At 40.6% G+C, this 144,179-nt stretch overlaps 2 protein-coding genes and 1 pseudogene across 6 annotated transcripts; 2 read left to right on the top strand and 1 right to left on the bottom strand.

The window, feature by feature from the left end:
• The first annotated feature begins 48,001 nt into the window (after positions 1-48,001).
• On the top strand, positions 48,002-94,240 carry ZC3H12B (zinc finger CCCH-type containing 12B). The gene is made up of 5 exons (XM_068962995.1): positions 48,002-48,609; positions 88,702-88,841; positions 90,581-90,815; positions 91,453-91,559; positions 92,820-94,240. Exons 1-5 carry the CDS (start codon positions 48,002-48,004, stop codon positions 94,238-94,240), a joined length of 2,511 nt encoding a protein of 836 aa, XP_068819096.1.
• An 8,185-nt stretch (positions 94,241-102,425) lies between these two features.
• On the top strand, positions 102,426-102,746 carry LOC138071812 (cytochrome c oxidase subunit 5B, mitochondrial pseudogene; annotated as a pseudogene).
• Positions 102,747-104,973: 2,227 nt separating this feature from the next.
• Positions 104,974-124,634, bottom strand: LAS1L (LAS1 like ribosome biogenesis factor). 5 transcript variants are annotated; one of them, XM_068963019.1, is made up of 14 exons: positions 124,303-124,614; positions 123,449-123,574; positions 122,387-122,456; positions 121,480-121,561; positions 120,333-120,626; positions 120,009-120,055; positions 119,037-119,146; positions 117,260-117,345; positions 116,850-116,900; positions 116,351-116,557; positions 115,848-115,995; positions 110,081-110,589; positions 107,179-107,329; positions 104,974-105,270 (listed from the first exon to the last, which is right to left on the bottom strand). In XM_068963019.1, the coding sequence occupies exons 1-14, from the start codon at positions 124,491-124,493 to the stop codon at positions 105,159-105,161; spliced, it is 2,184 nt and encodes a 727-aa protein (XP_068819120.1). In that variant the 5' UTR covers positions 124,494-124,614; the 3' UTR covers positions 104,974-105,158. The 5 variants fall into 5 exon arrangements, with proteins under 5 accessions (XP_068819120.1, XP_068819121.1, XP_068819118.1 ...); XM_068963020.1 differs by having other exon boundaries at positions 107,179-107,326; XM_068963017.1 differs by lacking the exon at positions 116,850-116,900 and having other exon boundaries at positions 124,303-124,634.
• Positions 124,635-144,179: the final 19,545 nt, after the last annotated feature.

The following is a 144,179-nucleotide window of genomic DNA, read 5'->3' as shown; positions in this document are numbered from 1 at the left end:
AGCCTTGACTAGATGGACCTTTGCCAGTAAAGTAATGTCTCTGCTTCTTAATATGCTGTCTAAGTTGGTCATAGCTTTCCTTCCAAGGAGCAAGCATCTTTTAATTTCATGGCTGCAATCACCATCCACAGTGATTTTGGAGACCAGAAAAATAAAATCAGCCACTTTTTCCACGGCTTCCCCATCTATTGGCAATGAAGTGATGGGACCAGATGCCATGATCTTAGTTTCCTAAATGTTGAGTTTTAAACCAACTTTTCCACTTTCCTTTTTCACTTTCATCAAGAGGCTTTTTAATTAGCCTCCAATTAAAATAAATAAATTTATGTTGATAAAAGGCTTTTTAGTTCTTCACTTTCTGCCATAAGGGTGGTGTCATCTGCATACCTGAGGTTATTGATATTTTTTTCTGGCAATCTTGATATCAGCTTGTGCTTCCTCCAGCCCAGCGTTTCTCAGGATGTTCTCTGCATGTAAGTTTAATAAGCATAGTGACAATATACAGCCTTGATGTACTTCTTTTCCTATTTGGAACCAGTCTGTTGTTCCATGTCCAGTTCTAACTGTTGCTTCCTGACCTGCATACAGGTTTCTCAAGAGGCAGGTCAGGTGGTCTGATATTCAGATCTCTTCCAGAATTTTCCACAGTTTATTATTATCCACACAGTCAAAGGCTTTCACATAGTCAATAAAACAGAAATAGATGTTTTTCTGGAACTGTCTTGCTCTTTTGATGATCCAGCGGATGTTAGCAATTTGATCTCTGGTTCCTCTGCTCTTTCTAAACCCAGCTTGAACATCTGGAATTTCACGGTTCACATACTGCTGAAGCCTGGCTTGGAGAATTTTGAGCATTGCTTTCAGTGTGTGAGATGACTGCAGTTGTGCTGTAGTTTGATCATTCTTTGTCATTGCCTTTCTTTAGGTTTGGAATGAAAACTGATTCCTGTGTATTAATTTTTTATCCTGCAATTGTACTATATTCATTGATTACCTCTAGTAATTTTCTGGTGATGTCTTTAACGTTTTCTATGTAGAGAATCATGTCACCTGAAAATGGGGAGATATTTACTTCTTCTTTTCCAACCTGGATTCCTTTTATTTCTTTTTCTTCTCTGACTGCTATGGCTAGGATTTCCAAAACTATGTTGTACAGTATTGGTGAGAGTGGGCACCCTCTACTTCTTCCTGATTTTAGAGGAAATTGAAAGTGAAGTAGCTCAGACGTGTCCGACTCTTTGCCAACCCATGAACTGTAGCCCACCAGGCTCCTCTGTCTGTGGGATTCTCCAGGCAAGAATACTGGAATGGGTTGCCATTTCCTTCTCCAAGAGATCTTCCCAACCCAGGTATCAAACCTGGGTCTTCCACATTGTAAACAGACACTTTACCATCTGAGCCACCAGGGAAGCTCTGCTGTCAAATTTTCCCCATTGAGGATAATATTTGCTATAGGACTGTTGTATATGGCTTTTATTATTTTGAAGAGTGTTGCTTCTATGCCTGCTTTCAGGAGACTATTGATCATAAATGGGTGCTTATCTTTGTCAATGGCTTTCTCTGCATATATTGACATAATCATGTTTTTTTTTTTAATCTTTCAATTTGTTAAAATAGTGTTTCACATTGATTGACCTGTGAATATTGAAATATCCTTCCATCCCTGGGATAAAGCCCATTTGGTCATGATGTATGATATTTTTAATATGTTGTTGAATTCTGTTTGTTAGAAATTTGTTTAGGATTTTTCTATCTGTGTCAATCAGTGATATTGGCCTGTAGTTTTCTTTTTTTTGGTTGTCGTCTTTGTCTGGTTTGGTATTAGGGTGATAGTGGCCTCATAGAATAAGTTGGGGGGCCAATTTCCTCTGCAATTTTCTGAAAGAGTTTGAGTAGAATAGGTGTTTGCTGTCCTTGCAGTTTCTGGTAGAATTCACCTGTGAAGTCATCTGGTTCTGGGCTTTTATTTGTTGAAAGATTTTGGATTACAGTTTTGATTTTTGTGCTTATGATGTGTCTGTTAAGATTTTCTACTTCTTCATGGTTCAGTTGTGAAAGATTATATTTTTCTAAGAATTTGTCCATTTCTTCCAAGTTGTCCATTTTATTGGCATATAGTTGCTCATAGTAGTCTCTTATGATCTTTTGTATTTCTGTGTTGTCTGCTGTGATTCTCCATTTTCATTTCTAACTTTATTGATTTGATTCTTCTCCCTATTTTTCTTGAAGAATCTGGCTATCAGATTGTCTATTTTATTTATCTTCTTAAAGAATCAGATTTTAGTTTTATTGATTTTTGCTATATTCTCCTTTGTTTCTTTTTTCATTTATTTCTGCTCTCATTTTTATGATTTCTTACCATCTACTAACTTTGGCATTAATCTTTACTTCTTTTTTTAACTGATTTTTGTATAAACTTTGGTTGTTTGACATTTCTCTTCTTTTATGAGATAGGTTTGTATTGTTATGAACCTCCCTCTTTGCTCTGGTTTATTAAATCCCACAGGTCTTGGGTTGTCATGTTTTCATTTTCATTTGTTTCTAAGCATATTTTGATTCCTTTTTTTGATTTCTTCCATGATATGTTGGCTATTCAGAGTCATGTTGTTTAGCTTTCATATGTTTGTATTTTTTTTAATGTTTAACTTCTTTCTTTATTTTTTTAATCTTTTTTTTTAATTATTTTATTTTATTTTACTTTACAACACTGTATTGGTTTTGCCATACATTGACATGAATCCATGACGGGTGTACATGAGTTCCCAATCCTGAACCCCCCTCCCACCTCTCTCCCCATATCATCTCTCTGGGTCATCCCAGTGAACCAGCCCCAAGCATCCTGTATCCTGTACCAAACCTAGACTAGCAATTCGTTTCTTACATGATAGTATACATGCTTCAATGCCATTCTCCCAAATCATTCTACCCTCTCCCTCTCCCACACAGTTCAAAAGACTGTTCTATACATCTGTGTCTCTTTCGTTGTCTCACATACAGGGTTATCATTACCATCATTTTAAATTCCATATATATGTGTTAGTATACTGTATTGGTGTTTTTCTTTCTGGCTTACTTCACTCTGTATAATCGGCTCCAGTTTCATCCACCTTATTAGAACTGATTCAAATGTATTCTTTTTAATGGCTGAGTAATACTCCATTGTGTATATGTACCACAGTTTACTTATCCATTCATCTGCTGATGGACATCTAGGTTGCTTCCATGTCCTGGCTATTATAAACAGTGCTGTGATGAACACTGGGGTACATGTATCTCTTTCAATTCTGGTTTCCTCGGTGTGTATGCCCAGCAGTGGGATTGCTGGGTCATAAGGCAGTTCTATTTCCAGTTTTTTAAGGAATCTCCACACTGTTCTCCATAATGACTGTACTAGTTTGCATTCCCACCAACAGTGTAGGAGGGTTCCCTTTTCTCCACACCCTCTCCAGCATTTATTGCTTGTAGACTTTTGGATTGCAGCCATTCTGACTGGTGTGTAATGGTACCTCATTGTGGTCTTGATTTGCAATTCTCTGATAATGAGTGATGTTGACCATCTTTTCATGTGTTTGTTAGCCATCTGTGTGTCTTCTTGGGAGAAATGTCAATTTAGTTCTTTGGCCCATTTTTTGATTTGGGTCGTTTGTTTTTCTGAAATTGAGCTGTAGGAGTTGCTTGTATATTTTTGAGATTAGTTGTTTGTCAGTTGCTTCATTTGCTATTATTTTCTCCCATTCCAAAGGCTGTCTTTTCACCTTGCTTATAGTTTCTTTTGTTGTGCAGAAGCTTTTAATTTTAATTAGATCCCATTTGTTTATTTTTGCTTTTATTTCCAGTATTCTGGGAGGTGGGTCATAGAGGCTCCTGCTGTGATGTATGTCGGAGAGTGTTATGCCTATGTTCTCCTCTAGGAGTTTTATAGTTTCTGGTCTTACATTTAGATCTTCAATCCATTTTGAATTGATTTTTGTGTATGGTGTTAGAAAGTGTTCTAGTTTCATTCTTTTACAAGTGCTTGACCAGTTTTCCCAGCACCACTTGTTAAAGAGATTGTCTTTAATCCATTGTATATTCTTGCTTTCTTTGTCAAAGATAAGGTGTCCATATGTGTGCGGATTTATCTCTGGGCTTTTCATTTTGTTCCATTGATCTATATTTCTGTCTTTGTGCCAGTACCATACTGTCTTGATGACTGTGGCTTTGTAGTAGAGCCTGAAGTCAGGCAGGTTGATTCCTCCAGTTCCATTCTTCTTTCTCAAGATTGTTCTGGCTATTCGAGGTTTTTTGTATCTCCATACACATTGTGAAATTATTTGTTCTAGCTCTGTGAACAATACCACTGGTAGCTTGATAGGGATTGCATTGAATCTATAGATTGCTTTGGGTAGTGTCCTCTTTTTCACTATATTGATTCTTCCGATCCATGAACGGTATATTTCTCCATCTATTAGTGTCTTCTTTGATTTCTTTCACCAGTGTTTTATAGTTTTCTATATATAGGTCTTTAGCTTCTTTAGGTAGATTTATTCTGAAGTATTTTATTATTTTTGCTGCAATGGTGAATGGAATTGTTTCTTTAATTTCTTTCTCTTTCTACTTTCTCATTATTAGTGTATAGGAATGCAAGGGATTTCTGTGTGTTGATTTTATATCCTGAAAATTTACTATATTCATTGATAAGCTCTAATAATTTTCTGGTGGAGTCTTTAGAGTTTTCTATGTAGAGGATCATGTCATCTGCAAACAGTGAGTGTTTTACTTCTTCTTTTCCAATTTGTATTCCTTTTATTTCTTTTTCTGCTCTGATTGCTGTGGCCAAAACTTCCAAAACTATGTTGAGTAGTTTTGTTGATCCATACATAGGTGTTAGTGGGGTATTAAAGGCACCCACTATTATAGCGTTACTGTTAATTTCCCCTTTCATACTTGTTAGCATTGGCCGTACGTATTGAGTTGCTCCTATGCTGGGTGCATATATATTTATAATTGTTATATCTTCTTCTTGGATTGATCTTTGATCATTATGTAGTGTCCTTCTTTGTCTCTTATCATGGTCTTTATTTCAAAGTCTACATTATCTGTTATGAGTATTGCTACTCCTGTTTTCTTTTGGTCTCCATTTACATGAAATACCTTTTTCCAACACTTCACTTTTAGTCTGCATGTGTCCTTAGGTTTCAAGTGGGTTTCTTTATATATATATATATATATATATATATATATATATATGTATGTATGTATTTTAATTGGAGGCTAATTACTTTACAATACTGTAGTGGTTTTACCATACATTGACATGATTCTTGTAGACACCATATATAGGGGTCTTGTTTTTACATTGAGCCAGTCTTTATCTTTTGTTTGGAGTGTTTAGCCCATTTACATTTAAGGTAATTATTAAAAGTATGATCCCATTACCATTTACTTCACTGTTTTGGGTTCACTTTCATAAACCTTGTGTTTCTCATCTTAAAAAAGTCCTTTAGCATTTGTTGAAGAGTTGGTTGGATGGTGCTGAATTCTCTCAGCTTTTGCTTGTCTGTAAAATTTTTGATTATTCCATCATATCTGAATGTGATGCCTGCTTGGTAAAGTAATTTTTGTTGTAGCTTTTTCTCTTTCATCACTTTAAATATGTCCTGCCATTCCCTTCTGGCTCAAAGAGTTTCCACTGGAAGGTCAGCTATTATTGTTATAGGGATCCCTTGTGTGTTTTTTGTTGCTTTTCCCTCACTGCTTTTAATATTTGTTCTTTGCTTTTAATTTTTGTTAGTTTGGTTAATAAGTATCTTTTGGTGTTTCACCTTAGGTTTATCCTATTTGTGACTCCCTGGGTTTCTTGGAATTGTGTGGCTACTTCTTTCCCCATTTTAGGAAAGTTTTCAACTATTCTCTCCTGATATTTTCTGATACCCCTTTTTTCTTCTTCTTCCAGAACACCTATGATTAGAATACTGCAATGTTTAACATTGTCCTAGAAGTCTCTGAAGTTGTCCTCATTCCTTTTAATTCTTTTTTCCTCTCTGCTTCATTTATTTCCACCATTCTATCTTTCACCTCATTTACTTCTGGTTCCGTCCAGAGTGCTTTTCAACTCAGTTATTGCATTATTCACTATTGACTGACTCTTCTTTATGTCTTCTTGGTCCTTGTTAAATATTCCAGGCATCTTCTCAATCCTTGTCTATAGTCCATATTTGTCTTCCAGATTTTGGAACATTTTTGCTATCACTATTCTGAATTATTTTTCAGGTATTTTCCATCTCCTCCTCTTTTGTTTGGTTTGGTGGGTTTTTTATCATGTTTCCTCACCAGCTGAATATTTCTCAGCCTTTTCATTTTGTTTAGATTGCTGTATTTAAGGTGCCCTTTCTTCAGGCTGAAAGTTCGTGGTCCCTCTTAATTGTAGAGTCTGCTCATGTGGGTGGGGTTGGACTACTTGCTTGTCAAGGTTTCCTGGTTGGGGAGTTTGTATCTGTGTTCTGGTGGGTGGAGCTGGATCTCTTCTCTCTGGAGTGCAATGAAGTCCCCAGCAGTGAGTTTTAGGATGTCTATGGGTTTGTCATGGCATTGAGCAGACTGTCTTTTAATGTTTTTTGTGATCCTATTTTGCTGGGGAATTACCATGGTGTGCCTTGCAGTGGAACTTGTTGGCTCTTGGTTGGAACTTGGTTTCAGTGTATGTATGGAGAATTTGGGGTGAGCTCTTGTCTATTAAGGTTCCCTGGAGTCAGGAGTTCTCTGATAGTCTAAAGTTTTCGAGTTAATCCTCCTACATCTAGCTTTCAGTCCTTCTCTTACAGTAGACTTAGGACTTTTCCATCCATACAGCATAGAAAATAAAATCCCTAGGTTAATGGTGAAACAATTCTCCACATCCAGGATCACTGAAAGAGCTTCACAGTGTTATATAGAGAAGAGAAGAGAAAAGTGAGGAGGGAGACAGAAGTGACCAGGAGGATAAAAGGGGGAGTCAAAAGGGGAGAGAGAAATCTAGCCAGTAATCAAATCCCTAAGTGCTCTCTATAGCCTGGAACATCCAGAGAGATTCACACAGTTACATAGAGAAGAAATGAGGGAAGAAGGAGATAGAGGTAACCTAGAAGAGAAAAGTAAGAGTAAAAAAGGGAGAGAAAAATCAAGCCAGTAATCAAATACATAAGTGATAATGGGGTTCTGGGAGCAGAAGACTTGGGTGTGTCATAAGCCCTCTTGGAGGGGATTGTCATTAACCCCACCAAAGAGCCGATACAAATTACATGGGAGTGGAGAAACAGACTCTTGGAGTGCACAAACAAAATTTTGTGCACACCAGGACCCAGGGGAAAGAAGCCGTGAGCCCACAAGAGAATAAATCAGACTTGCCTGTGAGTGTCTGGCAGAGGCATGGGTCAGAAGTGGCCTACTGCAGGGTTGTGGGCACTGAAGGCAGCAGTGTACGCATGGGACCTTTCAAAGGAGCTCACCATTATTTTCATTACCTCCAACATAGTTTTGTCTCAGGTCGAGCAACAGGGAGAGGACACAGTCCCACCCATCAACAGAAAATTAGATTAAAGATTTACTGAGCATCTGTTCAGTTCATTTCAGTTTCTCAGTCGTGTCTGACTTTTTGCGACCCCATGAATCACAGGACTCCAGGCCTCCCTGTTCATCACCAACTACTGGAGTTCACTCAGACACGCATCCATCAAGTCAGTGATGCCATCCAGTCAGCTCATCCTCTGTCATCTCCTTCTCCTCCTGCCCCCAATCCCTCCCAGCATCAGAGTCTTTTCCAATGAGTCAACTCTTCGCATGAGGTGGCCAAAGTACTGGAGTTTCAGCTTCAGCATCATTCCTTTCAAAGAAATCCCAGGGTTGATCTCCTTCAGAACGGATTGATTAGATCTCCTTGCAGTCCAAGGGACTCTCAAGAGTCTTCTCCAACACCACAGTTCAAAAGCACCAATTCTTCAGCACTCAGCCCTTTTCACAGTCCAACTCTCACATCCACACATGACCACAGGAAAAACCATAGCCTTGACTAGATGGACCTTAGTCGACAAAGTAATGTCTCTGTTTTTGAATATGCTATCTAGGTTGGTCATAGCTTTTCTTCCAAGAAGTAAGTGTCTTTTAATTTCATGGCTGCAATTACCATCTGCAGTGATTTTGGAGCCCCCCCCCCAAAATAAACTCTGACACTGTTTCCACTGTTTGCCCATCTACTTGCCATGAAGTGATGGGACCAGATGCCATGATCTTAGTTTTCTGAATGTTGAGCTTTAAGCCAACGTTTTCACTCTCCTCTTTCACTTTCATCAAGAGGCTTTTTAGTTCCTCTTCACTTTCTGCCATAAGGGTGGTGTCATCTGCATATCTGATGTTATTGATATTTTTCCTGGCAATCTTGATTTCAGCTTGTGTTTCCTCCAGTTCAGCATTTCTCATGATGTATTCTGCATATAAGTTAAATAAGCAGGGTGACAATATACAGCCTTGACGTACTCATTTTCCTATTTGGAACCAATCTGTTGTTCCATGTCCAGTTCTAATTGTTGCTTCCTGATCTGCGTACAGATTTCTCAAGAGGCAGGTCAGGTGGTCTGGTATTCCCATCTCTCTCAGAATTTTCCACAATTTATTGTGATCCACACAGTCAAAGGCTTTGGGATAGTCAATAAAGCAGAAATAGATGTGTTTCTGGAACTCTCTTGCTTTTTCCATGATCCAGCGGATGTTGGCAATTTGATCTCTGGTTCCTCTGCCTTTCCTAAAACCAGCTTGAACATCAGGGAGTTCACAGTTCTCGTATTGCTGAAGCCTGGCTTGGAGAATTTTGAGCATTACTTTACTAGCATGTGAGATGAGTGCAATTGTGCAGTAGTTTGAGCATTCTTTGGCTTTGCCTTTCTTTGAGGTTGGAATGAAAACGGACCTTTTCCAGTCCTGTGGCCACTGCTGAGTTTTCCAAATTTGCTGGCATATTGAGTGCAGCACTTTCACAGCATCATCTTTTAGGATTTGAAACAGTTCAACTGGAATTCCATCACCTCCACTAGCTTTGTTCATAGTGATGCTTTCTAAGGCCCATTTGACTTCACATTCCAGGATGTCTGGCTCTAGATGAGTAATCACACTATGTTTAGGGTTTTCTATATACAGCATAATGTGAGAATTTTACTTCTTCTTTTCTGATCTGGATTTATTTTATATCTTTTACTTCTCTGATTGCTGTAACTAGGACTTCCAGAACTATGTTGAATGATAGTAGTGAAAGTGGACACCCTCATCTTCTTCCTGATCTTAAGGGGAATGTTTTCAGTTTCCACTATTGAGAATAATGTTTGCTGCTCAGTCATGTCTGACTCTTTTCAACCCCATGGATTGTAGTATATCAGGCTCCTCCATCCATGTGATTTTCCAGGCAAGAGTGCTGGTGTGGATTGCCATTTCCTTCTCCAGGGGATCTTCCCAACCCAGGAATCGAACCCGGGTCTCCCGCATTGCAGGCAGATGCTTTACTGTCTGAGCCACCAGGGAAGCCCTATAATATATGGCTTTTACTATGTTGAGGTAGGTTCTTTCTATGCCCATTATTTTAAGAGTTTTAATAAAAAATGGGTCCTGAATTTTGTCAAAGGTTTTTTTTCTGCATCTATTGAGATTATTATATGGTTTTTATCTTTCAATTTGTTAATATGGTGTATCATATTGATTGACTTGTGTATATTGAAGTATTCTTGCATCCCTGGAATAAACCCAACTTGATCATGGTGTATGAGCTTTCTGATGTGTTGCTGATTTCGGTTTGCTAAAATTTTGTTGAGGATTTTTGCGTTTATGTTCATCAATGATATTAGCTGGTAGTTTTCTTTCTTCTGTTGTCTCTGTCTGCTTTTGTAATCAGGGTGATGGTAGCCTCGTAAAATGAGTTTGGACATGTTTCTTCCTCTGTAATTTTTTGAAAGGGTTTTAGAAGAATAAGCATTAGCTCTTCTCTGAATATTGGAAAGAGTTCTCCTGTGAAGCCATCTGGTCCTGGGCTTTTGTTCTTTTGGAGATTTTCGATCACAGCTTCAACTTCAATGCTTGTAATTGAGTTGTTCATATATTTCTTCCTGATTCAGTCTTAGAAAGTTGAACTTTTCTAAGAATCTATGCATTTCTTCCAGGTTATCCATTTTATTGCCATATAGATGTTCATAATAGTCTCTAATAATCTTTTGCATTTCTGCATTATCTGTTGTAACCTTCCCTTTTTCATTTCTAATTGTGTTGATTTGATTCTTCTTTCTTTTTTTCTTGATGAGTCTATCTAAAGGTTTGTCAATTTTGTTTTCCTTTTCAAAGAACAAGCTTTTAGCTTTATTAATCTTTACTATTGTTTCTTTCATTTATTTTTCATTTATTTCTGCTGTTATGATTTCCTTCATTCTACTATTTTTTTTTCTTTTTTCCACTTGTTTTAGCTGTAAAGTTTGGTTATTTATTTGATGTTTTTTCTTGTTTCTTGAGGTAAGATTGTATTACTATAAACTTCACTCTTAGAACTGCTTTTGCTACATCCCATAGGTTTTGAGTTGCTGTGTTTTCATTGTCATTTGTTTCTAGATTTTTTTTTCTTACTTCCCTTTTGATTTCTTCAGTAACCTGTTTGTTATTTAGAAATGTGTTGCTCAATTTCCATGTTTTTGTGTTTTTCATTCCAATCCCAAGGAAAGGCAATGCCAAAGAATGCTCAAACTACTGCACCATTTGCACTCATCTCAGATACTAGTAAAGTAATGCTCAAAATTCTCCAAGCCAGGCTTCAGGAATACGTGAACAGTGAACTTCCTGGTGTTCAAGCTGGTTTTAGAAAGGGCAGAGGAACCAGAGATCAAATTGCCAACATCCGCTGGATCATGGAAAAAGCAAGAGAGTTCCAGAAACACATCTATTTCTGCTTTATTGACTATCCCAAAGCCTTTGACTGTGTGGATCACAATAAGCTGTGGAAAATTCTGAGAGAGATGGGAATACCAGACCACCTGACCTGCCTCTTGAGAAATCTATATGCAGGTCAGGAAGAACCAGTTAGAACTGGACATGGAACAACAGATTGGTTTCAGATATGAAAAGGAGTACGTCAAGGCTGTATATTCTCACTTTGTTTATTTAACGTGTATGCAGAGTACATCATGAGAAACACTAGACTGGAAGAAAGACAAACTGGAATCAAGATTGCCTGGAAAAATATCAATAACCTCAGATATGCAGATGACACCACCCTTATGGCAGAAAGTGAAGAGGAACTAAAAAGCCTCTTGATGAAAGTGAAAGAGGAGAGTGAAAAAGTTGGCTTAAAGCTCAACATTCAGAAAACTAAGATCATGGCATCTGGTCCCATCACTTCAAGGCAAATAGATGGGGAAACCGTGGAAACAGTGGCACACTTTATTTTTTGAGGCTCCAAAATCACTGCAGATGGTGATTGCAGCCATGAAATTAAAAGACGCTTACTCCTTGGGAGAAAAGTTATGACCAACCTAGACAGCATATTCAAAAGCAGAAACATTACTTTGCCAACTAAGGTCCGTCTAGTCAAGGCTATGGTTTTTCCTGTGGTCATGTATGGATGTGAGAGTTGGACTGAGAAGAGGGCTGAGCACCGAAGAATTGATGCTTTTGAACTGTGGTGTTGGAGAAGACTCTTGAGAGTCCCTTGGACTGCAAGAAGATCCAACCAGTCCATTCTGAAGGAAATCAGCCCTGGGATTTCTTTGGAAGGAATGATTCTAAAGCTGAAACTCCAGTACTTGGGCCACCTCATGTGAAGTGTTGATTCATTGGAAAAGACTCTGATGCTGTGAGGGATTGGGGGCAGGAGGAGAAGGGGATGACAGAGGATGAGCTGGCTTGATGGCATCACTGACTCTATGGACCTGAGTCTGAGTGAACTCCGGTAGTTGGTGATGGACAGGGAGGCCTGGCATGCTGCTATTCATGGGGTTGCACAGAGTCAGACACGACTGAGTGACTGATCTGAACTGAACAGTTTTTTCTTGTAACTGAAATCTAGTCTCATAGCATTGTTGTTGGAAAAGATGCTTGATAAGATTCCAATTTTCTTTAATTCACTGAGGTTTGATTTGTGATCCAAGATGTGGTCTGTCCTGGAGATTGTTCCATGTACACTTGAGGAGAAGGAGTATTCTTCTGCATTTGGATGGAATGTCCTGAAGATATCAATGAGATCCATCTCATCTAATGTATTATATAACACTAGCGTTTCCATATTAATTTTCTTTTTTGATGGTATGAGTGGAGTATTAAAAACTCCTCCTACAATTGTGTTATTGTCATTCTCTCCTTTTATGTCTGTTAGTGTTTATCTTATGTATTGATGTTTTCCTATGTTGGGTGCATCAGTTCAGTTCAGTTCAGTCGCTCATTCATATCCAACTCTTTGCCACCCCATGAACTGCAGCATGCCAGGCCTCCCTGTCCATCACCAACTCCTGGAGTTCACCCAAACTCACATCCATTGAGTCGGTGATGCCATCCAGCCATTTCATCCTCTGTCGTCCCTTTCTCTTCCTGCCCCCAATCCCTCCCAGCGTCAGTCTTTTCCAATGAGTCAACTCTGCATGAGGTGGCCAAAATACTGGAGTTTCAGCTTTAGAATCATTCCTTCCAAAGAACAGCCAGGACTGATCTCCTCTAGAATGGACTGGTTGGATCTTCTTGCAGTCCAAGGGACTCTCAAGAGTCTTCTCCAACACCACAGTTCAAAAGCATCATTTCTTCAGTGCTCAGCTTTCTTCTCAGTCCAACTCTCACATCCATACATGACCACTGGAAAATCCATAGACTTGACTAGACGGACGTTTGTTGGCATAGTAATGTCTCTGTTTTTGAATATGCTGTCTAGGTTGGCCATAACTTTCCTTCCAAGGAGTAAGTGTCTTTTAATTTCATGGCTGCAATCACTGTCTGTTGGGTGCATAGATATTTACTTGATCCCTTGATCGTTATGTTATGTCATTTCTTATCTCTTGCAATATTCTCTATTTTAATGTCTAGTTTGTCTTATATGAGGATTGCTACTCCAGCTTTCTTTTGCTTCCCGTTTGCATGGAATATATTTTTCTATCCTCTCACTTTCAGTCTATATGTGTCTTGAGGTCTGAAGTGGGTTTCTTGTGGACAGCATATATATGAGTCTTGTTTTTGTATCCATTCAGCCACTGTGTGTCTTTTGGTTGGAGTATTTAATCCATTTACATTTAAAGTAATTATTGATATATATGTTCCTATTGCCATTTTTAATTGTTTGGGGTTGATTTTGTAGATCATTTTTCTTCTATTGTATTTCTTGATGACATACAACCCTTTAACATTTGTTGTAAAACTGGTTTGGTGGTACTGAATTATCTTAAATTTTACTTGTATGAAAAGCTTTTTATTTCTCCATCAATTTTGAATGAGATCCTTGCCAGGTAGTGTAATCTTGATTGTAGATTTTTCCCTTTCAGTACTTTAAATATATCCTGGCATTCCCTTCTTGCCTACAGAACTTCTGCTGAAAGATCAGCTATTAAGTCTGTGGGGGTTCCCTTGTATGTTTCTTGTTGCTTTTTCCTTGCTGCTTTTAATATTCTTTCTTTGTGTTTAATCTTTGTTAGTTTGATTAGTATGTGTATTGGAATGTTTCTCTTTGTGATTATCCTGCATGGGATGCTTTGTTTCTCTTGGTCTTGATTGACTATTTCCTTTTCCATGTTGGGAGAATTTTCAACTACAGTCTCTTCAAAAATTTTCTTATACCCTTTCTTTTTCTCTTCTTTTTTTCTGGGACCCCTATAATTTGAATGTAGGTGCATTTGATATTGTCCCAGAGGTCTCTGAGACTGTCCTCAGTTCTTTTTGCTTTATTCTGCTCTTCAGAAGTTATTTCCACCATTTAATCTTCAGGATCACTGATTCGTTCTTCTTCTTCAGATATTCTGGTAATAATTCCTTCTAGAGTATTTTTATTTTCAGTAATTGTGGCATTTGTCTCTTTTCTAGGTCTTTGTTAATTGATTCTTGCATTTTCTCCATTTTATTTTCAAGATTTTAGATCATCTTTACTATCATTATTCTGAATTCTTTTTCAGGTAATTTTCCTATTTTCTATTCATTTATTTGGACTTCTTTATAGTTTGTCCCTTCATTTGTATAATATTTTTCTGCCTTTTCATTATTTTTTTTTAATTTATTGTGTTTGAGGTCTTTTTGCCCAAGGCTTTAATGTTGAATTCTTTTTTCCTTTTGGTTTATGGCCTCCTAAGGCTGGTCCAATGATTTGTGTAAGCTTCATTTAGGGTGAGATTTGTGCTGAGTTTTTTTTTTTTTTTTTTTTTTCCTCCCTATGATGGGCAAGGCTGAGTGAGGTGGTAATCCTGTCTGCTGAAGATTGTGTTTGTATTTATTCTTGTTGTTGTTGTTTAGATGACACGTCCTGCACAGGGTGCTACTGGTGGTTGGGTGATACCAGGTCTTGTATTCAAGAGGTTTCCTTTGTGTTAGTTCTCACTATTTGATACTCAATACGGTTCATTCTTTAGTAGTCTAGGGGTTTTGCAGTCAGTGTTCCCACTCCAAAGACTCGGGACTTGATCTCTGGTCAGGAACAAAGATTCCACAAGTTGTTTGTTGTGGCATTAAGTGAAACTAAAACAAATACCCCAAAACGAGAAGCCAAAGATGATCCCCAGACAAATGGCAGCTACAAAATCAGGTGAATAATAATTAAAATAATGGAATATACACATATAGACCCATTATACACACACACACACACACACACACACACACACACACATATATATATATATACATACATATTACTTGCTCAGTCATGTCTGACTCTTTGCGACCCCATGGACTATAGAGTTCATGGAATTCTCCAAGCCAGAATTCTGGAGTGGATAGCCTTTCCCTTCTCCAGGGAATCTTTGCAATCTAGGAGTCTAACTAAGGTCTCCTGCATTGCAGGCAGATTCTTAACCAGCTGAGTCACAAGAGAAGATTCCCTTGTGCCTCAGACATTAAAGAATCTGCCTGCAATGCAGAAGATGCAAGTTCGAATCCTGGGTTGGGAGGATAGCCTGGAGGAGGGCATGGCAACCCCCTCCAGTTTTCCTGGAGAATCCCCATGGACAGAGGAGCCTGGTGGGCTACAGTCCATGGGGTCAGAAAGAGTCAGACATGACAGCAACTAAGCATACATATAAACCCATAAGCAAAGTCAAAACAGTCCAACAAAAATAAAGTACAGTAGATTGACCTGGTGAACAAAGGAAATCAAAAATTATATTTACCATTTAAAAACAAATCCAACGAAAACACAAACTGGTAAACAAAACTAGAACAATGTGCCAAGTGGGGAATAAAGCAATGAAAACAAAACTAACAAATCTTTTGAAAGGAAAGAAAAGAAAGAATAGATATGCAAAGTTAAATAGAGGTAGATGAAGATTTATACACATTAAAGATTAACTTCAAGGGGGGAAGAATAGTCAGAAAGGGGGAAAAGGAATAAATGTAGAAAAAATATAAAAGCTTTAAAAGTTAAAATTATAAAAAAGAGAAAAGAAGAAAAAAGGAAAACTCCACAGAACTGCAAAAGCCCAGTATAGAGGCAGAAGTTTATAACAATAAAAAATGTGACTGAGGAAAAAAAAAAAAACAAAAAAACTCAAAAGCTTAATTAGATTTCATAGTGCCAATAAAATTGACAAGTGCAAAGGTGGGGGGGGGGGATCCAAAAGAATCAACAGAACATGTCAAACATAAGAATAATAAATGTTTTTCTAGAATAACTGCTGTCAGAGTCCTTTCCCTCGCTGGGAGTCACAGTCCACCTCACCTCCCCGCTAGGATGTCCTCCAACACTATGCCAATCTCTGGACCAGCTGTTGGGTCAGCTCAGATTCTCACCTGGTCCTCCTTCTGTGTGTTATTGCCTCCAATGTCCACAGCTATGAAAACTAGTGAGTTTTCTTTTGTGGGAGCTCTCAATGTCCTTTTATATATTCCATAGAAACAGAGTCTGCCTAGCTGATCATGTTGATTTAATCTGCACCTTGTACAGCTGGTGGGAAGGTTTTGGGTCTTCTTCCTTAGCCAGACTGCTGCTGGGTTTCAACTGTGGTTTTATTTTCACCTCTTCATGTGGGTCCTCCACTGGTTTGCTCCTGAAACTTTCCTGGAAGTCTTGGACTTGCCAATGTGAGGGCCAGGTGTGGAAGTGGTACAGCTCCTTGGGTTTCAGGGGTTCTGGAAGCACCAGGTACTCAGGGGAGTTGGCATCTAGGGCAGTGGGAAACATCATGCTGTCGAAGGGTATGGCAACCAGTATTGGCCAATACACTCCAGTATTCTTGCCTGGAGAAACCCCTGCTAGAGAAGCCTGGCAGGGCACAGTCTACAGGGTCACAAAAAATCAGATAGAACTGAAGTGACCCTGCATGCATAGACACAAGATGTTTTTTGCCTATGGTAGCGCTTCCCCAGTAAGAGTTGAACATGAAGATGGCACAGCTGCTTGGCTTGCAGGGACCCTGGCGGTGCCAAATGTGCAGGAACATGGACTGCCTCCACCATAGGAGTTATTACCCTATCTAAGCCTTTTTCTGAGCCTCTTGTAGCTGGTGATCTGAAAGCCTCTTTGACCAGTCTTTCTCCATAGCTCTCTGCCTGTTCAGGCACTTAGAGGGCTCCCTTGCCTGGGGTTCTTCTCTGTTGTTCGGCATGTCAGGCACATAGAGGGGTCCCACAGGCTGGGGTCCTCCTCTGTAGAAAGTGTGTCAGGCACTTAAAGGGACACCCTGAGTGGAGTCCTACCTTGAGATTCAGTGTGTCAGACATTTGACCAGCCTCTCTATTGTTCAGCTGCTGATGCTGGAGTGTGGGGAGAGAGAGGCTATAGTGATGACTCCATCCCATACACATGATTCAACAGTATCTCCTTGCTTCCATGGCTGCCCAGCCTTCCTCCACAGGCATTTCCAACCACAGTCTCCTCCCTCAAATCACCTCAATCCAGTTTTCTTCAGTCAACAGAATCCCTTACCTTGGAATTGTCCCACAATCCCTAAACTCCAGCTCCCAGCTGCTGCACCTTCCAGGGGACCTGTGTCCCTGTCCAGAGTATATATGACAGTGGCAAGAACTGTCTGATTCTCATTCCATTTAGGCTGTCACAGATTGGCTGTTTCACTGTCAGCCTTAAATGTTTCTCCTCTGACTCAGACAATTGCCCTGCTGTAGGGATCAGACCCCTGCTTTAGTTTCCCCACCCACCAAGGGCAGGTCCAGTCTTACTAACACTCTTGTTTTTTCCCCTAGTTCCTTTGTCCTACCGAGTTTTCATGGTTCCATATATTCTTTTCCTCTGGTCAGGTATTCCTCTCCACTCTCAGCTGGTGTTCTGTATGCAATTCTGTGTCTGAATGTGTATTCTTGATGATCTGTGGAGAGAGATGTACTCCAAGTCTACCTACTCCTCTGTCAACTTGTTCTGTCTCTCTAAATGTTTGATAGAATTCCCCTGTGACGCCGTCTGGCCCTGGACTTCTGTTTCTGGAGATTTTTTAATCACTGTTTTGATTTCAGTATTTGTAATCGGGTTGTTCATAATTTCTGTTTCTTCCTGGTTCATTCTTGGGAGGCTGACCTTTTATATGAATCTGTCCACTTCCTTTAGGTTGTCTATTTTATTATCATGTAGTTGCTCATAATATTCTCTATGATCCTTTGTATTTCTGTGTTGTCTGTTGTAACCTTTCCTTTTTCTTTTGTAATTTTGTTGATTTTATTTTTATCTCTTTTTTTCTTGATAGTCTGGCTAGTGCTTTGTTAATTTTGTTTATCTTCCCAAAGAACCAGCTTTTAGTTTCATTAATCTTTCCTATTGTTTCTTTCATTTCTTTTTCACTTATTTCTGCTCTGATTTTTATGATTCCTTTCCTTCTGCTGACTTTGGAGGGGTTGTTCTTCTTTTCCCATCTGCTTTAGATGTAGAGTTATGTTGTCTATTCAATGTTTTTCTTGTTTCTTGAGGTATGATTGTATCGCTATAAACTTCCCTCTTAGAACTGCTTTTGCTGAATCCCATAGGTTTTGGGTTGTTGTGTTTTCATTTTCATTAGTTTCTGGGGATCTTTCAATTTCCTTTCTTACTTCATCAGTAGCCTCTTCATTATTTAGTAATGTACTATTCAATCTCCATGAGTTCGTGTTTTTTGCAGTTGTTTATTTTTGTTTGTTTGATTGTTTGTTTGTTTTTTTCCTGTTGCTCATATCTAGACTTATAGTGCTGTGGTCAGAGAAGATACTTGATACAATTTCAATTCTTTTAAATTTACTGAGGCTTGATTTGTGACCCAAGATGTGGTCTATTTTGGAGAATGTTCCCTGTGCACTTGAGAAGAATGTGTTTTCCTCTGCATTTGGATGGAAAGTCCTGAAAATATCAATTAGGTCCATTTGGTCTAATGCTTCATTTAAAGTGTGTGTTTCCATATTGATTCTCTGTTTTGATGATATGTCTTTTGGTGTAAGTGGGCTGTTAAAGTTCCCTACTATTACTGTGTTGTTGCTGATTTTCCCTTTTATGCCTGTTAGTGTTTGCCTTATGTATTGAGGTGCTACTATATTGGGTGCATAAATACTTAGAATTGTTATGTCTTCTTCTTGGATTGATACCTTGATCATTATGTAGTGTCCTTCTTTGTCTCTTATATTCTTTATTTTAAAATCTATTTTGTCTGAATTAGGGATTGACACTCCAACTTTCATTTTCTATTCACATGAAATATCTTTTCCCATCATTTTCCTTTCAGTCAGTATGTGTGACTAAGTCTAAAGTGGGTGTCCTGGAGGCAGTATATATATGGGTCTTGCTTTTGTATCCATTCAGTCAGTCTGTATCTTTTGGTTGGTGCATTTAATCAGTTTACATTTTAGGTAATTATTGATATGTATGTTCCTGATAGCATTTCTATGATTGTCTGGGTTTATTTTTGTAGGTCTTTCATTTTTCTTGTGTTTACTGGCTATTTAAGTTCCTTTACTATTAGTTGCAAGGCCGGTTTTGTGGTGTTGGATTATCTTCTGCTTTTCTGTAAGCTTTTGATTTCTCTATCAATTTTGAATGAGATTTTTGGCCGGTCTAGTAATCTTGGTTGTAGATTTTTTTTTCTCTTTCAGTACTTTAAATATATCCTGCAATTCTATTCTGGCCTGCAGAGTTTCTGCTGAAAGATCCACTCTTGATAGCACGGGTTTTCCCTTCTATGTTACTTGTTGCTTTGCCCTTGCTGTTTTTAGTATTCTTTTCTCTGTGCTTAATCTCTGTTAGCTTGACTAATATGTATCTTAATGTGTTTCTCCCTGGGTTTATCCTGTAGAGGACTCTCTGTGCTTCTTGGACTTGACTATTTCCTTTCCCATGTTAGGGAAATTTTCAACTATAATTTTTTTCAAATATTGTCTCAATGCCTTTGTTGTTTCCTCTGGGACCCCTATAACTCAAATGTTGGTGTATTTAATTTTGTCCCAAAGGCCTGAGATTATTTTCTGTTCTTTTCATTACTTTCCCTTTATTCTGCTCTTCAGCAGTTATTCCCACCATTCTTTCCTCCAACTCACTTATCTTTTCCTCTCCATTAATTATTCTGCAATTGGTTCCTTCTAAAGTATTTTTAATTTCAGTAATTGTGCTATTCATCTGTATTTGGTTATTATTTATTTCTTCTATGTGCTTGGTGATTGTATTATGGTGTTAAATGTTTCTTGCACTTTCTCTGTCGGGGTCCTTTAATGGACTGGGACCTGGTGGTCTGGAGGCGACGATAAGAAAGTGAAAGAGAGAAAGAGGCTGATACTCCCTGGTTTACGGAGAAAACCAATAAAGTCCTTGACATAGGACTTGTGTCTCTTACGAAGGCACTGGGCACTCTCTTGAGGGGCACTCTCAGTGAGCCTTCTCGAGAGAGTCTTAGAAGCCTGGGCAAGACAGTGAGCAAGATGGGTCTCTGCACTCCAAGGAATCAGCCGAGGAGAGTGAGAGAAAGAAAGAAAGAAAGAAAGACACGGGGACCCAAGTTCTGATGGAGCAGAGGTGCTTTAATGATTTTTCTGTGAGTATATATAGGCTGTAGTACAAGAAGTTTCTTTCATCAATGATAAAGATCGGAAAACCAAATGTACAGTAACTGTTACCAAGGGAACAATGGATGATGATGGCCACAAGGTCAGGAGACAATCCATATCTCAAGAAAGGGTATTGAAACTAAGCAGTTTTGTCGTAAAGAGAATGCTTACTAAAGGAGATTCAAGCCTGTCTCACACAATGACCCCAGTTCCTGGGAGCAGCATGCTGTTCTGATTTAAAAGAAACAAAGGCCTTTGAGAAACAGCACGTAGGAATCCTCTAGTTAAGCATTCCCTGATATTCTATTTTCAAGTCTTTGGAGCACCTTTACTTACTTATTTTCAATATAAATTTATTTATTTATTTGGAGGTTAATTACTTTACAATGTTGTATTCGTTTTGCCATACATCAACATGAATCCACCACAGTTCTATATGTGTTCCCCATCCTGAACCTCCCTCCCACCTCCTTCCCTGTACCATCCCTCTAGATCATCCCAATGCACCTGCCCCAAGCATCTTGTATCAAGCATAGAACCTGGACTGGAGATTGGTTTCATTTATGATATTATACATGTTTCAATGCCATTCTCCCAATTCATCCCACCCTCTCCCTCTCCCTCTCCCACATAGTCCAAAAGACTGTTCGATACATATGTGTCTCTTGCTGTCTCGCATACAGGGTTATTGTTACCGTCTTTCTAAATTCCATATATATGAGTTAGTATACTGTATTGGTGTTTTTTGTTCTGGCTTACTTCACTCTATAATAGGCTACAGTTTCATCCACCTCATTAGAACTGATTCAAATGTATTCTTTTTAATGGCTGAGTAATACTCCATTGTGTATATGTAGAACAGCTTTCTTATCCATTCATCTGCTGATGGATATCTAGGTTGCTTCCATGTCCTGGCTATTATAAACAGTACTGCAATGAATATTGGGGTACACGTGTCTCTTTCAATTCTGGTTTTCTTGGTGTGTATGCCCAGCAGTGGGATTGCTGGGTAATAAGGCAGTTCTATTTCCAGTTTTTTAAGGAATCTTCACACTGTTCTCCATAGTGGCTGTACTAGTTTGCATTCCCACTAACTGTGTAAGAGGGTTCCCATTTCTTCACACCCTTTCCAGCATTTATTGCTTGTAGACTTCTGAGTAGCAGCCATTCTGACTGGTGTGAAATGGTACCTCATTGTGGTGTTGATTTGCATGTCTCTGATAATGAGTGATACTGAGCATCTTTTCATGTGTTTGTTAGCCATCTGTATGTGTTCTTTGGAATAATGTCTGTTTAGTTCTTTGGCCCATTTTTTGATTCGGTCGTTTATTTTTCTGGAATTGAGCTGCAGGAGTTGCTTGTATATTTTTGAGATTAGTTATTTGTCAGTTGCTTCATTTGCTATTATTTTCTCCCATTCCGAAAGCTGTCTTTTCACCTTGCTTAGAGTTTCCTTTGTTGTGCAGAAGCTTTTAATTTTAATTAGGTCCCATTTGTTTATTTTTGCTTTTATTTCCAATATTCTGTGGGGTGGGACATAGAGGATCCTGCTGTGATTTATGTCAGAGAGAGTTTTACCTATGTTCTCCTCTAGGAGTTTTATAGTTTCTGGTCTTACATTTAGATCTTCAATCCATTTTGAGTTGATTTTTGTGTATGATGTTGGAAAGTCTTCTAGTTTCATTCTTTTACAAGTGGTTGGCCAGTTTTCCCAGCACCACTTGTTAAAGAGATTGTCTTTAATCCATTGTATATTCGTGCCTCCTTTGTCAAAGATAAGGTGTCCATAAGTGTGTGGATTTATCTCTGGGCTTTCTATTTTGTTCGACTGATCTATATTTCTGTCTTTGGGCCAGTACCATACTGTCTTGATGATTGTGGCTTTGTAGTAGAGCCTGAAGTCAGGCAGGTTGATTCCTCCAGTTCCATTCTTCTTTCTCAAGATTGCTTTGGCTATTCAAGGTTTTTGTGTCTCCATACACATTGTGAAATTATTTGTTCTAGCTCTGTGAACAATACCACTTGTAGCTTGATAGGGATTGCATTGAGTCTATAGATTGCTTTGGGTAGTATACTCTTTTTCACTATATTGATTCTTCCGATCCATGAACATGGTATGTTTCTCCATCTATTAGTGTCCTCTTTGATTTCTTTCACCAGTGTTTTTATAGTTTTCTATATATAGGTCTTTAGTTTCTTTAGGTAGATTTATTCCTAAGTATTTATTTTGTTTCACTGCAATGCTGAATGGAATTATTTCCTTAATTTCTCTTTCTATTTTCTCATTATTAGTGTATAGGAATACAACGGATTTATGTGTATTGATTTTATATCCCGCAACTTTACTATATTAATTGATTAGCTCTAATAATTTTCTGGTGGAGTCTTTAGGGTTTTCTATATAGAGGATCATGTCATCTGCAAACAGTGAGAGTTTTACTTCTTTTCCAATTTGGATGCCTTTTATTTCTTTTTCTGCTCTGATAGCTGTGGCCAAAACTTCCAAAACTATGTTGAATAGTTGTGGTGAAAGTGGGCACCCTTGTCTTGTTCCTGACTTTAGGGGAAATGCTTTCAATTTTTCACCATTGAGGATAAGGTTTGCTGTGGGTTTGTCATATATAGCTTTTATTATGTTCAGGTATGTTCCTTCTATTTCTCCTTTCTGAAAAGTTTTTATCATAAATGGATGTTGAATTTTTTCAAAGGCTTTCTCTGAATCTATTGAGATAATCATATGACTTTTATTTTTCAATTTGTTAATGTGGTGTATTACATTGATTGATTTGTGGATATTGAAAACCCTTGCATCCCTTGGATAAAACCCACTTGGTCATGGTGTATAATCTTTTTAATGTGTTGTTGGATTCTGATTACTAGAATTTTGTTAAGGATTTTTGCATCTATGTTCATCAGTGTTATTGGCCTGTAGTTTTCTTTTTCTGTGGCATCTTTGTCAGGCTTTGGTATTAGGGTGATGGTGGCCTCATAGAATGAGTTTGGAAGTTTACCTTCCTCTGCAATTTTCTGGAAGAGTTTGAGTAGGATAGGTGGTAGCTCTTCTCGAAATTTTTGGTAGAATTCAGCTGTGAAGCCATCTGGACCTGGGCTTTTGTTTGCAGGAAGATTTCTGATTACAGTTTCAATTTCCATGCTTGTGATGGGTCTGTTAAGAATTTCTATTTCTTCCTGGTTCAGTTTTGGAAAGTTGTACTTTTCTAAGAATTTGTCCATTTCTTCCACATTGTCCATTTTATTGGTATATAATTGCTGATAGTAGTCTCTTATGATCCTTTGTATTTCTGTGTTGTCTGTTGTGATCTCTCCATTTTCATTTCTAATTTTATTGATTTCAGTTTTTTCCCTTTGTTTCTTGGTGGGTCTGGCTAATGGTTTGTCGATTTTATTTATCCTTTCAAAGAACCAGCTTTTGGCCTTGTTTTTTTTTTTTTTTTTTTTTCCTATGATCTCTTTTGTTTCTTTTGCATTTATTTCTGCCTTAATTTTTAAGATTTCTTTCCTTCTACTTACTCTGGGTTTCTCCATTTCTTCCTTTTCTAGTTGCTTTAGGTGTAGAGTTAGGTTATTTAGTTGACTTTTTTCTTGTTTCTTGAGGTATGCCTGTATTGCTATGAACTTTCCTCTTAGCACTGCTTTTACAGTGTCCCACAGGTTTTGGGTTGTTGTGTTTTCATTTTCATTCGTTTCTATGCATATTTTGATTTCTTTTTTGATATCTTCTGTGATTTGTTGGTTATTCAGCAGCGTGTTTTTCAGTCTCCATATGTTGGAATTTTTAATAGTTTTTCTCCTGTAATTGAGATCTAATCTTACGGCATTGTGGTCAGAAAAGTTGCTTGGAATTATTTCAATTTTTTTTTTTTTTTAAATTTACCAAGGCTAGATTTATGGCCCAGGATGTGATCTATCCTGGAAAAGGTTCTGTGTGCACTTGAGAAAAAAGTGAAATTCATTGTTTTTGGGTGAAATGTCCTATAGATATCAATTAGGTCTAACTGGTCTATTGTATCCTTTAAAACTTTTGTTTCCTTGTTAATTTTCTGTTTGGTTGACCTATCCATAGGTGTGAGTGGGGTATTAAATTCTCCCACTATTATTGTGTTATTGTTAATTTCCCCTTTCATACTTGTTAGCATTTGTCTTACATATTGTGGTGCTCCTGTGTTCGGTGCATATATATTTATAACTGTTATATCTTCTTCTTGGATTGATCCTTTGATCATTATGTAGTGTCCTTCTTTGTCGCTTTTCACAGCCTTTGTTTCAAAGTCTATTTTATCTGATATGAGTATTGCTACTCCTGCTTTCTTTTGGTCTCTATTTGCATGGAATATCTTTTTTCAGCCCTTCATTTTCAGTCTGTATGTGTCCCCTGTTTTGAGGTGGTTCTCTTGTAGACAACATATATAAGGGTCTTGTTTTTGTATCCATTCAGCCATTCTTTGTCTTTTGGTTGGGGCCATTCAACCCGTTTACATTTAAGGTAATTATTGATAAGTATGATCCCATTACCATTTATTTTATTGTTTGGGGTTTGAGTTTATACACCCTTTTTGTATTTCCTGTCTGCAGAAGATCGTTTAGCATTTGTTGGAGAGCTGTTTTGGTCGTGCTGAATTCTCTCAGCTTTGCTTGTCTGTAAAGCTTTTGATTTCTCCTTCATATTTGAATGAGATCCTTGCTGAGTACAGTAATCTGGGCTGTAGGTTATTTTCTTTCACCCCTTTAAGTATGTCTTGCCATTCTGTACTGGCCTGAAGAGTTTCTATTGAAAGATCAGCTGTTATCCTTATGGGAATCCCCTTGTGTGTTATTTGTTGTTTTTTCCTTGCTGCTTTTAATATTTGTTCTTTGTGTTTGATCTTTGTTAATTTGATTAATATGTTTCTTGGGGTGTTTCGCCTTGGGTTTATCCTGTTTGGGATTCTCTGGATTTCTTGAACTTGGGTGATTATTTCCTTCCCCATTTTAGGGAAATTTCCAACTATTATCTCCTCAAGTATTTTCTCATGGTCTTTCTTTTTGTCTTCTTCTTCTGGGAGTCCTATGATTCGAATGTTGGGGCGTTTAACATTGTCCTGGAGGTCTCTGAGATTGTCCTCATTTCTTTTAATTCGTTTCTCTTTTTTCCTCTCTGATTCATTTATTTCTACTATTCTATCTTCTACTTTACTAATCCTATATACTGCCTCCATTATTCTACTATTGGTTCCCTCCAGAGTGTTTTTTTATCTCACATATTGAATTTTTCATTATATATTGACTCTTTTTTATTTCTCCTAGGTCCTTGTTAAACCTTTCTTGCATCTTCTCAATCCTTGTCTCCAGGCTATTTATCTGTGATTCCAATTTGACTTCAAGATTTTGCATCATTTTCACTATCATTATTCAGAATTCTTTATCAGGTAGATTCCCTATCTCTTCCTCTTTTGTTTGGTTTGGTGCGCATTTCTCCTGTTCCTTTACCTGCTGAGTATTCCTCTGTCTCTTCATCTTGTTTATATTGCTGTGTTTGGGGTGGCCTTTCTGTATTCTGGCAGTTTGTGTAGTTCTCTTTTTTGTGGAGTTTCCTCACTGTGGGTGGGGTTCTCCAGATGTCTTGTCAAGGTTTCCTGGTTAGGGAAGCTTGCATTGGTGTTCTGGTGTGTGGAGCTGGATTTCTTCTCTTTGGAGTGCAATGACAGGTCCAGTAATGAGTTATGAGATGTCAATGGGTTTGGAGTGACTTTGAGCAGCCTGCATATTGAAGCTTATGGCTGTGTTCCTGTGTTGCTGGAGAATTTCTGTGGTATGTCTTGCTCTGGAACTTGTTGGCCCTTGGGTGGTGCTTGGTTTCAGTATATGGAGGCGTTTGATGAGCTCCTATCAATTAATGTTCCCTGGAGTCAGGAGTTCTCTGGTGTTCTCAGGATTTGGACTTAAGCCTCCTGCTTCTGGTTTTAGTCTTATTTTTACAGTAGCCTCAAGACTTCTCCACCTATACAACACCATTGATAAAACATTTAGGTTAAAGATGAAAAGTTTCTCCACAGTGAGGGACACCCATAGAGGTTCACACAGAGTTACATGGAGAAGAAAAGAGGGAGGAAGGAGCTAGAGGTGCCCTTAATGAGATGAGGTGGAATCAAAAGAGGGGAGAGCAAGCTAGCCAGTAGACACTTCCTTATGTGCACTCCACAGTCTGGACAACTCAGAGATGTTCACAGAGTTATACAGAGTAGAGAAGAGGGAGGAAGGAGACAGAGGTGGCCAGGAGGATAAAGGAGGTGGGGGGCGATCGGATAGGGAATCAAAAGGAGAGAGACAGATTCAGCCAGTAATCTGTTCCCTACGTGTTCTCCACCGACTGGAACACACAAAGAGATTCATAGTTGGGTAGAGAACAGAAGGGGGACGGAGGACATAGAGGTGACCTGGTGGAGAAAAAGGAGAGTCTAAAGGGGGAGAGAGCAGTCAAGCCAGAAATCTCGCTCCCAAGTAAAAATGGGTACTAAGATTGGGTTCTTAAAGGTACAAAATTGATAACAAATAGCAAAAAGCAAACATTAAAAATCTAGAGTAGAGGTTGGATTTCAAAAATACAATATTAAATAAATAAATACATAAATAAAACAAAGTCACAAAAATTATATATATGTGAAATTTGCTTTAAAAAATAGGATCTCTCTTTTTTTTTTTTGCAATGTAATCAGTTCAGTTCAGTTCAGTCACTCAGTCATGTCCAACTCTTTGTGACCCCATGAATCACAGCATGCCAGGCCTCCCTGTCCATCACCAACTCCCAAAGTTCACTCAGATTCATGTCCATCGAGTCAGTGATGCCATCCTGCCATCTCATCCTCTGTCGTCCCCTTCTCCTCCTGCCCCCAATCCCTCCCAGCTTCAAAGTCTTTTTCAGTGAGTCAACTCTTCGCATGAGGTGGATAAAGTACTGGAGTTTCAGCTTTAGCATCATTCCTTCCAAAGAAATCCCACGGTTGATCTCCTTCAGAATGGACTGGTTGGATCTCTTGCAATCCAAGGGACTCTCAAGAGTCTTCTCCAATACCACAGTTCAAAAGCATCAATTCTTCGGCTCTCAGCCGTCTTCACAGTCCAACTCTCACATCCATACATAACTACTGGAAAAACCATAGCCTTGACTAGACGGACCTTAGTCGGCAAAGTAATGTCTCTGCTTTTGAATATGCTATCTAGGTTGGTCATAACTTTTCTCCCAAGGAGTAAGCGTCTTTTAATTTCATGGCTGCAGTCACCATCTGCAGTGATTTTGGAGCCAAAAAATAAAAATAAAAATAAAGTCTGCCACTGTTTCCACTGTTTCCCCATCTGTTTCCCATGAAGTGATGGGACCGGATGCCATGATCTTCGTTTTCTGAATTTTGAGCTTTTAGCCAACTTTTTCACTCTCCTCTTTCACTTTCATCAAGAGGTCTATAAGTGCCCTCAAATATCTCCAGTATTAAATGCAGGGTTTTAATCTGTTGCACCTGTTACTTCTAGAGTGCTTCCCCCTTATTTTGGCTTCCTCTGTTTGCAAGTCTCTTCAATGTCTAATTTCTGCCCTGATGAAACACAGCAAAAGTGACCACTTGTTTAGGCTCACTTGTTCAGTTGTGTGGTGGGGATGGAGGTACACTGCAAATACTGCTGGCATGTGTGGGGAGTGCTCACAGTGGATGGACCACACTGGGTTTGCCACAGCCCAAGGCAGTGTGTGCTTTCCAGATTTACACTGCTTAGTCTCCAGGGTGCCCTGCAAGGGCACTGTTCCAAGTGGGCCTTGCATTTCATGCACTTCCCAGGTCTACACTGCCCAGGTTCTTGGGTGCTCCACAAGGGCACAGACGCAGATGGGCTGTGCATTTCATACCCTTCCCAGGTCCGAGCACTCCAGACAACCAGATGCTTTGTGAGCACATTGTCCCAGGTGGGCCATTTGTCTTATTCACCTACCCAGTCCCCACCACTTGGTTTTCCAGATGTGCTGTGGGAGCAGTATCCCAGGTGCGCCATGTGTTTCCTCTTGAAGTTGATCTCAGATTGTGATAACCCTCGCAGATGTCAACTCTCAAGGTGCTCAGAAAGAGGTTAGTAACTGGGACCCTGCTCACAGTTTGGTGTAAGATGCAATCTCTGGGGCCAAGATTTCAGCAGCCCCTTGTCTTCTGGTTCTGGCTGTCGCATGCCTGTCTTCTCTGCCTCCAGGAAGAGAGGGCTCTCCTTTGGTATTTGCTCAATCCCTTGTTCTTTGAGCACACCAAGGGTCACCATTTAGCGATAGAGCCTTTCATGGGAGAGGTCTTTTTATGTCTCTCTGGCGATTCCACAGTTTTGGGTGGTTATCTCATATTAGCTCCCTCAGATTGTCCTCAGAGCATTCAGGCCCAGTCCATACTCTAAGGACCAATGAAACAACCCATATCTTTCTGCCCAAGCCCCACTCTCTGGTGGTGGATGTGAGCATCTGGGCCACTTCTCCACTGGCAGTTTCAATTAGGCATTTATTCTGTGTTTTTTTATTTTTCTTCCTCCTGGTTATGCTGTCCTCTGAGACTCCAAAATTCCCCATAGACATGCCAGTGAGAGAGTTTCCTACTGTGTGGAGACTTCTCTTCCTTCCTGACTCCCTCCCCAGGACAGGTCTCCATTCCTAAACTTTTGTCTCAGTTTTTGTCTTTTATAGTTTGTCTTACCGTCTCTTGAAGAGATTGGGCTGGCTTTCTGGGCGCCTGATGTCCTCCGTCAGCATTCAGAAGTTGTTTGTGGAAGTTGCTCAACATTGAAATGATCTTTTGATGAATTCTGGGGGGAGAAAGTAGTTTCCCCATCCTATTCCTCTGCCATCTTGGCACCGCCCCCTACTGTCAGAAGGATTTATTCCTAGGTACTTTTTAAAAATTATTTATTGTTTAAATTGGAGGATAATAGCTTTACAATGTGCTGGTTTCTGCAGTACAACAATGCAAATCAGTCACAACAATACTTATAGTTATATATATATATATATATATATATATATATATATATATATATATGGTCATAACTATGTCTATCTATACACACACATATAGATATACATAACAACCCTCCCTCTTGAGCCTCCCTCTCACCTCCATATTCCACAGAGCAGGGAGCTGAGCTCCCTATGTTGTATAGAAGCTTTCCACTAGCTATCTATTTTACACATGGTAGTGTATATATGTCAGTGCTACTCTCTGAACTCATCCCACACTCTCCTTCCCCAATGTGTCCGTAAGTACATTCTCTACACCTGCATCTTGATTCTTGCCAATAAGTTCATCAGTACCATTTTTCTATATTCCAGATACATGAGTTAATATGATTTGTTTTTCTCATTCTGACTTACTTCATCTGTAAACAGGCTTGAGTTCATCCACCTCAGTTCAACTGATTCACATTAGTTCTTTTGGTGGCTGAGTAATATTCTATTTGGGGGCTTCCTTGGTAGCCCAGTGGTAAATAATCTGCCTGAAATGCAGATGTAAGGGATTCGGTTTCTATCCCTTGGTCAGGAAAATCCCCTGGAGAAGGGCATGGCAATGCACTGTAGTATTCTTGTCTGGAGAATCCTATGGACAGAGGAGCCTGGCGGGCTATGGTTCATAGGGTCACAAAGAGTCAGACATAACTGAAGCAACTTAGCAAAATATTCCATTTGGGGCTTCCCTGGTGCTTCAGTGGTAAAGAAACAGCCTGCCAGTGCAGGAGATGTGGATTTGATCCCTGGGTTGGAAAGATCTCCTTGAGAAGGAAATGACAACCCACTTCAGTATTCTTGCCTAGGAAATCCCATGGACAGAGGAGCCTGGAGGGCTACAGTCTATGGGGTCACAAAGAGACAGACACATTTGAGTGATCAAACACTCACACACATTAGTTTTATTTATAGTTTTTTTAAGGAATTGCTATACTGTTCTTCAAGCATCTTTACCTTGTCCTGAAGAATCCTGGATGGGACATCAAAATGAAAGGTTGCTGCTATGAGCCATGAACAATGCCAGGATTCTTGGTCTCTAGGAGAGAGGAATTCATGAAGTGATGAAGCTTGATCATGCAGAGCATTTTGTGTAATAAAGTTTTATTAAAGTATAAAAGAAACAAAAAGAGCTTATGACATAGACATCAGAAGGAGACAGAAAGAATGCTCCCCTTGCTAGTTTTTACCAAGGAGTTATATACCTATTAGCAAACTGCTAATAAGAGAAAGTGAAAGGTTGTTGTTGAACCATGAAACACACCGGGATTCTTGGCCTCTGGAGGAGAAGAATTCAATCCGGGGCCAGAGATGAGGCTTGATCACTCAGAGCGTTTGTGTAATATTTTACTAAAGTATAAAGGACATAGTGAAAACTTCTGACATAGACATCAGAAGGGGGCAGAAAGAATACCCGCTTGCTAGTTTTTAGCTGGATGTTATATGGTTACTAGCAGTCTGTTAATGAAAGAAAGGAATGTCTCAAAACTTAGAGAATGGCACCAGGCCCCTCACCCACAAGATGTATTTTGGGATAATCTTGGCACCAGGTGAGTCATCCTGGGCCATAAAATGATCGATTTGAATCTTGTAGAAAGGCAGATTACCATACAAATAGTTTTGTTATACAGATTAAGGGAACAATGTCTGAGTATAACATAGTGATTTGTCAAGTCAGTTCTGAGCCTTTAGGAAGAACTGACTTGAAGACAGAGTTTGGGATAAATGCATAGTACACTAACATAGCTTAAGACAAACATTTCCATAAGAAAAATCCATTGGTTAACTCAAAATTTGAGAAAAGTTAAGTTCAGGTGGAACCAGGTGTCATCATTGCAACACAATATTTTAAGAGAAACCTCTTTTTAAATTTGTATAGAGAAGGGGAAAAATTATAACACTAGTTTGTTTCCTCCTGCCACTTAAGAGAGATTAAAAAATGTCTGATACTTGCAGCCTATTTCCTCCATTTGGAGACCCCTGGCCTTTCTGCCTGTTACCCTCTCAAAAGAAAATGCCTCAAAACTGAGAGAGCTGTACCAGGCCCCTCACCCAAAACATGCATTTTGAAATAGCATTGGCGTAAGGTGAGTCATCTCAGGCTATAAAACAATTCACATGAATCTTGAAGAAAGGCATATTTCCAAGTAAATACATACTTCATTGACATAGCTTAAGGAATATATGTCCATGAGAAAAAAAAAAAAAACATTGTTTAGCCCAAGGTTTGAGATAAAGTTAAGTTCAGGCAGAACCAGGTGTCGTCATGACAACACACTATTTTAAAAGAAAAGAAAAGAAAAAAAGTCTGTCCCTTGCAGCTTTATTTCCTCCTGCTGCTTGGGAACCTCTGGCCTCCCTTCCAAGGCTATTAACACTCTCATTCCTCCATTTTCTTTTAGAATTATGTTTCCAAGGGAAAGGGGTGATGTTCTCATTCCATGACTGCTTCTGAGATGGTAAGGGGTGTCGTCTTTAAATTGTTGAGGCAACATATTCTTCTAATGCTCATATTTAGGGTCTCTGATCCAGGGGCCCCAAGTAATAATTGGAAGAGGCTGTGGCACTTGTAGGAGCCTGAAGAACGTTTGTAACTTAAAAGTCTTCATGTAGCTAGAAACAAGTCCAGCTACACAGTTACAGATATAGGAAGCAAACAGCAAGAACAGAACAATCAGCAAAGTTAAAAGTCACATTATGTTGATAGTTAAGGTAGAAAGTGTTACACCAGTCCATCTTAGGATTGTTAGATGTCATCAGATCCATAAGAGGCATCACATATGATTGTTGTTGGTGAAGGTAGTCGCAGACTTGGAGAATGTCCTTTCCCTGAAGTGGAGATGCCCACCATGGGAAGCCTTCCATTGATGAAGAGTGGGAGCACTCTGGAGACCGAGTAATTAGAATTGTGGAATGTGGCTTAGGAATGGGCCCAGGACAGGAAAGCATTGTCTTGAGAGTCAAACGGCAGACTCAGGATTTTTGGAGTCAGCAGGAGGCCCTCATAGATTAGCAGGCCCATCTGAAAATTAAAAAAGTAAAAGCATAGAGAATAAATACATAAAATGACATCACTTAATTTGGGTCAAGATGTACCCACAAACCAATTTCTGGCACGGTGACAGCTGTGGGAGAAGAAAGAATATCCTGGTAAGGGCTTTCCCAGAGGGGCTTGAGATATTGTCCCACAGATTCCAATGTCTTTATCAGGATCTCGGTTCCTGGGTCAAACAGCAGCTTGTTTGACTCAGAGGCTGGGTCAGGAGTTACCTCCCTGAGTTCCTGTAAGGTCCCTGCTGAAAAGCTAAAAGTTGAGTTACATTGTTAATTATAAGGCTTTAGGAAAACTCGTGTAAGCCTTTAAGAATTTTTCATTAAGCATTTTCAGGAATTATTAATTAACTGTCCTCAGACTGTAATCACCCTTTATCAGTAATCTTTGCTTCTTTTTCAAATATTGCTTTAGTTTTCCTCAGTATACTGTGGTTTTCCATATTCAACAGGACCTGTCCAGACCAAGGGCATCTGTAGTGAAGGAGGTTTTTAGTAAAGGGCCTCTTTTCTGACTTGGCAGTCATTCAGCTGATTACCATTGGCTGCTTTACTCCTGACCCTTCTGTGCCATTTGCAATGTATAACAGCTATTTTTTAAGGGAAATATACAGCCACCAAAAGTCTTTCAATCTTTTTGAAATTTTGAAATGCTTAATAGGTTCTCCTGTTGCTGTTTTAAACAGTCTTTATTTCCATAGCGTAGCATAAGCATGTAAAGTCAAATAATCATATTTAGAATCAGTGTATTTACTCACTGCCTTTTGCTTATCTCTAGAATTTGGGTCAGAACCACAAGCTCCATTAGTTGAACACTCATTCCCATGCTAAGTCGCTTCAGTCGTGTCCGACTCTGTGTGACCCCATAGACAGCAGCCCACCAGGCTCCCCCGTCCCTGGGATTCTCCAGGCAAGAACACTGGAGTGGGTTGCCATTTCCTTCTCCAATGCATGCAAGTGAAAAATGAAAGGGAAGTCGTTCAGCTGTGTCCGACTCTTAGCGACCCCATGGACTGCACCCCACCAGGCTCCTCCTTCCATGGGATTTTCCAGGCAGGAGTACTGGAGTGGGGTGCCATTGCCTTCTCCACTCATTCCCATGGGGAGAGCCTATTTCTGAAACCTGTCTGTCACTATGGCATAACCTTTTCTTCATTTCCCATCCTGAACAAAGGAACTGCCATCTGTAAATATTTCCATGTCAGAATTGTCTAATGGGGCATCCATTAAATCCTCCTGAGCTGCATAGTTTAAAGTGAGAAACTGAAAACAGTTGTAATAGGGTATTTAATTTTCTTTCTCAGGAAGGAAAGTGGCAAGATTTAAGTTTCCACAAAATTTAAGCTTAGTTATCAGTCCTTCTGACAGCAATGACTAATATTTAAGAAGCCAAGTATCTGTCATCCAAACATTAATTTTACAATTTAAGATTTCACTCACATCATGAGAAGTCAGTACAATGATATTGCCCATTAGTTAACTTAAGAGCTTTAGGCATTACCAAAACAATAGTAGCAATTACCCTCAAGCAATGTGGCCATAGACTTTTTTTCCAGTAAGAAAGAAACTAAACTTTGATCCTGTGGGCAAGCTCAAGCTGGAGCCTGCAAGAGAGCAGTTTGAAGAGCCTTAAAAGCCTTTTGAGTCTCTGGAGACCAAACCAGCTTGTCAGTTTGGGCTTGTTGAGTTTCAGTTATAAGTTTATATAAAGGTTCCAGGCAAGTTCCCCATAACCCAGAATCCAAATGTGACAATAGCCTGTGATGCCTCAAAATCTCAGTTGTCTTAAAGTCATAGGTAAGGGATGATTTATTATAGGTTTAATTCTCTTGACACCTATGGCCCTCATCCCTTCTAGAAAAGAAAGCATTTTTCAAATCAGTGACTGAAAAATATTTGGCTAATTCAAGAATTTCAGAAAACAGAGTATAAAGATTAGGCTCCATGGGGTGTAAAAGAACCACAGCCTTATTTATTATTTGTAAAACTTGAAGTAGTCTCCATTTATCATTTGATTTTTATTTTATATCCAAAATAGGAGTGTTGTGTGGAGTGTTACATGGAATTAATAGCCTCTGATTCTTTAAATTCTCAATGGTGGGTTTTAACCCTTTCTTAATCTCGGTTTCAGTGGATACTGTTTTTGATGTGGAAGTAAGTGAAGGTCTTTGAGTTTGATAGTGACAGGAATACCATTTTGTGCTCAACCCACAGTTTTCCATCAGCCCACACTCTAAGATTTACATTTTGTTCACTTAATGGGAGAGACAGAGAGGGATCCTTATTCATGAAAACAGTGGCATGGACCTTGTTCAGTATATCCCTCCCCATAGGGGTGAGGGAGACTCTGGTATGATCAGAAACTCATGTGAAAATAGAAGAGTCCCAGTTGCAGCTTAGAGGACAACTGCAATAATAACGTTTGGCTCATCCAGACAGTCCCATTACAGAAATGGATTGGGGAGAAAGTGGGTCAGGGTCTTCAGTAAGCATAGAGTAAGTTGTCCTGGTGTCTAAAAAGAAATTGACTGATTGGCCCCCACAATTATCAATACCCAGGGTTCCTCAACTATAATTAGGATGGGAGCTTGAGTGGGGACCCCCGAGCACCTTCAGTTCCGATTGTCTTGAGAGTCAGAACACTGCAGCCTACGTCTCAGAGGATAGTCTCCTCTCTTATGTTTCTTAGAAGACTGGACATGGAACTAGTGGTGGCTTAGACACCTGGGAGTAATCCTGCTTGAGGTGCCCCTTATTTCCACAGTAACAGCAAGTATATCCGTTTTCACCTGGGTCCTCTGGGCATTTTTATTTGGCTGTTTCAGAGTGGATCTGAAAGGCATTGTTAGGGTTTCAGTCTTTCCTTGTCTTTTTCTGCCTCTTCTCCTCCTCCTCCCTGCCATAATAAAATAAGCCAGTTGCACAGGTTATCTAAGACTTATTTGGTCTGTACACCTGTTTTGCTAGCTTACAGCAGATATATGGAGCTGAATAAATGAGAAATCTACCTTTTAAGATTATTCCTCCCTCTACCTTTCAGGGATCAATATCAGTAATTTGTAGAGAGCCTCCCATAATTTACCAGGCATATCCTTCTCTCTTGTTCTGTTTACCAACTTGGCATAGTTTAAAGTCTCAGTGCACACTTGCTTGAGTCCTTCAAGAACACATCTGACAGTGATTCTGGTCCCTGTCTTCCTTTAGCGTTGTTATAGCCCCTTTCTGACTCTGTTGTGGGGACTGTCTGATTCCCAGAAGGGAAGACAATTATCTCACCCTCTCCCTTTTCTGCTGATTCATTACCAAGCCATTCATCTCCACAGGCAACAGCTTTTCCCCGAAACTCAAGTTTTTGAGTCAGGAGTTAGCATCTGTCCCAAAACATACATTACATCTCGCCAAGTAAAGTCATAAAGTAAAGTTTGTCCCATAAAGGCTTCTATATATATAGTCTCAACCACAATTGGGACTATTTGAATTTCTACTGAGACTGAGGCAACCCCTCCTGGAAGGGTGTAATGACTCTCAGCCTGTTCAGTTGGGAGCCCTGGATACCGGGGCAAAGTAAAAGGACAAGAGGGAGCTGAAGGTTTCACACTTAAATCTATACCCTTAGGACGTAAGTCTGGTATGTCTTGCAGAGAGACAAAGAGCAATACATATGGTACTTCTACCCATTTTTCCTATTTTCTATAGAACCGGTATAACTGTGAAACAATACTATAATTAAGAGACCCTTCAACCAGCCAGCATTCTCCGTCTTCCAAAGAACACTGTGGCCATTCAGTATCACAGAAGATCAGGCATGTCTTTTTTAAACTCTGGGGAATCAAACTTGTCCCATATTTTTTAAAAAATACACTTTAAAGTGGATGGTTCTGGAACTGCTATCTCCCATTTTTAAGGGAAAAAAACCCAGCATCTACAGCCGTGGCTTTTTCTGCCAGAGGCGTCCCTCCCTGCTCTAGATGGGGGTGGAGACAGACTTTCCACCAAAGCTTTCCTTCCCTGGTTGGACTTAGCCTGTCCCTAATGGACACAGGTGCCTTACTCATCCCTCCTGGTTCTACCACCAAGGCAGGGTGGAGATGAAGCATGGGTAGACCTGATGGCATCCCAGACTGATGTCCAGTTCCTCACCATTAAGACCTCTGTCTGATTTCTGCTCTTCCTCTGATGCCACCCAGAGTGCAACAGAGTAGCCTTTCTGAATGCTTCCCAAGCTAGGACTACTGAGAGGGTAACAGGCAGGAAGGCCAGGGGTCTCCAAACAGAGGAAATAGGCTGCAAGTGTCAGACATTTTTTATCTCTATTAAGCGGCAGGAGGAAACAAACTAGTGTTATATTTTTTCCCCTTCTCTACACAAATTTAAAAAGGTTTCTCTTAAAACTCTGTGTTGCCATAATGACACCTGGCTCCACCTGAACCTAACTTTTCTCAAACCTTGAGCTAACCAATACATTTTTCTTATGGAAATGTTTGTCATAAGTTAACGTTAATGTACTATGCATTTACCTTAGACTCTGTCTTGAGACAGTTCTGCCTAAAGGCTCCGATCCGACTTGACAAACCGGTATGTTATACTCATGCATTGTTCTCCTAATCTATGTTAATGAAACTATATGCTAAGTCACTTCAGTCGTGTCTGACTCTGTGAGACCACAAAGACAGCAGCCCACCAGGCTCCACCGTCCCTGGGATTCTCCGGGCAAGAACACTGGAGTGGGTTGCCATTGCCTTCTCCAATGCGTGAAAGTGAAGTCGCTCAGTCGTGTCCGACTCTTAGCGACCCCATGGACTGCAACCTACCAGGCTCCTCTGCCCATGGGATTTCCCAGGCAAGAGGACTGGAGTGGGGTGCCACTGCCTTCTCCAAGATTCATGTCAATCGTTTTATGGCCCAGGATGACTCACCTTGTGCCAATGTTATCTCAAAATGTATGTTGTGGGTGAGGGGCCTGGTGCCATTCTCTGAGTTTTAAGATATTTCCTTTCTTTAATTAGCAGACTGCTAGTAGCTATGTAACATCTGTCTAAAGACTAGCAAGAGGGTACTCTTTTTGACCCCTTCTGATGTCTATGTGATAAGATTTGTCTATCTCTTTTATACTTTCTGCTAAGTTTCTGCTAAGTCACTTCAGTCATGTCCAACTCTGTGCGACCCCATGGACAGCAGCCCACCAGGCTCTGCTGTCCCTGGGATTCTCCAGGCAAGAACACTGGAGTGGGTTGACATTTCCTTCTCCAGGGGATCTTCCTGACCCAGGGATCAAACCCGGGTCTCCTGCCTTGGAGGCAGACGCTTTAACCTCTGAGCCTAAAACTTTATTACACAAAAGCTCTGAGCCATCAAGCTTTATCATGGGCCCCAGATTTAATTCTTCTGCTCCAGAGGCTAAGAATCCCATCATCTTTTGTGGTTCAGCAACAACCTTTCACTACTAGGGGAAGCATCCATTTTCTGTGTGCTTGTGCACATTCCTGAGTACAGTCCTGACCACAGTAGAAGTGGTGAGTCATAAAGGGATGAACAACAACCAAGATGTCCCTTCTGAAGGGCTGGCCAAAAGGGTGAAGGGCTGGCCAGTTAGGAAAATGTGATTTTTGTCCTCAAACTATTAAGGCAAATCCATCCAATTCATTGCCTCAGATTTCACAGAAACAAGATGTAAGGAGTTGAGACAAAACCCACTAGAGAGTTTCCTCTGGTCCAGTAAGAGCTAGTGCTACCAAAAGAAGAAGCCCAATACACTTACAATCTGACTAAATTTTGGAATTCATAATCTGTGTCCTCAAAAACCTCAAGGTCACCAGCAGTGCTTCTATCCACACAAACTCACTTCTGATCATGTTCTTATAATTTTTGGCTCATAATAAGGCTAGACGCTTCCATACTTGGAGTCTAAGTAAAACTACATAGTAACAGCATGGATTGCAAGTCCCTTGAAAGCTTATGATATGACTGACAGATTAGGTTAGTAGTTCTAATTCCCAGGCAGCTGTGAAATGGTCAAAGAGAACAGTAAGTGTGAACGAGAAAGGAGAGTTTAGTCCACACTCTTCATCCATCTCTGGCCACTCCCCCAGAGAAGATGTTGGGTGCCTCTTGACATTACCATGTTGGTATCATCCCCCAACAGGGTTTTTGCCATAAGCCATATGACGTCAATGCAGAACCACAGATCAGGACACAACCCTTGCTTCACACTTGTTTGTGCATCTCTTTCAATCAATCACATACACAGGCACACTGTAGAGTTAGCAAAGCAAAAAAAAAAATGTTTACTACGAGAACAAAGAACTAGAGCTCTGAGCATCTTTACCTCGTCCTGAAGAATCCCGTATGAGACCCCAAGATGAAAGGTTGCTGCCACAAGCCATAAACAATGCTGGGATTGTTGGTCTCCAGGAGAGAGTAATTCAATCTGGGGCTAGTGATGAAGCTTGATCACTCAAAGCTTTTTATGTAATAAAGTTTTATTAAAGTATAAAATAAACAGAGAAAGCTTATGACATAGACATCGGAAGGAGACAGAAAGAGTGCTCCCTTGCTAGTGTTTACCAGGGAGTTATATACCTATTAGCAAGCTGCTAATAAGAGAAAGGAAATGCCTCTAAACAAAGAGTTGCACCAGGTCCCTCACCCACAACATGCATTTTGAAATAGCATTGGCTTAAGATGAGTCATCTCAGGCCGTAAAACAATTCACATGAATCTTGAAGAAAGGCAGATTTCCAAGCAAATATATAGTTCATTAACATAGCTTAAGGAAGACATTTCCATGAGAAAAAAAGCATTGGTTAGCCCAAGGTTTGAGATAAAGTTAAGTTCAGGTGGAACCAGGCATCATCATGATAACAAAGAATTTTAAAAGAAAAGGAAAAAAAAAAAAAATTTTGTCCCTTGCAGTTTTATTTCTTCCTGCTGCTTTGGTACGTCTGGAGCTCCCTACAAAGGCTATTAACACTCTCATTAGGTATCCCTAAGTCCTTCTCAACCCATGTCTTCTCAGATCACAACTTAAGATTTAACAGCTCCATGAATAATAAAGGTGCTTAGGCACATATAGATGATTGATAATTTACTCTTCTCTTCTTGACTTGGGTAGTGCTTGATGACTCTGTTCTACATGACTATTAGACTTCTTTGAACATTTCCAATGATTTTGGCTCAGTAGACATGGCCAGATATTTCTGTCTCCATACAGGATGTTATTTGACAGATTTTGTAAAAGATGAAGTGGGGTTTGTATCAGAACCCGATTGATATTAGAAATTTACTCTGCTGCAAATGTAAAATGAATGAATTGTATTTCATAATAAAAGGCTGGGGGAGGAGTGCATGAAGAAATGTAGTGAGCCAACTGAATGGTAAGGTTGAGATTTTTTTTCCTTGGCAGAAATCCCTCGTCAGTCTTGAAAGCTTTTGCCTGCATTTGTTTCTCTCCTTTTTTTGATTCAAATGCAACTTTGCAATCATAACTTTTTAAAACAAATTACATCCAGTTATATAATTTCTTCTGATTAATGTGATTTTTTCCAATGTCAGTATTTGTGATATTTTTCCATAAATAATAATGAAAGAGAAAAACGCATTTAAAAACCTGTTGTAAACAGCAGCTGGAACATCCTCTTTCTCCCTGGTCACCTCACTTTTTCAACAAAAGTAACTATATTCCTTTAGCCATCTTCACCACTAATGTTAAGAATGAACCATTAATTAAGGCATATCATCACATTAATCTTCATATATTTGTAACTTTAAAAGTTTTTCCTTATTCAGTAAATTATCACACTTTCCTTTAAAACTCATGTTCCCCTAATTTTTTTTTTCTGATTCTAATATTTTATTTTATTTTATTTTTACATTTTATTTATTTATTTATTTATTTTACTTTACAGTACTGTATTGGTTTTGCCATACATTGTAGGTTCGACACAGGATACAGGATATTTGGGGCTGGTGGACTGCGATGTCCCCTATACTTTTTAACAGTTAATCATATGTTACAGTTTGTAACTATGAACTATGTAATTATTTGATTATTGTCTATCTCCACCCCCACCAGCACTACTATAAGCACCATAAGATCAGAATTCTTGTCCGTTTTTACACCCCAGCAGCTAACATGCCTCCTGGGCCATAGTCAGCATTAAATAGATGCTAATTAATTAATTAGTCTGAAAATTACTCTAAGTATTGTATCTTTCTTGAATTCTTCATTATCCCTTTAACCACCACCCCCTACCTCCCACCCTACTGATAAAATTGAACATTCCTTCTTCTGTATATCAATGAAAATTTTCAAGTAACTTGAAGGACCAAAATACATCTCTGTTTTCCCAGGACATCTTCAGTTCATGCCTATTGTCCTGAGAAAATTATCAGTGATGCTTCTTCATTCTCAAAAGTGTCCCTACCTGGACTATATTTGAGATGATTTCCCTCTAAATTGTGTTTCAGCATTTCTAGAGCCACTTACAGCTATTTTTTAAATTAGTTTAACAGTTCTTTGAAGGCAGGATCAGTTCTGATCTCTCCTTCTAGACCTGGGGCTTATCACAGTGCCTGTCAACCAGTGACTATTCTTTTAAATGAAAACACTTTCCTGCTATCTTTGCCTTAAGACGTTTGCATTGTAAGAAAAAATAAACACAGAAATCAAATGACGCTTACATATATCTACATGGGTTTTAGGACAGATAACCAGCGTTTCTCTTTAAAAGTTGCTTCAGGTTTTAAAAGGTAATCAAAGTTTATGTCTACCAAGTAATTTATTTATCTTCTACCTTAGATTATTGAGTAGGAAACTCACAATAATAACTAGACATTTGATCTGCTAGCTAACAGCAGTCAAATTTATCTTTTACAGGTACCTTTCATTGGCCAGGAAAAATATACACTTAGTCATATAAACTGTTGCTTTTGAATTTCTTTGGATCTTTGAATAAATTCAGGGGACATTTTTTCAATTCCCCATGTGCACTAGAAATTATTTTCAAGAGAGTAAGTCAGTAGTAAACATGGAACTTATAAAGCAAGTAAGCTTTACAATTCATAACAGTAGATGAATGGAGATGTAACAGTGAAGTGGATGTCTATGCATTTAAACTAAGCAAAAAGTTAAAAGAAATGAGTGGTAATATAATCTTTACAGAAGTCACTATATGCTGCCTAAATGTCAGTTCTGAGATGCCAGTTCTTTGTGCATATGTTTTTTCCAAATGTGACTCTACTAAGATATGCTGCTGCTGCTGCTAAGTCGCTTCAGTCGTGTCCAACTCTGTGCGACCCCATAGACGGCAGCCCACCAGGCTCCTCCGTCCCTGGGATTCTCCAGGCAAGAACACTGGAGTGGGTTGCCATTTCCTTCTCCAATGGATGAAAGTCAAAAGTGAAAGGGAAGTCACTCAGTCGTGTCCGACTCTTCACAACCCCATGGACTGCAGCCCACCAGGCTCCTCCATCCATGGGACTTTCCAGGCAAGAGTACTGGAGTGGGGTGCCATTGCCTTCTCTGATTAAGATATGCAGTTATCCATATTATTCTTTAAAAAAGCTGCTGGTGACTTTTTCTTCTTGTTTATATGAGCAGTATTGAGATGTTAACTGGAAAATCCTAGTACACCAGTAACAGATAATCTGGTTTAAATTAGTGAGCACAGCTACTATCTGAAGAGCTTTTAAGTGCTCACAGGTCTATATAGTCTTGCCTTACTGTCAGTATTTTCTTTGCTTTTTTAAAACCAAACTACCGGTGGTGTCTGTTGTCCTCTTTACATATACTGAGAACCTACTATGTTCTGTTCACTTTTCTAAGCACTTTCCTTACTCATTTGATGCAATCCTTGTTCTGTGAAGTAACTATTCATATCCTCAATACATATATGAAGAAACTGAGGCTCGAGGCAAGAGAAAAACCTTGACCTGATTACAACTCAAACCTGAAGGGACAGATGATGTAGCTGAAAGAAGTTTAGAAATAAAATTGCCCCTTGACCCTAATCTATAATTAATGTTATTTTAAAATATTCTAGTTTCTCATGCAAATTGAGTTGATTTTATCTTTTTTACAGTATAATAAATACAATTACAATAGATAAAAGAGGGTACAGATACAATTCATGAGTATGCACACAACTTTTTCCTTAACTGAAGCACACATCTCTATTTGCGACCCTTATAACCAGTTGCAATTGCTTGAAAACAATTTTAGTGATTTTCCATTGTCTCCAGTAGATAGGGACAATGATATTTTGCAAAAAAATAAAAAAATAAAAAATGTGATGCTAGAGAAGTTGTCCTCTTCAGGAGTGAAGCTCAGCTTTAGTAAGAATGTGTGTGTGTGTGTGTGTGTGTGTGTGTGTGTGTGTGTGTGTTTTAGTCAGTCATGTCCAACTCTTTGTGACCTCATGGACTGTAGCCTGCCAGGCTCTTCTGTCACAGAATTCTCCAGGCAAGAATACTGGAGTGGGTTGCCATTCCCTTCTCCAGGGGATCTTCCTGATCCGGGGATGGAGCCCAGATCTCTTGCATTGCAGGCAGATTCTTTACTGTCTGAGCCACCAGGGAAGCCCAACAAGAAGAATATGGTATGATATTTGGAAATTTTACCTGACACAGACTTCCCTGTAGCTCAAACAGTAAAGAGGCAATGCAGGAGACCCAAGCTCAATCTCTGGGTCAGGAAGATCCTTGGGAGAAGGGAATGGGAGTCCACTCCAGTATTCTTGCTTGGAGAATCCCATGGACAGTGGAGCCTGGCAAGCTACAGTCCGTGGGGTCGCAAAGAGTCAGATATGACTGAGCAACTAACACTACCTGACATAAAGGAATAAAGAGTTCTTTGAAGGATGTATATGTTTCTTACCCTGTTGAAATGCCATGTTTCCCTTCAAGTTTTTGTGATAAGCAGTTAAATTTGGCTATGATTTTTTTTGAGAGGGGAAGAATTAAAGCACTGTGACCATCACTGAAAATTTTGTGTCTAGAATTAGTAGAAAAATAGAGATTCTTAGGAGTCTCTGTAGCACAATGGATACCACTTTGGATTTCTAGAGACTATATTTTTTTACAGAAGGTGAGTGCAAACATTTTTTATTGAAATATAGGTGATGTGCAATATTATTAGTTCCAGGTTTACAACATAGTGATCTGATATCTAAATACATTACAAAATGATCACCCTAAATAGTCTATAACCACTTGACACCATACAAAATTATTACAGTATTATTAGTTATATTCCTTATGCTGTACATTAGACTTATTTATTTTATTGTTGGAATAATAAATCCAATAAATAATAAATAATAACAAATAATAAATCTTAATCTGCTTCACCTATTTCACCCAACCCTCACTCCCACAACCTCACTCCAAGCAGCAACCATCAGTTTGTTCTCTGATCTATCATTCTGTTTCTGTTTTGTTATGTTTATTTATTTATTTTGTTTTTTAGATTCCACATGTATGTGAAATTTAGAGTATTTGTCTTTCTCTGTCTGACTTATTTCACTTAATATCCTCTAGGGAATTCCCTGGAGGTACAGTGGTTAGAATTCTGCATTTTCACTGCCAAGGGCCCAGGTTTGATTCCTGGTTGGGGAACTAAGATCCCACAAGCTGCACTACAAGGCAACAACAAACAAAACATAATGCCTACTAGGTCCATTCATGTTCTTTCAAAAGGCAAGATTTCTTTCTTTTTTATAGCTGAATAATATTCCATTGTTTGTGTGTATATATATCTCCCAGATATTTTCATCCATTCATCTATTGATGGATACTTAAAATTATTTCATATCTTGGTTACTGTAAATATTGCTGCAATGAACATAAGGGTGCATATATCTTTTTGAGTTGGTGTTTTTGCTTACTTTATATCCATAAGTGGGAATACTGGTAGTCTTATTTTTCTTTTTTAAAGAACCTGCATGCTATTTTCCACATTGCCTGTGACAATTTACATCCACACCAATAGTTCAGGAGGGTTCTCTTTTCTCCACATCCTCATCAACACTTGTTATGTGTTGTCTATTCAATGATAGCCATTCTGACAGGTGGGAAGTGATACTGTTCCGATACATTTCGCTGATGATTAATGAAGTTAAGCATTTTTTCATGTGTCAGAGATTGGCCATCTGTATGTCTTCTTTGGAGAAATGTCTACTCAGGTCCTCTGATATTTAATCAGAAAGTTTGGGGGGGTGTTATTGAGTTGTATGAGTTATTTATATATTTTTTATATCAAGCCTTTATCAAACATATTATTTTCAAATATCTTATCCTATTTAGTAGGTTGCTTTACTTTCGTTGATAATTTCCTTCACTATGTAAGCACTTTTTAGTCTGATGTAGTCTCATTTTTTTTTTTTCCTTTTGTTGCAGGATTGTAAGGACACACCAAAAAAGTGTTGCTAAGACTGATGGCAAGAACATACTGCCTATATTTTCTTTTAAGTGTTCTATGGTTTCAGGTCTTACACTTCAATATTTAATCAATTTTGAATTTATTTTTGTATGTAGTATAATAATTTAGTCCAGTTTGATTCTTTTACATACAGGTATTCAATTTTTCCCAACACCATTTTTAATTTATTTTTAATTGGAGTATAGTTGCTTTACCATGATGTGTTGGTTTCTGCTACACAGCAATGTGAATTAACTATAAGTATATCTATATCTCCTCCCTCTTGAGCCTCCCTCTGCCTCGCCCCAATCCCAGCCCTCTAGGTCATCACAGAGCACTGAGCTGAGTTCCCTGTGCTATACAACTGCTTCCCACTTGCTAACTATTTTGCACTTGATATTGTATATATGTCAGTGCTGCCTTCTCAATTCATCCCACTCTGTCCTCCCCAACACCATTTATTGAAGAAGCTCTCTTTTCCCCATTGTATATTCTTGTCTCCTTCGTCACAAATTAATTGATCCTATAGGCATTGGCTTATTTGGGGTCTCTCTCCCATTGATTTATGTGTCTTTTTGTACCAAGTTACATGCTGGTTTAATTACTATAGCTTTGTAGTAAAGTTTTAAGTAAAGGAGTGTGATACCTCTAGCTTTTTTTTTTTTTTTTTCTCAAAATTGCTTTGACTATCCAGGGCCTTTCATGGTTCTATATAAACTTTACAATTATTTGTTCTAGTCCTGTGAAAAGTGCTATTGATGCTTTGATTGAGATTGCATTGAATCTGTAGATCACTTTGTGTAATATGGATGTCTTAATAATATTAATTCTTCTAATCCATGAGCAAGGTATATCTTCTATTTGTTTGTGTATTCTTCAATTTATTTTGTCAATGTCTTATCCTGTTCAGAGTACAGGCTTTTCACCACCCCAGTTAAATTTATTCCTAAGTATTTGATTCTGTTTGATGCAATTATAAGTGGGATTGTTAATTTTTTCTTTCTGATAGATGGTTTTTATTGTATAGAAAAACTACAGACTTCTGTGCATTAATTTTGTATCCTGTAACTTTAGTGAATTCATTTATCAGATATAATAGTTTTTTTTTTTTTTTTGGTGGAGTCTTTAGGGTTTCTGTATATAGTATCATGTCATCTGCAAGAACTTTGACTTCTTTCTAATTTGGATTACTTTCATTTCTTTTTCTTGTATAATTGTGATTAGAACTTTCAATACTCAGTTGAATAAAGGCAGTGAGAGTGGGCAAATTTATCTTGTTCCTGATCTTAGAGGAAGTGTTTTCTGAATTTCACAATTGAGTATATTCTTGATTGTAGGGGCATATAAGGCCTTTATTATGTTTAGGTATGTTACTTCTATTCCCACTTTCTGGAGAGGTTTTATTGTAAACAGACGCTGCTGCTGCTGCTAAGTCGCTTCAGTCATGTCCAACTCTATGTGAACCCATAGACGGCAGCCCACCAGGCTCCTTCGTCCCTGGGATTCTCCAGGCAAGAACACTGGAGTGGGTTGCCATTTCCTTCTCCAATGCATGAAAGTGAAAAGTGAAAGTAAAGTTGCTCACCTGTGTCCGAATCTTAGCGACCCCATGGACTGCAGCCTATCAGGCTTTGCCATCCATGGGATTTTCCAGGCAAGAGTATTGGAGTGGGGTGTCATTGCCTTCTCTGAAACAGACGCTAAATTTTGTCAAAAGCTTTTTCTGCATCAATTGAAGTGACCATATGATTTTATTCAATTTGTTAATGTGGTGAATCACAATGATTTGCGGATATTGAAAGATCTTTGCATCCCTTTGATAAATATTACTGAATCATGGTGTGTGAACCTTCTAACTTACTGTTGAATTTAGTTTGGTAATACTTTGTTGAGTGTTTTTGCATTTATGTTTATCAGTGATGTTTGCCTGCAATTTTCTTATTTAGATTATCTTTGTCTATATATATATTTTTTAAATCAGGGTAATACTGGCTTGAAAGCAGCATTGAAAGCATTTTCTCCTCTTCAATTTTTGAAATAGTCTGAGGAGAGTCAGTAGCTCTTTATAAAGTGTTTGGTAGAATTTATCTGTGAAGCTATACTGGTGTTAGACTTTTGTTTGTTGAGAAGTTTTAAATTATAGATTTAATTTCATTCCTGGCAATTGGTTTGTTTTTATTTTTGTCTATTTCTTCCTGATTAGACTTGGTAGACTATATTTCTAAAAATGTATCCATTTCTTTTAGGTTGTCCATTTTTGGAGCATATATTTGTTTATAGTAATTTACTTGTTATTCTTTGTATTTCTGTGCTCTCAGTTGTAAATTTTTCTTTTCATTTATGATTTTATTTATCTAGGCCCTCTCTCTTTTTGATGTGTCTGTTACTCACTCAGTAGTGTCCAACTCTCTGAGACCCCATGTACTCTAGCCCACCAGGGTCCTCTGTCCATGTGATTCTTTAGGTGAGAATACTGGAGTGGGTAGCAAGTCCCTTTTCCAGGGGACTTTCCTGACCCAGGGATTGAACCTGGGTCTTCCACATTGGAGGCAGATTCTTTACCATCTGAGCCACCGGGGAAACCCTCTGTTTGATTAGTTCTGGCTAAAGGTTTTTCAATTTTGTATATCTTTTCAAAGAACCAGTTCTTAAATTTCATTAATCTTTTCTATTGCTTTTTAGTCTCTTTTTCACTTATTTCTGCTGTAATCTTTATTATTTATTTCCTTCTACTAACTGTGGATTTTTTCTTTTTCTAATTCCTTTAACTTAGGTTGGTTTGTTTGAGGTTTTTCTTGTTTCCTGAGTTAGGATTGAATCACTATAAACTTCCCTCTTAGAACTACTTTCCTGCAGCCCTATAGATTTTTGTGTCATTGTGTTAACATTTTTATTCCAAGATTTTTTTTTTAATTTTCTCTTTGATTTCTTCAATGACCCATTGATTGTTTAGTAGCATGCTGTTTAGATGCCACGTGTTTGTTTGTTTGTTTTTTAGTTGTTTTTCTTGTAGTTGATTTTAGTCTCATACTGCTGTGATCTGAAAAGACATTCAATATTATTTTGAGTCCAATCATTTTAAGCAGAAAAATATATCAGACAGCCTGTAGTTTCTTAGGAAGAAAGCACCATATTTAAAATAATTTTCCATAAGTTTACTAAACATGATTATGATATGTGTGTTTATTTGTAGGAACTGGTAACATCTAAACATAACAAACCAAACAGGCAAACTCTTGTGCCACCACTGCCACCACATTTTATGCAAAGGAATGCCAATGTACATGACTTCCAAGCAGGCTAAAAAGAAAAAAGCTGATTAGACCTTAGACTGACCACTCAACGGAATGACAGCCACCTCTGCAGTGGAAACACCAAAAATGAAGAAGAGTGCCTCCAAGGAAGAGAAGCAGCAGTCTAAGCAAGAGAATACGGAGCAAGGCAATCCTGATTCTGAAGTGTGGCTGGGCTGTGAGAGTGATCCTGAACAAATGAGCCTTAAAAACAGCACCAATGACAATAGCTGCCAACTGGGAGATGTTCAATTGAATAAAAAGGAGATCCTTTCTAAGCCACACCGCCAGCTATGTAGATCACCCTGCCTAGATCATCCAAGCTTCTCCCAGAGCAGCATTCTACATGATGGGAAGCTTGACTTGGAAAAAGAATACCAAACCAAGATGGATTTTGCTTTAAAGTTGGGTTATGCAGAGGAACAGATTCAATCAGTGCTGAACAAGCTGGGTCCAGAATCGCTTATTAATGATGTATTGGCAGAGCTTGTCAGACTTGGGAACAAAGGTGATTTGGAAGGGCAAGTCAACCTGAATCTGTTAGGGCCTCGAGGGCCCAGCTCCAGAGAGATCACAAGCCCTGAGCTGTCTCTTGAAGATGAAATAGACAACAGTGATAATTTGAGGCCAATTGTCATAGATGGAAGTAATGTGGCAATGAGGTAAGACTGGTATATTTTCTCTCTCTTTCTTTAAAACTGCCTTGACCTCATAGAAATTGGCTTCCTTTACAATATGGGAGGCCCTTAGTTGTCTGTGATTTATGCTCCTCTTGATGGACAGATGCTAAAATGATCCTGACTGGCCTTTTATATTGCCTTTGAAATTGTTGCCATCTTGTTTTCAGGTGTTCTGAAAGCACCTTAGACATCAGTGATACTTCAGAGGAGATGTAACCAACCAGCATTTGTTCCTCTTGAGGTCCCCTCTCCCACCTCTACTTGGCTAAACAAATCATCCTGAAAATAGTGCTTTTATAATGTCTTTTGGGGGCTTACTTGGGAGCTTTCAGTAATTGAAAATTTCCAAGCTTACCTCAAATTTGTATCCCTTTGCTTGACTTTGTGATTTGATCTTTTCCTCCTCCTACTTGATTGCATCTCTCATGTGTACTGCATTTATATTAATCTCTTTAACAAACTCCATTTAAATTGTGATGATTCCTACCCCCACTGCATGGGTTTATGTCATTTTCCAGTCTAGGAGTGATCACCTCCTCGTCTTTATACCCTTCAAGTTGTATTACAACCACAAGTACCATTATGACTTTTCTCATCCCAATGATTGTTTCTGAGCTGAAGTAACATGGTAGACTGAATAATAGTCCCCTAATGATGTCCATATCCTAATCCTTAGAATCTGAGAATATATTTTCTTACATGATAAAAAGGAACTTTGAAAATGTGATTAAGCTAATGACCTTGAGATGGGGAAAATTATCCTGTATTTTATGGTGGGCTCAATGTAACCTCAAGGGTCCTTTTAAGAGGGAGGGAGGCAACAGGCTCAGAATAAATAGTAGGTGATTTGATGACAGAAACAAGAAGTTGAAGAGATGTAAGAAAGAGACCGTGAGCCAAGGAATGTGAGCAGCCTTCAGAAACTGAAGAAGTTAAGGGAAGTATTCTTCTCTGCAGCCAGCAGAAATAACACAGCCTTGCCAATATCTTGATTTTTCAGGCAAAAATACTGAAATGTTCTCAATATTGGAGAGTATTCTCAACCCAGGGATCTTCTTGACCCAGGAAATGAACCTGCATCTCCCATGTCCCTTGCATTGCAGGCAGATTCTTTATCTCCTGAGCCAGTGAGTGAAAGTCATTCAGTTGTGTCTGACTCTTGGCGACCCCATGGACTATACAGTCCATGAAATTCTCCAGGCCAAAATACTGGAGTGGGTAGCCTTTCCCTTCTACAGGGGATCTTCTCAACTCAGGGTTGAACTCAGGTCCCCCACATTACAGGCAGATTCTTTACCAGCTGAACCAGAAGGGAAGTCCAAGTATACTGAAGCAGGTAGGCTATCCCTTCTCCAGGGGATCTTCCTGACCCAGGAATCAAACTGGGGTCTCCTGCATTGCAGACGGATTCTTTACCAACTGAGCTATGGCTTCCCTGATACCACATACAAAAATTAAGCAAGAATGAGTTAAATACCTAAATATAAGACCACAAGCCATAAAATTTCTAAAGGAAAACATAGGCAGAACACTTTTTGACATAAATCATAACAATATGCTTTTAAACCTGTCTTCTAAAGCAAAGAAAATTAAAGTAAAAGTAAACAAATGGCATGAAATTAGACTTAAAAGCTATTGCATAACAAAGGAAACCTTTGACAAAATGAAAAGAAAGCCTACTGAATAGAAGAAAACATTTGCTAGTCATCTGACTCTTAGGATTAATGTCCAAAATGCATAAACAGTGCATACAATTCAATATTTTTTTAAAAGCCAAACAATTCAATTTAAAAATGAGCATAAAACTTGAATAGATATGTTTCCAAAGAAGACATACAGATGGTCAATAGGCACATGAAAGGACGCTCAACACTGCTAATAATCAGGAAAATGAAAATCAAAACTATGGTGAGACATCACCTCACACATGTCAGAATGGCTATTGTCAAATAGACCACAAAAAATAGCAAGTGTGTTGGTGAAGATGTGGAGAAAAGAGAGTCCTACTGTACTGTTGATGGGAATGTAAAGTGGTATAGCCATTATAAAAAGAGCAAGGATATTTTTCAAGAGAGTAAAAATAGAACTATTATATGATCCAACTATTCCACTCCTGTGTATATATCTGAAGGAAAAAAAAAAAAAACACACACACACTGATTTGGAAAATATATATATATACACACACAGCCCAATGTTCACAGTAGCATTATTTACAATAGCCAAGATATGGAAGCAAACTTAGTGTCCATAAGCTGATGACTGGATAAAGGAGCTGTGGTATATATGCAATGAAATATTACTCAGCCATAAAAAAGAATGAAAATTGACTATTTGCAACAGTATCGGTGAATCTAGAGTGTATTATGATTAGTGAAAAAGTCAGACAGAGAAAGGCAAATATTGTATGCTATCACTTATATGTGGAATCTAAAAAATAAGATGGAATATAACAAAATGGAAACAGACTCAAGTATATAAAGAGAACACTAATGATTACTACTGGGAAGAAAGATGGAGGAGAGGCCAAATAGGGTTAGGATATTGAGAGATACCTAGTACTATGTATAAAATAAATAACATACAAGGATATATTTTACATCACAAAAAATACAGTCAATATTTTATTAAAAAAAAAAAAAACTTTGCTGATGTTCAGTCACTAAGTCATGTCCAACTCTTTGCAACCCCACGGACTGCAGCACAGCAAGCTTCCTTGTCCTTCACTATCTCCTGGAACTGGCTCAAATTTATGTCCATTGAGTCACTGATGCTATCTATTGAATGGCTATGTTGTACATCTGAAACTATTATAGTATTGTAAATCAACTGTACTTTAATAAAAATAAAAAATATAATATTTGAAGAAAGGATTCTGTAAATGTATTCCCTGCTATTAGAAACTGTGTCAAGTGTTCTTAATAAAACTAATGGCCACATACTATATTGCAGGAGTACTGGAGTAAGATTTTAATACAAACTGTCATTTATAACTTGTGTGGCCTTGGGCAGTTATTCAATATCTGAACTCAATCTCTGCTCATCTGCAGGCTAAATCAGAATATGCAAAGTACTTGGCACAGAATAAATTATAAATATTAGTTTCATTTTATTCATCTGAAGTCAGAAAACGTAAGTTCTCACTTTGTACATATTATCTATAACAAGTGTTCCCAAGTCATTTAACCTTGCTGAACTCTAGATTTCTAATCTGTAAAACACAGTTTTTTGAAGATTATACAGAACTATATATTAAAATGTACCTTCAGATAGTCTGCTAAGCAATTCCTGCTAAATATTCCATGTATGGCTCAAAACACTTGCCCCCATCCCCAGAGACGTGGAAGCATCCAGTACTGTGCTATGTGCTCTGGGAAAAAAATAGGGACATATAAAACAAGGTCCTGCCCTCAAAGACAATGGGATAATCAGGTGAAAAACCTGCTAGTATAAGATGCTCTGATTGTTTACGGTGTTAGAGAATGCTTTAATTTCATTTTCTTACATATAGCTGTCCAGTTTTCCCAGCATCACTTATTGAAGAGACTGTCTTTTCTCCATTGCATATTCCTGCCTCCTTTATTGCAGATTAATTGACCATAAGTGTATGGGGAATTTTTTCTGGGGTCTTTATTATGTTTCATTAAGCTACGTGTCTGTTTTGTAACCAGTAACATACTCTTTTGATTACTGTAGTTCTGTAGCATATTCTGAAGCCAGAGCACATGACTACTCAGTTTGTTCATTCTCTAGTTCTTTGGCTATTTGAGGTATTTTTTTCATAAAAATTTTAAAATTATTTGTTTTATTTTTTTCCTATGAAAAAATATTTTGGTGTATTGATAGGAACTGCATTGAAACTGTAGATTACATTGGGTACTATAGTCACTTTAATAATATTAATTATTAGTGATAAATAGATATAAGGGACTAGATCTGATAGAATGCCTGATGAACTATGGACAGAAGTTCGTGACATTGCACAGGAGACAGGAATCAAGACCATCCCCAAGAAAAACAAATGCAAAAAAGCAAAAGGGCTGCCTGAGGAGCCCTAACAAATAGTTGTGAAAAGAAAAGCAAAAAGCAAAAAATAAAAGGAAAGATATACTCATTTCAATGCAGAGTTCCAAAGAATAGCAAGGAGAGATAAGAAAGCCTTCCTCAGCGAACAATGCAAAAAAATAGAGAAAAACAATAGAATGGGAAAGACTAGAGATCTCTTCAAGAAAATTAGAGGTACCAAGGGAACATTTTATGCAAAGATGGGCTCAAAAAAGGACAGAAATGGTAGGGACCTAACAGAAGCAGAAGATATTAAGAAGAGGTGGAAAGAATACAAAGAAGAACTGTACAAGAAAGATCTTCATGACCCAGATAATCATGATGATGTGATCACTCACACTCACCTAGAGCCAGGCATCCTGGAACGTGAAGTCAAGTGGGCTTTAGGAAGCATCACTACGAACAAAGCTGCTGGAGGTGATGGAATTCCAGTTGAGCTATTTCAAACCTAAAAGATCATGCTGTGAAAGTGCTACACTCAATATGTCAGCAAATTTTGAAAACTCAGCACTGGCCACAGGACTGGAAAAGGTCAGTTTTCATTCCAATCCCAAAGAAAGGCAATGCCAAAGAATGTTCAAACTACCGCATAATTGCACTCATCTCACACGCTATTGAAGTAATGCTCAAAATTCTCCAAGCCAGGCTTCAGCAATACATGAACTGTGAACTTCCAGATGTTCAAGCTGGTTTTAGAAAAGGCAGAGGAACCAGAGATCAAACTGCCAACATCTTCTGGATCATCAAAAAAGCAAAGAGAGTTCCAGAAAAGCATCTATTTCTACTTTATTGACTATGCCAAAGCCTTTGACTGTATGGATCACAAGAAACTGTGGAAAAATCTGAAAGAGATAAGAATACCAGACCACCTAATCTGCCTCCTGAGAAACTTATATGCAGGTCAGGAAGCAACAATTAGAACTGGACATGGAACAACAGACTGGCTCCAAATAGGAAAAGGAGTATGTAAAGGCTGTATATTGTCACCCTGCTTATTGAACTTATATGCAGAGTACATCATGAGAAACGCTGGGCTGGAGGAAGCACAAGCTGGAACCAAGATTGCTGGGAGAAATGTCAATAACGTCAGATATGCAGATGACACCACCCTTATGGCAGAAAGTGAAGAAGAACTAGAGCCTCTTGATGAAAGTGAAAGAGGAGAGTGAAAAACTTGGCTTTAAGCTCAAAATTCAGAAAATTAAGATTTGGTATCAGGTCCCATCACTTCATGGAAAATTGATGGGGAAACAGTAGACACAGTGGCTGACTTTATTTTTCTGGGCTCCAAAATCACTGTAGATGGTGATTGCAGCCATGAAATTAAAAGATGCTTACTCCTTGGAAGGAAAGTTATGACCAACCTAGGCAGCATATTAAAAAGCAGATACAATGCTTTGGCAACAAAAGTCCTTCTAGTCAAGACAATGGTTTTTCCAATGGCAATGTATGGATTTGAGAGTTGGTCTATGAAGAAAGCTAAGTGCCGAATAATTGATGCTTTTGAAGTGTTGTGTTGGAGAATGCTCCTGAGAGTCCCTTGGACTGCAAGGAGATACAACCAATCCATCCTAAAGGAGATCAGTCTTGGGTGTTACTTGGAAAGACTGATGTTGAAGCTGAAGCTTGAATGCTTTGGCGACCTGATGCAAAGAGCTGATTCATTGGAAAAGACCCTGATTCTAGGAAAGATTGAGGGCAGGAGGAGAAGGGGATGACAGAAATTGGATGGCATCACTGACTCAATGGACTTGAGTTTGAGTAAACTCTGGAAGTTGGTGATGGACAGGGAGGCCAGGTGTGCTGCAGCACTTGGGGTTGAGAAGAGACAGACAGGACTGAGTGACTAATCTGAACTGAACTGAACTGAATTCAAAAACAGGTAGTATCTTTCAATCTATTTGTGTTTTCCTCAACTTCTTTCATCATCTTATAGTTTTCTGAGCACATGGCATTTACCTTCTTAGGTAGCTTTCAGTTCAGTCGTTCAGTCGTGTCCAACTCTTTTTGACTCCATGAACCACAGCACACCAGGCCTCCCTGTCCATCACCAACTACGAGAGTCCACCCAAACCCATGTGCATTGAGTCGGTGATGCTATCCAGCCATCTCATCCAATGTCGTCCCCTTCTCCTCCTGCCCTCAATCTTTCCCAGCGTCAGGGTCTTTTCCAATGAGTAAACTCTTCACATCAGGTGGCCAAAGTATTGGAGTTTCAACTTCAACATCAATCCTTCCAATGAACACCCAGGACTGACCTCCTTTAGAATGAATTGGTTGGATCTCTTTGCAGTCCAAGAGACTCTCGAGAGTCTTCTCCAACACCACAATTGAAAAGCATCAATTCTTTGGCGCTCGGTTTTCTTCATAATCCAACACTCATATCCATACATGACTATTGGAAAAACCATAACCTTGACTAGACGGTCCTTTGTTGACAAAGTAATGACTCTGCTTTTTACTATGTTGTCTAGGTTGGTCATAACTTTCCTTCCAAGGAGTAAGTCTCTGCTAATTTCATGGCTGCAGTCACCATCTGCAGTGACTTTGGAGCACAGAAAAATAAAGTCTGACACTGTTTCCACTGTTTTCCCATCTATTTCCCATGAAGTGATGGGACTGGATGTCATGATCTTAGTTTTCCGAATATTGAGCTTTAAGCCAAATTGTTCACTCTCCTCTTTCACTTTCATCAAGAGGCTCTAGTTCTTCTTCACTTTCTGCCATAAGGGTGGTGTCATCTGCATATCTGACGTTATTGATATTTCTCCCAGCAATCTTGGTTCCAGCTTGTGCTTCCTCCAGCCCAGCGTTTCTCATGATGTACTCTGCATATAAGTTCAATAAGCAGGGTGACAATATACAGCCTTGACACACTCCTTTTCCTATTTGGAACCACTCTGTTGTTCCATGTCCAGTTCTAATTGTTGCTTCCTGACCTGCATATAAGTTTCTCAAGAGGCAGGTCAGGTGGTCTGGTATTCTTATCTCTTTCAGATTTTTCCACAGTTTCTTGTGATCCATACAGTCAAAGGCTTTGGCATAGTCAATAAAGCAGAAATAGATGTTTTTCTGGAACTCTCTTGCTTTTTTGATGATCCAGTGGATGTTGGCAGTTTGATCTCTGGTTCCTCTGCCTTTTCTAAAACCAGCTTGAACATCTGGAAGTTCACAGTTCATGTATTGCTGAAGCCTGGCTTGGAGAATTTTGAGCATTACTTCAATAGCGTGTGAGATGAGTGCAATTATGCGGTAGTTTGAACATTCTTTGGCATTGCCTTTCTTTGGGATTGGAATGAAAACTGACCTTTTCCAGTCCTGTGGCCAGTGCTGAGTTTTCAAAATTTGCTGACATATTGAGTGTAGCACTTTCACAGCATGATCTTTTAGGTTTGAAATAGCTCAACTGGAATTCCATCACCTCCAGCAGCTTTGTTCGTAGTGATGCTTCCTAAGGCCCACTTGACTTCACATTCCAAGATGCCTGGCTCTAGGTGAGTGTGAGTGATCACATCATCATGATTCTGGGTCATGAAGATCTTTCTTGTACAGTTCTTCTTTGTATTCTTGCCACCTCTTCTTAATATCTTCTGCTTCTGTTAGGTCCCTACCATTTCTGTCCTTTTTTGAGCCCATCTTTGCATAAAATGTTTCCTTGGTATCTATAGTTTTCTTGAAGAGATCTCTTGTGTTTCCTATTCTACTGTTTTCCTCTATTTTTTTGCATTGATCACTGAGGAAGGCTTTCTTATCTCTCTTTGCTATTCTTTGGAACTCTGCATTCAAATGAGTATATCTATCCTTTTCTCCTTTTCTTTTTGCTTCTCTTTTCACAGCTATTTGTAAGGCCTCCTCAGGCAGCCATTTTGCTTTTTTGCATTTCTTTTTCTTGGGAATGGTCTTGATCTCTGTCTCCTGTGCAATGTCACGAACTTCTGTCCATAGTTCATCAGGCATTCTGTCTATCAGATCTGGTCCCCTTAAATCTATTTCTCACTTCCACTGTATATTCATAAGGGATTTGATCTAGGTCATACTCGGTAGCTTTATTTGGTGGTTCTAGGTAGCTTTATCCCTAACTATTTTATTATTTTTGACTAGATGGTGAATGAGATTGTTTTCTTAATTTCACTTTCTGAAAGGCCATTGTTAGTGTATAGAAATTCCACAGATTTTTTATATTAAGTTTGTATCCTGTAACATTACTGAATATGTTTATTAGTTCTAGTGTTTTTTTCTGGATAATTTAATGTTTTGTTTATATAGTATCTTTTGATTTAGAATATTAATCCATTGACATTTAAGATAATTATATGTAAGTATGTACTTATTGCCATACTGTTACTTGTTTTCTGATTATTTCTATAGTTCTTCCCTATTCCTGTCTTCCCATAGTTTGATGCTTTTTAGTGGTATCCTTGTGTTCCTTTCTAGATTTGTGTGTATCTATTGTAAATTTTTGCTGTGAGGTTGCCATGAGGCTCAGATATATTGACCTGTAACTATATGTACCTGCTTTTATACATAATTTTATTTTTATAATCATTTTTTAAATTTTAAATTAATTTATTTAGTTTAATTTGAGGCTCAATACTTTACAATATTGCAGTGATTTTTGCAATGCATTGACATGAATCAGCCATGGGTGCACATCTGTTCACCATCCTGAACCCCCTTCCCACCTCCCTCCCCATCCCATCCCTCAGGGTTATTCTAGTGCACCAGCCCTTAGTACCCTGTCTCATGCATCAAACTTGGACTGGCACTCTATTTCCCATGTGATAATATACATGTTTCAATGCTATTTCCTCAAATCATCCCACCCTTGCCTTCTCCCACAGAGTCCAAAAGTCTGTTTTTGCATATGTATCTCTTTTGCTATCTCACATATAGAGTCATCATTACCATCTTTCTAAATTCCATATATATGTGTTAGTATACTGTATTGGTGTTTTTCTTTCTGACTTACTTCACTCGGTATAATAGGTTTCAGTTCCATCCACCTCATTAGAACTGATTTAAATGCATTATTTTTAATGGCTGAGTAATATTCCATTGTGCATATGTACCACAGCCTTCTTTTCCATTCATCTGCCAATGGACATCTAGGTTGCTTCCATGTCCTGGCTATTATAGACAGTGCTGTGATGAACATTGTGGTACATGTGTCTCTTTCTAATCTGGTTTCCTCAGTGCGTGTGCTCACCAGTGGGATTTCTGGGTCATATGGGAGTTCTATTTCCAGGTTTTTAAGGAATCTCCACACTGTTCTCCATAGTGGCTGTACTAGTTTGCATTCCCACCAACAGTATAAGTGGGTTTTTTTTCTCTGCACCCTCCAGCCATTCTGACCAGCATGATATGGTACCTCATTGTGGGTTTGATTTGCATTTCTCTGATAATGAGTGATGTTGAGCATCTTTTCACATATTTGTTAGCCATCTGTGTATCTTCTTTGGAGAAATGTATGTTTAGTTTTTTTGGCCCATTTTTTTGATTGGCTCGTTTATTTTTCTAGAATTGAGCTGCATGTACTGCTTGTATATTTTTGCGATGAATTATTTGTCAGTTGCTTCATTTGCTATTATTTTCTCCCCATTCTGAAGGCTGTCTTTTCACCTGGCTTATAGTTTCCTTTGTTGTGCAAAAGCTTTTATGTTTAGTTTAGGTCCCATTTGTTTATTTTTGCTTTTATTTCCATTAATCTGGGAGGTGGATCATAGAGGATCCACCCGTGATTTATGTCAGTGTTTTGCCTATGTTTTTCTCTAGGAGTTTTATAGTTTCTGGTCTTACGTTTAGATCTATAATCCATTTTGAGTTTATTTTTGTGTATGGTGTTAGAAAGTGTTCTAGTTTCACTGTTTAACAAGTGATTGGCCAGTTTTCTCAGCACGAGTTGTTAAAAGAGATTGTCTTTTCTCCATTGTATATTCTTGTCTCCTTTGTCAAAGATAAGGTGTCCATAGGTGTGTGGATTTATCTCTGGACTTTCTATTTTGTTCAACTGATCTATATTTCTGTCTTTGTGCCAGTACCACACTGCCTTGATAATTGTAGCTTTGTAGTGTAATCTGAAGCCAAGCAGGTTGATTCCTTCAGTTCCATTCTCCTTTCTCAAGATTGCTTTCATTATTCGAGGTTTTTTGTATTTCCATGCAAACTGTGAAATTATTTGTTCTAGTTCTCTGAAAAATACCATTGGTAGTTTGATAGGGATTATATTGAATCTATAGATTGCTTTAGGTAGTATAGTAATTTTCACTACATTGATCCTTCTGATCCATGAACAAAGTATATTTCTCCATCTATTTGTGTCACCTTTGATATCTTTCATCACAGTTTTATAGTTTTCTATATATAGGTCTTTTTTTCCTTTCAGTTCAGTCCCTCAGTCATGTCCGACTCTTTGTGACCCCACGAATCGCAGCACTCCAGGCCTCCCTGTCCATCACCAACTCCTGGAATTCATCCAAATTCATGTGCATCAAGTTGGTGATGCCATCCAGCCATCTCATTCTCTATCGTCCCTTTCTCCTTCTGCCCCCTATCCCTCCCAGCATCAGGGTCTTTTCCAATGAGTCAGCTCTTCGCATGAGGTGGCCAGTGTATTGGAGTTTCAGCTTCAGCATCAGTCCTTCCAGTGAACACCTAGGATGGTCTCCTTTAAAATGGACTGGTTGGATCTCCTTGCAGTCCAAGGGACTCTCAAGAGTCTTCTCCAACACCACAGTTCAAAACCATCAATTCTTTGGCACTCAGCTTTCTTCACAGTCCAAATCTCACATCCATACATGACCACTGGAAAAAACAGCCTTGACTAGACAGACCTTTGTCGGCAAAGTAATGTCTCTGCTTTTGAATATGCTATCTAGGTTGGTAATAACTTTTCTTTCAAAGAGTAGGCATCTTTTAATTTCATGGATGCAGTAACCATCTGCACTGATTTTGGAAGCCAAAAAAAAAATAGTCTGACACTGTTTCCACTGTTTCCCAATCTATTTCCCATGAAGTGATGGGATCAGATGCCATGATCTTAGTTTTCTGAATGTTAAGCTTTAAGCCAACTTTTTCACTCTCCTCTTTCACTTTCCTCAAGAGGCTCTTCAGTTCCTCTTCACTTTCTGCCATAAGGGTGGTGTCATCTGCATATCTGAGGTTATTGACCTTTCTCCCAGCAATCTTGATTCCAGTTTGTGCTTCCTCCAGCCCAGCGTTTCTCAGGATGTACTCTGCATATAAGTTCAATAAGCAGGGTGACAATATATAGCCTTGACATACTCCTTTTCCTATTTGGAACCAGTTTGTTGTTCCATGTCCAGTTGTAACTGTTGCTTCCTGACCTGCATATAGGTTTCTCAAGAGGCAGGTTTCTTAGCACTGCTTTTTCTGAATCCCATAGGTTTGGGGTTTTTGTGTTTTCATTTTCACTCATTTCTATGCATATTTTGATCTTTTTTGATTTCTTCTGTGATTTGTTGGTTATTGAAAAGCATGTTGTTTAGCCTCCATATCTTTGTATTTTAAATAGTTTTTTTTTTTTTTTCCTGTAGTTGACATCTAATCTTACTGCATTATAATCAGAAAAGAGGATTGAAATGATTTCTATTTTTTTTGAAATTACCAAGGTTCAATTTATGGCCCAAGATTGATCTATCCTGGAGAAGGTTCCTGTGCACTTGAGATAAGGGTGAAATTCATTGTTTGGGGGTGAAATGTCCTATAGATATCAATTAGGCCAAACAGTTGTGTTTCCTTGCTGATTTTCTGTTTATTTGCTCTATCCATAGGTGTGAGTGATGTATTAAAGTGTCACACTACTATTGTGTTACTGTTAATTTCCCTTTTCATATTTGTTAGGATTTGACTTACATATTGCAGTGCTCCTATATTGGGAGCATATAAATTTATAATTGTTATATATTCTTCTTGGATTGATCCTTTGATCATTATGTAGTGTCCTTTTTTGTCTGTTTTCACGTCCTTTATTTCAAAGTCTATTTTATCTGATATGAGTGTTACTACTCCTGCTTTCTTTTGGTCTCCATTTGAGTGAAATATATTTTTCCAGCCCATCACTTTCAGTCTGTATGTGTCCCTTCTTTTGAGGTGGGTCTCTTATAGACACCATATATAGGTGTCTTGTTTTTGTATCCATTCAGCCAGTCTTTGTCTTTTGGTTGGGGCAATCAACCTATTTATATTTAAGGTAATTATTGATAAGTATGAACCCATTGCTATTTACTTTGCTGTTTGGGGTTAGAGTTTATACACCTTTCCTGTATTTCCTGTTTAGAGAAGATCTTTTAGCATTTGCTGAAGAGTTGGTTAGGTAGTGCTGAATTCTCTCAGCTTTTGCTTGTCTGTAAAGCTTTTGATTTCTCCTTCATATTTGAATGAGATCCTTGCTGGGTACAGTAATCTGGGTTGTAGGTTTTTCTCTTTCATCACTTTAAGTATGTCCTGCCATTCCCTTCTGGCCTGACAAGTTTCTATTGAAAGATCAACTATTATCCTTGTGGGAATCCCCTAGTGTGTTATTTGCTCTTTTTCCCTTGCTGCTTTTAATATTTGTTCTTTGTTTTTAATTTGATTAATATGTGTCTTGGGTTGTTTCACCTTGGGTTAATCCTGTTTGAGACTCTGAGTTTCTTGGACTTGAGTGGCTGTTTCCTTCCCCATTTTAGGGAAGTTTTCCACTACTATCTCATCAAGTATTTTCTCATGATCTTAAATTTTGCCTTCTTCTTCTGGGACTCCTATGATTCAAATGTTGGGACATTTAACATTGTCCCAGATGTCTCTGAGGTTGTCCCCATTTCTTTTCATTCTTTTTTCCTCTCTGCTTTATTTATTTCCACCATTCTATCTTCAACCTCACTTATCCTATCTTCTGCTTCAATTATTCTACTCTTGGTTCCCTCCAGAGTGCTTTTGATCTCAGTTATTGCATTATTCATTATTGATTGACTCTTTTTTGTTTCTTCTAGATCCTGGTTAAACATTTCTTGCATCTTCTCAATCCTTGTCTCCAGACTATTTATCTGTAACTACATTTTGTATTAAATATTTTGGATTATTTTTATTATCATTATTCTGAATTCTTTTTCAGGTAATCTCCCTATCTCCTCTTCTTTTGTTTGGTTTGGAGGGCATTTATCTTGTTCCTTTACCTGCTGAATATTTCTCTGCCTTTTCATCTTGTTTAGATAGCTGTGTTTGGGGTGGCCTTTCCGTATGCTGGAAGTTTGTGGTTCCTCTTTATTGTGGAGATTTCTCCCTGTAGGTGGGGTTGGATGAGTGACTTGTCTAGGTTTCCTGGCTAGGGAAGCTTACGTTGGTGTTCTGGAGCTGCATATCTTCTCTCTGGAGTGCAATGAAGTGCCCAGTAGTAAGTTTTGAAGTGTCTATGAATTTGGTGTGACTTTTGGCCACCAGGGTTATGTTCCTGCATTGTTTGAGAATTAGCATGGTATATCTTTCTCTGAAACTTGTTGGCTCTTGGGTGGAGCTTAGTTTCAGTGTAGGTATGGAGGCTTTTGGATGAGCTCTTTTCAATTAATGCTCCCTGGAGTCAGGAGTTTTCTGGTGTTCTCACGTTTTGGGATTTAAACCTCCTGCCTCTGGCTTTCAGTATTTTTCTTACAGTAGCCTCAATACGTCCCCATCCATACAGCACCAATGATAAAACAGCTAGGATAATGGTAAAAAGATTATCCACAGTGAGGGACACCCAGAGAGGTTCACAGAGTTACATGGAGAAGAGAAGAGGGAGGAGGGAGATAGAGATGACCAGGAGGAGAAGCGGGGGTATCAAAAAGGGAGAGAGCAATCTAGCCAGTAATCAATTCCCTATGTACTCTCCACCATCTGGAACACTCAGAGAGGTAATGAAGTGGGTACTGAAGATTGGATTCTTACAGGTACAAAACTGATCACAAATACCAAAAAGCAAAGATTAAAAATCTAGAGTAGAGGTTAGACTCTCAAAAATACAATATTCTTTTTAAAAATCACAAAAGTTTATATATATGAAATTTGCTTTTAAAATAGAGTCTTTTTTGCAAGTTAGTAGTAGGTTATAAAAATGAAAATTAAGGAATAATAAATAACTTAAAATTTTAAAAAATTAAAAATGATAATAATAAAATATATTCTGGAATTTCTCTGGAGCTGTTGAGGTCAATGTTGTGTATGTTCAGTTTCAGATAGCTCCTTGTTTCAGCTCATGCTTCTTTTCAAGGGCCTATAGGCCCTTTCCAATATAGGTTTTAATCTGTTGCACCTGTTACTTCCAAAGTTGTTCCCTCTTCTTTTTTTGTTTTGGCTTCCTCTGCTTGCAAGTCTCTTCAGTGTCTAATTTCTGCTCTGACACAAGGGGCAAATGTGGTCATTTATTTAGGCTCACTTGTTCAGTTGTGCTGTGGTGAGGGAGGAACAATGCAAACAAATAACCCTGGCGTATGTGGGGAGCACTTGCAGTGTCTGCACCACACTGGGTTTGCCTCTGCTCATTGCATGTGTGCTTTCTTCATCTACACTGCTCAGGTTGCTTTGCAGCGAAACTGTCTAAAGCAGGCCCTGGGTTGCATGCACTCCCCAGGTCTAAGCTGCTCAGTTTCAGGTTCTCATGTACTCCACAAAGGCACAGACTCAGTTGGGTCTGCGTTTTTCACCCTTCCCAGGTCCGAGCAGCTCAGGCAACCAGGTTATTGGTGAGCACACTCTCCCAGGAAGGCAGTGCATCTTATCACCTCCCCAGTCCCAGCCCTTCGGTTTCCTGGGTGCACAGCAGGAGTGCCATCTCAGGTGTGTCGTATGTCTCCTCTCGGGAGCTGATCTCTGACTGCAACTGTCCTGGTGGATGTCAACCGCCCAGGATCCCAGGAAGACTTGGTTAGCAACTGGGAGCCTGCCCTTGGTTTGGTGGAGGATGCCATCTCTGGGAATGAGATTGCCCTTCACCTTCCAGCTCTGGCTGCCGCCCACCTGCCTCTCTGCCTCTGGTGGGGGGATGGGCCATTCTGCAGACGGCTAGCTCTCCTCTGGTATTCTCTCAATCCTTTGTTCTGTGAGCAGGCCTGGCAGTGCCTTAGGTTAGAGCTTTTCATGGGAAAGTTCTCTCTCTCTCTCTCTCTCTCTCTCTCTCTCTCTCTCTCTCTCTCTCTCTCTCTCTCTCTCTCTCTCTCTCTCTCTCTCCTTCTCTCTCTCTCTCTGGCTATCCCACAGTTTGTGTTCCTATCTCATGTTAGCTCCCTCAGACTGTCCTCAGGACATTCAGTCCTGGTCCTTACCCTAAGCATGCAGCTGGTGCCTCCCTGTTCAGCCCCTGCTCACTGTTGAGAGACATGAGTGTCTGGGCTACTTATCCACTGGGAGTTGCGGTTAGGTACATTGTAATTTGTGTGTGTGTGTGTGTGTGTGTGTGTGTGTGTGTGTGTGTGTGTGTGTGTGTGTGTGTGTGTTTTCCCTCCCGGTTATGTTGCCTCCTGAGATTCCAAAACTCCCTACAGATCTGCTGGCGAGAGGGTTTCCTGGTGTTTGGAAATTTCTCCTCCTTCACAACTCCCTCCCAGGGAGGATGGATCTCCATCCCTAACGCTTGCATCTCTTTTAATCTTTTATATTTTTTCCTGCTTCTGCTGCTACCCCTAAGTCACTTCAGTCATGTCCAACTGTATGCGATCCAATAGATGGCAGCCCACCAGGCTCCCCCATCCCTGGGATTCTCCAGGCAAGAACACTGGAGTGGGTTGTCATTTCCTTCTCCAATGCAGGAAAGTGAAAAGTGAAAGTGAAGTTGTTCAGTCGTGTCCAACTCCTAGCGACCCCATGGACTACAGCCTACCAGGCTCCTCTGTCCATTGGATTTGCCAGGCAAGAGTACTGGAGTGCATTACCACTGCCTTCTCCGTTATTTTGTCTTACCTCCTTTCAAACAGAATGGACTGCCTTTTTGGGTCCCTGGTATCCTCCACCAGTGTTCAGAAGCTGTTTTATGGAAGTTGCTCAGCATTCAAATGATCTTTTGATGAATTTGTAGGGGAGAAGGTGATCATCCCATCCTATTCCTCCACCATCTTAGGACCACTCTCCCCTCGTCCCCATTATCATTTTTTAATTGGAGTATAATTGCTTTACAATGTTGTGTTAGTTTCTGATGTACAACAATGTGAAACAACTCTATGTATACATACATCGCCTGGGTCTTGAGCCTCCCTCCTGCCTCTCCCCCCTCCACTCCTCTAGGTCATCACAGAACACTCAGCTGAGCTCCCTGTGCTATACAGCAGCTGCCAATCTGCTATTTTATATGTACTGCATGGTAGTATATGTGTGTGTATTAGTCACTCAGTTGTGTCCCACTCTTTGGAACCCCATGTACTGTAGCCCACCAGGCTCCTCTGTCCACGGGATTTTCCAGGCAAGAATACTGGAGTGGGTTGCCATTGCCTTCTCCAGGGGATCTTCCCAACCCAGGAATCAAACCTAGGTCTCCTGCGTTGCAGGCAAATTATTTACTCTCTGATCCACTGGATATGTCAATGCTACTCTCTCATTTCATCCCACCCTCTTCTTCCTGTAATTATTCTAAACTGACAGTCACTAAAACTCAAATACATGCTTAAGAAACTACATTTTATACTCTCTTCCCCCACATTTTGTGTTTTTATGTCTTACTTTCATGTCCACCCCTTAACTGTTTATTTTAGTGATTTTACAATTGTTGTCTTTTAATCTCATATTTGCTCATGTAAGTGGTTGATCCATCACATCTATTATATATTAGCTTTTGCTAGTGGGATTTTTTCTTTCCTATAAATTCTTACTTCTTGTAACATTTTCTTTTCTACTTAGAGGATACCTTCTAATACTTCCTGTAGGGTCAGTTGAGTATTGATGAACTTTTTCAGCTTTTGTCTGAGAAGTGCTTTTCCTCTGCTTCAATTCTGAATAAATTTTCTGGATATAGTATCATAAGTTGTAGGTTTTCTCCTTTTAGTACTTTAAATATATCATGCCAGTCCCTTATGACCAGCAAAGTTTCTGTAGAAACATCAATTGATAGTTTTGCAGGAGTTCTCTTATATGTGATTCTTGTTTTTCTCTTGCTGCCTTTAAATTTTTTTCTTTGTTTTTAACTTTTGCCATTTTAATCATAATGTGTCTCTTTGAGTTCATGTTTGCGATTACTATTCTTCTTGTACCAGGACATTTCTTCTGGAATTTTTCAACCATAACTTAATCAACGACACTCTCTACTTCTTTCTCTCTTCTCCTTCTGGGACACTTATGTGAATGTTACTATGGTTGATGTTGTCTCATAGACCCCTTTAGCTATTCTCATTTTTTTTTAATTCTTCTTTTTACTTTTCTGATTGGGTGGTTTCTATTATTCTATCTTCTAGTTCACTTATGCAGTTGTTTGTATCACTTATTCTGCTGATAATTCCTTCTAGTGTTTTTTTTTTTTTTTTTAAATTTCAGTTATTGTATTCTTCAGCCCTGACCAGTTCTTTTTTATATTTTCTAATTGTTTGTTAAAATTTTCACTGAGCTTATCTATTCTTTTTCCAAGTTCATTTAGCATTCTTATTACTAGTGCTTTGTACTTTTTGTCTGGTAAATTATTTATGTTTGTTTTCTTAGAGTTTGGGGGGAGGGCAGGGTTCTTGTCTTTCATTTGAAACATATTCCTTTATCTTTTCATTTTGTTTAAATTTATTTCTACAGAATTAAGTGAAACTGTTAGTACTCTGATCTTGAAGGGGTGTCCTTGTGTGGTAGTGTCCCTATGCAGTCTGTGTATACCCAGTGGCTTTGGTGGAAGAGCTGGATGTGAAATGAACACAGGTCACATCTTCCCCTTGGTGTTCTGCAGCTACCACCTTAGTTGGAGGTAGGATTGAATATGAAGAGGCTAGAGACAGAGGTATATGTGAGCTGGGGCTTCTCCTATGCTTAATGGTGGTCACCACCTTATTGGACATGGGGCTGAGGTCCAAGGTGCTGGAATAGAAGCCCTAAAGATTGGGCTCAAGCTGGTCCCATTCTCTCTAAGTGTGCATTCTCCCCTATCAACAGCACCTCCACCCTAGTGGAGAGCAGAACCAGAGAAAGTGGAGCTGGAACAGTAGCCCTGTGAGAGCTGGAGTGCACCCTGGGGCAGTTGTGAGAAATATACCAGAGCCCCAGGCTGTTTTTAATATGCTTTCTTTGCTATGTTCCTGGGAGTAAGGAAGTGTGTGTGCATACTCTTTATGATAAATTTTCAGTTTCTCATAGCACCTATAATAAATCCCACTGATTTTCAAACCAGATGAGGGGACTCATCTTCCCAGTGTCAGATCCCAGGGCTGCAGTGCCAAACATGTGGCTACAATCTCTCACTCTATAGGAAGTATCTCCAGCTTATGACATCCCCCTCCTCTTCTGTGTCCCCTACTAGTGGTGTAGGTCCCAACATGATCATTTCTCCTCATTACTTGACTCCTTGTGGATCTTTCTTGACAACCTTGGTTGTAGAAGAGACTTTCTGCTTTGTGCTTTGGAGGTGAGGATGAGAAGATCCCAGAACTTTTCCAACCTCCAGTTAGTTTTCAGTGAGAGTAACACCACCATTTTTACTGTGTTTGGGGCGAGGGGGTGAGTTCAATGTCCTCTTTCCCATCTTGCTTCTCCCACTTTCAAATATATTTAAAAATCATAATGCAATAATACATTGCATAAAGAGGGCTAGATGTTGCCCCCTGTTTAATGAGGGAAAACTAGAAGCATAGTAACAAGAAAGTTGAATAACCTGTGCACAATATTCCAGTAATCAGAATAATGCAGTGGGCAGTGAAAAGCAGAGGGTGATTTCTGTGTTCAAAGGACCAAAGTTATCTTTGCTCCCCCCCCCAATAGACATAAACTGGAGTAATTGTTGGGGGGAGGGGAGAAGAGGTATGAATCTGCTAAAATCAATTTTTTTTACCAGATCAGACCACCCAAAATACTTTAGATTGGACCTGTTTTCCAAGATCTGCCCTTCTTTAAGTGTTTTGTGCTTTGGAGGTGAGGAAGAGAAGATCCCAGAACTTCTCTGAGAACTTTGACTTCATGGTGATATAAAATCTACCTTGTCTTTGGAGTTAAGTTAAAGGATTACTGATTATAAAGGCTACTTTATGATTATTTTGCTTTGTATGGAATAATGAAGAGATTAATTGCCAAGGTAATTAGTTTCAACACATCTAGTCAGAGCTGGTAGTAAACTGTCATGCTGATAGAAAGATGAACTTCTTTTTTTAAAGATTTTTTAGTGTGGACTATTTTTTAAAATCTTTATTGAATTTATTACAATATTGCTTCTATTGTTTATGTTCTGGTTATTTGGCCATGAGGCATGTAAGATCTTAACTCACCCACCAGGGATTGAACCTGCACCTCCTGTATTGGAAAGTGAAGTCTTGATCACTGGACTATCAGGGAAGTCCCAGAAGATGAAATTTTGCAATTTGTAGTAGCTGATTTGCTACATTAAAGCTACCTCATACAATTTAAATAAAACAAACAAAAAAAAATCAGCACTCAACCCTATTTTTAGGAACATGTTAAAATAGCGCATAATGAGTCACATGATTCTTTTTTTCTAATTGCCAACTGTGTCCTTGTTAGCATCTCTTCCCTTGTCTGACTGAGAAAGTTACCATTTTTCATGTATTTATTCCTTAAAGATTTACTGAGCCTTAAACTCTGCATACTAGGCCCTTTTGTAGGACTTCATTGGCACCTTGAAATGCCTATTGGGCATTTGGTGTGATTTGTGGGATGCTCCTGGAGAAAGAAATGGTAACCCACTCCAGGATTCTTGCCTGGGAAATCCCATGAACAGACAAGTCTGGTGGGCTACAGTCCATGGGGTCACAAAAGAGTCAGACATGACTTAGCCATTAAACAACAACATGGGATACTCCAGTGGTGTGATTTTAATATATTCTCAATGGAATATTACAGGTGTTTTACACTTTTTCTTAACACAACTATTCTCACTGTTAAAAATTAGTATTATAGGCAGAACACCAGCTGAGAGCGAACGGGAGTACCTGACCAGTAGAAAAGAACCATGCAAAACTCTGTAGGATGAGGGAAGTAGGGGGAAAAACAGGAGTGTTAGTAGGACTGGACCTGCCCTTGGTGAGTGGGGCAACTGAACTAGGGGTCTGATTTCCATATCAGGGCAATTGTCTGGATCAGAGGAGAAGCATTTACGGCTAAGAGTGAAGCAGCTGATCTGTGGCTGCATAAATGGAATGAGAATCAGACAGTCCTTGGCACAACTATAGGTACCCCAGACAGGGATGCATGTCCCCTAGAAGGTTTAGTGGCTGGGAGCTGAAGCACAGGGATTGTGGAGCAATCCCAGAAGAAGGGCTGCTGTTGACTGTGGAGAGATGGATCAAGGGGATGTGAGGGAGGAGACTGTGGTGGGAAAAGCCTGTGGAGGAAAGTCAGGCAGCCATGGAAGCAAGGCAATCCTGCTGAATCATGCACAGGGTTGGAGCCATCATCATAGCCTCTCTCTCCCTACATGCCAGCATTCTCAGCTTAACAATATAAAATCTGGCCCATCAAGTGCTTGGTACATGGAACAACAGAGTAGGACCCCACCTAGGGTGCCCCTTTAAATGCCTGATGCACTGATCTACAGAGTAGGACCCCAGCCAGGTGCGGGGGGGTGGGGGGAGGGGTGGCAGGCGCTCTATGTGCCTGATGTGCCAAACAACAGAGAAGAACCTCAGGCAAGGGAGTCCTCAAAGTGCCTGAATGAGCAGAGCTATGGAGAAAGACTAGCCAAAAAGGCCTTCTGTTCACCAGATACCAGAAGCTTGAAAAAAGACTCTGATAGGGCCATAACTCCTGTAGCTGAGGCAGTCCATGACCCTGCACACTTGAAGCCTTCAGGGTCCCTGTAACCCAAGCAATTGCACTACCTTCATGCTCAACACTCACTGGGGCAGAGTTGCCACAAGCAAAAAACAGTCTTGCATTTGTGCACACAAGGTCACTTCGGTCATGTCCAACTCTTTAAAACCCTGTAGACTACCAAGCTTCTCTGTCAGTGGGGTTCTCCAGGCAAGAATACTGGAGTGGGTTGCCATACCCTTCTAGAGCACTGTATTTTCTACTGCCAGTACCTGGTGCCGCCAGAGCCCTTGCAACCAAAGGAGCTGCTCCATCTCCACTCCTGGCCTTCACTAGGGCAGACCCAAGTCCTCCAGCCAGCCTCAGGAGCAAACCTCAGTGGATGAGCCACATGCAGAGGTGGAAATAAAACCACAATTGAAACCCAAGGGCAGTGTGGCTAAGGAAGAAGACCCAAAATCTTCCCACTGGCTGTACAAGATGCAGATTAAATTCACACAATCAACTAGGCAGACTCTGTGTCCAAGGAATATACAAAAGGACCGTGCGAGTGCCCACGAAAGAAAAAGCACTAACTCTGATACCTGTGGACATTGGAGGTAAGAACACACAGGATTAGGACAAGATTTGAGTCTGGACCCCACAGCAGGTCCAGAGACCAGGGCAGTGTTGAAGGGCATCCTAGGGAGGCGAGGTCGATTGTGACTCCCGGTGAGGGAAAGGACGCTGACAGCAGAGACTCAAGAGAAACATGTATTGTTTGTATATTTTGACTTGCTCTGTAGTTTCTTTTGGATTTTTTCTTTTTCTTTTCTTTTTTTTTTTTTTACGTTTTTATCCTCTGTTGTAGTTGTCAATTTTAATAGCACTATGAAATCTAATTATGCTTTTAAGTTTTTTTTTTTTTTTTTTAATCACACTTTTTCTTGCTGTTATAAACCTCTGCCTCTAGGGTGATTTTTTGCAGTTCTGTGGAGTTTTTCTTTTTTTCTTTTTATTTTTTCCTTCTTTTTTTTTCCTCCAGTTGTTATTTTTTTCTTCTTCTTCTCTTTTTTTTTTTAAAATTTAAATGTTAAATTTTTAAACTTATTATTATTTTTCTACATTTATTCTTTTATTTGATTTTCCTATTCTTTTTGCATTGAAGCTAATATTTATCATATATGTCTTCTTTGTCTACCACTATTTAATTTTGCATTTCTATTCTTTCTTTCTTACCTTTCTTTTTCTCACTATATTTATTACTTTTGTTTTCATTGCTTTATTCCCCAGTTGGCATCTTGCTTTAGTTTTGTTTTCTAGTTTGTGCTTTAGTTAGTTTTGCTCTTAACTTGTGGATATAATTTTTGGTTTCCTTCATTCGCCATGTCAATCTTAACTTTTGTTGGACTATTTGAATTTGCTTGTGGGTTTATATATATAAATAAATGTGTGTATATTCCATTATTTTAATGATTATTTACTTAATTTTGTAAATTCAGTTTACCTGGAGTTCATCTTTAGTTTCTCATTTCTGGGTATTTGTATTAATCCCATCTAATGCCATAACAAACCACCTGTGGGATCCCCGTTCCTGGCCAGAGATGAAGCCCTTAGACCTTGCAATGGGAGTGCTGACTCCAAGACCCTAGAATACCAGAGGACACCTAACCCTCAGTTCAGTTCAGTCCCTCAGTTGTGTCCGACTATTTGCGACCCCATGAATCACAGCATGCCAGGCCTCCCTGTTCATCACCGTCTCCCGGAGTTCACTCAAACTCACGGCCATCAAGTCTGTGATGCCATCAGCCATCTCATCCTCTGTCGTCCCCTTCTCCTCCTGCCCCCAATCCCTCCCAGCATCAGACTTCTTTCCAATGAGTCAACTTTTCTCATGAGGTGGCCAAAGTACTGGAGTTTCAGCTTTAACATCATTCCTTCCAAAGAAATCCCAGGGCTGATCTCCTTCAGAATGGACTGGTTGGATCTCCTTGCAGTCCAAGGGACTCTCAAGAGTCTTCTCCAACACCACAGTTCAAAAGCATCAATTCTTCAGCACTCAGCCCTCTTCACCGTCCAACTCTCACATCCATACATGACCACAGGAAAAACCATGGCCTTGACTAGACAGACCTTAGTTGGCAAAGTAATGTCTCTGCTTTTCAATATGCTATCTAGGTTGGTCATAACTTTTCTTCCAAGGAGTAAGCGTCTTTTAATTCCATGGCTGCCGTCACCATCTGCAGTGATTCTGGAGCCCAAAAAAATAAAGTCTGCCACTGTTTCCACTGTTTCCCCATCTATTTCACATGAAGTGATGGGACCAGATGCCATGATCTTCATTTTCTGAATGTTGAGCTTTAAGCCAACTTTTTCGCTCTCCTCTTTCACTTTCATCAAGAGGCTTTTTAGTGCCTCTTCACTTTCTGCCATAATGGTGTTGTCATCTGCACCTAACCCTAGGAAGTATCAAATAGTGAGAACTCCCACAAAGGCAACCACTTGTATACAATACCTGTCATTACCCAACTGGCAGGAGTACCCTCTGAAGGACACCTCATCCAAACAACAAACAAGACAAAAGTACAAACCAAATCATCAGCAGACAGGATTACCTCCTCACTCAGCCTATCAGAGGGAAAAAACAACAACAACAACTCAGCACAAATCTCACCCTACATGAAGCTTACAGAAACCACTGGACCAACCTTTATGGGAGCAGAAATCAAAAGGAAGAAAGAATTCAACCTTGAAGCCTGTACAAAGGAGACTTCAAACACACTAACTTAAAAAAAAAAAAAAAAAGTAATGAAAAGGCAGAGAAATACTACACAAATGAAGGAACAAACTATATGCACAAGTTCAAATAAATGAAGAGGAAATAGACAAACTACCTGGAAAAGAATTCAGAATAATGATAATAAAGCTGAACAAAAATCTTGAAAGTAGAATGGAGAAAATGCAAGAATCAATTAACAAATACCTAGAAGAATTAAAGAATAAACATACAGAGACAAACAACACAATTACTGAAATTGGAAATACTATAGAATGAATCAATTGCAGAATATCTGTGAGCTGGAAGATAAAATGATGGAAATAACTGCTGAAGAGAAGAATAAAGTAAAAAGAGTGGAAGGAACTGAGAATAATCTCAGATACCTCTGCAATAATATTACACACACTAACATATGAATTATAGGGGGTCTCAGAAGAAGAAGAGAAAAAGAAAGGATATGAGGAAATTTTTGAAGAGACTATAGTTGAAAATTCTCCCAACATGGAAAAGGAAATAGTCAATCAAGTCCAAGAGGTGCAAAGAGTCCCATACAGGATAAAACCAAAGAGAAACACCCTAAGACACATATTAATTAAACTAATAAAGATTAAACACAAAGAAAGAATATTAAAAGCAGCAAAAGAAAAGCAACAAGTAACATCCAAGGGAAGCCACATACACTTAACAGTGGATCTTTCAGCAGAAACATTGCAGGCCAGAAGGGACTGTCAGGATATATTTAAAGCACTGAAAGGGAAAAATCAACAACCAAGAGTACTCTACCTGGCAAGAATCTCATTCAAAATTAATGGAGAAATAAAAACTTTTCAGACAAGCAAGTTAAGAGAATTCAGTACCACAAAACCAGCTTTACAACAAATGTTAAGGGGACTTATATAGTCAAGAAATACAAGCAAAGGAAAAGATCTATGAAGTCAACCCCAAACAATTAAGAAAATGGCAATAGGAACATATATATCAATAATTACTTTAAATGTAAATGCATTAAATGCCCCAGCCAAAAGACATAGACTAGTTGAATAGATACAAAAATAAGATCCATATATATGCTTTCTACAAGAAACCCACTTCAGACCTAAAGACACATATAGATTGGAAGTGAGAGGATAGAAAAGTATATTCTATGCAAATGGAAAGCAAAAGAAAGTTGGAGTAGCAACCTTCATATCAAACAAAGTAGACCTTAAAATTAAGAATGTTACAATAGATAAGGAAGGGCACTACATAATGATCAAGGGATGAGTCCAAGAAGAAGATATAACAAATGTAAATATCTATGCACTCAAAATAGGAGCACCTCAATACATAATCAGACAAACACTAACAGACATAAAAGGAGAAAATGACAGTAAGACAATAACAGTAAGAGACTTTAATACCCCACTTACACCAATGGACAGATCATCAAAACACAAAATCAACAATGAAACACAAGTCTTAAATGATGCATCAGATGAAATGGATCTCATTGATATCTTCAGGACATTCCATCCAAATACAGAAGAATACACATTCTTTCTCAAGTGCACATGGAACATTCTCCAGGATAGACCGTATCTTGGGTCATAAATCAAACTACAGCAAATTTAAGAAAAGTAAATTTAAGTAAATATAAGAAAATTGAAAATTTAAGAAGATTGTAAATTTAATTTAAGAAATTTCTCAGTAAACTTAAGAAATTTCTCAGTAAATTTAAGAAAATTGAAATTGCTATCAGTATCTTTTCTGACCACAACACTATGAGACTAGATATCAATTACAAGGAAAAAAAAAAAAACTATAATAAAACACAAGCACATAGAGACTAAGCAACACGTTTCTAAATAACAAACAGGTTACTGAAGAAATCAAAAAGGAAATTAAAAATTTTCTAGAAACTAATGACAATGAAAACACGACAACTCAAAATCTATGGGATGCATCAAAGGCAGTTTTAAGAGAGAAGTTTATAGTAATACAATCCTACCTCAAGAAACAAGAAAAACATTGAATAGAACACCTAACTTTACACCTGAAACAACTGGAAAAAAGAATAACAACAACAACAAAAAACTTAGCAGAAGGAAAGAAATCATAATGATCCAGGCAGAAATAAATAAAAAAAGAAATGAAAGAATAGTACAGATTAATAAAACTAAAAGCTGGTTCTTTGTGAAAGTAAACAAAATTGACAAACCCTTAGCCAGTCTCATGAAGATAAAAAAAGAGAGAATAATCAAATCAACAAAATTAGAAATGAAAAAGGAGAGGTTACAACTGACAGTGCATAAATACAAAGGATTACGAGACAATTATGATGACTATGTGGCAATAAAATGATAACCTGGAAAAAATGGACAGATTCTTAGAAAAGTTCAATCTTCCAAGAGTGGGCCAGGAATAAATAGAAATTATGAACAACCCAGTCACAAGCACTGATATCGAAAATGTGATCAAAAATATCCCAAAAGCAAAAGCCCAGGACCAGATGGCTTCAAAGGAGAATTCTATCCAACATTTAGAGAAGAGCGAATGCCTATCCTTCTAAAACTCTTTCAAGGAATTTCAGAGGAAGAAACAATTCCAAACTCATTCTATGAGGCCACCATCACCTGTTTATCAAAACCAGACAAACACAAAAATAAATAAATAAATAAATAAATAAAAACTACAGGCCAATATCACTGATGAACATAGATGCAAAAATCCTCAACAAAATTCTACCAAGTAGAATTCAATGACACAATCAAAAGCTCATACACCATGATCAAGTTGGGTTTATTCCAGGGATGCAAGGATTCTTCAATATATGCAAGTCAATCAATGTGATAAACCATATTAACCAATTGAAACATAAAAACTATATGATGATTAATAGATGCAGAAAATGCCTTTGACAAAATTAAGCACCCATTTATGATTAAAACTCTTCCAAAAATGGTCATAGAAGGAAACTACTTCAGCATAGTTTAGGACATATATGATAAGACCAGAGCAAACATTATTCTCAATGGTGAAAATCTGAAATCATTCCCCCTAAGATCAGGAACAAAACAAAGGTGTCAACTCCCACTGCTATTATTCAAAATAGTTTTGGAAGTCCGAGATACAGCATTCAGAGAAGAAAAAGAAATAAAAGGAATCCGGATCAGAAAAGAAGTAAAGCTCTCACTGTTTGCAGATCACATGATACTATACACTGAAAACTCTAAAGATAATATCAGAAGAACTAGAGCCAATCAGTGAATTTAGCAAAGTCGCAGGATACAAAATCAATACACAGAAATCACTTCCATTTCTATATACTAACAACGCAAAATCAGAAAAGGAATTAAGGAATCAAATGCATTCACCATTGCAAAAAAAGAAAAAGAAAAAATATCTAGGAATAAACCTACCTAAGTAGACAAAAGAACTGTAAACAGAAAATTATGACACTAATGAAAGAAACCAAATGACAAAAACAGATGGAAAGATATTCCACGTTCCTGGGTAGGAAGAATCAATGTTGTGAAAATGACTATAGTACCAAATACAATCTAGGGATTCAACACAATCCCCATCAAATTACCAATGTCATTTTTCATAGAACTAGAAGAAAAAAAATTCACAATTCATATGGAAACACAAAAGACCCCGAATAGCCAAAGCACTCTTGAGAAAGAAGAATGGAGCTGGAGGAATCAACCTTCTTGACTTCAGATTATACTACAAAGCTACAGTCATCAAGACAGTATGATACTGGCACAAAAACATAAATATAGACAAATGGAACAAGATAGAAAGCCCAGAAATAAGCTCATGCATGTATGGGCAGCTCATTTTTGACAAAGGAGGCAAGAATATACAATGCGGCAAAGACAGCCTCTTCAATAAATGGTGCTGGGAAAACTGGACAGCTACATGTAAAAGAATGAAATTAGAACACTTCCTGACATCATACACAAAGATAAACTCAAAATGCATTAAAAACCTAAATGTAAGTCCAGAAACTATATAACTATTGGAGGAAAACATTGGCAGAGCACTCAATGGCATAAATCAAAGCAAGATCCTCTATGACCCACCTTTTAGAGTAATGAAACTTTAAAAAAAGTAAACAAGTGGGATCTAATTAAACTTAAAAGCTTTTGCACAGCAAAGGAAACTATAATCAAGGTGAAAAGACAACCCTCAGAATGGGAGAAAATAATAGCAAGTGAAACATCTGACAAAGGATTAATTTCCAAAATATACAAGCAGCTCATACAGCTCAATACCAGAAAAATAAACAACCCAGTCAAAACGTGGGGGAAAGACCTAAGCAGACATTTCTCCAAATAAGACATACAGATGGCTAACAAACACATGAAAAGATGTTCAACATCACTCGTTATCAGAGAAATGTAAATCAAAACTACAATGAGATATCATCTCACACTGGTCAGAATGGCCATCATCAAAAAATCTACAAGCAATAAATGCTGAAGAGGATGTGTAGAAAGGGAACCCTCTTGCACTATTGGTGGGAATGTAAATTGATAGAGCCATTATGGAAGATGGTATGGAGATTCCTTGAAAAACTAGGAATCAAATCACTATATTACCCAGCTATCCCACCTATAGGCAAATAACCTGAGGAAATCAAAACTGAAAAAGACACATGTACCCCAATGTTCACTGCAGCACTATTTACAATAGCTAGAACATGGAAGCAACCTAGATGTCCATCAACAGATGAATGGATAAAGAAGTTATGGTACATATACACAATGGAATATTACTCAGCCATATAAAGGAACACATTTGAGCAAATTCTAATGAGGTGAATTAACCTAGATGCTATTATATAGAGTGAAGTAAATCAGAAAGAGAAAGATAAATATTGTATATAAACACATATATATGGAATCTAAAAAGAGGGTACCGAAGAATTTATTTGCAGGGCAGCAGTGGAGAAACAGACATAGAGAACAGACATGGACACAGGGAGAGGGGAGGAGAGGGTGAAATGTATATAGAGAGTAACATGGAAACTTATATTACCATATGTAAAATAGATAGCCAATGGGAATTTGCAGTATGTCTCACGAAACTCAAACAGGGGCTCTGTACCAACCTAGGGGAGTGGGATGGAGAGGGAGATGTGAGGGAGGTTCAAAAGGGAGGGGATATATGTATATCTATGGCTGATTCATTTGAGCTTTGACAGAAAACAACAAAATTCTGTAAATCAACAATCTTTTAATTAAAATATGAATTTTTTTTAAAAAAATAGTATTATATATGCTTTAAAATATTAACAGTGTTTGTCTCTTGGTGGTAGAAAAATGGTTGGATTTTGCAAGGGTTCTTTCTTTCTTTCCTTTCCTTTATATTTTATGTATTTTCTACATTTTATAAGTATGTATTACTTTTATAGTAATGAAAGGATCTTTTAAACAAGGGATTTGATAGGATAAAATATAATACCTATTGGGTATCCAACAGCTATTGTTATTCTTGCATTTATTTCCGGTCTTAGACTACTTGTAACATTGCAGAGTCAAGTGAAATGAAATCCCATTCCCTTCCTCCAAATCTCCACTGTAATGGCAATTCTGATGATTTTCCTGAGTTCATGTTATACTTATCAGCACTATAGCAGTGGGAAAAATCACAGCTGAGTATCTTCCCTACATATCTGTTTTATATGGGATTCATCCAATAATAACCCTTTAGGAGCCTTGGGCTTCCCCAATTTACTCACTCCATTTTTTAGAAGAAATCAGTGGTAGCTGTTTCTAAAGCTCCCTCATAGTTGTTTGGCAGTTAAATACATTTTCCTGTCAACTAAAAAAAAAAAAAAAAAAACAATGATGCACAATGTGAGAGTCACGAGTTAAGTTTTATTTGTGGCAAAATGAGGACTTCAGGTGGGGAGACAGCACCTCAGATAGCTCTGAGAAGTTGCTCCAAAGAAGTAGTGTGGGAAGTTCAATATATATGATTTTGGTGGTCAATATATATGATTTTGGTGAAGTTCAGTGCAATCAAGCACTGATTTTACAAAAATTTTTCTTCTAATTATGAGGAGCTGATGTAACCATGAAGGGATTTAGTGCTTTTCTAGATATGAAGAGATTGAAGGATTGGGATCATGAAATCGATTCCTAAAAATATCTAACTATCTAAAGACTTGTTCCACAAGTCTCCCTGGACCACAAACTGCCTCATTCTCCACCCTAAACTCCTTTTGGGGTGTCAAAGGTCAACAGCTACAGCAGCACAGGATTCAATTTCTGTAGAGGCAGATTGCAAATGCCCTTGGCAAGTGCCAATTTGTAGTTGACAGGCTCTGCTCATGGTTATAAATTCAACCATACTTTGGGAGGCATTTCATGACCAGTTCATCCCACAGTGCTAAGAAGGCTCATTCCTAGTTTTGGAGAAGATTTTGCTAATAGGCCACTCAATGTGGTATTACTGGACTAGGTCTTAATTGTCGAAGATCTCTGGACATCTGTCTTCTATTTATGGTCCAGGAAAATGTTCCCTCTTATTGCATCTTCTGATATCTAGAGTTACACTCTTACAATCATTGATAACATACAGAACTATATATTTGATCAACTGCTGCAAGCCACCTAGTCATTATTTTTGTTGGAGGGTCAGTTCCATAGTTGGCAATTGCAAGGAAAAACAATCCTGTAAAACAGACAAAATACAAATTGTAACATTAATGGAGTTGTAAGTAAATATTTCAGGCAAGAGCTTTTCACTAAAAACCAGTTTTTGAAAACATTGTCAAGACTAGGGAATGGGTCACTTAAAGCAGAAATCTGATTTTTTATATAGTTTCTCAAATATGTTATATTAAAGGAATCATTAGGTATGAAAACACAGCATTCAGCTTGAATTATGGCACAGGCACCTCCTTGAGATGCTATAAGGATGTCATGCAGTTTTATAGCACTGTTTTTTCCATCATAGAGACCTCAGAATTCAATAGGTTTATAGCCTGGTTACTATCATTTAGTTTGTTGAGTGAAAGGTGTCAAGACTTCGATATGGCCAATTATATCCTCCAATCTTATTGAAAACACAAAAAATAGCTGCCAATAGTCACACAAGTGGAATAGAGATCTCTTGACCCATTGGGCTCACACCAATTGTAGATTGGCTGGAGTCACCTCTAATTTGTTACATATATGACCTTGAGTCCATGGGAATCCCAGGATACACCTTCTTATCCATCTAGGTGGAAGCCAAGGCCACAAATTAGTACTACAAACCCACTGAGTTCCATTAGGTACAACCCAGTGAATCTCTGGTCTGATCCAGTCAGTTCCATGCTAATCATTATCTCTAAGGGTAATAATATGCAGGCATTGTTCATAAGGTATCCAGCCTAGCTTCCTAATGTTACTAGTTTTATCATCCTTAGTATGATTTAATTGTTCCCAAAATAAAGGAACTTTTAAACTTAAATGACTATAGCCTGGTGGTAACCATATAGATTCATCCCATAATGGTGGGAGCTTTCCTTTTAATAGATGAGAGGTTACAGTTTTTTGATTGAGACTTAGCTTATCATTCTGATTGAGCTTGAGTGACCTTAAAATAACATTTAAATCTATGGCCAGGGTCAGAAAAGGTATTATTAATTGGCCAGATCCATCTAGCAGTATCATGAGCAGGCAGAACAGGACTGAATTATCCTTCTTCTAAAATAAACTTCCTAAGGGTCATACAATTAGAGACTTGGGGTGGAGAAATACATTAAGATAATTTAGAAGTATTAGACATAGATAATTGGCAACAAACCCAACAATTGGACTGATCTTTTAAAATTAGCATAAGATTGTATCCATGATAGAAAACATTTGATTTATATGCAAAAGTCCAAGAAGTGAAGAAAATGTTATAAATAATCATATGACTCAGATCCAGCATCCTTGGCATGCTGTCTACTTCTGATGTCTTCTTCTTGTCCTGGTGTGAATGTAGCTCCTCTTCTATTTGAGTGTCATTGTAAAGTGAGTTTGAAATCAGCAGTCCTTTCAGTGTAGGAGCCTTTGAAATTGGAAATTAATCAAAGAGTCAATTTCCCTGAGCTTGAGCTAGTTAAGAGTACTTGATAAAAAGGTCCTTCCATCCAGGTTGGAGACAGCCCTTTAAATTATGTCTTTTCTAGTATATAATACACAATTTCCTTGTTTCAGATCATGGCGCATCTGATCTTCATCCAAAGATAACTGAGCTAAGCTTCAGGAAAAAAACAAACAAACAAACAAACAAACAAAAACTTAAGAGTGTCCTTTAACAATTCAATTAAATTTTACATTTATGTAGCATAACAGCAAAGAACTATCCAGGAAGTGAGTGTTAGTAGATACAGCCCTCCTTTACCAAAAGCATTTAACATTCATTTAAACATCTTTTTCTCCCCAAAATTACCCTCAGTTTTACCAAATATAACCAAACTAAACTAGTTTGTTTGAAAAATAAGTCTGGTTTCAAGAAATTTGGCTTGATGACTTACATAAACATAATTGATCCTAGACTTTATTTGTTTTGCTGAAACTTTTATAAAGAGTCTCAAACTGAACTTCTAAAAAACATCTCAAGGTTAGGAAACTCACACCAAAGGCACATCACAGATTTCGCCTAGCAGATCTAGGTGAATTTCTCCCTTCTCAAGTTCTCCAAAATTCCTTGAGATTTCTGTACCTGTTATTGAGAGAGCCTTCCTGGCTTATCTGATAAAGCTACTGGAAACCTAAGAGTTTCCAATTTCTGGAGGGGTCTAATAGAAAAGGCGAGTGTTTTAATTTTGCTTACAAAAGTATAATTTCACTAAATTACTCTAAATCATAACTAGAGGGGAAGGGATTCCTTACATTTGGAAAAGACAGATTCAAATCAGTAATTTTTCAGCTAGAAACCATAAAAGTTATAAGCATATTCACCCATTAATTGAGTCCTTTTGTTAATCTTCTAAGAAGCAATCAGGCTTCCCAATAGAATCTTTTAACTTCTTTCCCAGTACAGAATTATGGTCTGAAAGTCAGAAACCCAAAAGTCTTTTCTATAAATCTTCTTGAAGAGGAAACATTTTTGCAAAAGCAGAAAAATAAAACCATAACTGTCTATGACAAAAGACTTAAGAAGAAATGTTTAAAATCTTATTACAATGCATTAACAAAATTTGGTTACTGCTATGACAACACATTAAGATGGTATCTAGAATTATGGCTGATAACATTTTCCCAGGACATATCAGAATTTTAGGAACTCCATGTAATTTCTAGGATATCTATATTAGTAATATTTACCACACAACATAACCTAAGGAGATTTATTACTCATCTGATAATCTGTCCCATGTAATCCAACATGTCCAATGGACCTAATTAGCTGAATATCTCTCCTTGGGATGTTTCAGGGGTCGTTGAAGCATCCCAAAGTTAGCTAGAGGTCAAAATTGTTTCATTTGAATTTTATGTAGGAAGGTTTCTCCATAAATATCAAAAGGGTTTAAAATACTCAAATAGGATTACAGGTCACTATGAAACAATACTTATTCACTTGGCCAAAGTAAAAAGACTTTAAAGGCAAATACAGAACAGATCATTTATGAGGTAAAGAAAGTTAACAATCTTTTCCCAAATGCACTTCAATATCTGAAGAAAGCTTATCCTCTTAATCAACAAAAAAGCCAAATTCAAGTTTTAGAGAAACTTACTTTTAAATTCGTTTACTTAATTAAATTGATTTTAAACTGAGTCAGTCTTGACCACGCACAAAACTCTTTTCTCATGGTCCACTTTCCACAAACTTTGTTACACTTTCTGTATTCATAATTTTATTTTCCCATTCAGAATAACACCTGTAAGTCAGACCTAATTCATTTTCCCTTCAGTTCAGTTCAGTCACTCAGTCGTGTCCGACTCTTTGTGACCCCATGAATTGCAGCACGCCAGGACTCCCTGTCCATCACCAACTCCTGGAGTTCACCCAAACTCATGTGCATCGAGTCGGTGATGCCATCCAGCCATCTCATCCTCTGTTGTCCCCTTCTCCTCCTGCCCCCAATCCCTCCCAGCATCAGGGTGTTTACCAATGAGTCAACTCTTCGCATGAGGTGGCCAGAGTATTGGAGTTTCGCCTTTAGCATCAGTCCTTCCAAAGAACACCCAGGACTGATCTTTAGAATGGACTGATTGGATCTCCTTGCAGTCCAAGGGACTCTCAAGAGTCTTCTCGAACACCACAGTATAAAATCATCAATTCTTTGGCGCTCAGCTTCCTTCACAGTCCTACTCCCACATCCATACGTGACCACTGGAAAAACCATAGCCTTGACTAGATGGACCTTTGTTGGCAAAGAAATGTCTCTGCTTTTGAATATACTGTCTAAGTTGGTCATAACTTTCCTTCCAAGGAGTAAGCGTCTTTTAATTTCATGGCTGCAGTCACCATCTACAATGATTTTCAAGCCCCCAAAATAAAGTCTGACACTGTTTCCACCGTTTCCCCATCTATTTCCCATGAAGTGATGGGAACAGATGCCATGATCTTAGTTTTCTGAATGTTGAGCTTTAAGCCAACTTTCTCACTCTCCTCTTTCATTTTCATCAAGAGGCTTTTTAGCTCCTCTTCACTTTCTGCCATAAGGGTAGTGTCTCATCTGCATATCTGAGGTTATTGATATTTCTCCCAGCAATCTTGATTCCAGCTTATGTTTCTTCCAGTCCAGCATTTCTCATGATGCACTCTGCATATAAGTTCAATAAGCAGGGTGACAATATACAGCCTTGACATACTCCATTTCCTATTTGGAACCAGTCTGTTGTTCCATGTCCAGTTCTAACTGTTGCTTCCTGACCTGCATACAGATTTCTCAAAAGGTAGGTCAGGTGGTCTGGTATTCCCATCTCTTTCAGAATTTTCCACAGTTTATTGTGATCTACACAGTCAAAGGCTTTGGCATAGTCAATAAAGCAGAAAGATATTTTTCTGGAACTCTCTTTCTTTTTCGAGATCCAGCGGATGTTGGCAATTTGATCTCTGGTTCCTCTGCCTTTTGAACATCTGGAAGTTCGAGGTTCACGTATTGCTGAAGCCTGGCTTGGAGAATTTTGAGCATTACTTTACTAGCGTGTGAGATGAGTGCAATTGTGCAGTAGTTTGAGCAGTCTTTGGCATTGCTTTTCTTTAGGATTGGAATGAAAACTGACCTTTTCCAGCCTTGTGGCCACTGCTGAGTTTTCAAAGTTTGCTGGCATATTGAGTGCAGCACTTTCACAGCATCATCTTCCAGGATTTGAAACAACTCAACTGGAATTCCAGCATCTCCAACAGCTTTGTTCGTAGTGATGCATTCTAAGGCCCACTTGACTTCACATTCCAGGAGGTCTAGGTCTAGGTGAGTGATCACAGCATTGTGATTATCTTGGTCATGAAGATCTTTTTTGTACAGTTCTTCTATGTATTCTTGCTACCTCTTCTTAATATCTTCTGCTTCTGTTAGGTCCGTGCCATTTCTGTCCTTTATTGTGCCCATCTTTGCATAAAATGTTCCTTTGGTATCTCTAATTTTCTTGAAGCGATCTCTCGTCTTTCCCATTCTGTAGTTTTCCTTTATTTCTTTGCATTGATCACTGAGGAAGGCTTTCTTATCTCTCCTTGCTATTCTTTGGAAGTCTGCATTCAGATGCTTATATCTTTCCTTTCCTTCTTTGCTTTTCGCCTCTCTTCTTTTCACAGCTATTTGTAAGGCCTCCTCAGGCAGCCATTTATCTTTTTTGCATGTTTTTTTCTTGGGGATGGTCTTGATCACTGTCTCCTGTACAATGTCATGAACCTTGTTCCATAGTTCATCATGTACTTTATCTATCAGATCTAGTCCCTTAAATCTATTTCTAACTTCCACTGTATAATTATAAGGAATTTGATTTAGGTCATACCTGAATGGTCTGGTGGTTTTCCCTACTTTCTTCAATTTAAGTCTGAATTTGGCAATAAGGAGTTCATGATCTGAGCCACAGTCAGCTCCCAGTCTTGTTTTTGCTGACTGTATAGAGCTTCTTTATCTTTGGCTGCAAAGAAAATAATCAGTCTGATTTCAGTGTTCACCATCTGGTGATGTCCACGTGTAGAGTCTTCTTTTGTGTTGTTAGAAGAGGGTGTTTGCTTTGACCAGTGTGTTCTCTTGGCAAAACTCTATTAGCTTTTGCCCTATTTCATTCTGCATTCCAAGGCCAAATTTGCCTGTTACTCCAGGTGTTTCTTGATGTCTTACTTTTGCATTCCAGTCCCCTATAATGAAAAGGGCATATTTTTGGGGTGTTAGTTTTAAAAGGTCTTGTAGGTCTTCATAGAACCATTCAACTTCAGCTTCTTAAGTGTTACTGGTTGGGGCATAGACTTGGATTACTGTGATGTTGGATGGAAATGAAATGAACAGAGATCATTCTGTCGTTTTTAAAATTGCATCCAAGTATTGCATTTTGGACTCTTTTGTTGACCATGATGGTTACTTCATTTCTTCTAAGGGATTCCTGCCCACAGTAGTGGATATAATGGTCATCTGAGTTAAATTCGCCCCTTCCAGTCCATTTTAGTTCACTGATTCCTAGAATATCAACATTCACTCTTGCCGTCTCCTGTTTGATCACTTCCAATTTTCCTTGATTCATGGACCTGACATTCCAGGTTCCTATGCAATGTTGCTCTTTACAGCATCAGACCCTGCTACTATCACTAGTCACATCCACAACTGGGTATTGTTTATGCTTTGGCTCCATCCCTTCATTCTTTCTGGAGTTATTTCTCCACTGATCTCCAGTAGCATACTAGGCACCTACTGACCTGGGGAGTTTCTCTTTCAGTATCCTATCATTTTGCCTTTTCATACTGCCCATGGGGTTCTCAAGGCAAGAATACTGAAGTGGTTTACCATTCCCTTCTCCAGTGGACCACATTGTGTCAGACCTCTCCAGCATGACCTGCCCATCTTGGGTGGCCCCACACAGCATGGCTTAGTTTCATTGAGTTAGACAAGGCTCTGGTCCGTGTGATTAGATTGACTAGTTTTCTGTGATTATGGTTTGTATGCCTCCCCTCTGATGCCTTTTCCCTTAACAAAATGCAATTTCATTCCTTATGCCTTCTTTACTGAAAACACACATCCTACTTTCCTTAAGCAACCATGAACTCTCCTTTGTATTAGCATCTGGTAGATTGGTGAATGTAAATACCAATGATAATTTCTTTCTAAAAACATTTACTTTCTTATAGAGAATATCTCAAGATGGCACCAAACATTATTCTTTAATATTCCAAAATCTCTAGTTTCTCTGTAAGAGGAAGTTAGTGTTCAGTAACTAATGTTTTGGAATCTTATTTTATTTGGGAATGACCTAGCTATTCAACAAACTTCCATCACTTAGTTTAGCACAAACCTAGAAATTAGAGTTATCCAAATCTGGAAAGACTATTTTAGACATTCCTAAAGTATATTTTATTCTTAATAGAATTTATTTAAAAACTCCTATCTCATTTACATTTTCTTTTCTTAAAAGTTTCCTCACTCAAGTTAATTTCCTTGCTGACAAACTTGTAACAGATATAACATATTAAACCTAGGCAAAATGAAAATGCTATGTTTGATATTAATGACTCAGACATGTCTACATTAATTAGATGAACAAACAAATATTAATACCAAGTATTTTATACTGAATATTTCTCAGTTCATGTGAACCTGAGATACATTTAGGTTAATTTTTTATTGTATTTAGAATTGTTTGATTTGTAAACACTTACTTTTCTTTAGGCCAATTAGATTAGAATTCATTTGCAAATTAACCTCAGCAATATTAGCCAAAGACAAAGACACATGCTGAGACATACACATATCCAGACAGACACAATGTGAGATCTAGCTTCATTTTTTAAACGTAGTCATGTATCAGATATTATAATATAAAACTCACTAATTGTAAACACAAATTGGAATAAGACAAATTTAAAAGGCTTCATTCCCTTTATCCCCCCGCTCAGTTTTAGGAAGTAGAGATGGTCTAGATAAGTTGTCCAGAGAGCTCTGGTCTAGAGGTATAGGGAGGGGAAATCTATTTCTCTTAGTAGGAATTATTCCCTCTGGGCAAGAATTTTAAAGAGATTTCTTTTTCTTGAAACTTTCTCTACTGTTTGGGAATTAAACTTGTTGGGGGCTGGTTAACCTTAAACTGGCATTATGTACTTAACTTGGTGCAAATGAAGGTTAATAATTTTCATAGATACTTCCTTTTCTTTCCTTTTAATGGTTTTGAAAAGTTGGTTAGCCAATATAACAAGGATGTTTTGTGTGTAACTCAGACCAACCTGGACTGTCTTTTTGACTAGAGTAGACAAATTCTCATCTAAGCCTTCCTGAAAGGCAGAGTTAAGCAAAGGATCATTTTGGTGGTTAGAGAATGATTCAGGTGTCAAGTCCAAATATTGCTTAAATTCTCAGTCTCCCATATTAGTCTGGATTGATTCATTCTATCTTCACTAGCATTGTTGAACCTATGTCCACTTTATGATTTTTGAAGAAAGCTCTGGGATAGGTCTGAGTAATTTCTAAGTTAATTCCTTCAGTACAAGCCTCTGGACTATGTGACCAAAATCCCACTAAGGGTCATTTCCATCCTGCTTTCTTTATTCATTCCCTTGCTTTGCTTTCAGAAACTAACAGCTGTATTAGTTGATATGGATCTGAAACCTGGGCTCTTAAGTCCAGATGGTTAATCCAAAGTTTTTAGCAAATCCCAATGCATTCTGAGTTGGACTGGGAAATTTCTTAGCCAAGGCTCTAAGTTCTGTTTGCATCCTGGATGTATAGGAAAGCAACAAGAACAATTCATTTCTCCCTGTAATAGATTTCTCCTTAAGGGAGCTATAATCATTTCTGATTTTTTTAATCTTCCTTTCCTGGGAAAAGGAAAGCAGCAGGAGGGAGAAGAGTTGGAAGAAAAAAAAACTGTCTGGTCCAGGCAGTTCAAATAGAACAGGATATATGGGAAGAGCAGAAAGAGAGGTAGAGTCAGTGCTAGTAGCGTTTTTTAGTTCTGATTATAGCTTCAAGCAATTATTTGTTGTTTTTGTTGTTGTCATTGTTGTTGCTCAGTCCCTCAGTCATGTCCAACTGTTTATGACCCAATGGACTGCAGCACTTCAGGCTTCCCTACCCTTCACTATCTCCTGGAGTTTGATCAAATTCATGTTCATTGAATTGATGATGCCATCTAACTATCTAATCTGTTGCCTCCTTCTCCTGCCTTGAATGAATCTTAGCAACCTCAGCATATGAGCTTTTTTCTTTCTTTAATTAAGAACTTTCACCTTTTCACTTTACCGTGTTTTCAGCATATCCAAATTGCCAGCACCACTATTTTTGTGCTTTGGAACCATTATTAAGTAAAACGAGTTACTTGAACTCAAGCCCTGTGATACTGAAACAGTCAACCTGATAACAAGAGATCCTACTAAGTGACTTATGGGTGGGGTATGCTGGACAAAGAGATGATTCATCTCAGGCAGGATGGAATGGGATGGCACCAGATTTCATAACTCTACTCAGAATGGTGCATAGTTTAAAACTTATGAATTGCTTATTTCTGGAGTTTTCCATTTAATGTCTTTGAACAATCATTAAATGAAAATGTGTATCATGAAACCAAATAAAGGAGATACTGTACATAGACTTTCTTCTATAAAATTTGGATTACATTATATGTAGTCCAAAGCCTTTCTTTTCTGTTTTACCATTATATTGTGAGCACTTCCCACATCTTAAAATTTTCAAGACTGTAATTTTTGTTGGCAAATCATATTTAATTAATTGTGATAACTATTTTCAGTCAGCATTTCAGTGTATCTTTTGTTGCTATCAGTGTTATTTTTTAAGCTTACTTTATATACTTAAAATTCATTTCCAACTAATTCTCTATAAACTTTATCCAAACCTCTGGTGACACTTCTTTTTTCATCTGATAAATACAGGAATCTTTGAAAAAGAAATGGTAATAGAAACAGAAAGAGATGAGAGAAAATAGAAATAATGATAGGAAATAGCCACTAGGGCTGCTATAATTTGAGAGTTGTTATTAACTATCTGTGGTCTTGAATGAATGTGTAATGAAAATGGCAATATTTGTAATAATGGAATTTTTAAAAGAATTTTATTTATTCTCTTAAAAATACATTTTTGGCATCCTCAAAAAGTAATATATCTGTTGTTAATGTCTTCACACTACGAAAAAGCCTATTTGGAGCATTTCTTTGTTACTTGTTATCAATCCTCTCTACTCTCATTCCCTATCTTCCTGAAGCCATGGGAATAAAGAAGAGTTCTCCTGCAGAGGAATACAACTTGCTGTGGATTGGTTCCTAGATAAAGGCCATAAAGATATTACTGTATTTGTGCCTGCATGGAGAAAGGAGCAATCCCGCCCTGATGCACCAATTACAGGTACTAATTCAATTAAGACATTTCTTCTCATCCAGAAGCAAAGCTGGCAAGATAGTTTGGTGAGAGTCCAATGCTCCTAAATTAGATAAGTACTTTTCTAAATCTATTGAGTACACTTAAAATGTGTTTTTTTTATTAAGTGTATTTTAAGGCAGATTTCTCCTGATCCAAATAATCTGTTGTACTGTAGCACAGAGCAGTTAAATAGAGACTTGAATTTCAAGCAAAAAATAAAGCACATAGTTGAAAAAAAGAGTGTTTGTTTCTATTTGACCATAAGTTTCAGACAAAAAGGGGGATGAATTTGATTATGAACATGACTTGAGTTTTCCAAAATACTAAAGAAACCACCATAGACAATGGATCTCATCCTGTAGCAGATAAGTTATTGTGGGATTTGCAAATTAGGGGTTAGAATAGAAAAAGAGAAAAATACCACGGCATTCAAAGCTAATTTATCCGTGAAGCACAGTAGGCCGAGTGCCTAGGGTTCATAATATATACTTATAGGATCCCGTGTAAATGGTTTAATTTTATTAGCTTTTTAACATCAGAGGGGAAAATTGAATATAGCAATAAATATATAATAATGTACCTAACTGGATTATTTGTGTTTATACCAACATAGTTGTAACGTATAAACCTAACATTTCTTTATGGAAGAAAAGACCCATGAAGGCAAAAGTGCCTAAAGTCCACAAAAGTTATGATGTGGCCCTATTGGCAGGAGGATCACTACATTCACTTATAATAGTATATAAAGCTAGCTCTTAACAGCATTTGAGAGCATCAATACCCCAATTCTCTGAGTATCAGGTCTTGCCTTATTAACAAAATGAGAAGGTTCAGTGTCATGGGGTTGTCTGCCAACTGCTGAACAGGCTCCCAGTTTCAGTCTGAGAGTGGATCCTGCTGCTAAGCTGCAGCTAAGTCAATTCAGTTGTGTCCAACTCTGTGCAACCCCATAGACGGCAGCCCACCAGGCTCCACCGTCCCTGGGATTCTTCAGGCAAGAACACTGGAGTGGGTTGCCATTTCCTTCTCCAATGCATGAAAGTGAAAAGTGAAAGTGAAGTCGCTCAGTCATGTCCGACTCTCAACGACCCCATGGACTGCCGCCCACCAGGCTCCTCCATCCATGGGACTTTCCAGGCAAGAGTACTGGAGTGGGTTGCCATTGCCTTCTCCAAGAGTGGATCCTGGCCCTACTCAAACTTCTTTCTTTATTATTAAAGAGGCTAAAAGTAAAGGGGGTCAGTACTCATATGCTACCACTTAATATTTTTCCTTAGTCATGGCTTTCCTTCATGCAGAAGGCAAAAATATTTGTCCCTAAGAAAGATACATTGTTTTCCTCCTGCCAGACATATTCTCATCATACTTCCCTGGTTTCTTCAGCAACCAAAACCTGGTGCTGCAGCCAAAGGGCAAAATAAGCCTCAAAAATGTTAGGATATCAATGTTATTTCTTAACTGTTCATGCTAGTTTTAAAAAACTTAGATGTAATTTAATCTATTTCCTTTGTTTTATCTGAAAGAAAACTGGAGGGGAAAGGGGAAAGCAACTTGGCTAAAATCACAGTCCAAAATGGTGCCATAGCCAGGAATAGTGGCTGGATTTTCTCTAAAAGCAAATAATATATTAAGCTAGTATCAACTTTTATATTTTTTAATATGGGTATAATGCTGATTTCCAAAGATGATTTATATTCTGTGGCATATAATCCATATTTCAACAGATCAAGATATCCTACGTAAACTGGAAAAGGAAAAGATTCTTGTTTTCACACCATCCCGAAGGGTCCAGGGCAGAAGAGTTGTTTGCTATGATGACCGGTTCATAGTCAAACTGGCTTTTGATTCTGATGGCATCATTGTATCCAATGATAACTACCGAGACCTTCAAGTCGAAAAGCCAGAATGGAAGAAGTTTATAGAGGAGCGCTTGCTGATGTATTCTTTTGTGAATGACAAGTACGTTTCTTTCCTATAGGTTCTGAATAGCCGAAATCCAAATTACCACTAAGGACAGATTTAATTTCATTTCAATAAACATTTACTGAACACTTACTGTATATTGTGCATTATGCTGGTTGCCATGGGAATAAAAAGCTGAATAAATAACAAGACTCACCCTTAAGAAGCTCAAAGTGTACTTAGAGAAGAGATTCCCACAAAGTATTGGGATAAACTCTATGGTTAGAATTTTTTAAATTGCTTTGTCTATGTGAAATGATATGAAAAAGTCTCACAGAGGAAATAACATTTGAGATGAAGTTTAGAGACAGAGGAAAGAGGGCTTCTGGGAATTATAGGTAAAGAGAACATCATGAATAAAGCTATAAAGATGTGAAAATGGGTTGCACTTTGGGGGAACCGGCAGACATGTCAGTGTGGTTGGAACTTATAATCCACAGAAGAATGATGTATGGGAAAAATCATTCCTTTCTTGTGTTCAAGTGGAAACAGAGGGAAGAACTGCTGACTTAGCAGAAGATAAACTTGAAGCACAAAGGGCTATTAGAAGGCTATGACAATAGTATAAGCAACATGTAATGAAGGCCTGAACTCCTGATAAGGGATAGTTTACCTTTTGCTTGCTTGCTTTCAGGTTTATGCCTCCAGATGATCCTTTAGGACGTCATGGCCCAAGCCTTGAAAACTTCTTAAGAAAGAGACCCGTTGTTCCTGAACACAAGAAGCAACCATGTCCTTATGGTGAGTACCTATATGCAAAACTGAAGAAGTCTGTGAATACTTTTCTCTTCAAGGTTTCCCTTTCAAAGGGAAAATCCTGGCTTGTCCACTCTGTGAGTTAAAGTCTGTGTATTCATATATTTTCAATTAGGCATTTAAAGAACCATCCTAGAAATTTCCTGAGAAACAGGTAACTAGAATTGAAGGAAAGGATAATTGTCACTAGTTAAAATGATTTTTGTCTTCTAACTGTCTCTGTCCTGAGTAGTGTTGTTGGGGGCAGGGAAGTGCAGAAACTTACTTGATCTGTGGAAGAAGAAAGGGCAATGACAAACTGCATTTGGCCCCAAGAAGGATGTGTCTTTCAGGCAGGTGACTGTGCCCTCTTTCAATATTACCCTTTTCTTCCAATCTGCATTTTCCAGTTTGCTTCCAAACTTTATCTTCATTTCCTATTTTAAATATAGTTTTCTACACCCATGGCTGATTCATGTCAATGTATGGCAAAAACCACTACAATATTGTAAAGTAATTAGCTTCCAATTAAAATAAATTAATTAATTCAAAATAAAATAAATAAATAAATATAGCTTTCTAGAGTGCTTTCATGATCTTATGTAAGTCCCTGTGACACAAAGTTTGTGAGCCTAACAGTAAGATATGTGCTGCCTGGTCTGAGGCAAATTTGAATGTTCACTGTTTTTGAATAATCATTTATTTATAAGACACCTAGGTGTTTGTTCTCAACTATCATTTATTCATATCATAGAATATTTCATGTTCACTATCTTCATTTAATCCTCACAATGACCTTAAAATAAAGACATTATTATGAACCTTGTTTACAGAATAGGAAAATGAGGCACAGAAATTAAAAATCACTTACCAAGTTCACATGGCTAGTAAGTGACATAGCTGGAATTAAAGCTCAGATCTGACCAGCCTCCAGGCCAATGCTCTTTGCACTGAACCACCCTGCCTGCTACTGCTCTATGCCTCAGCATGCAGGTTATGCCTAGACAAAGTTGTGAATTTCAGGAAAATGAAGACTGTTCATTGACCACTCTTACCTTTCACACTGCAGTTTCCTCCCTAGGTTTCCACTTCGTTCCTCTCCACTCACAGTGTGTGATGCCACCATGGTGTTGTCTGTCTCCCGTCTTTAAGAACAGTTAATAAAGTAAAACTCTAACCTGAGTGACCAGATTGTTAAAACAGCCTCTGGCACAGAGAGTTGCACCACTGTGAGAGAGAGTCTTACCCCAGGGCATTATTTTTCAGGCAAAAAATGCACCTACGGCCACAAGTGCAAATACTACCATCCGGAGCGGGCCAACCAACCGCAGCGTTCGGTGGCTGATGAGCTCCGCATCAGTGCCAAACTGTCCACAATAAAAACCATGAGTGAAGGCACCCTGGCCAAGTGTGGCACAGGGCTGTCTAGTGCCAAAGGTGATATAACCTCAGAAGTCAAACGCGTGACCCCCAAGCGTCAATCGGACCCCAGCATCCGGTCCGTGGCTGTGGAGCCTGAGGAATGGCTGTCCATTGCCCGTAAGCCTGAGGCCAGCTCTGTCCCCTCACTTGTGACTGCTTTAAGTGTCCCCACAATCCCACCCCCCAAAAGCCATGCAGTGGGTGCCCTCAATACCCGTTCAGCCAGCAGCCCAGTACCAGGATCCTCTCATTTCTCCCACCAGAAGTCCTCTTTGGAGCACATGACCAGCATGCAGTACCCACCCATCCTGGTTACCAATAGCCACGGGACCCCTATTAGCTATGCTGAGCAATACCCAAAGTTTGAGCCCTTAGGGGACCACAGCTACTATTCAGTGTTAGGCGACTTCTCCAAACTGAACATCAACAGCATGCATAATCGAGAGTACTACATGGCTGAAGCAGACCGGGGGTTGTATGCCCGGAATCCCAACCTCTGTCCTGACAATCGTATGAGCCATACCAGGAACGACAACTATTCCTCTTACAACAACCTGTACTTGGCTGTAGCTGATACTCATCCTGAAGGCAGTTTGAAGCTGCATCGCTCAGCATCTCAGAACCATCTTCAGCCTTTTCCTCATGGTTACCATGAAGCCTTAACGCGAGTGCAGAGCTATGGCCCAGAAGACTCTAAGCAAGCCCCCCACAAGCAATCAGTCTCCCACTTAGTTCTGCATGCCCAGCACCCAACAACTGGAGCACGCTCCAGCTGTCCTGGAGACTATCCCATGCCTCCCAATATCCATCCTGGGGCAACCCCCCAGCCAGGACGTGCCCTGGTGATGACTCGGATGGACAGCATTTCTGATTCTCGCCTATATGAGAACAATCCCATGAGGCAAAGACGTCCTCCTCTGTGTCGGGAACAGCATGCCAGCTGGGACCCACTGCCCTGTGCAACTGACTCCTATGGCTACCACTCCTATCCCTTGAGTAACAGCCTCATGCAACCATGCTATGAGCCAGTCATGGTACGGAGTGTGCCTGAAAAGATGGAGCAGCTTTGGATGAATCCTTGGATTGGAATGTGCAATGATTCCAGGGAGCAAATGATCCCAGAGCACCAGTATCAGACCTACAAGAACCTCTGCAATATTTTCCCTTCAAACATTGTTCTTTCAGTGATGGAGAAGAATCCCCACACAGCAGATGCCCAGCAACTAGCAGCCTTGATTGTTTCTAAGCTTAGGGCTGCACGTTGACATGACATAGGACTTATTTCTTTATATAAATATGAGTACCAATAATGCACTAATACTATGAGAATAGTAACTAATAGTTTTGTGTTACACTTTACAAGTTACAAACTGTTTGTCATTGAAGTGCATAACAACCCTGTGAGGAAAGTCTTACTAATGTCTTGTTTTCTAGACAAGGAAACTGAAGCTCAGTGAGTTTAAAAGTAACTTGCTGAAGTCACACTGCTAGCAAGTGACCAAGTCAAGACTCACACCCAAGTCCTCTGACTCCAAGTCCTATACCCTTTTGCACTGCATCATGCAGGTAATGGAGGACAAAACCCAGGGGAAAGGCCTAAATGCAAGAGGCTCCAAGGGATTCCATTACCAACTGTTTTCTTAGTCACACATTCTATATTATGAAGTATCAATGGCATATCTAATTTAGAGAGCAAGAGTATCAGGATCAGTCCATTTAGGATTTTTAATAAGAATATTTAAATCTATTTAAAAGTAAAGACATACTTTATTGCATGGATATCTGACCATTCAATACCTTTATTAACTCAGATATAGGGTCACATTGAAGTTTCTAGAGCTATATTTCAAACCTATTGTTAGTAATTATATTGCATGTATGACTGTATGTATTTAGTTTGAGGTGTGTGTGTATGTGTATCTCTATAGAACCTTTTGAACAGTGGTGATAAAAAGACAGACTTTGCACAGTCTTTAGTCTATAGCTGTATACATCACAAATCTGACTTGATAATTTTACATCATATTTCATAGTTTCAACTAGTTTTGAAAGTGAAACTACATCTCAATATTTGAATCTTGCTTTCTTAGGCACCAGAGCAAACTGGCTCTATTTCCTTTGCACTTCTTACTTGTCAACATTTATTGAGAGTTCTTCACTTTTAAGTCTCTTCACCTTAGTAAATTAGGGATCAGATTGATGCCTTCTTCTGCAGAAGAGGTGATGGATAGTTCCAAGTTGATACTCTGAAGTTCCAAACATAGTAGTTGCGTGTGCTAGACAAGCACAGAAGAGTTGGACCAGGACCAAGGGATTTACTACCAGAATTTGCTTCCCTTAATCCCAGGAGAGATTAAATGACAAACATAAAAAGCTGCATTCAAGGGGGGGGGGGGTGTCCAATGGATGCTCTTTGGACTTCTGATCTATGCAGTATTCAACATTACAGGATGAAAGGCATTGAAGGACAGTGCACCATCATGTAATCCACTTTCTCCTGCCATCTAACCTTTGGGCAATAAGGTCTATCATTGGTGGAGCAGAACTTCTTTAGGAAACAAAATCAGGGGATTTTCTAGGTGGAAAAAGCTTCCAAAAGGGGATACTACATCTTTGCTAATAGCTGGCTCAGTTACATACTTCAAATGCATGCAGAGGGTGCACTTGACCTTAGGTAATTCTTAAATGGATTACTAAGGAAGGCAGGACTTTGAGTTGACAGTACTATATGGGCAACTTGTATCTTGCTCAGGGTGGGAACCTTTGTAGCTAAATGCCTCTGGAAGAGGCGTTTATTGTTTTTGTTTTTTTAAACAGCTGCACTAAATAAACCCCTTTTTGAATCCATTGTATATTGCAACATTTTGAACCATGACCAGCTCACTATTTCTTGAGCTGGAACTTGCTAATTTCTATGGTAGTTTTTTTCATGAAAGTTGAGAAGGCCTGGTCTTGGCCTTTTGTTTCTTCATGAGAAGGTGTGACACTGCCTATAAACGTTTCTTACTGTGAAACACTCCGAATGTGAGACTGTAGTCAGGGTTATTTCTGGTGGTTTGATAACGGCTTGCATGCTGCTTTCTGTTTCTGTCCTGCTTAATCAAAACTTCCTCTCAGTGTTTCTTTTCAGTTTACCACAGTTCACATTCATTTCCTACCCTTTGATCTTTCTATCTCCCAGTGTACTGAGGAGTAAAAGTATTTTCTGCCAGGTAGGTCCATAGAGTGGAGAAGGCAATGGCAACCCACTCCAGTACTCTTGCCTGGAAAATCCCATGGACAGAGGAGCCTGGTAGGCTGCAGTCCGTGGGGTTGTGAAGAGTCGGACAGGACTGAGTGACTTCACTTTCACGAATTGGAGAAGGAAATGGCAACACACTCCAGTGTTCTTGCCTGGAGAATCCCAGGGACAGGGGAGCCTGGTGGGCTGCTGTCTATGGGGTTGCACAGAGTCGAACACGACTGAAGCGACTTAGCAGCAGGTCCATAGAGAGCGAAGTGCTTGCTGTTTCACACAAACACCATTTCATACCTTCAACTTTTTGGACCTTCTAAATCTGTCCCATGTCTAAGTCAGGGTATGTGACAATCTTAGATGACTCTACTGCCTTCGTGCCAGATAGTTCACCTTCCTACAAAAATCATCAAGGGTACCACAGTATCCACTAGCTGCACACTGTACAGAGAAGCACAAGATTAATCTTGGATACAGTTCATCTGGAACATGTTTATGTTAAGCAATCAAAAAAAAAATGTAAGCTCCTCCCAACACAGGAGATATTTTTTTAAGGCAGCATATGTATTTATTTCCTAAAAACAATTGTCATTCTTCTTATAAAATGTGTATGAATCAAAGCAGCTAGGAGCAATGCCTCAAATAACCAGAAATGACCTTCTGTTGATACAAATTGTATCTCTTTTTCTCCTGACTGTATAGAAACAAATGTACAAAACTCATCTTAAACTAGGTTTGGTACTGACTTTTCATTATGATGTTTGTGGCACTGTGTGTCACAAGGGAGTAGCCCAGGATCATGAGGGAGCTTTTATTTACAAAGGGCAGTAGTTTATAGATAAAGACAATTTTTCAAGGCCTCTTGATTACTATGTGCAATAGATATTGTGCATAGTTTCAAGCACTATATGGCATAAGTTTCTCTTTAGCCTATTAAATTTAATATGTCCTTGCAAAAGAGATTTTGTGTACAAAATTGTGTTAGTTGTTCATCTGTAAGAATCTATAAATGGAGCTGTACAACTAAGAATGCATAAATTGAGCTTGTTTATATTGAGGTCTGCACACTTGACTGTTCCATTTTGTTTGCAATTATAAAACAGCAAATACAAAGAAACATTGAAACCCCTTTGGTATCCTTGATGATGAAATCAAGCTTCCATCCTGGGGCTAAGTGTGTGTTCTTCAGGATACTTACCTCCAAGTACTAAGTAGGGGTTACTGCACAGTGTTTTGTGTGGTTTTCAAGAAGTATATTTTGCAAGAGGTGCTTTGTAATTTTAATTCTCTCACTGACTTTCTGAACTCATAGCAAGTCTGTGCCTGTTCAGGCCTTAGATTTTATAGATTTTGTGATTTTTTTTTTTTATTTTTGTGATTTTGTTGTTTGTTTTATTGTTATTTTTATTTCAACCCGAAGAAGTGTGACTCTGGAGTGGCATAGTCAATCCAGAGCACCATTTCTGTAAGATGGCTCAAAGGAAAAGGAGCCTTTTCAAAGGTACCACACAGCCATTGCATGCTCTCTTAAGGTGCAAGAAATGGAAGGGGGGACGACACATGCCTTATGGAAATGGTATACAAAACTTTTCTTCTAAGTAATGAACTGTGGATATATATATATATATATACACACACACTCTCTCCTAGTTTCCAGGAGAATACTTCTAAATCCATTTTTTCTATTTTAGAATAAATTATCTTTATACAGTAATTCAAACACTTACATCCATTCTCTCTTGGCACTGGGTTTTCTTCTTATATAGAAGAGCTCATTTTGAGAGGCACTCAGTTACTGTTTTATGTATGCTTTAAGTATGGGACTTTGTATAAACACCCTTTTTGAGGGCCAACAATTTCAATACACTTTGTTTAACTCTGGGAACCAGGTCTGGAGCTGCACAGGGAAAGTAATGTCAAGTTGTCCAAAGAGCCCTGCTCAGGTGTCCTTCCAACCCTTCTCTACCTTCCCCTAGTTGGTTTTTCCTCAGGCCTGACACTGAGGTGTGCATAATCTGCAACTAAAATGGCACTACACTTAGTTCTCATTGGAAATCAAACCAGTATATTTTGGGAACTTGCTTGTCTAAATAGTTGATGCCAAAAGACTCAGCATATTCCATATCTATCATACTGCAGCTAGCTATATACATAGGCAGATTGACTAATTTTAGTCCTGGATTGCATATCTTTGAGCTATGGAAGTTTGCTTTATCCATTTGTGGGATTAAATGATACTGTATAATGGCTGTAAGCTTTTATAAAATATCTTTGGGTTCTTTGTTTGACCCAAACATAAATGTAAGTCTTAATGACAAAGTGCACAAAGCTAACCAGAGGTGAGAGAAAACATATCCTGTTCCCAGTTTTGTCTGCACCTGAAATGCATGTGCAATGTTTTGCAATATGATCTCACTAGCATGAATGTGCTGACTACTTCATGAGGTTTTGTTTCACTTATAATCATGATGGAAAATGCTGTATCCTTGACAACAATGAACTGTAACTACATTTAATTACTGCATAAACTTTTTGTTTACTAACCACTAATGGCTCTGTCTCTTTACAAATATCACTAACAAAAGCCATACCACACGTACAAATACACACTCACCTCCTAAAGATTTAGATTTCTGTCCTTGGATTTGCATCTTGAGATAAACAATAAGAGGAGGGATCTCCCCAAGTGAGTTCATCTGAATTTTGTCACAGTAAACATTTTTATTTAGTCACTAAGTCATATCTGATTATTTTGTGACCCCATGGACTGTAGCCTGCCAGGCTCCTCTGTCCATGGGATTCTCCAGACAACAATACTGGAGTGCAGTGCAATTTCCTTCTCCAGGGGATCTTCCCAACTCAGGGAGTGAACCTGCGTCTCCTGCATTTGCGAGCAGATTCTTTACCACTGATCCACCGGGGAAGCCCTCACAGTAAATATATGCTCTCTAATTTTTTTATACTAACACAACTAAAAGTGCAAATCAGTTGGCTTTTCCAACAGGGCTGGGCTGGACCAGGCCTCCAACTGGTGGGTTAGAACTTGGTGGAGGGATAAGGGGTCAGGCTTATTTATCTAAACGACTCACCATTTCCCCACTGAATAGCCTCAGGTCCACAGAGACATCATCTGCTGAGCCTTAGCCAGAATATTAGAGCTAAAAACAGCCTAGAGAACCCTATAGTTCATAGAGAAGTCATGTGGGGACTGTGCGGAGTGCTCAGCTGCATGGACACCATCAAGGTATAGGTATGAGAACTGAGGCACTAAGAACTGAAGAAATTTGATTGAGGCTGAACAGGGCCAAGAGTAGAACCCCAAGCCTCATTGCTCTCAAGGCAGTGAGCCCTTTATCACAGTGGTGTCTGCTCTTCCATGAACCTGGCTTCAGAAATCTCAGGTTTCAGGAGGACTACAACCAGTGACGACCTTTGGTTCTTACTCTCCATGGACTTAGAAATGGGCTTCAATAGCCTACTTCTTATCTTTAGGTCAGTCTTTGAGGGCTATAGAAGAGCACTTTTTCCTGGGTTATATGAAGACTTGAGTCCTGAGTTCAAGGCTACCAACCCTGGCATGAATCCACAGAAATCACACATAGAAAGCTTTAAGAGAAACTTCATATCTATGATCTTTTTGATCTTTACAAGCCCATGAGGTAAATATCCTTCTTCGACAAATGAAGAAACTGTGGCATGATTTGCCCAAGGTTGTTCTCATTAAGTGGTAGAGTGTGTTGTTGTTCAGTCGCGTCCAACTCTGCAACCCCATGGACTGCAGCACACCTGGTTTCCCTGTACTTCAGTATCTCCCAGAGTTTGCTCAAATCCATGTCCATCAAGTTAGTGATGCCATGCAACCATCTCATCCTCGGTCACCACCTTCTCATCCAGCCCTCAATCACTCCTAGCATCAGAGTTTTTTCCAATGAGTTGGCTCTTCGCAACAGATGGCCGAAGTATTGGAGATTCAGCATCAGTCCTTCCAAAGAATATTAAGGGTTGGCAGCAATTCTTCAGTGCTCAACCTTCTTTATGGTCCAACTCTCACATTCATACATGATTACTTGAAAAACCATAACTTTGACTATATGGACCTTTGTCAGCAAAGTGATGTCTAAGCTTTTTAATTTGCTGTCTAGGTTCATCACAGCTCTTTTCTTCCAAGGCCTGGAACCTATATTTTTGGGTAGCTTCTTCCTCTACACCAGAGCAACTCAGACTTTAGTGTGCTTCAGAATTATCTGAAGGGCTTGTTAAACCAGATTGCTGGCCACTGTCAGCCATTCTGAAGTACATCTGGAGTGAGGTTCAGTAATTTATATGTCTAACAAGTACTAACACCAAAAAAAGATATACTTTTCATCACAGGGGAGTTGAATACAAAGTAGGAAGACAAAAGATACCTGGAGTAACAGGAAAGTTTGGCCTTGCAGCACAAAATGAAACAGGACAAAGGCTAACAGAGTTTTGTCAAAAAAACACACTGGTCATAGCAAACAACTTCTTCCAACACCACAAGAGACGACTATACACATGGACATCACCAGATGGTCAATACTGAAATCAGATTGATTATTTCTTTGCAGCCGAAGATGAAGAAGCTCTATACAGTCAGAAAAAAATGAGATGTGGAATCAACTATGGCTCAGACTATGAACTTCTTATTGCAAAGTTCAGACATAAATTGAAGAAAGTACAGAAACCAATAGACCATTCAGGTATGATCTAAATCAAATCCCTTACCATTATACAGTGGAAGTGACAAATAGATTCAAGGGATTAGATCTGATAGAGTGCTTGAAGAACTATGGATGGAGGTTTGTAACACTGTACGGGAGGTAGTGACCAAAACCATCTCAAAGAAAGAGAAATGCAAGAAGGCAAAATGGTTGTCTGAGGAGGCCTTACAAATAACTGAGAAAAGAAGAGACTCAAAAGGCAAAGGAGAAAGGGAAAGATAATTCAACTGCATGTAGAGTTCCAAAGAATAGCAAGGAGAGATAAGAAGGCCTTCTTAAATGAACAATGCAAAGAAATAGAGGAAAACAATAAAATGGGAAAGATTAGAGACTTCTTTAAGAAACCTGGAGACACCAAAGAAACATTTCATGCAAAGATGGCACACTAAAGGACAGAAATGGCAAGGATCTAACAAAAGCAGAAGACATTAAGAAGAGGTGGCAAGAATACACATAAGAACTGTACAAAAAAAGATCTTAATGACCTGGATAACCTTGATGGTGTGGTCACTCACCAAGAGCTAGACATCCTGGAGTGTGAAGTCAAGTGGGCCTTAGGAAGCATTACTACAAACAAAGCTAGTGGAGGTGATGGAATTCCAGATGAGCTATTTCAAACCGTAAAAGATGATGCTGTTAAAGTGCTGCACTCAGTATGTCAGCAAATGTGGAAAACTCAGCAGTGGCCACAGGACTGTAAAAGGTCAGCTTTCATTCCAATCTCAAAGAAGGGCAATGCCAAAGAATGTCCAAACTACTGTACAACTGAGCTCATTTCAAATGCTAGCAAGGTAATGCTCAAAATCCTTCAAGCTAGGCTTCAACATTACATGAACTGAGAACTTCCAGATATATGAGCAGCATTTAGAACATGTAGAGCAACTAGAGATCAAATTGCCAACATCTGTTGGATCATAGAAAAAGCAAGAGAATTTCAGAAAAACATCTGCTTCATTGACTATACTAAAGCCTTTGACTGTGGATGACAACAAACTGTGGACAATTCTTAAAGCGATTGGAATACCAGACCACCTAACCTGTCTCCTGAGAAACCTATATGCAGGTCAAGAAGCAACAGTTAGAACTAGACATGGAACAACAGAATTGTTCCAAATTGGGAAAGAAGTACATCACGGCTATCTATGGTCACCCTGCTTATTTAACTTCTATGCAGAGTACATCATGCCAAATGCCAGGCTAGATGAATCAATCACAAGCTGGATTCATGACTGCCAGGAGGAATATCAACAACCTCAGATATGCAGATACCGCCTTAATGGCAGAAAGTGAAGAGGAAGTAAAGAGCCTCTTGATGAATGTGAAAGAGGAGAGTGATAAAACCTGCTTAAAACTCAACATTCAAAAAACGAAGATCATGGCATCTGGTCCCATTACTTCATGGTACATAGATGGGCAAACCATGGAAACAATGACAGACTTTATTTTCTTGGGCTCCAAAAATCACTGAGGACAATGAATGCAGGTGGAGCTGGAGCTTTGGCCTCCCAGGCCCTGAGGGCCCGGGGTCCAAATGGAGTCTCCGTGGTGCGCTCTATGGCGTCTGGAGGTGGTGTTCCTACTGATAAAGAGCAGGCGACTGGGCTAGAGAGGGAGGTCATGCTGGCTGCTCGCAAGAGACAGGACCCGTACAATATACTTGCCCCAAAGGCAACCTCAGGTGAAGAAGACAACAGTACTGTCATCTGGTTCTGGCTGCACAAAGGCGAGGCCCAGCAATGCCCCAGCTGTGGAACCCATTACAAGCTGGTGCCGCACCAGCTGGCCCACTGAGCTGTTGCACGCACTCAGAATATGATGCGGAATTTCTTCTTTCCAGTAAAGACTAGCCATGACGTTGGCGTCTCCTCCCATAAAAAAAAAAAAAAGAATGCAGCCATTAAGTTAAGACACTTGCTCCTTGGAAGAAAATCTATGACAAACATAAACAGAATTTTAAAAAAGCAGAGACATCAACCTGCTGATAAAGGTCTATATAGTCAAAGCTATGACTTTTCTGGCCATTATATTTGGATATGACTTGGACCATAAAGAAGGCTGAGCACCAAAGAATTGGTGATTTTGAACTGTGGTATTGGAAAGGCTCTTGAGAGGCCCTGGACAGCAAGGAGATCAAACCAGTCAATCATTAAGGAAATCAAACCTGAATATTCATTGGAAGGACTGATGCTGAAGCTGAAGCTCCAATACTTTGGCCACCTGATGCAAAGAGCCAACTCATTGGAAAAGACCTTGATACTGGGAAAGATTGAAGACAGAAGGGCCAACAGAGGATGAGATGGTTGGATAGCATTACCAACCCAATGGACATGAGTTTGAGCAAACTCTGGGAGATACGGAAGCTTGGTGTGCAGCAGTCCATGGGGTCACAGAGTCAGACACAACTTAGTAACTAAACAACAATTACCCAGGTGGTACTGATATTACCAGAAACTCAGATCTACACCAAACTGTTAACTTGTGTCCTTGGGCAAACCCCTACCCTTTTTCTCTGAATTAATGTCTCAATATACTAAATTAGGGGACTAGATTTCCAAACATTTTTTTAGCATCAAAGCCCATTTTGAAAAAATAGAAATTTTATATAGGATACCAATACATACACAATAAAAATCCAGGGTGCTTTAGAGAAGTGCTGAAGAACCAAGGGTTTGTAGCAGCCATCTTCCCACAGAGCAGATGCTGAGGCTGTGTCCCAGAATATATATTTGCAAATTCCTTGAAAAGATGTGGCCTAGATGCTCCTTGAGGGCTCTCTTCTGACATTTTTGGCCACTAAGACAGCATTTCACAGGAGAGGAAAGCACTGGAGGGAAACTTACCTGTGCATTTACCTGTGCAGACTGCTCTGCCCATGCCTGATGGTTGGGTCCACACAGCACAGGAAATCTTAACCTTTGGGGCTGCTGGGCTCATGGGTCCCTTCAATAATCTGATTAAATCTGTGAACTAGCTCTAGAAAAATGATTACATACACATACCCAGGAAGATATTCAGGATATCCTCTAAGTGAACTCCCTAGTGTCCTAACTCAAGTTTAAAACCTTGACTAGTCTCTGGCAGTACACTTCCATTCAATTCCTACTTAGCATTTTATAGCATATGCCTTCTCCTCTTCATCATTGCTTATCTTAGTCATTTACGGAGCAAGCATCTTGGCTGGAATATGGCCTGGTTCTGTCCCTTGTTTCGCTTTGTGCAGGCCCAAATTGGCCTCGCAGGTGCCCACTCTTTCAGCCAGCTATCACGCTCCTAAGTTGGAGTGGAGGATATTATAGTCAATCTTACCTTCAGCCAACCACCACCCTGGAAATATCACCTGAGAAAAACAAAGAACTCATGTACACCAGGGCTTTCTTAAGACACTTAACAAAGGCATCAGGTTATCATAATTGGTGAATTTTGTTCTTTTTCACTGGGCAGAGGGCTCTGAGGGGTGAGAACATAATTTATTCATCCCTGTCTCTTGACAGCTCAGGACTGACAGGGTAGGCACTGAGGGTCTTAAGGAACTGTGTGACCACAGAAAAGCTCTGGGTCAGTCCCTAGGACATTTCTCTGCTCCAGTGCCCACCACAGGGAGGTCCATTTTATCTTTTCAAGGCAAAAGGAGTAGACAAGTGACAAAGGAAGATTTATCTTTGGCTTTCAACTGTTGTTTGGTGCCCAGTGAGGGAAGGCAGGGAAATGGGTCAGAAGCACGCTGGGTAGCCACAGGAAGACCTGGATCTTCCAGCTGTCAGGGAGGTTCTGAGCTGATTCCCCTGATGCTGGCTGGGCTTTATGACCAATGTCTCTTCCGAGGTCTGATGCTTCTAAGTGAACTGGCCCCACATTACATTTGAGTGAAGGGAGTAAAAATGGTTTGAGTCAGGAAAAAGGCTTAAAAGGGGCAGTAGACCTACTTCTGCTGTTATGATCCCACCTTCTCAGGAGCCCCCAGAATAAAGGGAGAAGCACACAACCCCAGATCTCACAAAACAACTGTGGCCTGTTTATTGTTTTTCAAAATAAAAGAAAACAACATATATTCAAAATTCTACTATGATGGAAAGCTGAGCTGATATGGCTGATGCAGGCTATCTCCCAGGTTGTTTTCTGGAGCATTAGGTGGGTACACTGGGGGAGCAAAGGAGGGTAGGCTATTGGCCCACTAACACTTAATGAACACCTATACCAGGGCAGTCATCAGAAGAGCTGTACGCCAGTTTTGAGCATATGAAGCTCATCCTGGCTCCAGAGAAGTTGGTCCAAGTTGCCACTTTCATTGCTGCCACTGCTGCAGCTCAGGCCTAGGGTGCTACAGAGAGAGCGGAGAAGAGTGGTCAGTCAGGGAAGGAGGCAGTTTTAGGCTCTGGAGGGGTTAAGGGTGCTTGATGTGTGTGTCTATGGGAAGGACCTCCCCTCTTGCCTGGCTTTACAAAGAGACTGGAATATATCTGAGAAACCACTTCAAGATGGGCCCCAGGGGTGGCTCTGCCTTCCCGTCAGTTGAAGGAAGAGGCAAAGGAATTGAACTTTTCAAATGAAACTTTATCTAGAATCCCAGTACATAAATCAGATTAAAGCAGAGCTATTTGGGTTGAAGTAGGAAAGGGAGACCACCCCACCCCACTCCTGGGTAGGTATTGAAAGTGACTGCCTTAAAAGGCTTTCTTCTAAGGTGCTAGATCTTGGGAGCACAGAGGACAGTGGGCTGGATCCCTCCCACTCCAATAGCTGATTAAGGGGCCCATGGCCAGTTATAGGCTGCAGGGCTTGTCCCAGCTCCCATCCTAGGATTGCAAAATTACCCTAGGGAGAAGTCTGCCTTCCCCTTCCCTGGTCCTGCTTAGAATACTCTTTGCTTCCCCTTCTTCCTGCAGGTCAAGTCATTCCAGGTAGATAAGGGTGAAAGTTAAGAGCAAAGCCATCATCCTTCCTCCCAGATCCATGGTTACACTAATGTAGCTGAAAAACCCTGAGAGATGATCTAGCCTCATCCCCTCCCATCATTCATCATCTCACAGGCAAGGGATCTGAGGCTCAGAGATGAGAAGGGACTTGCTCAAGGTCACACAGACAAGTCAGAGTAGAGCTGAGACAAGGAGCAGGAGTGGGCATGCCAGCCCCAGCTAAAGAATTCTCCCTACTACAAGGGATGTAGGACTGGGCCTCCTTCTGGATTTAATAGCTCTACCTGCCCACACTTCACCCTTGATAACTTGATGTTCATCAAGACAGCCTTACCCAAAGGAGAGGAGGGCTCTCTCGCAAGACATATGGGACCCACTTTCAACTACAGAGCACCTGGCTTCCCCAGCTGCTTCCTCTCCTCTCCAAGAGGCCTGCTGCCCAGACCTACAACAGAGTCCACAACACTGCCTTGGGCCTGGCATGCTGCTGGGGTCCCTGTGTTCCATAGCCCATTCTCTGAATGTATAGGGGAAGAGGGGCTTATCTCCTATGAAGTGGGCAGGTGGCACAGGGACAGATTATTTCAGGGGCCCACAGAGGTCTCTGTCTTGTACTCACAGGATTGTCCTGGTCACAAAAGCCCCACATTCCAGAACGTACAGGCCCTCTGGATGGGCTCCTTTGTGTTACCAGCGGAACCCCTCAGCAAGGGTTGCTTGGTTCCTGGCTACCTGATGACCCAAGGGCTCCTACACTTGTGATCCAGAGGTGAGTTTCGAGGGACAGCATGGAACCCTGCATAGGCCTTGCTACCAAGATGCCTGGACAGTGCAGGGAGGCCTATTGATTACTCTGTGCACCTTTGCTCAAATCCCAACCCTTTTCTGAACCTCAGTTTTCACCTCAGGAACAAGAAGAGCTGAATTAGAGCACTCGGGTGTTCTTGACTTTTTAGGAGTAGTGGATCCCTTTAGAGAATCTGATGAAAGCTATGGACCCTTCCCAAAATACAGACACACACATACATACAAACACACACACACACACGTATCCACACACAAACCAGACACTTCTGAGAGGGATGCCAAGCCAGTTTTGTGTGGGGCTGCCTCACTGGCCCTCCACACTAGGGGCTGGGAGTCTTGGAAAGGGCCCAGCCAGGGACTAGAGCTTATATTTCATTCATTTAAACCCTGACAGGGGACAGTTACCTCCCCCATCCACCCCATTCTATGTTCTTCCCTCCCTCCCTTCCTCCCTCCTGCAGGAGGCAAAGAAAGGGGTGAGAAATCCTGCTGCCATGGGCACTCACCCAATCTTGCATGCTGGGGGTTCCAGCCGCTGCTCTAACACAGGCTGGTCCAAAAGATACATGGTGTCATAATTCTCCAGCATAAGCTCTGCTGGGTCCTCAGTCTGACCTGGCATTCGACCTAAGGGGAAAGTGTCCCATCGCACATCTTCTGTGGAACAAAAGGAGGAGGCAAGAGAGGGCTGATGAGCTAGTTCTCTGATGGTTGCACAGGCCCACCTATCCTATCCATCTACCCACCTTACTTCCCCACTTAGCATAGGTTCTCTGTGTAACTCCAACCCCACTCCTCTATGCATCATTTCTCATGAGCTTTTCTCCACCTTGGTGCTCCCCATCTCTTCCATAGTACCCCACACACTCTTCATGTCTGTTCTGTGTGTTCACAAGCAGCACCCCCACCCCAGCCCACCCCCTGCATACCATGTACACAACTATAGACATTTTTGTTCCTCTCTGCTCTTCTTCCATTTCCCCAAACATGTCCCTACACAAATAGAATTCCCATTGCATCTCCTCCTCAAAACCAGATACCTCTGTATATCTGAATAACCTAGACATCCTGCATACATATGTCCCCCCAGTATGTCTGAGAGCCACACCATTTCTTAGTGGCCTTGCCTTGAGAGATACATATGAGATACATATACAGGCCCACATACTACCTCAAGGTGAATATTCTCTCAGAGGTATCATGCTCTTCCTCCCCACTGCAAGGTCCTACTGCCCCCAGATGCATACACAAAGAACATCCCTTCTCTAAGGAAGGGCTGTTTCAGTGCATATCCCACACCCTACAGACACCTAAATATACATACATAAGCACACAGACCTAATCCTCCACTCAATGTTTCCAGTTTTACTCTCTGCCTCTCATACACAAATCTTTCTCATATAGAAATCTTAATGTCCCTGCATCCCCACATATGTATATACACATACAGAGGAAGCAACAGTGAGGGGGAGAGGGAAAGATTTCAATGCCCTAGCCTTTCCCCATTCACAATACCACCACCCCCCCTTGGCCCAGCCCCCTATACTCCACTTAGGAATAGATGATGTCAGGCACTCCCCATCTATTATGTCCTATCATTTAAGTACCTTCCACACAGTATTATACTAAATCCCCCCCAAAAAATCCCTTCCCCATCCTTACACTAGTACATTCAGTGTTTGCAAGCAAAGCCTTCACTGGTGAGTTCTTCCAAACAGATCCAGTTTCTGGCCTCTTACATCTCCCTGGTACCCAAAGAACTCTCCCCTGGCATTCTGGAAAGTATCAACCCAGGACTACAAACTTTTATGTTACTCAAAGAGCTCCCTCAGGAAGGGATGTACCTCTGCCTGCCCATCCCCTAACCCCTGGTTCTCTTACAAGAAGGAATTTGTGACTGCATTGCCCTATGCATACAAAGATACCTCTGTACACAGGAACCACTCCCTCCATGTCTGCCACTGACCTGACCATTCTCCCTCCCTCCCCATCACTAATGTTCCCAATTATGTCTACATCATTGCCCCTGCCCCTCTATAGCCTTATACCCTTGTACATGTCCCCTCAGTGATAGCACAGACCACACAGGCCATCTATGGATGGCTGTCTCACTGCCTGTTCTCAGGCCTTTCCATATCACTCCCCGCCTTATTGCTTCCATTTCTCTCCCACATACATATGCCTCCTGGTCCCCATGGGTCTTGGCAACCCTGTTTCCTTTTCCAAAAACATATGACCATGTATGCACAGATGCACCTACAGTCCACTTCACACCTTCTCTTTTTACAACCCTTACTCTCTCTCCCTCCTTCCACTTCACTCTCTCACTCTCTCTCTCACACACACACTTCTCCTCAGTCACTGCCCCTCCCTTTAGATATTTTCAAGCATAGTAGTCCTCCCTATCCTAAGACAGTTCTCTGTCACTGTGCCTTGGTGTGTCCAGCACATGCAGGCACATACCCATGTGCATACACGCAAACATGAACATGTTCCTTGGTCCCTAGCACTCAGGGTCCCAGCCCTTCCATCCACGTAAAAGCAAAGACTTCATTTTTACCCTAAGCTCCTCACTGCCTCTGCCTCTCCCTCTATAATCTACCATGTCTACCCCATACCACACCCAGTCCCAGCTGTCTTCCTTCCATCCCTCCCCCAGGCTCCATCACATAGGCTATGCCCAACATCTACCCCTGCCTCAAGTGTGTACACATGCCTATGTGCAACATCTCAGACTTTTCATTCCTTTGGCATCCCCCTAGCTTAAGGTCCCTGCTTCCCAACCCAAACGAGGACATTCACCACCCTCAGGAACAGATTCATGTTCCTCTCACCTATCATCCGAGTCCCCTGCTTCCTACTGGCTTTGTCTCACTAACTTGTACGCTCACCAAAAAAACTGTCCTGTTCCTTATTCTCCCCCTTCTGATCTCATTTCCACTTCCTCTAACTGAATACCTCTGGGTTCCTTCTTATACATACAGCAAAATCCTGTCCTATCACCACTCACTCAGCCTCCACATGCCCATATACATTCACTTATACACAGATAGCACTATACTTCAGCTCCCTGCACCTAAACACTGCATGCAAAACACACATGCAGAATCACACATATATCCTCCCCCAACTTGTCACTTTCTGTTTTGCTTCCCAGTGCCTACATCCACACCAACTCCTCTGAATGCAATATCTGCATGGGGTAGCTGGCAGCATGACAGTGCTAAGGTCTCTGATGCTCACATGTTCCATCCTAAGGGGGAGGGAAACCAGCTGTCATCCACATACTGCCTCATGCTGGCTACTTCCTGCTACTTGCCATCCTTTCTTGAGGGTTGAAAGGAAGCTTCAAGAGCCAGCCAGAGAGGGAAGACAGATGTGGGGAGAAATAGTTAATAGGCTTCTTACCTGAGCTAACTTGCCATGCAGAGTCCTGCAAAGCTCCTCTTTTCTGGGCTAGGAGCCTGGCATTCTCAGCAGTGGGGGACTCTTCCTCTGTAGAGAAAGGTCCCACCTCCATCCTGTCTTCCTCATCTTCATCATCGTCATCGTTGTCATCGTCACCATCATCTTCCTCCTCTTCTTCCCACTTCTGGTGATCATTTCCCTCTTCCTCTTCTTCATTCTCTTCTACCTGATCTTCCACGGCTTCTTTGTTCTCCTTCTCATCTTCCTTGACATCATTCAGGTTGCCCTGCTCCTCCTGTTGCTGGGTTTCTCCTTCAGGCCCAGAGCTTGAGCCTGCTGGTTTGAGGATCAAATACAGGTTGTCCACTGTGTATGGAGACTTCCCAATGGGGGAAGCCTCTGAACCCTCCTGCACCAGATTTTCTCCACTCTGGGTATAAATGGAACAGATGCGTAGCAGCTTCTCCTGCTCCTCTTCTGGCAGGAACTGCCCCATGGCTTTGAAGATGCTAAGCAAAGGGAGGAATGGAGTAAGAAAGATTCAAAATCTCAAGTCACTTCATACCCAAATTTCAGTTTGAATTTGGTCTCTGAGCTTCCAGACCTGCCCTGAAAGGCAGTTCAGAGCAGACAGAACACAGGACCATGGACCCTGAACAAGCTCTATAATTCATCTCTGTGGTTCACTTCCATTCTCAGTAAAATGAGGACAATAATAGTACCTAACTTAAAGGGTTGTTGAATGAACTAAATAGTTCACATAGAGTGCCTGGCACATAGTGAGCAAGCAATAAATGATAGCTATTAATTGTACTGAAATGCTATATAAATATAGAAACTAGCCAACATGACTGCAGAGCTGGACATGAAAATGACAGATCCCTTTCTTTAGCTAGGCAATCTATGCTGAGCCCCAAAGATATACTGAAAGTATGTGGTACTCCCTCCTCATGGAACACAAAGTGTGATCCCTTTCTGGGAACAACTACAGCCAAGCCTGGAATGGAGGAAAAGCAGCAGCTGAAAAGACAAAGCAGGGTGTGGGAGGGAGGCCAAATAAGCACTGTAGACTTGGGTACTACAAGAGCTGGGGGGAGGCAGAGAGCACAAGGTAGGCAGGAAAGTTCAAGGGAGGGCTTTGTGCAGAGACAAGAGCAAGCACACAGGCCTGTGTGTATGCAGTGAGACTAGCCTAGCTCGAGGAGTAGAGCTTTGCTAAGGAGCTGTGGGAGCAAGAGAAGCCTGTAAAGGTTAAGGTGTGTTTATGTTGGGTGGAGGGGTTCATCGGATGTTTCTGAGCACAGGTGATCACTGCCTTTCTGAAGATCCCCAGGGTGACCATGTGGAGGATAGCCTGGTACTGCAGCCTGAAGTCAGGGAGACTAGGGAGTCAGTGAGGACTCACAAAGGACACTGGCAGTGGAGGTGGGGAGAGGGAAGCTGTGAAGAACAGACAGACAGACAGCAGGGCTTGGTGATCAGATGGTAGGGGGCAGGCAGAGGAAAGTTAAAGGTGATGACATCGTGCACACAAAGGACAGTGCTAACAACTAAACTACCATCAGATACAAAGCCACTGGGAAGGAGAGCTTCCTCCATTGTGGGGGAAGAGGGTGAGTATCCCTTGCAGAGCCTCACAGAGAACCAGGCACCTAGCAGACACCTGATCACTGCTGGAGGCATGGGAAGGATGCACAGATGGATAGTTTCCTTCTAAGTGTATCGAGTTTGAATTGTAGGTTGTTCATGGAAGGAAGTCGCTCAGTTGTGTCTGACTCAACTGAGCGACTTCCCTTTCACTTTTCACTTGCATGCACTGGAGAAGGAAATGGCAACTCACTCCAGTGTTCTTGCCTGGAGAATCCCAGGGACGGGGGAGCCTGGTGGGCTGCCATCTATGGGGTCACACAGAGTCGGACACGACTGAAGTGACTTAGCACGAGCAGCATGGAAGGAAGGGCCATGTGCTCAGTGGACTATTTTCTCTCTGGGGCCCATAGGCAGACCGGCCACATAGGTGTGGTTGCTGGTCACTGGCTGCTTAGGACAGGGCTGGAAGCTAGTGACTCCACTGGGAGACTGGGAGACCCTCTCTGCAGGGCTGATTTCATATTCTAAGATGACACTGGCTCAAACTGAATTGATATTGGCTGGTTGGGGGAAAAAAGCTCTCAGAAAACCTTCCAGCCTTACTAAGAAGCAAAGCCAGGGAGAAATTTTTTTCCCTTTCATTGCGGTCCATTAGTACGATTAATAATAAATATTCTTAGGCACTTGATCTTGGCAAGACACCATATAACTACTGTTTAGTATTACCCTCTTAAGCTGTCTAATCTGACCACTGAGGTATAGGGGTGATAAGAATCTTAAAATCCATCTCCTTCCTCAGGTTTGCCTGGTCACATCTAGGGACTGAGAAGGTCACAGATCACACTGGTGGAAATAAGATGAACTCTGGACTCATAAGCCCTGGGCCCAAATCCCTGACCCACCATTAACAAATTGTATGACTTTTAGATAAGTCACTTCACTCTATTCAGAGCCTCAGTGTCTTTCTTATCTATTAAATTCAGTGTCTGTAATATCTCTGACTCCAAAAGATTGCTGTGTCAAATGAAAAAGCTCCTACAAACACAGCATACTTGTCTGATACTTAACTGCCAATGGTATATTTTATTTTTCCTCTGGGGAAAACGAAAGTCATGTTCTATATGTGCAATCTAATGGAACACTGTATAAAGAACACAGGAGGAAGCACAGTATATCTGGATTCTGGTCCCAACTCTGACCTGAAGACTTAACTACTGACTTGCAGCATAATACTTGAGGAAATCCCATTTCACAACCTATGTAATGGTGTGATTAGGACTTGACTCACTGATTATCTAAGAAAGGCAGGATCTGTGTATGAGAAATCATACCCAAGTGAGCTGCTATTACTGCTGGCATGTGTTGCATCCCTCTGGTATGCTTGGGTTTGGAGAAGATCTCTGTGGTCCAGACTTCTCCAAGACCAGCAGCTTCCACTCTGCAGGCACTTAGGACTGGAAAGTACTTTAAAGGCCACCTATCCAAACCTCTCCATGCTGTTCTTTTCATTCCCTCCCCCATTACATACATATGCCATATTCCTTCAGAACTTTGAAATTTCCTTTATTTTTTCTCTTGCTTGAATTGCTCAAATGCCTCTAGGACTTTCTGGTTCTCCTCCCAGTCTCCCACCCATTTGTATCATTTTCAGTCTATAGCAGAAAAATTTGGAGATTTAGCTGTTTGGTTCAGTCCCACCTCCTGGAGGTCTTGCACTCGATGACTTTGTCAACAAGGCTACTTTTTTCTCTTTTAAGTTACTTATAAGATATAACTGTGACCCAAATGTCATTAGGATTCAAGAAAGACTTATTGACTCCATGAGGAGAGAATAAGGGGGGCTAAAACAGTCTAAGCATCCAGACTCCCACTTTGTTTATTTCTCAACTCCCACCAAAGAGAACACTGCTGGCAATGACAGCAGAGTATAATTTAGTTCAACAATATTTGCTGAGGTTTGTTTGGAGCCTGGACTTGCAAGTGTGCTGGGGCACAGATGGCTAATGTAGAGCCCTTGCCCTTGAAAAGCTTAGTCTGATAGAGGGAAGGAGACACTAGGAAAAATAGATATGACAAGAAAATCTCAGATTTGAGAAGTGCTTGAGAGAATCAAAATGACAGTGTAGATAGTGCTGCCACCAAGTGAGACAGGAAGCAGAGGAGGAAGATCATTTTGGGGCTGGAGTGGGGAATAAGGCAACTAATGCTCTTTCAACCACAGTAAGGTGCCTAGAGGCCATCCAAGGGGAAATATCTGGCATGCAGTCAAATACAGGAGGTTGAATTTCTGGGGAAAGGCCTGAGTTAGATAAAGAGATTTGTGCCTTGGTACTTTACAGGAAAAATTTTTTTTAAAAAAACAAGCACAGTTATTTCAAGGAAGGAGTAGCAAACAGTATCAACACAGCAGACAGGCAATGGACAAGGGCCCACTGGATTTGGTAATTAGGTCAAAGCAGCTCTAGGGGTGAATGTCAGATTGCAGTAGGTTGAGGAGTAAGAAAGTAGTGAGAAAATTGAGACTGCTGAATGTAGACCACTTTTCTGGGATGTTTTGATGGGAGAGAAAGGAGTGATTAAGTTGCTGATAACCCAATAGAGGGATGCAGGGTCAAAGGAGATTTGGCTTGTGTTGTTGTGATTGTTGTTTTAAGATAAGAAAAATTCAGACACTGTTCACAGGTTGAAGAGCAAGAGCCAGTAGAGCAAGGGAGAAGCTGGGATGAGGACCCAGGGATGCTGGTAGAGGTAGCTCCAAAGAACAGGTGGAGGAGCAGGCTTCGAGGCTGGGTAAGGCCATCTCATCTTGAGACTGGCGACAGTGCTGAGCATAGCCGGAGCTCAGCTCATGAGGTCTGGATCTCAGGTCATAGGGGCCCTGCCAGAGGCCTCCATGTGCTCGAGGAAGCCAGGGTAAAATGGGGGAGGGGTTTGAGGTGACTAGTAAGGGTTTAGAACAGTCAAGAAACAGGAGAGAAAGTGGGCAGAAAACAAGTAGAAGCTCAGACAAGCCAAATTGAGACCTGGCTTGAGATCAAAAATCATACCTCTGCAGTGGCAGCAATCTGCAGGGCTATGTGGTTTTCTCCAGCAGAGCTCAGCTACCTGGACTGAGGAGTGGGAGCAGACTGGGAAGGATCAATTCCAGCTTGGCAGTTTGTAAATCAGATATGTCAAAGGATGGGCAGAGTGGAGGGTGCTGATGATGGGTGACTGAAGTGATCAACCAAAGACAGGACTGAGGAGAAGCAAGACTGAGGCAGGTAAGAAATGGACGGATGGAGGTCTGGATGCAGGCAAAGAATAGATGCTATGGGATGCAAGGGTAAGAAATGGTAGGACAAGAGGTGGTAGTCACAAAGTGGGATGCTGGGATATAAGCTTTCAGAGGTGGAACAGCTTTGAGTAATGGAAATGAGTTGTCAGTGTAGTGGAGGATGAAGGTCACTGAAGTTGAGGAACTGCAGTGTCAGATGGATCACTCAAATGAAACAAACACTGCTCCAAAAAGCAGGAAGATAATTGGGTCCTAAAGGCTTCCATGAGTATGAGGGGAGTGGTGTGGGGGTCAGGAAATGACAGAAAAAAGGAAAGAGAGACAACCACAGGTATCTACAGAACCAGTGCAATATTCATTTTGACCATAGCGCTCAGAGTGGACTGGGCAAAGGGGAGTCAAGGAGGTATGATTATCACAATAGGTTGGGGCAGAAGCAGAGAGACCTTTGAATGTCAAGCTAAGCAGCCTAGTCTTCATTAGGAAAGCAATAAGGAGCCACTGAAGGTTGTTAAGCACCTATGAGAGGTACATTTTGGGAAGATAATAAAGACATCACTGGGCATACAGTCAGCGAAATGGGTTCAATAATCAACAGCAGCTACCATTTATTGTGCACTTATTCTATACAGGCCACTGTGCTAAGCACTGTATGGGGGTGTCTTATCCATTTTCATACTGGACTCAGTTCAGCCACTTCTTAATCTCTGTGATCTTAGGCAAGAATATATCCTAACCCTTCCCTCTCTGGGACTCAGAATAATTCTCTCATCTAGAGGGGAGATCTTTGCAAGGAGGGGGGCTCTTTGCAAGGGCTCAATCAACTCTGCCATTCTAGGCCTGTGACCCTGAGGCCTGCAGCATCTCACCCTCTTATTGGATGGTATTCAAAAGACTTACAGCTGAAGGAGTTGGGGGCTGGCCCAGCAAGGTGAGCCCAAACAGGACTCAACCACCTGGGGCCAGTCAAGGGAGGCAGAGCAGTTGAAGAGCCTCCAGTTCTTTCTCGCTTCCCACTGGCTGGCAGAAAACCGGCGGGCGTTCCGTCCTGAGAAAGAAGACAGGGCCTGAGAAGAAGGAAAGAGAAAGCCACCCACCCAATCTTGCATCTAAAAAGTTTAGCTGTCCCTCCCTGTCCCTGCAGACTTCACCTCCTCATTCTAAACCTCCCCATTGCTCAAAGCATTCAGAACCCTTGGCCCCAGCCCAGTTTACTTGGCTCTGAGCAGAAAAAGGTGAAGGGAGATTTGTCCACTGCTGCTGCAGGGCCCTCCTGGGCCGACCTTAAAGGTTTAGCCTTTAACATAGGATCTATCTGCCTGGTGCTATTCAGTATGAGGACAGTAGCAGATGCTCTTGCCTGGGCTGCATTAAGCCCTGGGGCTAGGACTAGTCTTCCTCACCAGTCTTGGTGTTAGCCACAATCAGTTCAGTGGTCCATCTGAGGATGTAGGTGGGCCGGATCCCAGTGTTCCCCAAGGCTGGCAGCTCAGAGAGCATCCTTTCCAACAGGGCCTGCGTGAAGGTCTGGGAGTGCAGGCCCCTAAGCAGGGGCTGCCAGAATTGAGAGAACGGCTTTGGCACCAGGATGTCATCCAAGTCCACGTTTTCTGGTTTGTGAGAAACATCCATTGACAGGAAAAGGGCAGGCAGGGAGGGAAAGGGAAGAAGGGAGGGAAGAAGGAGGAGGAGAGAAGAGGAAGAGAAGAAATCGAGCAGAGAGAGGGAGAAGAAGAGGGGGCCCCACCAATAATAACAGAGTTGCCACCGCAGAACAAAAAGAAACATGAGAGCAGAACAGCAGGGAGAGAAACCAGTTAGTATCTGGCAAACAACTGACTCAAACCAGAGTACAAAAGAAAGAGAGCTCTGGTTCTAGCTTCAGCTTTGTCAATAACTCACTGTGTGACTTTGGGTCAGTACCTTCCCCTCTCTGGACCTCAGTCTGCCCATCTGTAACATGAGGATGTTGCACTACATGACCTTACAAGGCCCTTCCAGTTCTGTTGTTCTAGCTCTCTAGCAAGTGGCTAAATCACAATTAATATGGCAAAATAATGGCATTAAGACCCCCACCCCAATCCCAATCCACTCCATCTCACCCCACCCAATTCCAGGCCACCTAAGAATAGCCCAAACCAACAACTACTTTTCAGTGGGGCTACATTCTGCTCCACCAGGAGGGGCTTCCAGTAGCTACAGAATGGCATGAAACAGCCCTTATCCCCTGTCCAGGGCCACCCAGCCCACCCCTGGTGTTCCTGTTCAGGATACCCGTACCCTAAGGCTGTAGTGAGTCTCCAGGACCCTACCTTCATACTCTATCTGCAAAGCTGCCAACTGTTCAAACGTAGGGATGAGAAAGCCGTCATCCAGAAAAGCATCTAGCACAGCCTCCCTGGAGCAAGAGGACACTGAATTAAGTAAACTGAAGCAGGCAGAAGACCCCCTTCTACTCCCCTACCCACTCCCAAGGCTGCCAATGCCTCTGACTCAAAGGCCAAGCCAGCATGGGAAAAAAGGAAGGCAGCTAACAGTTGGCTTTCAGGCCCCTGCCTCCTGGGTCAAGGACTCAGCCAAAAACTGGGATCAGTGGGTTTTGAACAAGCATCTACCAAGCACATACTAATCTAAGGCCCATAACAAAGACAGCAGTAGCTGAACAAGCCCAAAAGCACAGATGAAGGAAAGTCCCAGGCCCACAAAGGAGTTAAATGCCTGTGGTCATAGGGTCAAGGTCCTGCTCAGTCTTTTCTCTTGACAGTTGTCCAGTCTCCTACCCTTCCCTTTCTCCCTGTTTGCCTTCATTCAAATCTTATTCTCATTCCTATGGACTGCAAAAACCCAGAACTAAGATACAGAGGTTGAAGCCTAAGCAATAGGGGTAATCTCTCATTCCCATCTAGCTCAAAGCAAAATCAGTGTCAGCTGTCTCCTCTGAAACTATAAGTTCCCTAAGGGAGTCTCTTCTAGCTGACTGGGCTGAGGCAGAACAAGAGCTCTCATGGTGTCGCAACGTCTGGAGGGTTGTCACGCTCAGGCTCAAGGAGGAAAGAGTTGTCCTATCCGTCTCCCATCTCCTCAGGTCAATATCCAGGAATAGCACTTAAAACAGTCAACCAGTTGCCTGCTCAGCATGATCAGGCAGACACTACTGTATAGCACAATAATAGTTTTCCCAGATACTGAGGTAGTCACCACTCACCTCTTTCCTGACGGGTACAGCTAAGAAGCCTAGGCTGGGCAGACACTGATAAAAACACCATCTGAACTATTAATGTCCTAGGAATAAAGACATCAGGAACATCCTAATCTAACATTACATCTAATCTAACATTAGATCATCCTAATCTGCGCTGAAGGTACTGCCTGCTACCCAGGCCCACTCTGTCACCTACACCACTTTCCTATACTGTCAGTTTCATCACAGATTCTTTCCAACCTCTTCCCAAAGCCCTTTCCAACTGAATTCAGGTAGCAAGCCCCAAAGAGCCAGGGAGGAGAGGAATAGATAGACACTGTCTGCTCTGGTTGAACTGAGTACTACTTTGGGGGCGGGGGAAATAAGGCTCATGGCCATAATGGGTGGGTCAGTGGGAACTTAGTCTTTCAAGGATCCAAGCCTTGGGAAGGCCCCTCCTCTGTCCCCTCAACCACAACTATCCAGGGGATGCTGATACCCTCTCACAGCAGTTTAAGAGACCAGCAGTGCCTACCATATATCTTTTATCTCAAACTCAGATAAGAGACAGGCAGTGAAAAAGCAAAAGATTCAGGGCTCTTCCTAGTTGCCAAGAGTTTCATATACCAGTGGACACAGAGAAACAAAGCTGGCCAGGGGATGCATGACAGTAAACATTACTTCCTGTAGCCATTTCAGTGACTCAGAGTAGGCAAACCACACCTGGTAGCTTGCAGGGCTTGCAAAAGTGGATCATGCGAAATACAAGGTCACCCATGGGGAATCAGGATTATCCCTGGAATTTCCTACAGCAGAGGCTGGCAAGCTGGGATATGAAAACCAATTTCAGGGAGGCTGTTACACTCTACCCTAGAAGAGTAGCAGCCCCTGATTACCTAGTTACACACCTGTTCTCGAATGTAATGCCCTTGAGCTCTGCCAGGATGCACTCTACAGGTGGGGACAGGTTATTCCACGCTTTAATGGCCTGAGGTAAATGCCTATATTTCTCCAGCACCTGCCAGCAAAGAGGGTCCCATCAGAAGGCTAGTTCAGCCAGGTAACCCTCCCCCATCCCTCCAGGATTCCTTCTCATAGGACCTCTCAGCACTTCCCTTCAGGGGATATGGCAGGGTATGCAGAGGTGAGCTCACAATGTCCCTATTGGCTCTGCAACTAAAAATATCCTGACCCTCAAGCTCCAGATTTTGTCTTTTTCCTCTTCCTCCCTCCCCACCCCCCAAATTCCCTGCAGCTCCCAATAACCTGATAATCCAATACATAGATATCCAATGGGGGCATTTGGTTGGAGTTGGGCAGAGACCCTTGGACTAAGGGGTGAGAGGAAGCAATGAGTTATGGAAGAAGGTGAATCAGGAGACCCAGGTTCTTGTTCTGGTTTTATCACTAACTGCATATGTAACCTTGGGCCAGTCCCTTCACTCATCCGTGGCTTCAATTTCTTCATCTGTGAAAATGAAGGATTGAGCTGAATGGTTTGTAAGCTACCTCCCTTTCTGCTAAAATAGCACCCCATAAGCTCACCTGATCTAGGAAGGCTCCTGGATGCCATTTGTTGATCAGCTGCAATACAGTAGGTCTGTGCAACCACTTACATTCAGTTGTTCCCTACCACCCAGTGGGGCCAGTTATCCACAAACTTCCATCATCTGCTCCTTTCCATTGATGTGGAAGATCAGCCAACAGGACTCTGCTCCTCTTGTCTGGCTTCTATTCCCCTCCTCCCCATTTCTAAGAAGTTCCCTCAAGCTTTGCCACTTTTCTTTCAATTTCCTTCTCAGGATTTCTCTCAGTTAGCTGGCAAGAGGGAAGAAATGGCTAGGCAGGTAAAACAGGCCAAGTCAAGGGCACATTCTTACCTTAAACTGCTCCTCTTCATAGGATACCAGCAGTTCTCGGGCTCTTTCTGAAAATAGAATAGGGGAACAGATAGAGCAGCCAACCCTGTGTCCTACTCCTTATGGAATTTTGACCCCCCTCACCTCATTTCCTGAGTTGTAAAATGGGAACTAGAATTCTTGGCTCTCTTGCTTCACAGGGCTCAACGAAGATGCTTTTTGACAGTAATTTTCTTAAGCTAAGCCTCACCACAACCCCAAAGGAAATACCAAGCCAATGAAATAACCAGAGTCAATCATAAGCCTGAGTCTTCTCACGAGCCCCTTTCTGCAACAGACACCTACCATACAACTGTTTATGTCTCAGAGCCTTTTGTAAAAGCGGATCAACCTCTTTGCTGTCTTTGTTGCCTTCGTGGTCTCCGTCAGCCTTGACATTCAGCTCTACACTTTTCTCCTCATCCTTAGGCACTGGATTCTGTTCTGTGATGTCATCAACAACAATTTTCTTATCTTCCTCTTGGTCTGCTTCATCTGTCTCTTCCCTCTCCTCCTCCAACTCCCAGGTCTCTCTCAGGCTGTTCTCCATTTGGCGGCACCAATAGGTGTTCTGGAGCCAATCCAGGACAAAATAACAGCCTAAAAGAGGGGAGGAAGGAAAGCAGTGCCATAGTAACAGTCACAGGCAAGCAGCTCCTCAGCAGGCCCCCGTCTCATCTTGCAAACATTATGGGAAAGCCCCAGGGAAAGAGGCTTGGCTCCAAGAAGACACAAATCTCACATATCCAGAAACAGCCCCTCTTGCTCTGGGTTATCCCCTGTTGTTTGCTTCCTCCCACTCACCAGCACATTTCCTAGAAAAAAACTAATACCAGACTTGAAGATGGGATGCCAAAAACGGAATGGGGCTAGCAAGTGGAAGAACAGAGACTCAGCCCCACTAGCTAGTTACATAGCCTTAGCCAATCAGGTCTCTTTCCTTTTCTAGATCTGTTTCCCCAACATGAAGGGGTTAGGCTGAATCAGGGGTTCTTAGTTGGAATGGGGTGTCCAAAGAACTCCTGGACTCATGATATTTGATGGCTCACACTTCTCAACCCACTCCCCATTCCCCTCCTCAGGCATAAAATTTAAGGGGATGCCAAAAAACTCAGTAATTGAGACAACAAAACAGGATCAGACGAGTGCCCTGCCACACTATATTGGAGCCTAAAGCAAAAGGAGAAATCAGTATTATTAATCCTATTTTTATTCAAAATGTTTGATATTTTGATCACCGTAAGTTTTTCTGTATTAAAATGTCATTTATCTTGATTATTGAGCTTTTGATATCCCCTTAAAGTTTGTGTCCAAGGTGAATGCTTCACTTGCCTCACCCTAGTCTCAGCTCTGACCCCAGGTGAAGACCCTCCTCCCTCTCTCTCTCCCCACAGTGCCACCCAGCCCAAGCTTCTGGGCTTAACTGTGATATGTATACTCCCTGGGGACTCACCCCTACGGCAGTCATTTATATGGGGCATTTTCTTGTGGGTTAACTCATGGCGAAGTTCAACAATCCAATCCGGAATGTTCACCTGATTGTGGAGGAGGGTGTGCGCGCAGAAATTAGAAAATATTAAAGCAGAAAGGGCCACAGAGATGAATTAGCCTGGCTTCTCCCCATTTTACAGATAGAGAAATGGAGGTCCTAAGAGGAGGTTCTGGTCTTAGTGGCAAAGCCAAAATTAGAAACCAGGTCTCCTGATTCTCTTTAGGCTCTGTGGAGGTGATCCTGAAAATAAGAAGATACTTGCCTCCCCCAACCACCAACTACCCTCCTCCAATGAAGAAGACTCCTGTGAATGAGCATTAATAATCACCTTCCTCAGCCTCCTTTTACCCTGCCTGCACCAGTTCCTCTCCCAGGATACCCTCTACCCTTCTCTTTCTCCCTTTCTTCCTCCTTCCCTCCCAGACTTCCTCCAGGAAGCTTCTCTTGATGGCTGAGAACCTGTCTGCCATCTGTGTCTCTACACACCTCATATACTCACTCAAAGCAGAAATGTCTTGCATTTTCATGCTGCTTGGCTGGATTTGTCTCCTCCCTCAGACTGACAACAGCCAGAGGGCAGACACTTTAACTGCCACCTCTTTCTTATCCCCACCCAGTGGTGCACTGGGGTGCCTCAGCTTCACCTGGGCCATTCCCAGCAAGGTGGGCAGGCCAGGCCCACTGAAGACAGCAGCCATAAGCAAGGAAGCAAGTCTGCTTCTTTCAAGCTAAAAGCTGAGGCTCTGGGGTTCTTGCTGGGCTTGGCTGACAGTGGCGGGATAAGCTAGTCTCTATACCCACTAAATGCCCCATTTAGTGAGCCCTTCTGAGGAGAGAGAATTGAGCAAGGCCACTTTATCATACACACCTCCTGAGCCAGGAATTTGAGAGGGAGCTTGGCAAACTTTGTCTTCCTCTCCGAGATAAGGTTCACAAACCTGAGTTTGGGGGAGAAATAAGTGGCAGAGCCCAAGTAACTGCTTTATTCAAACCAGTGGGGCTTCAAAACACCTTGCTGAGTTACTGACACCTTGCATTTCCACAACCTTTCCAATGACTGTTCTTTCCTGTTCTTACGGTTGGTGTCAGCCAGAGCAGGAATGGTTCCGTCCAGTCCAACATTACTGAGAGTCTGCCCTATACTGCAGCCATACAGATGCTCTGGCCTTCAAGAGTTCAGTCTAGGATAAATAACCATGACATAATATAACATATTATGCTAAGACATAATATGTTATAAATGCTAGAACAAATGACTACATCAAATGATATGGGGAGCACAGTTAAACAATGGATAAGGTAAGAAGAGCTAAGGAGGACCTTAAGGCAAACAAGGAAAACAGTATGAGCTAAGCAAAAACTTTGACAGATGGAAAACTCAGAGGCAAACTTTTTCTTGATGTACATGAGACAGCAAGACCCACTCTGAGCCACTCTGTAAGTCAGGAACTCCTGGCCCACATCTCGGTTTCCACAACTCAGCAACCTTTCAGTGTTCGTGAAGAGAATGGGATAAAGGTGTAGACAAGGGTAGGGATTAGAAAAACCACATTAAATCATGGCCAAGAACATCGAAGCATTCAGAAAGGTTCCTCTAGGTAAAAGAATAAAAGGGAGAAAATAAATAGAACTGTAAAGGCTGGGAGAGACCCAAAGAGACCATTTGGTCTAAATCACCCTCACTCTATAGTCCAAAGAGAGGGGAAGAAAAATGGAGGAGAGAAGGCTCTCAGGAAAAAAGAGGAATGTGTGTTAACAGGGGGTTACCGACAGCTGTCAAGTTAAGCAATCACAGGGTGACCCATACACAAGGACACACAAGGCATTTTGCTTCAGGGAGCACCCAAAGCCCAACTCGGCTTATCGTGCAAGCCCCATGCCCCCCACCCTCAAACCACCCCCCACACACCCCTACCCATGTAGGTCTTACCTGACCAATGCCATGCCATAGAGCAGTCTAAGTTCATCAGTGCCCAAGCCACCAGTTACATCCATGAGCTTACAGCGTACCAGGTCAGCAGTAGAAGCCACTGCCAGGGGGAGTTCGTTGCCTAACCTAAAGGGCCACAGTCCAGCACCATCATAAAGGTCCTTTACACTGGCCCACCCTCCACCTCATAATCTAGCTTTCTGTAGGTTATTCCAATTATATACTGGCTAAAGAGTGTGTTATCAGACACAAATCAAGAAGCTGGGAAGATGGGGGTGGGGGGTGGGTAGGTAATGTCCCTGGGATCGAACAGTATACAGGATGCCTAACTGCTACACAACCAACCAACAGTAAAGTGTGGACACACCCCTTTCACCCTCAACTCATTCAGCTAAAAAAAAAAAAGCTTATTCTTGGAGACACTACTCTTTTGTCTGCTCCCAACTCAATCTTACCAACTAGACTGAAGCGCCCCATTCAAACATGGATTTTTCAGGCAAGCTCCCACCACCCTTTCTAATTCCAATAGAAATCCACCCTAGAGTGCTACTCAAGCCCTGCCTGGCTCAGCCACAGCAGTTCCTTCAGTACCCACCCCAAGATGAGAGAAGGTAAGGGTTAAAGCTCACAGATTTGACAAAAACGCTGTTGAGGCACACCCGTTTCTTTCCGCAAATGGGATTAGTGCAAGAGCTTTGCTGCGACTTTCCCCCAGGCACACTGAGACAAGCAATGCCCAAACCACGCGTGGGAGAACCATTAAGCATTTAGGAGAAGACTAGATAGTAAGGCCTTAAGAAAAGAAGTGAAGTGCCACCAGCACGCAGGCAGGAGGGCTAAGCCAACCGCCTTACCTGCTCCTCCACACCGTGATGCGGTTCAGCGCGTACCGCTGCAATTTATAGTCGTCACTGAACAGATACACCATCACCTGATCCCACTCGGCCCTGCTGAGCCAGGCGACCACGATGCGCTGGGCCCAGAGTGGCGACGACCCTTTCTCTTTGACGCACTTCCCGCACCACGCACTCCACACAAGATCCATTCCCCGGGGACCCAGACCTGGCTCAATCTCGGATTCCGACCGGACATCAGGCTCAACATCGGGCTCAACGGGCTCAACATCGAGCTCAGGCCTTGTGCCGCCGCACTGAAGATCAGCCTCCATCTCATGATCAGCCTCCATCTCAACGTGCTATCCTCACTCCAAACTTCCGCCCGCACCAGCAGCCAATGGGAGAGCGTGACCCCGACGCAAGCCCGCCTCCCAGCGTTAGCGTAGCAAATCGAAACGCGAGAGCTAAAGGCTGCCCAAACCACAAGCTAAGGGAAAGGCCTCGCCAACCGGAAGTGTTCTTTCGTCAAAGCAAGCGTTCTAGCTGCAAACGTTCATCCTCAACGTTCCACTAATTTCCTGGTTGCTAGCAGGCTTCTGTCCCATACCCGGCGGGACGTGTTTGGACTGCAAGAGGAATTTTAGTTTGAGCTCCTTGGCGGGCGGCGGCGGGACGTGTCTGGACCGCAGGAGGAATTTTAGTTTGAGCTCCTTGGCGGGCGGCGGCGGGATTATGGCCGTTCAGTGTACTGGAAATGCGCTTCTGTTTTTATTGCCGTGAATCAGCATCTGACCCAGTAAAACACTGTGGACAGTAAAGCAAGACTGCACAGCAAATATCATCTAGTATCTAAATATCTAAAATTGGGTTAAAAAAAATCTGAGTTTTCACATCTGTACACTGAGAAGTTTAGATTGGGTAATTTCTAGGTTCTTTTCTATAGCTGAAAATTGTAGGATTTTTCTCTGCCAGCATTCCACTGCTATGTTGGTTACCACATCCACAAAGGTATACTTAGTTTTTCTGCACAATTCCTTGGGATTCCGGCTTTCTAGAGGGGAAAGCAATATTATGAAGCCCTTCTAATTTTGTTGTTGTTCAGTCACTGAGTCGTGTCCAACTCTGTAACCCCATGGACTGTGGCATACCAGTCTTCTCTGTTCTCCACTATCTCCCAGAGTTTGCTCAAATTCATGTTCATTGAGTCCGATTATGCAGTCCAATGAACTATCTCATCCTATGCTGCCCTCTTTTCCTTTGGCCTTCTATCTTTCCAGCATCAGGGTGTTTTCCAATGAATTGGCTCTTCCCATTAGGTGGCCAAAGTATTAGAGCTTCAGCAACAGTCCTTCCAATGAATATTCAGGGTTGAATTTTGCAGGCTGGTTAGAATGTGTTCAAGACTCTGTTTTAATATTTTTTTCACAGAACTTATTTCCTAATCTAACACATGAGAGAGAACTGTTGCTAACACACCAGCAGCATTGCTGGGAGTAATTCTTTTTCACTTTATAGCAATAAATCCCAATCCATTTTCTATGTGCTTTTTTCTCCAGCCAGCTTCTCCTAAGATCTAGTCTGCCCATAGTTCTTGAATGATAGTTACTCTGTTCTGAGCAGCCCAAGCATCTTCCAGAAACCAGATACCCTTGCCATGTTCAGGATCTTAGCTGTGTGCAGGCAAAGATGGGTAGATGGCTTATGTGACTCCTTAAGATTCAATCCAGTCAGAAGAGCTGCCAGGTCTGCAGAACTCATTCATGAACATTTTGGTGGTTTAGAGGTTATTTTTGGATAGTACTTTTCAGGTAGGGCTTCCCTGGTGGCTGAGCTGGTAAAGAGTCCGCCTACAATGTGGGAGACCTGGGGATCTCCCTGGGTTGGGAAGATCCCCTGGAGAAGGGAAAGGCTACCCACTCTAGTATTCTGGCCTGGAGAATTCTATTTACTGTATAGTTCATGGGGGTACTCTATAGTACTTTTCAGGTAAAGGGCCCTATCCTTCTCCATTCCCTCTCCATGAACCCGAAGAATGATGTGTTTCAAGAAAACTTGACCAAAGCACTTAAGAAGAGTACCATTTCTAGTATATGGAAAATGAGGCCTGAAACCTATTAAGAATTAGAAATTACTGGATCAATTCTGTTAAGTAGTGATAGCTTTGAAGAGGCACCATATTAGTTCCCTGTGACTGCTATAACAAGTTTCCACAAACTTAGTGACTTAAAACAACAGAAATTATCTCACAGTTCTGGAACTCATAAGTTGATATTATTTGGCTGAAATCAAGATGCTGGGAGGACTATAATCCCTCTGGCTGCTCTATGGGAAAATCCATTCCTTGTGTTTTCCAGCTTCTGGAGACTACTGGCATTCCTGGGCTCATAGCCACATCACTTCAGTCTTCAAGAGAAGCATCTTCAAATATCTCTCTGCTTCGTCTTCACTTCACCTTTTCTCAATGTGTGTAAGATCTCTCTCTACCTCCCTCTATTGCATCTGATTAAATTTAGGGCCCATCTGGATAATCCAGGGTAATCTCCCCATTTTAAGATCTTTAATTATATCTACAATTAAATTTAATTTTAAGTTTTATTTTACTATGTAAAATAGCATTCTTTCATTTATTTGACCATGTAAAGTAATATTCACAGGTATCCAGGATTAGGATGTGGATGTCTTTGGGTAGGGGAGGGGATTCGGCCTACCACAAGCCCTATGGACTCTATCCTGGCTCAATAATTATAAGAATCTAGGTTCATTCACCTCATTAGAGCTGACTCGAATGTGTTCTTTTTATAGCTGAGTAATATTCCATTGTGTATATGTCCCACAACTTTCTTATCCATTCATCTGCTGATGGACATCTACGTTGCTTCCATGTCCTAGTGAGAGAGTCAATACCTAGGCAGATTGATAAGAAGTTCAGGGCCGCCAAGGAGGAGAAAGGGCTTTGGGGCTCTCGAAGTGGAGATTGGAGGTCTGGAATTCTCAAGGAGGAGAAAAGGACAAATTTTTTTCCTCTGCATTCCTTAGTCTTAGTCAATTACACAACTCAGTTTAAACTCTATACTAGGGATTATACAACAACAATGTATCCAGATGGAGGACAGTTTCTCCTTCCTGAAAAACTTCTGACTAATCCTGATATTTTAGAATGTATATTATGGGAGGGGGTCTGGAGGATCTTTCTCTTGTTAAATTCTAATCTTGTTATCCTAAAACGTAAATTGTGGGAGTAGTTCTGGTAAAATTTTCACAAAGTTGAGACATTCTTTTGATTCATTGTAATAACGAATTAAAAGGTATATAACTCTATTGCCAATACTAGCAAGGAGGTACTCTTTCTGCCCCCTTCTGATGTCTATGTCAGAAGCTTTCTCTATCCCTTTTATACTTTAATAAAACTCTATTGCACAAAAGCTCTGAGCGATCAAGCCTCATCTCTGGCCCCAGATTGAATTCTTCTCTTCCAGAGGCCAAGAATCCCGGTATCTTTTCATGGGTCAGCAACAACCTTTCATCTTGGGGGCCCGTCCTGGATTCTTCAGGACAAGGTAAGGCTGCTTGGAGCTCTAGTTCTTTGTTCTCCTAGTGAACATGTTTTCTGCTGTACTTTACTAACTCTATGGTGCACTTGTGTGAATGAATGACACACCCTGCACGAAGCAAGTGAGGAGCCCTGCTCTGGGGTTCCACAGTGATCTCATACAGCTTATGGCAGAAACCTGTCAGGGGTTTATACTGACCTGCCAATGCCAAGAGACACCCAATATCTCCTTCAGGGACCTACCAGAAAATGGGCAAAGCATATGGACCAAACTCTCCTTTCTTGGTCAAACTTTCTGGTCTCTTTGACCATTTCATAACTTCTTGGGAATTACAACTAACCTAATCTGAAGCGTTAATAGGGTAGCAGAGATGTGCCTGCAAACGGGCCTCTAGGGTTAATAGGGTAGCAGAGATGTGCCTGCAAACGGGCCTCTCTGCTAGGGCTGGACGTCCTTGGAAACAAGGCATTCTGCCAAAGAGTCTGGACACAGCCTTGAGTTTAATGGTCCCTTGCAAACGAGGGAGCATTCCCTTCTTGTGATAAAGAAGGAATAGAGGGCTTTGTACAGACTCTGCAGTAGACTAGGATTTTACTCACCTTTGCTATACGATAACATGTATGCACCTGCACTGTGCTGAAAAGGCTTATTCATGCAGTCTGGAATTCTGCCTAGGGGGCTTTTATAATAAACGGCAATTAGTTTTTTTGCCCAGTTCTGTTCCTCCGGCCCGAATGTGCGTGTCGTCTGTCTCTTGTGTGTGTCTTGTTCTGTGTCATTTCACTCGTAATCTCCAACACTAATCTGTCAGATCATAGACTTTCAAGGGACTTGTGATCTATGCTGTTACTGTGTACTGTTACTTAGGTCCCAAACTTGGATTGGTAGTCACAAAGCATCTAGCCTCACTAGGAACCGAAAGTTCAGAAGTTAAATGGAGCTCTAGCTCCAAGAGCATCTCTGAGGTTAAAGGTTACTCAGATTGGAATTGCAATTTTTTTTTTTTTTGTCTTTGCTAACACTAGCTCTTAGTGGACCACAGGAGGCTTTCCAATGGCTTTGACTCAAACTCCTTAGATAGTCTTTCTTTGGAATCTGTGGGAATGAGCTGGAAGGACTGGCCCTATCAATTTTTCCTTGCTGGCGAGCCCTTCACCATCTCTTTTGCTATTGCTTATACTGGTGTGGTGACACTTGGAAGGAACATCTCAGTTTTATGTTTGTAGTGGTCTTATTGTGGTCAGGAATATACTCAGGGTTGTGCCCAGGCACTCAGGTAATGAATGTTTCCCCCAGCGGTCTTAGCTTGGGAAGCATTCCAGAAGGTTACTCTGATTGCACCCCAGGTGGCATCAGAGGCAAGCAAGGTTTTAGTGATGAGGAGCTGGACATCAGTCTGGGATGCCATCAGGTATACCCCTAGTGCATCTCCACCCCATCTTGGTGGTAGAACCAGGAGGGATGAGTATGGCACCTGCGTCAGTAAGGGACAGACTAAGTCCAACCAGGAAAGGAAAACTCTGGTGTAAAGCCTGTCTACACCCCCATCTAGAGCAGGGAGGGACACCTCCAGTAGAAAGATGGCACTGATCGCTTTTTTTCCTCTTACAGATGTGAGCTAACAATTCCAGCCTCACTCCCTTGAACTGTATCCTGAAAAACTGGGATACATTTGACCCCAAGGGCTTAAAGAAGACACACCTGGTCTTGCTATGTGACACTACATGGCCATGGTATCCATTGGAAGATGGCAAATGGTGGACTGTTGGAGGGTCTCTTAATTATAATACTTTGTTGCAATTAAACCAGTTCTGTAGAAAACAAGGGAAATGGGTAGAAGTAGCATATGTGTTACCCTTTTTCTCTCTGAGAAATATGCCAGACTTATATCCTAAGGGTATAGATTTGGGTGTGAAACCTTCAGCTCCCCCCAGTCCTCCTAGTTTGCCCCCACACCCAGGGCTCCAAACTGAGCAAACTGAAAGTCAGAGAACCCCCTCAAGAAGGGTTGCCTTGGTCTCAGTAAAAACCCAAACTGGGATTCAAACTGCCCGAGTAGAGGTCCAAACAACTCCTGTCTCAGTATGACCTCAGACTACTCTGGTTTCAATAGAAACTCAGACGATCGAAGTAAGAGAAGCTCAGACAGCACAAACTAAGGGTGAAATACAGGATGAGATAGAGGACAGGAAACCAGACTGGGACTATAACACGGCTAAAGGAAGATGGGATGAGTCATTTTGTCAGATGTATTCTTGAAGTACTCAGGCAAACGTGTGCTAAGTCTTTAAACTATGCCAAATTGGCAAACATAGAACAGGAGGAGAAGGAAGCTCCTGGTAAATTCCTAGATAGACTGAGAGAAGCCCTTTGCAGATTCACTGAGATTGATCTTGAAAGTAAAGAGGAAAGAGTGATCTTAAAAGATAGATTTCTCATTCACTTGGCTCCAAATATCCACCGTAGGCTGTTAAAAGGGGTGTATGGACCAAATCAGTCTTTAGATAATTTGTTACAACAGGCTCAGACAGTGTATTATGGTAGAGAATATGAAAAAAAAAAAAAAAAGAAAGGCAAAAACCCACAAAGGAACAGGCAGAAGCCTTCGTAATGGCTGTAAGAACCATTCTGAAACAGCCTGAGAAAAATGCCTAGAGGGACCCAGATGAAAAGGGATGGGCTTGCTATTACTATGGAAAGGAGGGGCACCTCAAGTGGGATTGCCCTCAGGCCTCTAGGCCACCCCCAGATCCATGTCCTGTATGCAAGGGACCACACTGGAGGAGAGACTGCCTCTGGAGGCATAGGTTTCAGGGATCAAACTCAGAAGACAATCAGGACTGAAGGTGCCCGGGGGTCCCTATACAAGCTCCCATCCAAACTACACCTGAAGAACCCCGGGTATTAATAACTGTGGGGGGCCAATACATTGATTTCCTTTTAGACACTGGGGTGACTTTCTCTGGGCTTACTGAAGCCCCTAACCCACTTTTTTCCTGATCTGCTTCTGTAATGGGACTGTCTGAATGAGCCAAAAGGTATTATTTCAGTTGTTCTTTAAGTTGTAACCGAGATTCTGTGCTATTTTCACACGACTTTCTGATTGTGCCAGAGTCTCCCTCACCCGTTTTGGGAAGGGATATACTGAGAAAGGTCCATGCCTCTGTTTTCATGAATATGGAGCCTTCCCTTTCTCTCCTTTTAATTGAACAAAATGTAAATCCTAGAGTATGGGCTAATGGAAAATCTGTGGGTCAAACACAAAATGCTATTCCTGTAGTTGTCAAGCTCAAAGGCCCACACTTATTTCCACATAAGAAGCAGTATCCACTGAAACCTGAGGTTAAGGAAGGGTTAAAACACATCATCTAGAATTTAAAGGATCAGGAGCTATTAATTCCCTATAACAGTCCATGCAACACTCCTATTTTGTGTATAAAGAAATCAAATGGTAAATGGAGACTAGCTCAAGATTTATAAATAATAAATGAGGTTATAGTTCCTTTACACCCCATTGCCTAATTCTTATATTCTATTGTCTAAAATTCCTGAATGAGCCAAATATTTCTCAGTAATTGAATAAAAAGATGCCTTCTATTCAATGCCTTTGGTGGAGGAAAGTCAATTTCTATTTGCCTTTGAAGACCCTATGCAGCTAGCTTCTCAGTTAACCTGGACAGTTTTGCCCCAGAGATTTTATGACAGCCCTCACTTATTCTGAAGCAGTGGTGCTACAATATGTAGATGATATTCTGCTCTGTGCTGAGACAGAGGAAGCTTGTTCACAAGCCTCAGAAGATTTCTTAAACTTTCTGGCAGCCTGCAGGTACAAGGCATCAGAGAAAAGGCTCAGCTTTGTCAACAATCTGTTAGATATCTGGGCCTAACCATAGCAGAAGGAACTAGGGCCATAGGCCCCAAGAAAATTAAACATATACTAAATTATCCCCTAATTATTACTTTAAGACAATTGAGAGAATTTGGGGGAATCACAGGCTACTGTCACATTTGGATTCCGGGTTATGGGGAATTTGCCCGGCCTTTATATAAACTTGTAGCTGAGGCTCAGCAGGCCCAAACCGACAAACTAGTCTGGTCTCCAGATACTCAAAAGGCTTTTAAGGTTCTTCAGACTGCTCTCCTGTAAGCTCCCGCTTTGAGCTTCCCCACAGGGTCAGAATTTAATTTGTTTGTCACTGAAAGAAAGGATATGGCCTTGGGAGTTTTGATACAACCCCGAGAGACTCACTAGCAACCTATTGTTTATCTAAACAGAGAATTAGATGTAATTTTACGTGGGTGGCCCTGCTGTCTAAGAGTAATTGGGGCAATGGCTTTATTAACACCTGAAGATTTAAAGATAATTAACAGAAGAACTCTTACTGTATTGACTTTTCATGATGTGAGTGAAATCTTAAAGTCTACGGTTAATACTTGGATGACAGACAGTAGGCTTCTTAAATATCAGTAATTGTTTTTAGAAGGACCAGTAACTAAGCTTAAAGTTTGTGGAAATGTAAATCCTGCCATTTTTCCTTCCTGAGAAGGAAAATGAAACACATGATCACGATTGTTCCCAATTTTTAACTTTAAAGTATGCAGTTCAGGAAGATCTAATGGATACCGCATGAGATAATCCTGACATGGAAATATTAACAGATGGCAGTTCTTTTGTTCAGGGTGGAAAATGTAAAGCGGGTTATGCTGTGGTGAATGCTGAACAGGTTTTAGAAGCAAAATCTCTCCCCTAGGGAACCAGTGCTCAGTTAGCGGAGCTTGTGGCTCTGACTTGAGCTCTAGAGTTAAGCAAAGGGCAGCGAGTAAATATCTACACAGATTCTAAGTATGCTTATTTGACTTTACATGCTCATGCTGCAATACGAAAAGAAAGACAGTTTAAAACAGCAACAGTAGAACCTATTAAGCATTTCAGAGAGATTAAGAGACTTTTAATGGCTATCGGTTCAGTTCAGTTCAGTTCCGTTGCTCAGTCGTGTCTAACTCTTTGCAACCCCATGAATCGCAGCACACCAGGCCTCCCTGTCCATCACCATCTCCCGGAGTTCACTCAGACTCACGTCCATCGAGGCCATGATGCCATCCAGCCTGCTCATCCTCTGTCGTCCCCTTCTCCTCCTGCCCCCAATCCCTCCCAGCATCAGAGTCTTTTCCACTGAGTCAACTCTTCGCATGAGGTGGCCAAAGTACTGGAGTTTCAGCTTTAGCATCATTCCTTCCAAAGAACACCCAGGGCTGATCTCCTTCAGAATGGACTGGTTGGATCTCCTTGCAGTCCAAGGTACTCTCAAGAGTCTTGTCCAACACCACAGTTCAAAAGCATCAATTCTTCAGCGCTCAGCTTTCTTCACAGTCTAAGTCTCACATCCATACATGACCACTGGAAAAACCATAGCCTTGAGTAGAAGGACCTTTGTTGCTATATATTGTCCTAGAGAAGTAGCTGTTATGCATTGCAAAGGGCACAACAGGGATGGGAGTAAAGTAGCCGAAGGTAATCAGCTGGCTGACTGTCAAGCCAGAAAAGGGGCACTTTACAAAACCCCTTCAATACAGACGCCTTTGATCTGGACAGGTCCTGTGGAACAGGAAAAACCACAATATACTGAGGAAGAATTAGATAGATATGAGAAAAGAGGAGCAAAGATTACTGATAAAGGATGGTTACAGTCCAAGGATGGACTAGTAATAATTCCTGAAAATTTTCAATGGAAAATTCTTAAGGGTTTACACCAGAGTTTTCATTTAGGTGTAGAAAGTATTTACCAGATGGCTTCTTGTTTGTTTGAAGGTAAAAATGTAATAAAAACTTTAAAAAATATTATAAAAAGATGTTAGATTTGTCAGAAAAATAACCCAAAGACTGAAAAGCTAACAAAATCTGGATTACAATGAAGTGGAAAGTATCCTGGAGAGGACTGGGAAATTGGTTTTACTCATATGCCAAAAGCTAATGGATATTCTTGCTTACAAGTTTGCGTGGATACTTTTACTACATGGATTGAGGCTTTTCCCTGTCATGGTGAACAGGATAAGGAGGTTATAAAGATTTTAATCCATGAAATCATCCCCAGGTTTTGGCTGCCATGGAGCCTTCAGAGTGACAATGGCTGTGTCTTTAAAGCTGTTATAACTCAGGGGATATCTAAAGCTCTGGGAATAGAATATCATGTACAGTGTTCCTGGAAACCCTAATCCTCAGGAAAGGTTGAAAAGGCTAATGACATTATCAAAAGACATCTCTGCAATCTAATTTAAGAGATGCAAAACAATTGGATTAAAGTTCTACCCATAGCTTTAATGAGGGCTCAGACTGCCTCCCAAAAGGAGGGACTGTCCCCCTTTGAATGTATTTATGGAAGGCCTTTCTTATGCACAGACATTGTTATAGACCCTGAAGCCTTAGAGTTAACTAATTATGAAACTCAGCTCTCAGCTTTTCGACAGGCATTAACTGAACTCCAGGAGACAACTGACCTAGCCTCTGAGTCAAGCAAGCCTCTATTTGAGCCAGGAACTGAGGTCCTCATAAAAACATTGGAATATGGGGGCCAATCCCTTGAGCCCCTCTGGGAAGGCCCTTATCAGATTATGCTTTCTTCTCCCACAGCTGTTGAAGTGCCAGGAGTTGATTCGTGGGTACATCACACTCGGGTTAAGAGGTGGCACCCTGACCAGAACTAAGTGGTGTCATTTTATGTCTTTCCTTTCTATGCTCTGACTTTGTACTTTTCAGATGGGCCTGATAATCTATGTGAGCCTACTTCTACTGACTCCAAAAATCCTGAGTCTGCCATTTGATCCTCAAGACAATGCCTTCCTGTCCTGGGCTCACTCCTAAGCTGCATTCCACAATCAGTCTAACTGCTGGGTCTGCGGAGCACTCCACTCTTCATCAGAGGAAGGCTTCCCGTGGTGGACATCTCCACTTTAGGGAAAAGACTTTCTCCAAGTCTACGAATAACATCAATAACAATCGTATGTGATGCCTTTCTTAAACTGATGACATTTAATAACCCTAAGACAGACTGGAACAACACTTTGTACTTTAACTATGAATATAACATGACTTTTAATTTTGATTATACATTGTCTCAGTTTAATGACTATTTTGCTACACATAAGGTAAATGGGTCTAGATCTAATGGTTTTTTACCTGACGTTTATTAAATATGGAATGAGGTTATATGGCTAACTCTTGAAAAAGGACGTCTAATATTTACTGCCTCTATATGCTGGGAACAAATAGAGCCACCCCCAGAAGTTAGCCAACAATTATAATGATTGGAAACAATTGGGCTTTTTGCCTCAGGATATATGCAATGTAATCATCCCCATGTTTTCCAACCCCAATTCAAGTCCTCCCTTTGCCTGGCCAGACACTGATTCGGACTGGATATCTAAGCCATGCTGGCTTACTCCAAATGGGACCTATTGGATATGTGGCTTTTACCTATGGACATTGTTCCCCCCTGGTTACATAGGGAGATGCACCCTAGGTCTAGCTTTTACTCACGGCTTTATATTTTCAGAGCTTCCAAAAAAGCCTGCTAATATACCCCACCTTAAAACTTGGTGGGAAAGGTCTGTGTTTCACTGGTATGATTATTTTGCTGCAGTGTTTGTTCCTTCTCTGGCAGCTACAGATGTAATCCTATGAGTGGATGCTTTGACTAATTTTACTCAACAGGCATTACAAGATTCTCAAAAAGCGATTTCAGCTCTTAATGCCAAACAAACACAAATTAAAAAGGCAGTCTTACAAAACAGACTGGCTTTAGATATTCTGATGGTTGCACAAGGAGGAACTTGGGCCATTATTCATACCCAATGCTGTACATATATATACACCTGATATGAGCACTAATATTACTCATTTTACTAAACATATGAACAAGATTATTGAGGCTATGGATACTCCTGAAGCCTCAATTGCCTCACTTTGGGAGACATTAACTAGTCCCCCATGGTGAAAAAAACTATCTTAATTACAATAATTCTGATTGTTTTCTTTTTGTTGTTTGCTCCCTACATCTGTAACTGTGTAACTGGATTTGTTTCTAGTCACATGAAGTTTTTAAGTTACAGATGGTTGTCCAAGATCCTAGGAGTACCACAGACTCCTCCAACTATTACTTGGAGCCCCTGGATCAGAAACCCTCAATTTGAGGATTAGGAGAATATGTTGCCTCACCAATTTAGGGACAACACCCCTTATTAGCTCAGAAGCAGTTATGGAAAGAGAATGACCCCCTTTTCCCTAGGTAACATAATTCTCCAAAAAGAAAAGAGGGAATGAGAGAATCAATTCCTAGACAGATTGATAAGAAATTCAGGGTCCCTAAGGAGGAAAAAGGGCTCTGGGGCTCTCGAAGTAGAGATTGGAGGTCTGGAATTCTCAAGGGGGAGAAAAGGACAAACTTTTTTTCCACTGCATTCCTTCAGTTCAGTTCAGTCGCTTAGTCGTGTCCAACTCTTTGTGACCCCATGAATCACAGCACGCCAGGCCACCCTGTTCATCACCAACTCCTGGAGTTCACTCAGATTCACGTCCATCGAGTCAGTGATGCCATCCAGCCATCTCATTCTCTGTCGTCCCCTTCTCCTCCTGCTCCCAATCCCTCCCAGCATCAGAGTCTTTTCCAATGAGTCAACTCTTTGCATGACGTGGCCAAAGTACTGGAGTTTCAGCTTTAGCATCATTCCTTCCAAAGAAATCCCAGGGCTGATCTCTTTCAGAATTGACTGGTTGGATCTCCTTGCAGTCCAAGGGACTCTCAAGAGTCTTCTCCAACACCACAGTTCAAAAGCATCAATTCTTTGGTGCTCAGCCTTCTTCAGAGTCCAACTCTCGCATCCATACATAACCACAGGAAAAACCATAGCCTTGACTAGATGGACCTTAGTCGGCAAAGTAATGTCTCTGCTTTTCAATATGCTATCTAGGTTGATCATAACTTTTCTTCCAAGGAGTAAGCATCTTTTAATGTTATGGCTGCAGTCACCATTTGCAGTGATTCTGGAGCCCAAAAAAATAAAGTCTGACACTGTTTCCACTGTTTCCCCATCTATTTCCCATGAAGTGATGGGACCAGATGCCATGATCTTCTTTTTCTGAATGTTGAGCTTTAAGCCAACTTTTTCACTCTCCTCTTTCACTCTCATCAAAAGGCATTTTAGTTCCTCTTCACTTTCTACCATAAGGGTGGTGTCATCTGAATATCTGATGTTATTGATATTTCTCCCGGCAATCTTGATTCCAGCTTGTGTTTCTTCCAGTCCAGCGTTTCTCATGATGTACTCTGCATATAAGTTCAATAAGCAGGGTGACAATATACAGCCTTGACGTATTCCTTTCCCTATTTGGAACCAGTCTGTTGTTCCATGTCCAGTTCTAACTGTTGCTTCCTGACCTGCATACAGATTTCTCAAGAGGCAGGTCAGGTGGTCTGGTATTCCCATCTCATTCAGAATTTCCCACAATTTACTGTAATCCACACAGTCAAAGGCTTTGGCATAGTCAATAAAGCAGAAATAGATATTTTTCTGAAACTCTTTCTTTTTCCATGATCCAGCAGATGTTTGCAATTTGATCTCTGGTTCCTCTGCCTTTTCTAAAACCAGCTTGAACATCAGGAAGTTCATGGTTCACATATTGCTGAAGCCTGGCTTGGAGAATTTTGAGCGTTACTTTACTAGTGTGTGAAATGAGTGCAATTGTGCGGTAGTTTGAGCATTCTTTGGCATTGCCTTTCTTTGGGATGGGAATGAAAACTGACCTTTTCCGGTCCTGTGGCCACTGCTGAGTTTTCCATGTTTGCTGGCATATTGAGTGCAGCACTTTCATAGCATCATCTTTCAGGATTTGAAAGAGCTCAACTGGAATGCCATCACCTCCACTAGCTTTGTTCGTAGTGATGCTTTCTAAGGCCCACTTGACTTCACATTCCAGGATGTCTGGCTCTAGATGAGTGATCACACCATCATGATTACCAGGGTCGTGAATATCTTTTTTGTACAGTTCTTCTGTGTATTCTTGCCACCTCTTCTTAATACCTTATGCTTCTTTTAGGTCCATACCATTTCTGTCCTTTATTGAGCCCATCTTTGCATGAAATGTTCCCTTGGTATCTCTAAATTTCTTGAAGAGATCTCTAGTCTTTCCCATTCTGCTATTTTCCTTTATTTCTTTGCATCGATCGCTGAGGAAGGCTTTTTTATGTCTTCTTGCTATCCTTTGGAATTCTGCATTCAGATGCTTATATCTTTCCTTTTCTCTTTTGCTTTTTGCCTCTTTTCTTTTCACAGCTATTTGTAAGGCCTCCCCAGACAGCCATTTTGCTTTTTTGTATTTCTTTTCCATGGGGATGGTCTTGATCCCTGTCTCCTGTACAATGTCACGAACCTCATTCCATAGTTCATCAGGCACTCTATCTATCAGATATAGGCCCTTAAATCTATTTCTCACTTCCACTCTATAATCATAAGGGATTTGATTTAGGTCATACCTGGATGGTCTAGCGGTTTTCCCTACTTTCTTCAATTTAAGTCTGAATTTGGCAATAAGGAGTTCATGATCTGAGCCACAGTCAGCTCCTGGTCTTGTTTTTGTTGACTGTATATAGCTTCTCCATCTTTGGCTGCATAGAATATAATCAGTCTGATTTCAGTGTTGACCATCTGGTGATGTCCATGTGTAGAGTCTTCTCTTGTGTTGTTGGAAGAGGGTGTTTGCTATGAACAGTGCATTTTCTTGGCAAAACTCTATTAGCCTTTGCCCTCCTTCATTTTGCATTCCAAGGCCAAATTTGCCTGTTAGTCCAGGTGTTTCTTGACTTCCTACTTTTGCATTCCAGTCCCCTATAATGAAAAGGACATCTTTTTTTAGGTGTTAGTTCTAAAAGGTCTCATAGGTCTTCATAGAACCGTTCAAATTCAGCTTCTTCAGTGTTACTGGTTGGGGTGTAAACTTGCATTACCATGATATTGAACGGTTTGCCTTGGAAATGAACAGAGATCATTCTGTCATTTTTGAGATTGCATCCAAGTACTGCATTTCGGACTCTTTTGTTGACCATGATGGCTATTCCATTTCTTCTGAGGGATTCCTGCCCGCAGTAGTAGATATAATGGTCATCTGAGTTAAATTCACCCATTCCAGTCTATTTTAGTTCGCTGATTCCTAGAATGTTGACATTCACTCTTGTCATCTCTTGTTTGACCACTTCTAATTTGCCTTGATTCATGGACCTGACATTCCAGTTTCCTATGCAATATTGCTCTTTACAGCATCGCACCTTGCTTCTATCACCAGTCATATCCACAGCTGGGTATTGTTTTGCTTTGGCTCCATCCCTTCATTCTTTCTAGAGTTATTTCTCCACTGATCTCCAGTAGCATATTGGGCACCTACTGACCCGGGGAGTTCACCTTTCAGTTTCTTATCATTTTGCCTTTTCATACTGTTCATGGGGTTCTCAAGGCTAGAATACTGAAGTGGTTTGCCATTCCCTTCTAGTGGGCCACATTCTGTCAGACCTCTCCACCATGACCCATCCATCTTTGGTGGCCCCATATGGTATGGCTTGGTTTCATTGAGTTAGACAAGGCTGTGGTCCATTTGATCAGACTGGCTAGTTTTCTGTGATTATGGTTTCAGTGTGTCTGCCCTCTGATGCCCTCTCTCAACACTTATCATCTTACTTGGGTTTCTCTTATCTTGGATGTGGAGTATCTCTTCACTGCTGCTCCAGCAAAGCGCAGCCACTGCTTCTTACCTTGGACGCGGGATGTCTCCTCACAGCCACCCCTCCTGAACTTGAACAGAAGTAGCTCCTCTTGGCCCTCCTCACCCACGCAGCTGCCACTCCTTGGACGTGGGGTTGCTCCTCTCGGCCGCCTGCCCTGACCTCGGGCATGGGGTAGCTCCTCTCAGCCACCACCCTGACCTCGGATGTGCAGTAGCTCCTCTTGGCTGTGCTTCTGCTAACTGTACCAGTGGACTTTAATTAAATGAGCACTGTCCAAGTTTTAGTCATTGTAAAAATCTTAAAGTGGATCCAATTTGTCTTCAAGCTACTGCTTCCCCTTATATGTTTCACCATTTCCTTTCTTCTACCTACCTTCACTTTTGTGTATCCCACTCACAGAAGGAAGTCCTAAGTCCCCTACTGAGCACCTACCTATAGGCTGATGCCCTTTAAGTTTCCAGCTCTGGTCCTTATCTTTGTCTGGAGCTCCAGACCCATTTAATTATTTCACTCAATATCAACCACTCCAAAACTAAAATATTATCCCCATATGTCTTTCCCCATCCAATATTCTTCAATCCTAAATGGTGACAGTATTCACATAGCCGTCCAAACTTAAATCTCTGCCTTGCTTCACCACCTACTATCTGTAAAAACTTGAGCAAGTTATTTAACTTCTATATGCCACATTTTCTTCATTTAAAAATGGAGGGGAAAAGAACACTTACTTCATAGGATGCTTATGTGGATTAAGAGATAAGTGTAAAGCCCTTAGAACTGTGCTCAGCACATTGTAAGCACTTGACATTTTAGCTTATACTGCTTTTAACAGTATCATCCTCCACTATGTCACATCCTCAATCTCCATGCTGACCTTCCCCACAATTACATAATCTGTTCAGTAAATTTTACTTGCATGCATGCATGCTAAATTGCTTCAGTTGCATCTGATTCTTGGCAACCCCATGGACTGTAGCCCACCAGGTAAGAATACTGGAGAGGGTTGCATGCCCTGCTTCAAGGAATCTTCCCTACTATTTTTTAAATTCAGTCCTCTCCTAGACATCCTCATGGTCATTGCTCTAGTTCAGGCCTTGATCCTCTCTGGATCAAGTACTACCTTCATAACTGGTTTCCCTGCCTCCATCCCTTATACAGCAGGGAAGGGGTTCTCATAAACTGGAACTTAACCTTGTTGTAATGATAAATTCCTGTACTATTTTTCTGAAACAGTGGGCATTAAATGACTTTTGAAGGGTTTTTACAATCTGATTCTCACCTATCTTATATCCAGTTACTCCCTATACCACATTGAAAAAATAGCTGGTCTCTAAATAGGCAAATTCTGTAAGCCTCTATGCCTTTGTCTTTTACATTAGCAGTACACTATATAGAATGTTCTTTCTTCCATCTTTTTAGCAAACCACTATTTATCCTATAAGATTCAAAATCCTTTGTCAAATCTAGTTCTGAGAAGCAGATTAAATCCATCAGGCCCATCTCCGAACCACCACACTACTTTGTACATTCTTCTAGTGGAGGAAGAAAAGCAAATAAACACTTGCTGGATGCTTACCATGGGCCAGGCCCTATGCCAAGTGCTTGATAACATTAAACTTTATCTGATCCCTGAGCTCCAAGAAAGCAGCCACAGGTGAGAAACTCTTGCTCTTTCTTGTTCTAATAAAAGATGATAATTGTAAAGTAACATAATGACCTGGCATATTCTGAGATCAGGCCCTCTTCATACTTCCTCATGATCTCATAGACTTGTGGTGACCTTTGTTTACTTGCCTCTATAAAACTCTAAATTTACTTTCTTTTCTTTAAGCCTTCTTCTTATGTCTATATAGCCTGAATAAAATCATCCCCTTAATTGCCCTTTTCCTTTTATCTTTCACATAGTCCTCACAATTCTATGAAGTTGGTTTTATTCTAATCAGTTTGCAGATAAGAAAACCAAAACTCAGCTGCATAGCTTAAGGTGGTACCATTAAGAAAGCAGGTTATGGACATGGGATGGGGGAGGGGAGGAAGGAGAGGGTGAGATATATGGAGAGAGTAACATGGAAACTTGCATTACCATATGTAAAATAGATGCCCATTGGGAATTTGCTGGATGTCTCAGGAAACTCAAAGAGGGGCTCTGTATCAACCTAGAGGGGGAAGGAGATGGGAGAGAGGTTCAAAAGAGAGCGGATATGTATACCTATGGATGATTCATACTGAGTCTTGACCGAAAACAACAAAATTCTGTAAAGCAATTATCCTTCAATTAAAAAATAAATAAATATTTTTAAAGAGGAATGTAGGCTATGGACCCAGGGTGGGAGAGGGGGAGGAAGGAGAAGGTGAGACGTATAAAGAGAGTAACATGGAAACTTACGTCAGTTCAGTTCAATTCAGATTAGTCACTCAGTCATGTCAGACTCTTTGTGACCACAGGAATTGCAGCACGCCAGGCCTCCCTGTCCATCACCATCTCCCGGAGTTCACTCAGACTCACATCCGTCGAATAGGTGATGCCATCCAGCCATCTCATCCTCTGTCGCCCCCAATCCCTCCCAGCATCAGAGTCTTTTCCAAAGAGTCAACCCTTTGCAAGAGGTGGCCAAAGTACTGGAGTTTCAGCTTTAGCATCATTCCTTCCAAAGAACACCCAGGGCTGATCTCCTTTAGAATGGACTGGTTGGATCTCCTTGCAGTCCAAGGGACTCTCCAGAGTCTTCTCTAACACCTCAGTTCAAAAGCATCAATTCTTTGGCGCTCAGTCTTCTTCACAGTCCAACTCTCATATCCATACATGACCACAGGAAAAAACCATAGCCTTGACTAGACAGACCTTTGTTTGCAAAGAAATGTCTCTGCTTTTCAATATGCTATCTAAGTTGGTCATAACATTTCTTCCAAGGAATAAGCGTCTTTTAATTTCATGGATGCAGTCACCATCTTCAGTGATTTTGGAGCCCAAAAAAATAAAGTCTGACACTGTTTCCACTGTTTCCCCATCTATTTCCCATGAAGTGATGGGACTGGATGCCATGATCTTCGTTTTCTGAATGTTGAGCTTTAAGCCAACTTTTTCACTCTCCTCTTTCACTTTCATCAAGAAGCTTTTTAGTTCCTCTTCACTTTCTGCCATAAGGGTGGTGTCATTTGCATATCTGACGTTATTGATATTTCCCCTGGCAATCTTGATGCCAGCTTGTGCTTCTTCCAGCCCAATGTTTCTCATGATGTACACTGCATATAAGTTAAATAAGCAGGGTTTCAATATACAGCCTTGACGTACTCCTTTCCTATTTGGAACCAGTCTGTTGTTCCATGTCCAGTTCTAACTGTTGCTTCCTGACCTGTATATAGGTTTCTCAAGAGGCAGGTCAGGTGGTCTGGTATTCCCATCTCTTTCAGAATTTTCCACAGTTTATTGTGATCTACACAGTCAAAGGCTTTGGCATAGTCAATAAAGCAGAAATAGATGTTTTTCTGGCACTCTCTTGCTTTTTCCATGATCCAATGGATGTTGGCAATTTGATCTCTGGTTCCTCTGCCTTTTCTAAACCCAACTTGAGCCTCTGGAAGTTCGGAGTTCACGTATTGCTGAAGCCTGGCTTGGAGAATTTTGAGTGTTACTTTACTAGCGTGTGAGATGAGTGCAATTGTGCAGTAGTTTGAGCATTCTTTGGCATTGACTTTCTTTGGGATTGGAATGAAAACTGACTTTTCCAGTCCTGCAGCCACTGCTGAGTTTTCCAAATTTGCTGGCATATTGAGTGCAGCACTTTCACAGCATCAACTTTCAGGATTTGAAAGAGGTCAACTGGAATTCCATCACCTCCACTAGCTTTGTTTGTAGTGATGCTTTCTAAGGCTCACTTGACTTCACATTCCACGATGTCTGGCTCTAGGTGAGTGATCATACCATCGTGATTATCTGGGTTGTGAATATCTTTTTTGTACAGTTCTTCTGTGTATTCTTGCCACCTCTTCTTAATATCTTCTGCTTCTGTTAGGTCCATACCATTTCTGTCCTTTATGAAGCCCATCTTTGCATAAAATGTTCCCTTGGTATCTCTAATATTCTTGAAGAGGTCTCTAGTCTTTTCCATTCTGTTCTTTTCCTCAATTTCTTTGCATTGATCACTGAGGAAGGCTTTCTTATCTCTTCTTGCTATTCTTTGGAATTCTGCATTCATATGCTTACATCACCATATGTAAAATAGATAGCCAATGGGAATTTACTATATCACTCAGGGAACCCAAACAGGGACTCTGTAACAACCTAGAGGAGTGCGATGGGGAGGGAGATGGGAGGGAGGTTCAAGAGGGAGGGGGCATGTGTATACCTATGGCTGATTCGTGTTGATATTTGGAAGAACAGAACAAAATTCTGTAAAGCAATTATTCTCTAATTTAAAAAAAAATAAATAAAAAAGAAAGTAGGGAATGCAATTCCTTCCCAGGTATAAATGGCTCTGAAGCCCAGGCTTCCCATAAAATCGGACATGGGCTATAATTTACCTATTTATGGATCTGCTTCAGACCATGAAAGCTTCAGAAGTGGGGAAATCCAGTA

This window comes from Capricornis sumatraensis, chromosome X (assembly GCF_032405125.1).
Source record: "Capricornis sumatraensis isolate serow.1 chromosome X, serow.2, whole genome shotgun sequence".
NCBI lineage: Eukaryota > Metazoa > Chordata > Mammalia > Artiodactyla > Bovidae > Capricornis > Capricornis sumatraensis.
Note: the sequence above shows the minus strand (reverse complement) of the source record. Positions and strands in the feature narration are given on the sequence as shown.

Excerpts from the sequence above, each read along its gene's own strand:
- LAS1L (XM_068963017.1), bottom strand. The coding sequence starts at position 124,634 with ATGGAGGCTGATCATGAGATGGAGGCTGATCTTCAGTGCGGCGGCACA. Across the intron at positions 120,627-121,479 it reads TATAAATGACTGCCGTAGGG|GCTGTTATTTTGTCCTGGAT; the intron begins GTGAGTCCCCAG and ends CCCCTCTTTTAG. Across the intron at positions 115,996-116,350 it reads TGTGGCTAACACCAAGACTG|GACGGAACGCCCGCCGGTTT; the intron begins GTGAGGAAGACT and ends CTTCTTTCTCAG.
- ZC3H12B (XM_068962995.1), top strand. The coding sequence starts at position 48,002 with ATGACAGCCACCTCTGCAGTGGAAACACCAAAAATGAAGAAGAGTGCC. Across the intron at positions 88,842-90,580 it reads CCCTGATGCACCAATTACAG|ATCAAGATATCCTACGTAAA; the intron begins GTACTAATTCAA and ends ATATTTCAACAG. Across the intron at positions 90,816-91,452 it reads TATTCTTTTGTGAATGACAA|GTTTATGCCTCCAGATGATC; the intron begins GTACGTTTCTTT and ends GCTTGCTTTCAG.